This window comes from Quercus robur, chromosome 6 (assembly GCF_932294415.1).
Source record: "Quercus robur chromosome 6, dhQueRobu3.1, whole genome shotgun sequence".
NCBI classification, from domain to species: Eukaryota; Viridiplantae; Streptophyta; class Magnoliopsida; order Fagales; family Fagaceae; genus Quercus; species Quercus robur.
The window spans coordinates 44,964,171-45,108,349 of NC_065539.1; the positions used below are offsets into that span (position 1 = coordinate 44,964,171).

At 35.9% G+C, this 144,179-nt stretch overlaps 6 protein-coding genes across 7 annotated transcripts; 1 reads left to right on the forward strand and 5 right to left on the reverse strand.

The window, feature by feature from the left end:
- Window positions 1-2,674: 2,674 nt before the first annotated feature.
- Window positions 2,675-4,830, reverse strand: LOC126690251 (uncharacterized). Its single transcript, XM_050385372.1, has 4 exons — window positions 4,300-4,830; window positions 3,533-3,742; window positions 3,212-3,460; window positions 2,675-2,794 (listed from the first exon to the last, which is right to left on the reverse strand). The coding sequence occupies exons 1-4, from the start codon at window positions 4,828-4,830 to the stop codon at window positions 2,675-2,677; spliced, it is 1,110 nt and encodes a 369-aa protein (XP_050241329.1).
- An 11,978-nt stretch (window positions 4,831-16,808) lies between these two features.
- On the forward strand, window positions 16,809-17,698 carry LOC126688993 (uncharacterized). Its single transcript, XM_050383957.1, has one exon. The coding sequence runs from the start codon at window positions 16,975-16,977 to the stop codon at window positions 17,521-17,523; it is 549 nt and encodes a 182-aa protein (XP_050239914.1). The 5' UTR covers window positions 16,809-16,974; the 3' UTR covers window positions 17,524-17,698.
- Window positions 17,699-31,512: 13,814 nt separating this feature from the next.
- Window positions 31,513-33,678, reverse strand: LOC126688994 (ethylene-responsive transcription factor RAP2-3). Its single transcript, XM_050383958.1, has 2 exons — window positions 33,342-33,678; window positions 31,513-32,357 (listed from the first exon to the last, which is right to left on the reverse strand). Exons 1-2 carry the CDS (start codon window positions 33,535-33,537, stop codon window positions 31,735-31,737), a joined length of 819 nt encoding a protein of 272 aa, XP_050239915.1. The 5' UTR covers window positions 33,538-33,678; the 3' UTR covers window positions 31,513-31,734.
- A 28,619-nt stretch (window positions 33,679-62,297) lies between these two features.
- On the reverse strand, window positions 62,298-64,980 carry LOC126688995 (uncharacterized). The gene is made up of 2 exons (XM_050383960.1): window positions 63,347-64,980; window positions 62,298-62,733 (listed from the first exon to the last, which is right to left on the reverse strand). The coding sequence occupies exons 1-2, from the start codon at window positions 64,697-64,699 to the stop codon at window positions 62,560-62,562; spliced, it is 1,527 nt and encodes a 508-aa protein (XP_050239917.1). The 5' UTR covers window positions 64,700-64,980; the 3' UTR covers window positions 62,298-62,559.
- A 3,275-nt stretch (window positions 64,981-68,255) lies between these two features.
- Window positions 68,256-69,920, reverse strand: LOC126688996 (multiple organellar RNA editing factor 3, mitochondrial). 2 transcript variants are annotated; one of them, XM_050383962.1, is made up of 5 exons: window positions 69,465-69,920; window positions 69,280-69,377; window positions 68,913-68,978; window positions 68,538-68,804; window positions 68,256-68,382 (listed from the first exon to the last, which is right to left on the reverse strand). In XM_050383962.1, exons 1-4 carry the CDS (start codon window positions 69,830-69,832, stop codon window positions 68,569-68,571), a joined length of 768 nt encoding a protein of 255 aa, XP_050239919.1. In that variant the 5' UTR covers window positions 69,833-69,920; the 3' UTR covers window positions 68,256-68,382; window positions 68,538-68,568. The 2 variants fall into 2 exon arrangements, with proteins under 2 accessions (XP_050239919.1, XP_050239918.1); XM_050383961.1 differs by having other exon boundaries at window positions 68,256-68,804.
- A 27,051-nt stretch (window positions 69,921-96,971) lies between these two features.
- LOC126690253 (exopolygalacturonase-like) lies at window positions 96,972-100,523 on the reverse strand. Its single transcript, XM_050385373.1, has 5 exons — window positions 100,305-100,523; window positions 98,338-98,658; window positions 97,847-98,136; window positions 97,362-97,590; window positions 96,972-97,193 (listed from the first exon to the last, which is right to left on the reverse strand). The coding sequence occupies exons 1-5, from the start codon at window positions 100,521-100,523 to the stop codon at window positions 96,972-96,974; spliced, it is 1,281 nt and encodes a 426-aa protein (XP_050241330.1).
- Window positions 100,524-144,179: the final 43,656 nt, after the last annotated feature.

Sequence of the window (144,179 nt, forward strand, 5' to 3'; positions counted from 1 at the left end):
TTTGGAGTTGAAAATTTTGACGAATTTTTTTAGGGATAATTACACATTACCCACCTGTGGTTTACCCCTAATTCTAAGTGCCTACTTGTGGTTCAAATTTTGACACTTTGCCTACCTGTGATTATCACCGTTTATGTGCCGTGTGCCCACCTCTCCCTCACCATTACTCTAACATAGGAGATAGGTGAAAGTCACTCCCATCCAGATCAAAACACTCACTTTTCCAAAAACCACTCAGTCACTCTCATCCGGCTTGCTCACCAAAAATCACTTAGTATCACTCCCAAAAATCACTCAAAATCACTCACCCACTCACTCCCATCGTTCATGCAAATCGAACCGAGGAAGACAGCTTCTCCGTTCAGCTGTGGCAGGAAGACTCACTCATGGGTATCGCACTTCGCTTCACTTGACTGGGATTTGAAAGCTTGAGGTCGTGCATGCAAACCGATTTGAGGAAGATCAAGATTATTGCCTCTGTTCTGTTCAGCCGTTGCAGGTAGATTAGGATTTTGCGTTTTAATCTTTGAAATCTAGGGTTCTAAATTGGGTCTTAAAATGCCGGTGGTGGGTTTTAAAATGCCGGTGAGTGTTAAAATTCCTGTGGGTAAGCAAAAACCCTTTTTTTTTTTTTTTTTTTACAAAGTCGGAGAAATTTCCAGTTGAAACCCAATTTTTTTTTACAGTTGCTCCTCATTTTTTTATGTTGTAGGCTTTGATGATTGTTCTATTTAGTATTACCCACCTCTCCCTCACCCGATCATGCTCATGATTGTTCTGTTGTAGGCTTTCTCTCTACCGTGATTTGTATTGTTTAATTGTTTTTGTGGAATGTTACCAAATTGAAATCAGTTTGATCATTGGTTACTGCTTCTACTAAACTCATCTCTTTGCCGTGATTTGTATTTTTTAATTGTTTTTGTGGAATGTTACCAAATTGAAATCAATTTGATCATTGGTTACTGCTTCTGTCAGTTTGAAATCAGTTTGATTTACTGCTTCTGTCACCAAATTGATCATTGGTTCTGTATTTCAGATTAATTAGAATGTTACTGGTTGAGTCTGTTTTGGACAGCATGTTATAGTTAGTGTCTAATGGACCAGTGAACTAATTATGAATTTGACTAGTGAACTAATGGACCAGTGAACTAAAAACCCTCCATTCTCTTTAAAAGTTGAATAATGCTCATGATTTTATTGAAATAATTATTCAATCAATTATGAACTTGATAAATAAAATAGTAGAGAAGCATTCAAACAATTATGAATATATCTACATTTTCTTATTACTTTAAAATAAAGGTCTATGGCCCATCAACTTTTTTAACAATGTGGTTGTAGCATGAGTAATTGTTACTAAATTTAGATGAGTTGATTCTTGCCACTTGTAACAGATTTGTTGGTTTATAAGCTTGTAACAAATTTTTGCTATGTCTTCATCAACTGGCAATGGCTCTACAACTAGTGGTTTTTACCGCGTCGGAGATGGTCATTTATGTACCCTTGAGAATTGTGCTCTAAGAACAAGTCGAAAAGCTGGTAACTATGGAAGAAGATTCGTTGGTTGTAGTCAATTTAATGTAAGTAACAATTACATTGTTGTATTTGAATTGAATTATTAGTTGTGATTAATTGTGAACTGTAAAATTAATTGTTATAATTGTAATGCTCAGGTTAGTCCCAAATGTGGCTTCTTTCATTGGGTGGATAACGAAACTTATAAGAGTGACCATGAAAGGATAAGTATGCTTGAGAATGAATTGCAGCTTGTAAATTAGAGAGAAATGACAACTAAGGAAATGAAAGAAAGATGTAGCCGGAGGGAAAGAGAAACTCATGAGCTTTATGTAGAAATTAGAGAGAAACTTAAGAGAGTTAGAGAGAGTGAGAGATTGTACAAGATGGCACTAGTTTTGTCATGGTTATTTTTCATTTTTGTAATGTTGTTGTTGTGTCTTGCCTCAGTGAACAATAATGTAAGAGTTAGGAATCTTAATTTGCCATGATGCTTGGTGGGATGTTGAAATGTTGTTGGGTAATTGAAATGGAAAATGTTGTTTTTATGCAAATATTCTTTAGTATAATTTTTTTTACTTCATCCTGTGATTGATATATATTGGCACAAAGTATTATGTGGAAATGTTAATAACATAATAACTTGAATGGAACATGTTGGTTCAATATATATACCTATGTCAATGCACACCTGCCTATAAATGGAACATGTTTTACATATACACATGATTTGTTGTGTGAATACATACACCTGTGTAAATCCACCAAAAGAACAAGACAAGAAAAACACAGTCCACCAAAAGTACAAGATAAGCACAACACAACAAAATACTTTATCTTGTTTCAATGCACATTAACATTAATAAAAGTGAAGAGTCATTAAGCACATCCTGTGACTTCACAAAATAAAAGTGAAGACATTAACAAAATACTTTATGTCACATGCATACAAAATTGCCAACATTGTTTTTGGCACATCCTGTGACTTTACACATCTTCCAATTAAAACCCAACTACTAGTCCACTAGTGCTCAGACATACACATTTCCAACCAAAATTGCCAATATTGTTTTTGACACTTGACATATACATTAAACGAGTGAACTATAACAAAAAAGTGGTTGAAACTTTAACATCTTTCAAGTTGTCATTTACTACTTTAGGTACCCTTGCCAGCTGCATTCTTGCCCTTTCTACCAACTGGTTGAAACTTTTTGCCTTTAAATCCCCTAGCAGCACCATCACCACTTCCTTGACTAGTGCTCACAGATGCACTTGGCTGCATAACCAAAATCCAACAGTTAGTAAGATGATCCAATAATAGCAAGTAAGAGGAAAAAAATAAACAAAATAGAACAAGACAGAGGTGCCTGAGATGGTAAAAAATCCCATGTCTCTCTAGGGGTATGGAAGTTCGGTTGTGAGGATGAAGAGAACCGGTTGGCCCTAGATCTAGTTGGAGATTGAGTTGCAGCCTCAGATCTATTGTTTGGTGTAGGTTGAGATTCAATTTGACCAAAAGCTCTTTATGTAGGCTGAGATCTAGTACTTGGTGGCTGAGATGCAGTTTGAGGTATTGCAGTTTGCTTTGTTTTTGTAGATTTACTACCTTGTGCCTACAAAGAGGGTAGTACAAGTTACATACACACGAAATACTTGAGGAAATGAATATAGTTCAAAGCATGGAAATACTTACAGCTGCTGATTTAGCAAGTCTATCTCTTCTCTGCCATGGAGTTTCACCAGTGATGCCTGCCTTGCACCCTCTTGCATTATGTCCTTCTTTCTTGCACTTTTTACACTTGATTGTCTTGTTCATCCTCGAAACTCTATAAGGGTTCCTTGGCTCTTCAGGATCTCTTTTTCTTTGCTTTGGTGGTCTGCCAAGTGGTTTATACACATGAGGAGTAACAGGAGCAGGTTGGTTAGTCTTAACCCACTCAGACTGGCCAAGCATTGGCTATATTATCTCTTTATAAATTTTAGCAAATGTCTCTTTTAAGTAACAAGGATGCACATAGTCCTCCACTTTCTCCAGGTTCTTAACAATAGCAGAGATCCCATGTTTGCAAGGAAGTCCTGTCAAATCCCAAATCCTACAGCTACATGCTTTCTTAGCCAAGTCAACCACATGTCTCTCATGACCATTATCAACGTTATACATGAAGCTGCCTGCTGGAGTAGCACTGAAAGGTATAGATTCATGTTTTAACTTCTCTAATTTGTCCTGAATATTAGGACAAACTTTTCCAGTGTATTTTGCTATACCTCTCATCTTTTTGTATTGTTTGGTCATGAGTCTAACTCTAATCCACTCCAACATTGTTAAAATTGGCTTATCCCTAACTTCTAAGATCATGGCATTAAAAGACTCACTCAAGTTATTAGCTAAACAATCACACAAAGCTCTACTACTAAAGTGAGACTTAGACCATTGTGTAGGGTTGATGTCAGCAAGATACTCTCATGCCTTGACATCCAAATCCTTCATTTCCTGCATTCTTCTCTCAAACTCCCTGATTGTTGTGGCTCCAGCACATCTCCACAGTGCATCCTTCAACTCCAAGCCCTTATGATCCACTTTGAAATTATTATAGATATGCTTCACACAATATCTATGCTCACAAGTTGGGAACAGCATTCCATTGAAGGTATAAGGTCCTAATTCATATACAAAACAGATCAAGTAAATATGTTAGTTAAACATGTTGAAATGAACTGAAGCATGTATTATTGAACTTTAAATATGTGGGTTAAATATGTTAGTACAATTATAGGTCATACCTTTTGTCTATCACTGATGAAGACTAGATTAAGTTGCTCTGGATCCCTAATGTCATCTGAAAACTGCTGCAGAAACCATACCCATGAATCTTTGTTTTCTTGCTTAACAACAGCAAATGCAACTGGGAAAATATTATCATTTGCATCTCTAGCTATGGTAGAAAGTATTTGCCCTCTAAATCTCCCTTTCAAGTGGCACCCATCTAAACCAATGATTGGTCTACAACCTCCCAAAAACCCAAGTTTTTGTGCATTATACCTAATATATATTTTCTTAAATTTGGGCTGTGCATTTTCATCTTCCATTTCAGTTTGCAAAATAACCCTACTTCCTTTATCATTCAATCTTATCATCTCTGCATAATCCCTAAGTTTCCCATATTGCAGCTGTTCATCCCCAGTAATCAAGTCAATAGCTTTCCTTTTTGCCCTATACACTTGACTGTAACTTATGTCAATTTCAAGTGCTTGCTTCACATGATGTTGAACACCAACCACTTTCCAATTGGGGTTTTTTTCAAACTCCTGCATAAACTTCTTTGCAACATAACTTGAAGTCACTTGGCTGTGTTTGAAGGATCTAAGGCAAGTGCACTCTGGATTGAATGTTTTTATTTGGAATGTCAACTCTCCAGGTAGTTAAGATGCATAACACCTCCATCCACATTCATTGATGCAATAAACTGATATCTTTTTCTTCTCATTCAGCTTGAACTTGATATCTACTGGCTTCTTTATCGTATATTCCCTCAATGCCTCCCTAAATACTTTAGAGTTTGGAAACTTCATTCATTTCCTTAACTCTGGTTTTCTCATGTCAGTTTGGACATTAAACTCAGGTTCTTTTGCAGCTGGTGCTGGTTGATCATCATCAGACCCTACTAGACTTTCCATGTCATCTTCAAGAGGTGGGTCAATCCATTCACCCTCTTCAAGAGGTGGGTCATTGTCAGCTGCAGTAGTCCTATGTGGGGCTACATACACATGTACATCCTCATGGGTAGATATCCCATCATCTCCTTCAGAGGGCCTATGTGGGGCTGCATGTGTAGATGACCCATCATCTACATTTCCAAATACATCATCATCAAAATCTGGCCCCTCAAACCCTTCCTCTAACCAATCAATATCTTGTCCACCACCTCCTTCAGCATCCACATTACCTCCCTTATGCACCTCATGCACATCATCATCACTCTCACCCACCTCATGCACATCATCATCATTTGCTACTTCCTTATTACCAAATGGTTGTTCAACTGCAAGTGGCTCCTCACCACCCTCAACATATAATGTTATCTTATCTGTATGCCATGCAGCATGAATCTCACACATATAAACAACATCATCATCTCCATTTATAAGCCTTAACCCTTGCTCCAAATTATCTCCAGGAATAAGATAATGATATCTACTTGTACTAAGTGCCCCCACATCACAACAAATATCTTATATTTCAAAAATAACTAAGTCTATCTGGGTCAACATTATCAACAAAAGAAATACTACCTCCTAAATATACCAAATATGGGTTCCACACAAACTGCCCACCATGATGAATCTCAAAATTGAATGCCAAGTCAGCCATCTGCATATAAAACACAACAGAATAAATGAAGATGATAAAACTTATAAATGAAGATGATCAAAGCCTTAAAGCATACATATAAAAATGAGGCATCTAGTTCTATTGTTAATAAATACTCAATATCTATATGGATAAGAGTAGTAATAAGAGCAGCACCATTAGTTCACTAGTCCAAGACGTAGAACCAGTCTTGAGCAAACAAGGTCCATTATTATCACAAACTTATTTCAAAACAGAATTAAGCAAATAAGAGAACTCAGAATGCAGTTGGACTTACTTTAAAAATGCATATATAACCATCCAGCTTATATCATAATTGACTGAATAATTATTTCAATAAAATCATGAGCATTATTCAACTTTTAATGGGAATGGAGGGTTTTTTGTTCACCAGTCCATTAGTTCACTGGTCAAATTCATAATTAGTTCACTGGTCCATTAGTTTACTGGTCCATTAGACACTAACTATAAAATGCTGTCCAAAACAGACTTAACCAGTAACATTCTAATTAATCTGAAAATCAGAACCAATGATCAATTTGGTGACAGAAGCAGTAAATTAAACTGATTTCAAACTGACAGTAGCAGTAACCAATGATCAAACTGATTTCAATTTGGTAACATTCCACAAAAACAATTAAACAATACAAATCACGGCAGAGAGAAAGCCTACAACAGAACAATCATCAAAGCATAAAACATAAAAAAATGAGGAGCAACTGTAAAAAAAAAAATTGGGTTTCAACTGGAAATTTCTCCGACTCTGTAAAAAAAAAAGGGTTTTTGCTTACCCACAGGAATTTTAACACTCACTGGCATTTTAAAACCCACCAGCATTTTAAAACCCACCACTGGCATTTTAAAACCCACCGGCATTTTAAAACCCACCACCAGCATTTTAAGACCCTATTTAGAACCCTAGATTTCAGAGATTAAAATGCAAAATCCTAATATATCTGCAACGGCTGAACAAAACAGAGACAATAATCTTGATCTTCCTCAAATCGGTTTGCATGCACGACCTCAAGCTTTCAAATCCCAGTCAAGTGAAGCGAAGCGCAATACCCATGAGTGAGTCTTCCTGCCACAGCTGAACGGAGAAGCTGTCTTCCTCGGTTCGGTTTGCATGAATGATAGGAGTGAGTGAGTGAGTGATTTTGAATGATTCTTGGGAGTGACACTGAGTGATTTTTGGTGAGCAAGCCGGATGAGAGTGACTGAGTGGTTTTTGGAAAAGTGAGTGTTTTGATCTGGATGGGAGTGACTTTTCACCTATTTCCTATGTTAGAGTAACGGTGAGGGGGGAGTGAGTGAGTGAGTGATTTTGAGTGATTTTTGGGAGTGACACTGAGTGATTTTTGGTGAGCAAGCCGGATGAGAGTGACTGAATGGTTTTTGGAAAAGTGAGTGTTTTGATCTGGATGGGAGTGACTTTTCACCTATTTCCTATGTTAGAGTAACGGTGAGGGGGGAGTGAGTGAGTGAGTGATTTTGAGTGATTTTTGGGAGTGACACTGAGTGATTTTTGGTGAGCAAGCCGGATGAGAGTGACTGAATGGTTTTTGGAAAAGTGAGTGTTTTGATCTGGATGGGAGTGACTTTTCACCTATTTCCTATGTTAGAGTAACGGTGAGGAAGAGGTGGGCACACGGCACATAAACGGTGATAATCATAGGTGGGCAAAGTGTCAAAATTTGAACCACAAGTAGGCACTTAGAATTAGGGGTAAACCATAGGTGGGCAATGTGTAATTATCCCTTTTTTTTTTGTTTTTTGAAAAATTTGGAAATTTTTAATTTTTTCAAGGAATTGAAAATATTGATTTATTTTTTTTTTTTTTTTTTGAAAACAACCTAAGAAGTACAAGCCCAATGCCCCTAGTCCTAAGGCTTTTTTTGAAAATTTGCTTCTTCTTCTTTTTTTTTTTTTTTTTTTTTTTTTTCTTTTTTTTAAAGATTTAGAAAGAATTTATTTATTTTTGAAATATGAAGATTTGTTCATTATCAAAAAGCAAAGAAGATGAAGATGAAGATGGAGTAAAAGTGATGAAGATTTATTCATGATGAATTTTTTTTTTAATTGAAAAACCTATCCTTTGAATGAGAATAACTTTGGTTGGAAGTTGATGCGGATTGTTGGATAAGTCCTTGCTCAATTCCTGCAAAAAGATAATTTCAATTAGCAATGGATTTATTCATTGAAATGAATTGGAAGTACTTACCCAATGCCCCTAGTTTGGAGCTGAATTCATTTGATGTTGTGACCATTGGTGAACATGAAAGAAGATCATGGTCCACTATCCTTGGTTCCTAAAAAAAGGCTTTGTTTCTCTAGTTTGTTAGAAACCAATTATCGTGAAAACTTGCACACAATATAAATAGGCTAACACACCAAGTTTAAACATGCTTAATGCAAACAAATGGGCTTAACCTAACATGCACCCAAACAATTTTGTCACATTGTTTTGACTTTGTTCTCTAAGGTTGGTTGGGTGAATGGGACCGGGCCTCTGCAAGGCTTCCTACGTACTTCTGTCATAGAGAATTAGGTCAAGACGTAGCTTAAGAGAACTGGATTTTGAAAAAGAATGATTTTTTTTTTTTTTTGTGGAAATTAGATTTCTCTTTCTTTCTTCTTTTTTATTTTTATTTTTTATTTATGAACAAGAGGTGATCCTTTGAACAACCATTTTTGGCAAATCAAAGTGTTTAAGAATCAAACAAATCTCTTTGATTAAGAAGGATCAAGATCATTAAACTCATGTAATCAAATTTGCTTCATCTTTTTGAACATCGTCAGATTAAGTCTCCAAAGGCAATCAAGAAATGAAATGTGATAATATTTATGAATCACATTGTTGGGTGCAAACGAGGAGAGTGCTTCAAGTTTGGAGGTTCTTTTGAATCATTTTGAGATTTTGAGAAATTTTGTCCTCGAACATATCATTCTGTGGGGTTTGACAATTTTAAGCATTTTTCCTTTTTAATTCAAGAGAAAAATAATATTAGAGCTTAAGATGTGCCTACAACTAGCAACAGTTCAAGGAGGTCTTTACTCATGGGTTGTAATGTAGGACGGGTTTGGGTTATGAAATGAAAGATATAAAAGGCTCAAAGTTCCCTATGATGTTCCCCCAAGTATGCATTATTTAAAAATCAAGTTTTGGAGGAGTTTTCTCATTTCTTCGTTGTCATCTTCTCACTAGTCTTCATTGGTCACTTGTATCAACATTTGTTTTTATGCTCATTCATCTTGAATCATACCTCTTGATTTTCATCTTGTAAAATTCTTCTCTTTTTAGGTTGCATCCTCAAGTTTCCAACTTGGTAGAGTTTTTCTTTTCTTCTTCTTCTTTTCTTTGGCCTTAACTTTTGCCTAGACCGCCCTTTTGGGTTTTTAGCCTAACGGTTTTTTTTTTTTTCTTGATTGAATGAACTTTTGGAGACATTTTTCCCTCCTTATTTTTCTCAGATTGATGATTTTTGGTCATTTTGATGTACTCTTTAGATTTCTTTTTTGCCTTGATGTGCTTGCACATTTCTATGCTTGATGAATCTTTTTTGATGAACTTTCTTTCGGATGAACCTTCTACTCTTCTTGGCATGATGAATTTTAGGTTCTTCAAACTTGATGCACTTTTTGTTTTCTCTCACATTGATGGAATTTCATTTCTCTTTCCTTGATTGAGTGAAAGCTTATTTTTCTTTGATGATCTCTTATCTTTAGCTTAATGAATTCTCTACTTGTCTCTCACGTCTTCTAGGAGAGTTTATCAATTAGCTTCAAAGCTACAAGGTCGACTCCTCCTTAACATGAGATTTAAGCATGCATACTTTGAATTTTTCCCACCCTAGGTTTAGATTTTAGTGGGTTCATGCGAAAAAGAGGCTAAGTGTTTAAAGGCTCAAATGGGCTAGCAATGGATGATGAACATTCTAGGTAATAGGAAATAATTTGGTTTAACCAAAGATGACCTTCTATCCCTAGTAATGCTTGCTTATAGGCACAGTGATTCAAGCTCTTTTAATAAATTCATCTTAAAAGAAAAAGTATGAATGCTCTAATGATGTGAAACAAAAGACTTTTGAAAATTGGATCAAGTGCATGGATTCTTGGGATTTTCCAATTGATGGATTCTTTTTGATTGCCTTTTAAGACTATCTCTTCTTATATTCTAAGTCAAGTAGCAAAAGTCTTTACATGGATCCAATGAAATTAATCATTCTTTGGTACAAGTTGATTGCTTAAGCCTTTAAACATCAAGAGTTAGAAAATGTTTTGTCCAAGGGATCCTCATGTACCATTTTGAAAATGAGACTTTTTTTTTTTTTTTTAATCTTGAAAGAAAAAAATTAGGTTTTTTTGAAAAAGTCACTAGGAAGTTCAATAGTCCTAGTTCAAAGAATTTTTTTTTTTTTTTTTTTTGTTTAAATGACTCGAAGGCCTAATGCCCCTAGTCCAAACACTTTCTCATTTGATTTTTTTTTTTTGAAAGATTTGGGAATCTTAATTTATTTATTTATTTAAAAATATATACATGAACAAAGTACATCAAATGCTACATGGATTTTTAGAATTCAAAAAGAGCATAGAAACATGGAATAAACAAACAAACTATAAGCTTAACCATGATGTTGCAAACCAAATGTGGAGTGGGGTAAAGTTGGGCCACTTGCTTCTTCTTGGTCCATTTAGGATGCTTGAGGCTTGGGCTTGCACTTGGAAGGCTTGAACCATATGATCATTTGGTTTTTTTTTGAAATGGCTTGACCTTACACTTGGAAGGCATGTATCTTGTGAACTTTTGGCCCTTGATGTTGATCATGCGAATACACCTTTGATGGGCTCAAGTATTGGACTTAGAATGATTCAAGAAACAATTTTCGGTTTCCATACCAAGTAGAATTCAATCACAGGCCTTTGGGCTTGAGTTCATTCATGGCATACAAGGTTCAAACAATTATGATGGGCTTAAGCGTTGGACTTGGGCTCATCATGGTTCAAACAATGGCCAAACACATGCATAATGCAATGCAATTTATATGGACCGACCTAAAGGTATGTTCTATGTGTCATTACAACATGGGTAGAAGGTAGGTTAAAGGTCCTCACAAGTTAGGATGTCGTACCTCCCAACTTGTGACGCCAGGAGCGCCGCATTGGTCCAAACGGTACAGTTTGTCCTTATGAACCACCATGGCATAACCATGATGATCCTTGTTGCGGTGGGTGGTAGGTTCACCACTAGGTATGTGAGTCTCAAGAAGACCACAATCCACGACTAATACTACTGGGCTTTCAGGCTAGCACACAAATAAAATAAATTTCATTCAAGCAAATGATGCATGACATGCAATATAATGACATATTAGACATATTATATACAAAAAGCAATAAATAAACAATGACATGGTTGGCCACCATAACCTAATTGAAGCTTAGCCCGCAATGTTCGTAGTGGAGTTGCCACTGTGAGAGACCACGCCCCCGGCCCGTTTTTATAGGATGTTGGGCTAAACCCACGTGAATGGGTGGAGTCGTGTTATTACTTCTCAAAATGGAGGTTCGATTAGTTATATTTTTCCCTTTAGATTAAGGGTTTTACAATGGAGTCGCTACTTATTTAATTATTGAAAAAAATAAGAAAACCATAATTGAAAAATTCCTCATTTTATTAATTTGAAATTGAATTTACATTGATCATAGGAAAATTACATGAATTTGGTCTTAGATACAATCTAAGATAAAGTACATGGCTTTGTTTCCTAGTTACAATCTAAAAATCGAAAATTACATGGATAAGCATTTGATCTACTAACCCTTGATCTAAGCTCGGAGGCTATATTACAAGGTTGGAAGGCGTTAGGCACCCACTTTACCCGGTGAAATCGGTCTTCTAGATTATGGTGGCCAACATTCATATCACATCATCCAATATGTTATCAATCAATTTGCATGTTGAATTTAATGTGTGTGCATGTGATAAACCCTAATTCAATTTATTAAGCATTGCATTTGTGGATGGTGATAAATTCTAGTGAATGTGTGTGGATGGTGATAACCTAGATTCAAGGATTTAAAAGAATTATTAAACAAACATGTTTTTCATATTTTTTATGTGGATTTAAGATTAAATCTAGTGATATGCATGAACATGTGATGAAAAACCAAAAACATGTGATGAAAAACCAAGAACATGTGAAGAACATATAAGAACAATTAAGAACATTCAAACATATTCAAGGGAATTATTATGCTTTAATCTTAAATTCTCATTATGGCAACATAAACAAATAGTTAGGGAAGGAGATTATACCTTCATGTAAGATTCATATGGTGGAGGAGGAGACTCTTGGTAGAGGTTCTAAGGGTAGAGGAAAACAAGAGTTAGGAGAGGGAGAGTGAGTCTCACTCAATACCTTGAGTCTCAGGAAGACCAAGATATGACAAAACTACTCAACTTCACTAGAACTCAAGAGAAGAGAAGAGATGGAGGTTTTTGTGTTTTGGAATAAAGGAGAGGGGGGGTTTATATAGTAGTGGTGGAGGAAATATGAATGGAAGGCCATTTAATGAGGGTTGATAAAGAATCATGAACCTAGACCTCATTTTAGCATTTGGGGAAATTTGGTACATTAAATGTGAAGATTGATGAAGTGAAGAGCAAGTAAAGTTCGGTTTTCCCGTAACTGTTGTAACAACATGTAGAATCAATTTTGAAAAATCATATCTGCCTCAATTCTGATCAGAATTGTCTCATTATTGTGCTCAAATTGAAACCCCAGATGTCTAGTTTCTGGGAAAATTAATCTCATTCACAGATTCAAAATATTCTGAGAGATATCGATGAAATGGTGAGCAGAGGTCATTTGTTAGAAAATGGTTTCCGCACAATTAACATTAATAGGTCCCAAATTAGCTCCCAATTAACATTAAATGGCTCCAATCACTCCCATTTTAGACTTAATTGGTTCCAAATTTACTCTAATTAAAAGATAATTGCACAAATTACTCATTGAATAATTAATGTTTAGCTATCTAATTAATTAGGTGTGTGCAACCCTACCATAAAATATAGTCCTAACTAATCAAATTGTGACACATCATCGATCTTAAATTAATTATACTTATAATCAATTAAAATCAATTGTTCATAATCACATATAGTCGGACTCAATTTGTGATAGTGTATCTCAGCCATTAAAACTTGATTTGATGATAACTTTTAATCGATGGTCTGATTAGGGCTCATGACCAGTCGATTTGATCGTTACAACATTAAGATCATTTTAGTGAAATGAGATTAAGGATCTAATGACCAAAATCAAGATGGATATTTTCAAGGTGAAATTACCCTTTTACCCTTTATGTGAGGTTAAATACGGGTTGCAAAATAAGGTGTCAACAATTAGATGTTTTAAAATAAAGGAATGAAAATGGATGGAATGTAAGTAATTTTGTTTGGGAGTAACATATTATGACAATATTACTATTAGACCCCTATTTTAAAATAAAATGTTGAATATATAGGAGTATTTTGGGAGTTCTAGTAAAAAATTCATTAAATATAATTTCATTCTTTTTCATTCCTTCCAATTTGGAAGGGAATGAAAATTTGATATTTTAAGGGAATAGAGAGAAATGAGTGTTCCCTCCTACTCATTCCATTCTCTTCCACTTAAACTTCCAAATAAGGAAATGAACTTCCATTCACTCCATTAAAACTCCCAAACAAGAGAATGGAAGAATATTATAAAATTATTCTTTTCGTTCCTTTTCATTTCTTCCAAATAAGGAAAGAATATTCTATTTTTTTTTTCATTTATTTCCAATCTATTTCATTCCATTCCATCATTTCCTCTCCAACAAGGGCTTAGAGCATAGTAGACAATGTGACTTATGCATGACAGAGAGAGGCTAGCACATAAATCATTTTTCATGAATTCTTAGATTTGTAAGTGGCCTCAATCCACTTAACAAAATATATGCTATGGGCCCATTAAAAACCCACAATCTTATCTTCCACACCATCAAGGCTGGCTCGATATAGTTGGGAGGTTTGAGGCTATAATTTCAAATGAAGCCTTTGTATTTAAATATTGATTAAATAGATGTATTTAAAACTAACGAAAACAAGGTTAATTTGATGAATTACAAATAGATGTATCTATATACTCACAAGTTTGAATATGAATTGCTACCTTTATATATGTTGCACAGACACATGCTAAGTCCTACATTGAGTGTTTATTAGGTTGAATTGTACTTTATAAATTATAATCATTCTAGAGTAGACCAACCTTTTTTTATATACTTAAAAAAAAAAAAAGTTAAAGGGTGTTAAGTAGTCAAGTAGTCATTTTAATAAACTGTGTTATAATGTGCAATTAATTTTGTAGAGTTTTAAACAAGATCTCTAGGAGAGAGAAAAAAAAAGTATATTATTTATGGATCATATTAATAGGTGCCTTTAGGGAAATTGTTAACAAACCATTTTAGGAAAGTTTTGAAAGCTCGAAATGTGTTAAAAACACAAGAGCTCGTTTAGACCCTAATTCAAATTACGACTTGGTTGATTTTACACTAACTTAATACTAAGTGCGGAATAGTGTAAACGCAAGCAAACATGCAAGAGAGCTACTCTAATTCATATTTAAAGCAACACAGCAGTAAAATAAAATGTAAAAGAGTAGAGAGGAGAGATGCAAACACAAATAACACCAAGACGTGTTATCGAAGAGGAAACCAAAGAATCTCAGTGAAAAACCTCTCCGCCACCCTCCAAGCGGTAATCGATCTACTAGACAATCAGTTGGGATACATGGGTAAGTAAGAGACCCTCCAAGCCTAATCTACCCTCTGTACCTAAGCCCTCCAAGCTCCTACTCCAACAAGGCTTCTCGGAACCGTGTCTTGTCTAGCTCTCCGGATCTCGCAACAAGCTTCATGTTGCATCTGCCATCCTTGGCTCCTTCCAATGCTTCCTAGCAACTCCAAAAACACTCACTACACTCTGAAAAGGTGTGGATTGTGTTTGGGTACAAATCTCCTCTCAAGGTATGATAATGGAATAGGGATGGAGAAGAGGCTACAATAATTTCTCACTAAGGATGAGTAGCTTTCTCTCAAGAGGATGGGTGTGTGTGTTATAGAAAACATATCTAGGGTTTTTCTCTCTGAATAGCCTCTTTTACATTTGTAGGTAATGATGGTATATATAGTATGGGTGAAGGGTAAAGAATTCACACATAAAAATCCTCAAAGCAGAATGTTTCGCGACTGTCTCGCGGGAAGGTCTTACCCGCGAGACACTTACGAAAACGACAACCTTGCACGACTCTTCAGCTTTCAATCATGTGCTCCTCACATGCTCTTTCGCGGCTTAGCTTCTCGCGAAATCCACTGATTCTTCATTTAAGCTTGAGTCTTCACCAACTTAATACTAAACCCAATACAATAAAATCCCACAAAATATAAGGAACAAAATTAGAGCAATTACAACACTTTTTGTCATGGAATAAAGCCAATATAAAACATAGTTGTAAATCATAACTTTACAAGTTTGGACCCCACCTTTATGGGATATTAAAAAAAAAAAAGCTGTCAAAACATTAATTACTTATTTTATTTTCCTATAAAAAATTTCTAAAATAGTTCATTAACAAATGCCCTCTGGCCATCCATTAACGTTTCCCCTTATTTATGTACGATTGTTTGATGGTGCAACCCAAAAAAATACTGTCGGAATTTGAATTACAGCTAGTGAGGAGTCCAAATCTTCTGTTTCATTTTGCCTGCTTCACCAATAAAAGTTTGCCACATGTCCTCTTCATTAATTAAATTCTAATTTTATACTTTTATTATTTGTTACCTAAAATAAATAACAATAAATAAATTAAAATAAACAAACCACTGGCCAAGACAACCCCACAACTGGTCCACCATAACCACCTTCGCCAACAGTAGGAGCAACATATTGCCGACGTTGTCAACTCCGACCAACCACCATCACTACCTTGTCAGCGGCATTAGCAAGAGTATCAAAAGTTATAGAGAAATAAAACCTTAAACTAAAGGAAAGCCTTTTCTCTCTCATATTGTTGTATGTCTCTCATGGATTTTCAAAATTTTCTTGCACTTTCCCTCTATTTCCTTTTCCCTTACCATCTTCCTGATCCATCTCATTCTCCTATTCAATTGCCCGAATGACTTGGAGAGAAGAAAATGCATATCTCTCTCTCTCTCTCTCTCTGTTTGTTGTGTATGTGTTTGTGAAAATGCCATTGAGAATGGTTTGAATTTGATACGGCTTTTCATAGGCAAGGATCGGTGTCTGAAACTTAAGAAGGGTGGTTTCTTCGAAGCTTTTTATCCCACTCATCCAAGGTCTATCTCTATGTTTATTTTGATAAACTTCAGGTTGTGGACTAGTGGTAGTGGTTGGCCGGCGCTGATGATGTCGCCGATCTATGGTGGTAGCGGTGTGGCTGATGGTGGTGGTTGCCAACATAGATGTTGCCGACGAAGGTACAGTTATGGGGATGTCTTGGCCTAGGTGGTTTGTTTATTTTAATTTATTTACTGTTATTTATTTTAGGTAACAAATAATAAATGTATAAAATTAGAATTTAATTAATTAGGAGAACATGTGGTATATTTTTATTGGTAGAATATAGAGTGGAGTAGGCAAAATGAGACAAAAGATTTGGACTTGCTAGTGAGTCCATGAACACATTCTCCCATTTTTTAGCCCAATTGAGTATTTGTTCCAACTAGACCCGAAAGGCCCACTACACATATGGGCCGCTTATAGAATTTTAGTCCCAATTGAACAGCGAGCCGATCAGCTTGACCGTTTTAACTTTTATGATTTCACTTTCGACGAATTTTCCAAATTTGACCTTACGTGTCAATGTTTTACACGTTCCCCAATTCCACAGCACGTCTTTCCCACCTCTTTTCTATTTTCCCCCGTTTTCTCTCACTTTCCCGGAAAATTAAAATTAAGAAAGAAAATTTCCAAGCGCTAGCTAATTTTTATTTTTTTGGTTTTACAACTAATTCTCAAATTCGTCGAGTTTTCAATCATGGACATCTCTCTCATCGCCGACACAGTTAATGTAGCCACATCGCAAGGCCTAGGGTTCGCCAAATCCCTTCTTCGCAGCCACAGCCTCACCTCCGCCACCAACCACCAATTATCGATCTCCGCCGTGCTTTTCGCGGTAAACGCTCTCGCTCCCCCCGCGGTTAAATCCAATTACACTAAAACCGCTCGTCGGGCTGTCCTCCGAAAGAGGCGACGCACGAGACGGAGATCGTTCGCCGGCGATGGCGACGATTCCTCCGAGGACGGAGAATACGAAGGTTTTTTCGGCGGCGACGGTGGCGGCGGCGGCGGCGATGGCAGGGGTTGGAATTTCGGTGGATTCGGAGGGCATAATTGGAACGAAGAATCTTCATCATCATCATCATCGGATCCAGCTCTCAATTTCGTTTACGAGGTGATCTGCTGGATCGCGCTCTCAAATTGCGTGCACTTCGCGTTCAAGAAGCTCGTTCGGATCGTCGCCGGTGGGATCGGAGACGCCGAGAGAGAAAAGGTTCCGATGAGACTGACTTCGATTTGCTCTTGAATACGGTATCGTTTCTACTTCTCAATGAATTAGAGGAGATTTATGCGTTTAATTCTGAAAATCCTTGTATATGTATGAAATGTAATCGCATTGTCTATGTAAGTTAAAGTTGGTTAATAATTCATTGTATAGATTCACTGAATCTCCTTTGTTATAAATGGTATGATTTATGTGATGGGTTATTGTGCATTTTTTTTTAAGCTTCTTAAGCAAAATAGACGGAACTAATTGAAGCTATGTTAATTGGGATAATGGTGATAGTAGTTTGTGATAATGTACTTGGTTGGATAGTTTTTTCAAGTACCTAAACTGGTTTTTAGAGCTTTGGTAAATGGGAGAGGGAGTTATAGAGAGTTGAAGCAATGATTGGGGATGCTTCCTCCTTTGAGGTGATCTTATTCACCAGTACGCTTGAATCCCTCTTGGCTAGTGATATGGCCTGTCATGCGGCCAAAGCTTCTACCTCTTGGCATTGCAGTCAGTACCTTCCCCTGTAAGTCTCTTACTCCTGCCCTCAATTTTGCCCAAGTTTCCAAACAGAGCTTCATCAAAGTTTACCTTATAGCTTCCTTCCGTTGGGGTTGTCCAGCGCTGGGTCTTCATTAGTAGAACCCGAAGCCAACTACCCTTTCCTGTAATCATCCCAGTGTTCTTATGCTTCCGCCACAATAGCTTGGATGGCTTTTCTGTAATCTGATCCAAACCAGTGCCCTTCATTAGAAACTCCCTGCTGTCGCCTTGAAATTCCAGCCAATCATGAGTTGAGCCCAAGGACCTGTATCCATACTCGTTGCATATTGGGACATCTATATAGTACATGTAAGGAGGTTTCTTCCTCCTCTTGGCCTGTGGATTTTCAACCTTTATTGCTGGTGAAAGTAAGAGGTTGGGTCTTAGTGCGATGGCAAGTGCCTTTCACCAAAAGCAACAGGTCGCAGGTTTGAGTTCGTGAATCAGCCTCTCGAAAACAAGTGTACCATGTCCTCTCCCAGACCTCGCAAAATGTGGGAGTTTTGTGCACTAGGTATAACTTTTATGATTGGTCAAAGTAGTTTGCTTGAATATGTTAATATTGCCCCCCTCCCTCTCACTCTCTCTCTCACACACACAAAGAATTTACCAAAACCCAAAAATAAGAAAATGAAAACCTGCTCCAACTGCATACATTGTTCAAATTCACAAATCAGATATTTAAATCATTGTACTATCCACCATGAGACTCCATATGACAATGACCAATATCAAGAAACTAGTCAAAACCATTTTGTCAAAACATTCAATTATGAAAAAGAACATCTCGTTGACATCAGATAGCAATGATCATTATCATAAACCAGCTGACACCATTCTATCAAAACTCAATATTAACATATTCTTCTTCTATTTTTTTTTTCTTTTTTGGGGGGGGGGGGGGGGGTGGAGGAGATATGGTCTGTTATCTCAACTTTTCTTAAAGTTGTTCTGTATGAGAATTTTAGCCAAATAATGCGTTGATGCATTTGTTATTGTTGGATGAGATTTGTATGGTTAATATGATAAGTTTCATTTCTGAATCCCCAACATGAATGCTTCAAGGAAGCATAATTTTTCTATTGTTCCAGAGAGCCAAGGCAAAAAAAAATAAATAATAATAAATAAAAGACAGAAGAAAATTTGAGTTCAGCCACAAAAATTCTAACTCTTTGTGCAAGATGAAGAGTTGCGAATCAATCATTCCAGTGTATTACTTGTCATTCCTATTCAATGAGGATGTTGTAAGGAAATGAGGCATTCTCGATCATTACAAAAATTGAAGGCGGGCCTGGGTGTGGTTGGGGCCTGGGGGGTGGGGGGCCTGGGAGGGGAATGGATTTCGAAATTTGATACTGGATTCCCATCATATCTCTTAAAATCGAATGCCGATTTTACTGTACATTTTTCTATGTCCAAAATATAAAAACACCATCACAGAACTAAGCATTTCAAAGGCAGATTTTTTTCCACGAGTTATAGCATAATTGTGCATAATAAGAGAGATGCATAACAGACCACTCTGCCTCTTGACTGCTTTGAAGAAACTTACACTGATTAAACATAAAAGTTATGCCTTAAACTTATATACCAAGTCCCAATCCTTTTCACAATTTAACACAATTAACTCAACAATATAACTCTCCTATGAAGTTATATATACATAGGCAACTATCTCCATAAAAATGAACACCAGAGTTAACATATAACTGCAAGCATGATCATGAAATTCACCTCTGGTACTTAACATCATTAGAAATCTTGCAGCTAAATTCTACAATACAATCCCATCAGACGCTACAAAAAATGCCAGCACATGTCTAATGAAGTGTTTCTCAGAGTCAGACAGAGTTTCCCACTGCTTCATATCATGTGATAGATCATCCTTCTCAGCTGTATAAGTCGAATGAAAAGTTATTAGAATATGCATTGAAAAGGGACCGTACATAGCCTGATCCGGTAAATAATAATGGCTGAACTCATGGCCTCACACGCATGTCTTAAATTCTAATGTCATTGTCTCTCTTATGCTTAGTACTGCAGGCATAGCTTAAGTATCCTACAATTTGTTTAAATCTCTAAAAAGCAAAGTCCCAATGGCATAACTATTCCATGTCTGAGACATGGAGAAGTTTTAGTCTTCACTATACATGCATATTGTGCACCCAGGGCCGGCCCTAGACATTTTAGGGCCTTAGGCGAGAACTAAAAATGAGGCATTTTTTACACTTATATATTAATTAAATTAATGTTTATTTAATATTTTTATATTATAATATATTTCATTTAAAATATATTTTTCTTGCCTTTGAGATGCAAATTGACTAAATATTTTCAATTTTCTTCTAAATTATTTTGAAGTTCATTATCAAGATTTGTTGTATTGCAAAATTGAACATCATTTTTATCTTGCAATTGTATCATTTCATTATCTTCTGACTCTTTTTGGTGAATTTCTTGCTCATTTGTGATATTTTCATCTAAATTTTGTGTTATATTTTGTTTATTATTAATAACAAATTTATCCATTAATCCTTTTTGAGACTCAATTAATTTTTTTTCTTTTTTTCTTTTTTTAAGTTTTTTATATTTAGATACATATTTTCTAGTGGACATTTCTAATCAAACAATATATATAAAGACTAAAATAAAAAATAACTTTCAAGTGTAGAGCAAATGAAAAATAGAACCTGATATATATATAAAATATTGTTATAGTTTCATCGAACAATAACAAGTTTTTAGCAATCTTAACCTACATAAATAAAAACTTATTCAATATATTACCACTAACTAAAATATATATATTAAAACACAAGATTAAAATTAAAAAAAAAAAAATTAAGTACGAGCAAAACAAAAATTTAAGCACAGCCATAACACAAGGCTTATTAATAAGACCCACCCACAAAAAAAACACAAAACAAATAGTATCTAATCTAATATAGTAATATCTATAACCCAAAAAAAAAAAAAAAAAAAAAAACACCGTCTTTAAAAAAAAATATATAAAAAACTTGAAGGCCCAAACCAAACAAACGTGAAATGTCCAGGCAGGAATCTAATATAGTAATATCTACAACCCCAAAAAAAAAAAAAACGCAGTCTTAAAAAAAAAAAAAAACCTTGAAGGCCCAAACCAAATAGACGTGAATTCCAGGCAGGAGGAGGTAAGCCCAATCTTTTTATCTTAACAAATAAAATGAAGAGACCAATTCCCAAATAAATTATACTCTCTCCGTTTCACTTTATTTGTCCTGTTTGAAAAGTCAAATTTTTTAAGAGAATATCATTTATTGTCTTGTCTATCTTTTAAAAATGTATAAGTTTCCAAAACTACACTAAATAAATTTATCAAAAAATTGAATTAGTAAATTAATAGTGGTATAATAAGAACATTAGTAAATTAATGATTTTTATTTTTAGAAATAGGACAATATTTGGGACATCCCAAAATAGAATAAAGGACAAACAAAATGGGACGGAGGGAGTATCTAATACGCTCATATGCAGAAAACTCAAAACGACAAAACCTAGAGTAGCTGTAGAGGCGCAGAGCACTGAGCACTGAATAAATTTATTAAAAAATTGAATTAGTAAATTAATAGGGGTATAATAAGAACATTAGTAAATTAATGATTTTTATTTTTAGAAATAGGACAATATTTTGGAACATCCCAAAATAGAATAAATGACAAACAAAATGAGACGGAGGGAGTACCTAATTCGCTCATATGCAGAAAACTCAAAATGACAAAACCTAGAGTAGCTGTAGAGGCGCAGAGCACTGAGCACTGAGCGAGGCGGAGAAAGCTGTGGAGAGAATCAGAGAAATTTTGGGCACCAGCAACAGTGGAGCTGTGGACAAAATCAGAGAAAGAGTGAGATGAGAGAGGCCAGAGGTGGAGAGCAGAGAGAAAGAAGCAGAGGGAATGGTGAAACTAAAAATTTTAGGGATTTGAGTTGTTTTATTTGTTCTGATTTGTGATTGTTTTGTGGTTAATCTCTTAGATCGGATTTGTAGTTTATCTTGTTGATTTTTGGTTTGTCTAGAGGATAATAATGTTATTTTTGAGCAATGATTTTGTTTAGAACCAATGTTTAACCGGATTTATCAAAAATTTTGTTTTTTGGTTAAAAGAATGTGCTGATATTTCTAATTCATCTGAAACTTTTTTTTTTCCCTACTATCCCTTCTTTTCTAAAATTTTGGGGCCTTCCTTCCCCTTGGGGCCTTAGGCAATTGCCTAATTCACCTAGGGGTAGGGTCGGCCCTGTGTGCACCAAACTTGCAGCCCATAATAGCTTACGTGTTTACGTACTTTGGTATGCTGTAAGCTTTCTCACTAGCGATATTGTTTTATAATGCTTGCATAAAGAATCCAGATTCCTAATGCAATTCTTTCAATAGGAATTCACTCAACTTAATAATTACAGTGCCATTAGAACATGACGTCTCCATATCAATAATGTTTGTAATAATAGCTTAATTTTGTATATTTATATCATTATTAGAAAATGTTATTATACTAATTCAAAAAAAAAGTATTATTATACTTATTTTGTGTTAATTCATGCATTTTATATTTGGTTTTGGAATGATTTTGAATAATTAATCTTGTGCTTAAAATTTATATTAGGGAAATTACAATAAACTTACATGTGAATAGACCTATTCAGTGGCAGCTCTAGAAATTTTCTTGAGGGGGGTCATTAAGAAATTTAAATTAAAAAAATTTTAATAAAAAGATAACTTGAATATATTGTGTTGTTAAAAAAAAAAAAAAACACATACATGAAATTTTACAATTACTTTCTACAAGTTTTTATATTTTGAAATCATCACATAATAGTTTATTATCAATTGTCATTATCTATTGTCAATGTAGATGTTTTTTTTTTTTTTGAGAGAGAGTTTCAACTTATCATTAGACCAAGACACTAATCAGTTTTTGGTATAAGCGAGGATTGAATCCCAGATTTTTTATAAATCCATTAGAGATTTTATCAGTTAAGCTAACTGGAACCCACTTGTCAATGTAGATGTAACCATTTTATTTTGTTAAGTTTGTATAACATTTTTATTTTTGTGTAGTTGTCATTATTTATTAGTTATTTCATAAATTATTGACCTTATATTAATTATTGACCCATATAACCACACTCATCTATACATAATTAATGCATTTAACAATCACTAACTTTACTATTTTTTTTTCTTGAATCACTAGTTTTATAACAAAAAGTTATTATAACATGATAACAACATCCTATAAAAAAAACATGATAACAACATCCTATAAAAAAAACATGATAACAACATCCTATAAAAAAAACATGATAACAGTATACACATGTAACAAATCCTCTTTATTTATTGGTTATTAAATTATATAAAGTTATAGTATATTTATGTTATACATGTACACCTTTCACACACATCACAGTTCACAAAATTAGTATCAAACACACACACACACACACGCACACGCACGTGCGCACACTCTCACATATATATAATATAAATTTATAATAAAGAGAGACATTCAGAACTCATAAACACTCACATTTTACTCTTAGAGTCAGAGATATATAGACAGTCAGATAGAGAATAGAGATGAGATTAAATTCATGAGAGAAAGGGAGAGTGATTTGTGTTGTTAATTAGTTTTGGGATGAACTAATCTATGTTGTTTGATTTTTGTGCTAAATTGATTTGTGATCAGGGTGTGCAAGATTTAACCCAAGTTGTGCAAAAATATTTTTAAGGGTAATTAAATTAATAAAAAATTATTATATATATATATATATATATATATTTTCAAGTAAGGGGGTTCATTTGAACCCCCTCACTTACAAGTGCAGCCGCCCCTAGACCTATTTTAATAGTACCTACCCATAGCTTGGATTTTACCATTTTACCTACTTGAGTTAGCCTCCGTTAGAGTTTAGTAACCCACCTTAACTTCTCACCTTTAAAAAGGAGGATAAACTTGCTGGTTAATTTTAACTATTGAGTTTTAATCTACTATCTCTTTTGTTGATAGAAAACTACAAAAATTGTAAGAGAGATTAGCTTAGAGTTTCAAATGCATATCTATGAAGCCGTTTGGATTCGGCGTTTAATGCGTTGCGTTTTCAGCTTTGCGTTTTCCTTTCCTCTTTTTTTTTTTTTTTTTTTTTTTTTTTTGTGCACGCGTTTAAGTTGGGAGTGCGGCTACTGTTCATGAATAGTAGCCGCAAAGGTGACTATTCCATGGTGAACAGTGCATCCGTGCACTGTTCACAGACCCACAAATTTCACTTTTCAGCAACTTTTTTCATTAAAAATGGGTCCTACGGTACTATTCACACATTTAAAAATTATTTTGCTACAGTTTTTTCAGTTTCAGCAAAAATAAGCTCAATCCAAACGGACCCTATATGACTATATCTTTATTCTATGCTTTCAATTGAGAACAATATAATCTATTTTAGTAGCTGCAATCTGATATGTTGGGTTTTGTGGAGTCTAGTTGTATTTGATTCGGATTATGACCCGACTCGAAATAATATTGTTATAGTTTTTAATGGGAGATTTTTTAAGGCTTACTTCATGAGAAAATTTTTTGGCCTGTTTTTGTAACCCATTGTGAATCCTGTGCGCAGGATATAAAAACAGTTATTTTGGAGATTAGGGTTTCGATGTCGTTTTTGAGAGAGAAAAATTGTACTGCCGCACTCTGTATTTTTCTCTGAGAATAGTGAAATCCCTGCAACTCCGTGGATGTAGGCAAATTGTTGAACTACGTAAATATTGTCTTGTGTGTGATTATTATTATTATTTTTTCTTTGGCGTATATATTTTTTTCCCTATTTGGCATCTCATAGGTTTGGAAATTTCGTTAATATTCCCATCATGATATACTCTTTTTCATAACCCAACAAGCATCCATAGTTGAGATTTGGAATGCTAAAGCTGAGTATGTATACTCTCCCCAACTTTCTAGATTTGATTCTTTTATCGAGATTTGATAAACCATAGAAATGACAAAATCTCGATTATACAAATACATATCTTACCCATTAAGGATGAAGGATTTGATCATATCTCTATTAGAAACATTAAAAGATATCAGTCAGTTAAGCTATAAAACTTTTGTCATAAGTGGTTTAAACTTAAAGCTGAACATATTAGATGGCATTTAGGTCCCGACTTTTGGCCCACAAGATGAAGCTAATTATGTCCAATTAAAACTTGTTTATGATTGTAATTGAAAATGAGCTGAGTGAGTCAGCTGACAATAACTTGATTATATATATGAGCTGATATAAAGCATTTTAGCTTGTAGCGAAAATGTTTAATAACAAAAATTTCTCGAATGACACAGAGATTGGATATTGCGATATAAAGATGTTTTGTAAAGTGTCGTATTGCAAGGCCCCACTTAGATATGAGTGACAGACATTCTGGTTTTGGTTCATGAATCCAACATATCTTTCCCTTGTGAGTGCACATAATTCAATTGTCTCGTCTCATTGTCTCACCAACTAACACACATATAAATTGACTTGCAGTCTTCGCATTTCAAATATATGCTACAGAGTACTGGTTCTTTCCCATCGTGAGTACCATCTGATAGAGGACCTGCCGACCTGCATATATTGACATCAGGTGCAATACTCTAATAGCTAGAGTATTGCATCTGATGCAATTTTTATAAATGATTGAGATTGACAGTTGTAAAAAGCAACTTTCAATCTTAACCATTGATTCAAAAAAATTAAAAGGAAAATTAAAAGTAAAAGGTATAACTTAAAAAGGTGAAAAGTGTAAAAAAAAAATTTATGAAGAATTTAGGTGAATTGCACGCCGTGCAATCCTGAGTATTGCACTGGATCCTAGTTCATATTGGTAAAATAGTAAAATCCCTTCTTCGAGTAATAATGCACATGTGAGGTGACCTTTTTTTTTTTTTTTTAATAAATATTTTTATATTTTTCTGATTAATACTTTATATAGCAAAAAAGGACTACAAGAGGCTTGACTGTACGGATAGACTCTGCCCCCTACTAGCAATCAAGGAGCTGCCCTTTGCATTCATGTAACCAATTTTTTCCTTTTTTTGGGTAACAAAGGATTTCATAGATTATTAAGCATAAGAAATATGGTTAGGGGGCAAAGTCTCTTATAATACAAACATAGTCTGCACAATAAAATAACATACAAGATTCTCAAAAAAAAAAAAAAAAAAAAAAATACAAATGTTTACATGAATACTACGAGACATAACAAAATCTTGGCTTAGTTTTGGTCATTTTTTTGTCATGGCATCCGCACATTAATTTGCCTTATGAAAACAGTGCTTCACCCTCACATGTGATATGCGGTACTTGGTTGATAAGGTCCTACATTCCATTATAAGAGTTGTATGATGAAAATTATTGTTGCGTGGTTCAGCAACCCAATCAAATACATCCTTAGCATCAATCTCAATTTCAAGCTTTCATCTGCCAATAAATTTATATTGTTACACATAGAAAGGCCATCTCATAGAACCCAAAGTTCCACTTCGACACTATTAGCCATCTCTATGGCCTCAAATCTCTCAACCACCACTCACTATCCCCGGATTGCCCAATAAAGAGCCATCTGTATTGAATTTGTGCCACCCGTCGTCAAGTTTGTTCCATCTAATTAACTCTTACTAGTTGCTTGCTCTTGGACACGTAATTGCAAGCAACACAGTATAGATATTCTATTGTAAGGTTCTTCAATTATTACTACGAAATAAACTCTTTCCATTTTAAAGCAAATAGGGATGATTCTTTTTTAGTGGGGTGCTAGTTTGCGGTTGCAATTATGACTGTGATAGGCTTTGTAGTTGTGCGCTTTTAGGGTTCGTTTGTTTGGAGAGATTTTAGGGAGGATAGAAAATTGAGGGGAGAAAAGTAGAGAGAAAATATTTTTAGTGAATATTTGGTTGGGAGAAGGAGGAAAAAAAATAGTAAGACCTGTGTGTTTTCTCTTGACTCACCAAAATATTATCTTTCTAGAATAAGGAGAAAGCTAATGCGGAAGCTCATGAAAATGAGCGGCCAAAAATGGCCCTCATTATACATTTCAACTTTTTTTTTTTTTTTTTTTTCCTTTGATTTTTTTCTATCTTTGTTACTAAGTATCACGTATTGGCTTCTTTTTATTTTTATTTTTTATTATTACTTTGATTTTGTCTTTCTCTGTTCCTGAGCATCTGGACGTGTTTTCTTTTTTGGGTGCTCATATATTTCTTTTCTCATCAATTTTGGTTGGTTTTTGTTTCTTTGTTTTTATTTTTTAGAAAATAGTTTTGGGTTAATTTCTCGTGCTTTTTGTAAATATAATTTTAATGAAGTGTCTATCTATACACAAATTTTAAAAGTCTAATGTGTTCCTTTTTGTTTTAAATGATGCTAAATTTATACAAAATTTATTTTCAATCCTCTCATGTTTTTTCTCAAACAAACAAATTTTTTTTTCCATCCTTCCACTTTTCCACCATTTCAACCAAACACAAATAAGAAAAATTAAAATATTTTCTATCTTCTTACTTTTTTCATTCTCTCCATATTTATTATTCTCCCATTTTTCTATCTTTCTAACCAAATGAATCTAATGTCCACTGTCCACGGTCCACCCTCAGTACTTCGGAATAAAAAGAAAAAGAAAAAGAGAGTGCAAGCTAAAAGAAGTCTTTTTATAAGATCCACATATTAACAAAGGTTTATCTTGAAATTCGAATGGTACGTTGTCTACAAATATTTCCATCCAAGCAAATCTAGAGATATAAGAATTTCATTTTTTTTTTCCACTTGAAAACCAAACAGTCTAAATATGTAAAATGTGACTTATAACCTATTTTTAAATATTTATTTTTTATTCTAAGTAGATCGAAGACGTGTCTTAAGACTCTTAACTCCCACCTATTCTCAACCATCTAGGTTAAAAGTTCGCCATTGAATTGAGATTATTTTACGTACTTGAGATTCTCGAAGAGTATTCAAACGAAGTTTCATTTGAATTTTAAGCATTCACGTACCCAATATATGTTTTCAAACTCTCCTGCGCTGTCATGCACGGGTTCCTGTTTCCGTTTCCAGATTGGTTAAGGTGACGCAGAATTTCAACATGTTGAGGTAAGTAGTGACATAAGCATAAATTGAACTATCACATGTCAAAACCTAATTACTGACTGCTGTTCTATATATTTCAACGGGTTGAAACTTGAAAATGGGGAACAATGAACATTCCAGCATTTCTTCTTCCTCGGATACTCATAGTCTCATTAGATAGGTCTCTGTCAGTCCGAAGTGGTGGAAAAGCGTGTAGAGACGTCTGTGAAGCAATGGTGACTTTGTTAATAGTTTGGTGAGACATATTAAGATGCAGTGATTATTCTCATGTCTTTGTAATCATGTTTGAACTTGGACTTACAGTACCAAAGGTAAAACTGAGAATTTGTAAATACATTGTAACTCATGATACATGCCTGGCCTACCTAATCTTTTTTCACAGGAGCAGCCTCAAAGGAAATGTTACTACTTAGAGTTTATTTTTATTGGCTTATTATTATTATTATTATTTTTTATTTTAAAAAGTTTGATAAAAATTATTTGATTATTTTTAAAAAGTCAAATAAACTTATTGAAATAGGCTTAGCACATGGATGGTCCCTTTGGCCACTTTGAAACTCTAGTCTCCACCGCAATCTAATGAGTAATGAGTGAGTACTACAAGAAAGAGGGGGGGGTACGTGCATCAAACCCATCAACTCGAAGAAACCTACTCAACCCAACCCAATTCGACATTTTGGGTTGATTTTTGCGGGTTAGGTTGGATTGTAATTTTATTTTGAGCCTTGAGTCAATTCTGTTTTGGGTTGATGGTTTTTTCAACCAATCTGACCCATTATGTATATAAGTTTGTTTTATTATCAATATTTTAATTATTTTAATTTAATTGATTTTGGTATTTTGAGAATTTGTTTTGATGAATTTGAAAATTTGGAATATAATTTAAGTATATTATATGAATTGTAATAAATTATTGAAAAAGTTGTTTAAAAACTTGATGAAAATCCAATTTTTTACGAGGCATAAAACATGTATATACAATCTGTTGACCCAATCTAGTCCAACTTGACTTATGTGAGTTGGGTTGATTTTTATAAATATAATGTATTGGGTTGAATTGAAAATTTCTCAACCTGACAAAATCAGGTTGAGTTCAAAAAATCTTTCAACTTAACCCATACATACCTCTAATTACAATTACAACATTTGTTGAAGGAGAATGTACATAAGCATAGATAACTAGGAAATGGTACTGCGAAGCATATGCCTCTTTTCGAAGCATGCGTACGTTATTTCGATGGGATATAATCTCAACGATTCTCCATGGACGAGTTTTCACACTAATCATCTTGAGTTACATTCCATAAAAAAGTCTGGTATATAATATTTTGTCCCGAGGCAACCTAATGCGATCTGTCCAATTACAGTACGATCCTAATATATATATATATATAGCGGAATCTTTTAGTAATTCTCTTCTCTCAAGAGCAGTAGTTGATCAAGAAATGTTTTTTAAACTCATTCAAGAAGTCAGTAATTAAACCCTAGGTATATTAAAAAATTCGTGATCACGAATATCTATATATGATTGATAGTTTGATACTCACACATGATTAGAAAATCCAAAATTTTAAAATAACATCATTTAATGTATATATTTTTATTTTTATTTTTTTTAAAAAGGAGTTTAAAACTACCCTTTAACTTCAATTCTAATCAAAGAAGAGAAATTCATATAAAAAAAAAAAAAAAAAATCAAAGAAGAGTCAAAGAAGGTACTGACTATTTAAATAAAGTAAAAGGTAAGTTAAAAAATTTGATTACTGACTTTTTTTTTAATATATTAAAAAAGCCTTCATTTTAGAACATAATCAAAAGTCATATTACAAATGCAATATTTTCACAATAATTAAGGGATTGTTTGATAGTGTATTTTGAACAACAGTTTTCAGTGTTTAATCAATATTACACGTATTTTTATACACTTTTTCACCCATATATATTTTCAAAAAAATACAAACAACGTTATTAGAACAATATTACCAAACGGGCACTAAATTATCAATTCTTCATAAGTTTAAAAAGTTTTAAGTAAAATATTAGATTGAGACCCATCATAACTAAAAATAAGAGTATTATAAAAATATGGTGACATTTTATTGTGTTCTTCCTCTAAATTTAATAATGACTATATGATAACGAAGTTTTCACTGGACATGATATATATTTCAAAAAAATTGAACAAAGATATTAGACACATGCATGCACTTCTTATATTTCCTTCACCTAAGATGGGCTACTAGAGTTTAGAGTTTGGTAGAAAAAGTAACCACATACCATACCATGGTCTAATAAAAGAAGAGCATGTGTCCAACACGGTATTCCCACACCTTCCCTTTTGTGAAGATCAGATGTTGACATATTCTTAACTATGGTCATTAGAGATAGTCAGGTTAGAAAGCTTAATTAAAGGCTCACCGGTCGCTAGTGTCATGAGAGCGATGGAAAAGCTCAGTTCTCTAACATGCATGGGCCATGGCCATCCTAGCAAAGATTGCAAAAAAGTCCCGTCCCACATGGCTTTTTTTTACTGGCCGTTCCGTGTCGATTTTTCTTAATTATCATGAAGAGGTGACCGGATAAGGGCGGGTTATAAATTTGCTTACCCTATCCCGTCTTGTTCCGTCCTTGATAAGTATGTATACATCTCTTATTTAATATATATCTACGAATATAAATTTTATATTTTTATTTATAATCTTTTATACATATTTTACTACCTTAAATAATTAAGTTGTCTTTTTTTTTTTTTTTTTTTTTTAAATTTTAAATTAGTACTTTCACAGTTACTCATTTTTCTATTTTTATTTCTATCCCATCAATGTCAAGGTTATTTCATTATAGGTGACAAAATGTTTGAATTCCGTCTTGCCACCTGACTTAGGGCACAAAAAATAGACGAGACAAATATAGAGCTCCCATGATCTAACTTCATACTGTCTTATCAAAACTTGTCACCGCCTCTCCATCCCACTTCTAATCTAATATAACCAAACAAAAAAAAATGATAATAATATTGTACTTATATGGTAAAAATAACAGTAATACAGAACAAATAATAGAGGGAATAATTAGTAACCAATATTAAAGATCAGGAATATTCTAATGAAGACTTTTTTTTTTTTTTTTGAGAGCGAGAGATAACTAAAATATGTTGGTAATCTTATAGTGCGAACATTTTCTCTCGTGACCCTCAAGCATGCATTTGTACAGTGTAATATTCCGATGAAGATTAGATATTGCACCGACATAAGAAAGCATAATATCCCAAAGGTTTTGAAACAAATGGACGCAGACAATAACAAGGACAAGGACGACGAATAAGGATACATGCAAACACACGCTATTTTATTTATGGTATAGAGTATACGACACCGAAAAGCATTAAAAGATAACACAAAAAACAGAAACATAAACATAGGACTAGGAGAACAGTAAGCGTTAAAAGAGATAACCCTAAACACAGATTAAGGTTACAGACTTTTGATCCTCAAGTATTATAATTGAAATCAAAATTATATATAACATGGTTCTTCTGGGTTTCCCTAGTTAATACAAAAGCTGACGTTGTTGTTGGTGATGCGTAACCAGGTCATCAAGCATCCAAAGGTCCACCGATTCCATTAACTCGCTTCCGCTTCCGCTTCCGCTCACCAAACTCGGCTCAGGCTCCAAACCCAGGAACGATTCCAAGCTCGAGATTTGATCTTTCAGCTCAAACCCATGATCAAACTGAGCCACCTCGTTCTTGCAACAAATCTCGTTCTGAATCAGTGGCTGCAATAGCACCGGTGGTGGCTCAGTGGTTTCAAAACTCGACTCAGTTGACTCGGGAGAGATGCAGCGCTTCTTAGCTGCCGGCGGCGGCGGCTCAGGAGTGGAAGGTCGAGGTGGTTGGTGGTGGTGGTGATGGGCAAAGTTGAGCTTGGCTTTGTCACCGCGGATTCGCATGGCGGCTTGGTCATAAGCTAGAGCAGCTTCTTCGGCTGTGTTGAAAGTACCGAGCCAGACTCGGACACCTTTTTGTGGGTCTCTGATCTCAGCCGCCCATTTGCCCCATGGCCTTTGTCTGATCCCTCTATACACGTTCTTCCGAGTTCTTTCTTTCTTTTCCTCTTTCTTTGCAACTTGCTTGGCTTTCTCATCGGTATCACTACGCTTCTCACTCCTCACTTCAACACCCAAAAAAAAAAAAAAAAATCATTATATTTTTCTTGAGAAGAAATAAAAAAATCATTATATTGGATTATGATAATAAAAAGAACCGCTAGTTATTAAGAAATTTATTTTGTCAAACTGATAGTACAAGAATTATAAAAGACAAATACCACTACAATTAAATTACAAAGCAAACAAGAAACGCAAAAAAAAGAAGAAGCATTATTTTGGATAATAATAATAAAAAAGATCCACTAGTTATTATGGTTAAAAGAAATTTATTTTGTCAAACTGATAGTACAACAATCACAAAAGAAAAAAATACCACTAACAATAAAATTAGAAAGCAAACAAGCAACGAAAGCTAAACCAACAAGCATATAAAATTGACTAAATTTTGGCCTTTCTTAGACAGGAAGTGGAAACCAACTGTAATCAAAATACATGATTTGAAAATAATATATGATGCTAAGAATAGGTGGAGCCATAGCTAACAAACATATCATTGTGTAATTTTTGTTTTTAATGCTATTAAGAATACAACTAAAGATGCTAGAAGAGGTAAAATAGCTTTTGGTTCTAAGTGTCCAATCAGATGTAAATTTTTGTAAAAAATTAAAATAAAAAATTGTGTAAGTATAGTTGTAAGTTGTAACTACTCCCAAAAACAAACTAGTCTAAAATTTTTAGTGTGGGTTTGCTAACAATCCAACTATGACCTTTAGAAAATATATAAATTTATATTTCATATAGTCTAATGATGGTTAAATTAAAAATTACAGTACAATAAACACCAAAAAATTGTTTTTTAGTTTTGTACCACACAAATCATGTCAAGAAAAAAAAAAAAAGTGAAATTGATATAAGACCCAGATGTTAAAGTGAGGTGAAAACCAGGAAATTTAAAGTTATAGATGACAACCAGATGCAAAAACGTGACCTTTATAGCTAAAAACCCAAAAAGAAAAAAAGAAAAAAAGAAAAGAAAGTAAATTCACCTTTTTCGAGTTTCTTGGGCTTTTGAGGGGCCTTGAGGTGGGGAAACGGGTTTGGAAAATCATCTAAAGCGCCATTGGAGTTGAAGCCAAAGAGATCAGAGGCAGTGTCAAGCTCGAACCAGAGGTCCTCAGTGGTTGGCCTCCAACCGCTGGGCTTTATATCAACGAAATCGGAAATGATAGCACCCCCACACATGTTTGTGAGACTTTTTAGTAACTTAGATGAGAGAGAGATAGACAGGGAAAGAAATAAAGCAGAGAGGGGACAGTGTTATATATAGAGGTGTGTGCATATGATATTGTGTTTTATTAGAGAGAAAAGTGAGAGAGAGAGAGAGAGAGAGAGACCTATAAGGCTTTGTATTGGGGTGTAGATTTATTTATAGACTGACGGTTACAACAACTTGGCCCAGAAAGAGACAAACCATCCATAACCTTTTTTTTTTCTTCTGTGTTCTTATTTTCTGGGCTTCTGTTGTTGTGGCCCATTAATCGACGGTGGAGATGCTACTATGCTACCACACAATCAGCACCGTTGAGCGGATGAAAGCTTGTGGACTAGAATATTTTGAGTTCTTGGTATCATGTCATTTTTAACACCTTAAAAATATTTACATAAATTAGTCTAAAAAAAATTACGGATGAATAAAATTTTAGAAAGTCAACAATTGAATTGTCCTAAGGATAAAGTTTAGTTACAAAATTAGTTGTACTCTAAGATTACAACTTTATCCACTATATTTTTATTGAAGGTGAATTTTGAAAAATCCACCATTAGATTACATCTTCTTCTTATATTCTCCATACTTACAAAATTTCCTAAAAATTAAAAATCAATAACTATGTCACCAATAAATTGTTTAAATTGCAATTTTTGATAGTTTAAAATTATGCATAAAATATGAGCTTATAAATCATATAGTAAATAATATCAAATTGACACAAGATTTGATATGTGTATTAAGAGCGTAAAGAACATGCAATTTAACAGTTAAATTTCCAAAATATATAGTAATGTTTATTTTATTGAGAAATGTTGTAATTTTAGACTACAACTAATTTTGAAACTAAAATTTATCCTTGTTTTAAAACTTTAAAAAGATTCTAATCTACATGAGTGTTATAATTATTCATTTTCAATTATTCTTTTTTTTTTGAAACTCATTTTCAATTATTCACTCTAAACCATGAAATCATTTGCAAATTCTACCTTTAACACTATGATTTTGTTTGATTTCAATCAACACTTTATTTGGTACTACTAATTAACAAATGTTCACATGAATTCGTGTTAGTCACACTGATAAGTCTTTTATCATTGAACGTTATATGCTAAAAGATTTATAGCTCAATAACATTAATTTTTCTCCTTAATTTATAATAAGAATTATGGTTCAAATTCTAATCCCCTATTTGTAACCGTTGAATTGGAGAGAGAGAGAGAGAGATTGTGCTGCTTAGTAAGAATAAGTTATTACTTAGAAGAAAAAAAAGAGACTTTAAATTTTAAAATTCACTACCTAATCGAATAAACTAAATTTTCTTTTATTGCAAAAGTTGAAAATTAAGTCATGCTAAACACATGTCAAGTAATTAAAAGTTTTATAATTCAATTGCTACTTTTTAGTGTATTTTTAATAGAAATATTTAAATTTTTTTATAACTATCAAATTATCAAAAATAAAGTTATGCTATACACAGTTACACACTTAGCGTCCGTTTAAAAACATCTTATTTAGCTGAAATTGAAATTTTTTTACTGAAAATAGTGTAGATAAAGCTAAAAGGTAGTTGGAATAGTATAGTGGAGCCCTTAAATAGTACCAAAAAGTGTAATGGAACCCATGAATAGTAGCAAAAATAAACCAAATAGTAAAAAAAAACTGATTTTTTAAGCAATAACAATGCCAAACACCCAATTAATCGGTTATTTCATCAATTACAAAGCTTTTAAGTTAAAAAGACACGATATATTTTTAAAGAAAAATGCTAACGTTACCAAGTGATATAACTTTTGTCATAACTCGCTCATATGATGAATCGCGCCACAAAGCAAGTAGCAAGTAATTAAAAGAAAAAAATAAATTTATATAAATTCGTAATTTCACAACTCACATCTAATGAACAAGTTGCAACAAAAGTTAGTGTCATTTGTCGTGTTCCTATCATTTTTCGTTGCTTGATGTATCAAAATTAAGTCTATAGCAGTAAAAAAGGGTCTTTATTGCTTCTAAAAATAAAATGGTGACGAGTGCAATTGACAGTAACCGTACAATTCAATTCTGGATGATTTTGGACGTGGGTGAGCAAAAGAGGCAAGTAGGGTCCAGTAACACGTGTGTCTCTCTTTGGACAAGTTAGTTGAGTTGACTACGTGGCAGCGTGTAGTTGGGAAAGCTAAACGACACTACTTAATAATGAAACCATGCTGTGAAGTGTAACGCACGTCGTAGTGTAGTAGCTCCAAAATTTAACGGCCAGATGGACCGGATTCCCGCTTTGGCTACCTCCCCTCACCTGCAAAAGTGGAAACTTCAAAATGTCTTAAAGCTCCAATTGCTCTTTCACCATCACGAGAATATCCATGCTCTTATGATTTCCATGTTTTTGTGTTTTTTGTTCTACACTTTTTCACTATAACGTATTATAAAAATCAGTGCTTTCAAAAACTGTTTTCCTCATAATTTATATATAAAATTATTTATTTTTGGAGTAAATGTGGTGAGGTTCATAAACAAAATCTGGTTTGGTAAAGTGTTTTCAAAAAAACCAAACTTAAAAATAGTTATTCAAATTTATTCTGAAAATATCAAAATGAAAACAACTTTTAGGTGTTTTTTAGATTTTGGATTTTGTGTTTGTTGGGTTATTGTTTGGACCTTGTTGACGATTTAAATGGAATTAGGCCAAATTTGTTATTTAGCCAATTATGAATATGAATATGAATTTGATTTTTGGTTAATTATACTACAACAACAAATCACTTTATAGTAAAGCGTGAAAAACAAAGATTACAATAATTTGTTTTTTTATGTGAAAAACCAATGGTAATCACCAAAAAAAAAAAAAAAACATTGAGAGTTTAGCCACCAGTAACCCTAAGGCAAAAATCCACTAAGTAGAATAAATCTTTACAACTAAAATTAATTACAATTTCTAGTTGCTATCTCCAATAGTGACTTACTCACATGATTACACACAACTCAAATCAAGTTAGGCTTTTCTACCCTGGAAATTTCAGTTCATGAATTCAAGGACCACCCTGAAGATTTTATAGCAATCTTGACTCTCTGAGTATCGCGGCTTCAACTTGATGACAAATCAACAACTATATCGATCTTTAGATCTACTTTTGGAGACTCTAGCAATTAGGGTTCAAATTCCAACTTGTGGATCGACTTATTGGGTTGATTGGGAATTAGGTTTCACAATTCTTGATCTATTGACAAGTTATTGAGACAATCTCAATCAATCGACTAGGTGTCAACATATGTGTCTAGAATACAATAACTTCCTGTATCTTGAACTTGAATTGAACTTTAAAGACACAAAAGACTTACACTTTTTTTCACAGCTTGCCAAGCTAAACAACTATAAATCTAACAGTGTTTTTACAAAAACTTGAAATAAAAAACATTTTCTAATACTCTTCACAAAAAAATTCATGTTGATAGATCGATAAATTGTGAAATAGCAAGTTATAAAATAGGTTGTGAAAATAGTTATATTTCTAACACACACACATATATGGTAGGGTTTAACTTATAACATCTGTTTCATGATAAATTTTTTTACCACTAAGTCAAGACATCAATAAATTTCTTTTTAGTGTAGACGAGTTTCAATATCAAGTTCCTTATTCAATAATAATAGAATTTATCTATTAAACTGATTAAACGCTACGTGGTAATACTTTTATTTAATGGTCATATTTATTTATTTATTTATTTATTTTGTGTGTGTGTATATATATATATATATATATATATATATTCTACTTAGGGTTCATTGTAAACAACATTTTGAATAGAAAATATGTGGTCGCTAAGTGTTTTCAGTTGTTAATGTAAGCCATTAAAGTAAATTACGTAATTCTCATTACTTTGTTATCTCATTTTCTTTCTAAAATTTTCATTTTAATATTTGGAATTCTTATTATTAATTAAATTGAAATTATGATTGAGTTATAAAAAAAAAAAAAAAAAAAAAAAGGAGTGTAAAACGTGATTAAATTCTATATATTTTTTGGAGGCGTATGTTATGGTTCCTCATGGCTCATTTCAACAGGGTAAGAATAACTAAATTTAATGACATATACATATAGACTCTATTATAAATTTGATTAGAAGTCCAATGTGAATTTTTGTTCATAAATATCAATTTTTTTCATTACCAAATAAATTGTTTCGTTCGAATAGGAGGTTTGAGACTTAATTTATGAATACACGTAATACATCCAATTCCAATATCTTTATATGTAAATATTTCTTCTGTTTCAAATAAGTGAAATTTCTGTTCTTTTAGACTACTGGATGGGTCATTTCATTTGTGCTCCTTGCAAAACGACAAGGTGTAGATATATCGAATGTCACGGGTGGACAAATCATTTAGGCTTGAATGAAGGTCATCTTTTATTTTTAGCGTTGTGCAATGAAGTACACAGCACTAAAAATATTCATATAAGTGGTAATAATAGGCATTAGAAGTTAGAATGTAGTCCTCAAGATGCTGTTGTATTATAATTTTAACATAAACACATAACTTTTCATTAAAAAAAAGTATTTTTTTAGTGAAAATGAAATAAAAATATAGTAGTAATAAGCATAGTTTTTGTGTTCAATACTGTTTTGACAGCCAATCATGGCATTAGGCGTACATATGAAACTAAAATTCTAAAGCTCTACAAGCAATGCTGAATCAGAAGTCAGAAGTTTAGAGGGTGTTTAATTATTGTGGAGGGTAATTCAAAGAACTACTAGTATCCTCTGAGCCATCCTTTGCTTTGCGTGGTCATTTAATTCATTAATGATGTAAAACTTCTAACTTCTCATTTTGCTTGTATTAGCTTTTCTTATGTTCGCCATCAAAGGAACGCTGTAGTGCATTCTCTTGCTAGAAGGGCAATTACTTTGTTCAATTTAATTGTTTTGGATGGAAGATGTGTCACCAGACATTCTTTTATAGTTCAGGCCGATTTGGCCTCTTTTAATTGAATAAAATTGATATATTTCTTCTAAAAAAAGGGGGAAGGAAGAAGTCAGAAGACCGAACACCGAAAATGTAATCCATCTGTTTCCGAGTTTAAACAAATTGAATGAATTGGCTAAACATTAAAAATTTGAAATAAATAAAAGATGCCCTTTGTATAGGTGCAAAAGGCATTATTATAATTTAGAAATCTCCAGGGGCATTACAGTAAAGTCCTAGAAAGTTCATTTTAGTTACAAGACTCAATCCTCACCACAAACCCAATCTTATTTTTTAGGGTAAATTACAACTTACCCATTTATTATTTGGCTGAAATTTAAGTTGCTTGCCTATGATTTAAAATTTAATACTTTGCCCATCTGAGGTTTGACCGAAAATTTTAAGTTGTCTACCTGTGGTTTGAACTCTCATAATGCAAGTGTTCCACTGTGTTGGGTTAAAATAGATTGAACCTAGTTATTAATTCAATTACCAAAGTTAATTAGTTAGGTCAAATTACATACAAATCGTAGAGGTACCAACAAATCACTAAATAAACTAAATGTAGCAAAAAAAAAAAAATTTGACATGGTGATTTGTTGATAAATGGGGAAAATCTCTCGTAAGGTAAAAACCCCACCAGGTGAATTCAAGGTCATCGCTTCTAAGAATTCACTAATCAATAATCAAGCGATTACCAGTATGAGAAATCTTATCACTACCCTAGTCTATCCTAATATACCAACCTACAATTGAACCTTCGTTTCAATACCTAATTGAACTTGATATTGTAGTAGCCTTCTTTCCTTTGTTGTACAAATCTCCAATCTATGACTAACTTCTTTGCACAGATCCCAATACGTGACTAACTCCAGCAACTTGGTTGATTGTTGTCGGTTGCAAAGTTTTTCACTTCATAAACGATGAAGATCAGGAAACACTTGATTACATAACCCTAAGGGGTACAAACGCAGTAGCTTTTCACAGAGTATATGAGTTCTAAATCTTTGTTTTCATGTATAATGACTTTTAAAATAAGACTTATATATGATTAGGGTTGTAAGAAGATAAACCCTAATCATTCAAGTTATAATGGGCCGAATTTCAGATTTGGAATTTTCCAAAATCGTAGATCTCAATAGATCGAGCTTGTGTTGAGCTTCTCCATTAATTTTTGATAGCAGCATTTGTCGAGTTTGTGTCGAGATTTAATGAAACAACTTTTCTTCACTTTTTTCTTGGATCATTCTTCATATCTTTAATGATACCACTTAATATGTTTGAACAACATACTTCTTGATACATTAAACTCAACTTAAGTTTACCCAATTGTAAGTAAAGTGCATTTTGTCAAAAAATTAGCCAATTACATAGAAAATATAACCTTAACACGTTGGAATCTTTTTGATCTTATTTGATTTTGTATTTTTATGTTTTTTGTGCTTTTGGAGGAGAGAGACATAAAAGTGGAGCAAAATTACATATTTAGACATGTTTTTAACAAATGTGGGTTAAGAAAATCTAACTGAGCTAATTCAGGTGGGTAAAGTGTCAAATTTCAAACTACAGGTAGGCAATTTAAATTTCGACCAAATCAAAGGTGGGTAAGTTGTAATTTGCCATATTTTTTTAATTATGGATTCGTCAATCCATATTAGAATATTTTATCTATCGACTTTAAATCTTTGTCTATAAGCAATTAAATCCAAATAAAAATTATTTGTCCCAATATCTATAATTTATTTTATGTTCCTTCAACTACATGTCCTTCTCCACTCCTTTCTAAAATGTAACCACAATTGAAAAAAAAAAAAAAAAAAAAAAAAAACAATAGAAACATGACATATTGAAATTATGTAATAGGTGAAATATAAAGGAAATTATTGTATACTCTCGGAGTACCATAAATGCGTACTTCCTCCTCTCACATGAATGGTGGGTCCCACTAATTAAATTCATGGTGGGACCTACCATTCATGTGAGAGGAGGGACTACGCATTTATGGTATTCTGGGAATACCTAATAATTTTCCGAAATATAAAGTAGAATACTCTTAATGTATGATAAAACTTAGATATGGTATGTTAGATTTTCCAATTAAATTCAAACATATAGTTACATTGAATTTAATTGTACATGGAAAAGATAACATATATTGTTTTTGTTTCATTGGTCAATATAATCATGTGTTTGAATATAGTTAGGGAACCTAATATATAACACTTAAGAAACTATATTAGGAAACTGACTAAAATCGATTGCCATAGGCAATCACTACACTAATTGTCATGGTGGTTGGTGAAAAAAAAAGCAATTGGATGCGATAGAGTGGTTGGTGGTGATTTTAAAAAACTGAACTGCGACACACACACAACACATATTTATATATTATAAGTTATATTTAAATAATATATATATATATATAAAATACATAAAAACAATGTCGTTTATTGTTGAAGTTAAAAAAAATTTGAAAATCTCAATCCTTACATTAGGGCCCGTTTGGTAGAGGAGTTTGAGTAATATTGTTTGTAATTTATTAAAATACGTGTGAGTGAAAAAGTGTGTGGAAATGTGTGTAATGTTGTTTAAAAACTAAAAATGAGTTATTTAACAACTCTACCAAACGCATGTAGATGTCTCTCTCTCATTTGTCTCATGTCTCATCTCAGACCCTCCCGCACTTTTTCTCTACCTCGCTACTGCACATTGCACATTAGTCCATCATCTATCAAGTCCCATTCTCTCTCTTCTCCTTCTCAACTAACGACTCAAATCTTTCTCTTATCCATATCTACCCTCTCTTTGCCTTGCCACCGCACCACGCCGTCATCAAGAATATGAGATTATACCAAAGGAAAACCTAGTCCTAAGTCCCAAAGGTAATTAATAAGCCCTAGAATTCTCTCTTAAAAAAAAAAAAAAAAAAATATTGGTTCCCCTTTTAAGATTCAGTCGTGTAGCTTTTTTCTCATGGGATGGAAGTGTATTTATAGTTAAGTGCTGTCATATAGTTGAATTTTAAGGGGAGAACTTAAAGAACAACACCTAAATACCGTATCTAAGTTTTGCCCTATATATATTTGTTTCTTTCTTTCTTTCCCTTATTCAAGGGTTTAGTTTATGTCCATAAGCAAACTAATCAACCCAACTGATCCTCTAAACCGTGCTAAGTTGTACATCAATCAACGACCCTTGAAGGTGTAGTGCGGTGAGAAGAATAGGGGAACTGAGAACCGTACATGGCTGTGAAAAAATCTGCCACAAGTCGTACCGTACTGTATACACCCCTAAAAATTTTGTCCCTCTTGATATAATAGATGATTTTTGTTTGATTAAAACCCTACCCTTTCCATTACAAAGATAAAAAGATTATGAACTAATTAATAACTACAGCTAAGATCTTGGCATGATTGAGGAATACCATATGTTGGCAAAAATCATAAGGGAAAGTATTTCGTCATCAAAAGGTCCAAGACATTGCAGCTATGCTAAAGAGTAAAGAGGTCAAAGACACAGCTTTCAGTTTCTGCTTTTCAAAGTCTCATGTGACGTCTTCCCCAGAAACAAATTAAGGCACAAATCATACTCAATTGGCGTCCAATGTCATCATATCACCTTCACAATTGTTAACTCATATTGTTTTCCTATCTTGGCCTTTGGGAAAAAGGCAAATGCTAGCAACAGCCGTACAAGGACGAAAACTAGCACAGTAAATAGGTTGGTGTCTATGTGACTGTCAAGTGGCTAAAGCTAGCCATCCTTGGAGGAAAAAAATATATTCTCTGAATTGGGTAATTAAACATGTTGATAAGGTCCATGATCACCCACAAGATATCTTTGATACAACTGTTCAATCCAAAAAAAGAAAAGAAAAGATATTTTGAGCAAACTTGTTGATTCTATGATAATTGTTTTTAATTACTTAGATTTAAAAGCTAATTTATTTTTTTAGGAGAGATTTAATTTTAAGTCTTTTAACAGACAAAAATGTATATTATTAGTTTAACTAATTGAAACTTACTTTTAATAAGTAAGCCGGCTAGAATCCCCATCAATCAAGTGACTCAAACCCTCGTTTCCAAAAAATAAAAATAAAAAATCTAAAGCCTTCGATGGTGTATCCATTTCTTTCAGGAAGCTGGTAGAAATTTTGGCAGAATCTTAGATGACCGTTTGTTTGTGATAAGATCAGAGGGGCTTTGGTTTGGAGTGGGAGATCATGATCATGAATTCACGATCATGTGCCGCATGTGGTCCTTTTCACTCTGCCCCTTTTTCTTTTCTTGTTTTGTAATTGTACATGCGTGCTAGCCGGCTTTTTAACGTAAAAGTGTTATTTTCACAATATTTTGATAACAAAAATACCTTAGATGGTAAGTTGTCTTAGGCTTTAATTTGAACTTCTTATTCAAATTACTTTTTCATCAACTAATAATATAATATATATATATATATATATATTTTTTTTTTTTTCTTTCACGTTCACTTTTGCCATAGTTTTCCTATACTCATGATATGCACAAAAAAAAGAAAAAGAAAAAAAAAGCAACTAAATGATTAATAGGTCATCAATGTAGTCACTAGTCAGTACTCAGTGGTCACCATGTCAAGTGTCTTAAAAGAAAGAAATAAAAATGAGCAACGATATAAGATTTCAATTAATTCAATTAATTTTTTTTTGTCATATATAAAAAATTGATTGGTGTTCTAGCTTGTTGAATTTTATCATGGAGGGCATACCACATATCGAAAATTCATTGTTTCTTCTAAACAAGGAAGAAAAAAAAAAAAATCAACAATGATAAAGATAATCTATTTTATTGTATCTTATCAGCAATGATAAAGTTGATGAGGTATGAAACTCAATTGGCAAAATTGTAAAAAGAAGGGTTGAATTCAAACAAATTATATATAAATATATTATTTCTTCCTTAACTGACACAGTCACACAACCAAAACTAATTAATAGCCTGATGGTTGGTGTGTATCCTGTGTAATAAGTAATAACAGGTCATATATTTGAAACTCCACAGCTCCCACTTGTAATTTTTATAACATTTAAGACCTCATTCAAATGCAAATGGTTTGGATAGTTCACCTATTCAAAATGAATTATCTCATGTTCAAAACTTAAAAAAATTGATTATGAAGTCTTATTGTTTGAGAAACAAACATACAAGAGTGAGTAAAAGAGGTTCTAATACGAAGACTGATGTGTCCTAGTTGGTTTAATGGAATGGTAGTCTATTCGAGACGACTAATCTCCAAGAATGGGGAAAAGGAAAGGAAATTTTGGTTTAATTCTCTGTTGCCTCTTATTCCTCATGATTCCACTTAAATACATACCAAATAACCATAACTGATAACAATGACAGCTATTCTACTTTAGCCACAACTTTGGCTAAACTATAACACTTATCCTAGATAAAGATAACAATCTAATAACAAAAAATAACAGCAACCTAATCTCCCAGTTACAAGCAATTGAAGGAGTCCTTTATTAAGCTAAACTCTTGGAGGCAAAGGCAATCTTCTTAGCAAATCCACGGGTACTACTCAGTAGGTGAATGTAATCCAGACACAAGGCTTTGGGACACAACAAAGACACATCACAAACTTCGCTCAAAAGTCATGAAAATTGATTATGAAGTTGGTTTGTAGTTTACCTAGGCAAACTGTATGATCTTATTCGAGTTTAAAAATTATGAATTTTACAAGATTTTCACTCTAACCATAAATTACTATGTTATAATCCCTAATTATTCTCTCTTCCCATTGCAAACAATAACGTTTTAGGTTAGAAAAATTGAAATCGATTTCATAGGGGAAGATATAAGATATGCCATTGACCATTGCCATTGGTGTGTTCCTAGATGGGAACGACAATATGACGTCTCTTCTCTTTTATAAAAAAGAAAGATAAGAAAGCCACGAGGTTCAAAACGGTGCAGATGCATGAGATGTATATTGGCATAGTAAAAGAGTAAAATAATAAGATTGGTCAACTCACAGTATAATTAAAAAGAGAAAGAAATCTAGATGTTAAACAAGTAAATCAACTATATAGCCATCACATATTTGGCTTTATCTATGATGAATTGAATACTTAAACAACCATGTCATTTTGCACTCCCTCCACTCACATTTTTTTATTATATAGAGCCGCTTTTTAACATAAAAGTGTTATTTTCACAATATTTTGATAACAAAAAGACCTTAGATGGTAAGTTATTTTTGGTTTTAATTTAAACTCATTACTCAAATTACTTTTTTACCCACTAATAACATAACATTTCTTTTTTTCATATTCACTTTCGCCAAAGATGGAACCATGTACAAGCTGAGGGGGGCTGTGGCCCCCCTCAAATTTTTTAAAAATATTAAATAGTAGGTATATATTTAAGATTTTAGAAAATAACCCAAGAAAAATTATATTTGCCCCCTTCAAGAAAATTATATTTGCCCCCTTCGACTTCGAATTCTAGTTCCGTCCCTGACTTTCGCCATAGTTTTCCTATACTCATGATATGCACACAAAAAAAAAAAAGCAACCAAATGATTAATAGGTCATCAATGTAGTCAGTAGTCACCATGTCAAGTGTCTTAAAAGAAAGAAATAAAAATGAGCAATGATATAAGATTTCAGTTAATTCAATTAGTAAATTTTTTTTGTCATATACAAAAAATTGATTGGTGTTTTAGCTTGTTGATAAAAAAATATTCATCGTTGAGTGAGTACCATATATTGAAATGTTATTGTTTCTTCTAAAAAGGAAGGAAAAAAAATCAACAATGATAAAGACGATCTATTTTATTGTGTCTTATCAACAATGATAAAGTTGATGAGATATGAAATTCAATTGGCAAAATTGTAAAAGAAGGGTTGAATTCAAACAAATTATATGTAAACTAGCCTCATCACACGCTCGTGTGATAAGGCTTTTTTTTTTAGTGGTCCTATTTTGTAGCAAAAAAAATATTTGTGTTTTTATTTTATATATATAATTTTTATTTTGAGAATTTAATTTATAAGTGGATAAAGAAATTTGAAAATCTACAGAAGAGTGGTCCTATTTTTTAGGCAATGTTTTAGTGAGAGTTAGAGTTGTATTTTTACCGAATTGTCCTTTAGTTTTGTCTTTACTTAAATATAGAGTGTAGGGGCATTTTTGAATTAAAAAATGAGGAATTCAAAAAGGAAAAACCCCTTAAATAGTAGTATAGATAAATATATTATTTCTTCCTTAACTAACACAGTCACACAACCAAAACTAATTAATAGCCTGATGGTTGGTGTGTATCCTGTGTAATAATAGGTCATATATTTGAAACTCCACAGCTCCCACTTGTAATCTATATCTATATATATATATATATATATTTAAAAGCTGAAACGTAGCAATTATTGTTGTTATGCTTCTGTTGAGTCACCTCATCCACCACATCATTAGTCTTTTTCATATTTATTTTTTAAATTTAATTTTTTTACAATATTAACTATAAAAATATATTGACTTTACAAATTCATTTTAGGTGGTTTTAGTTTTACAAATTCATTTTAGGCGGTTTTAATTGTACGTATTTATTTACTTTAATTTTGATGTTATAACTAAATAATAAACCAATGGAAAATCAAAACAAAAGTGTTGTCTACGTATATTCCTCTTAGGCGGTTTTAAATTTAAATATTATTTTGCCCTTTTATCTTCCTTATTTTGACTCTTCTTATTCTTATCATCTTATTCTAAATTTGCTACCCAATCTCTTCCATTCTATGCATTTTTTTCCTATACAAAAAAGGCTCTCTCTCTCTCTCTCTCTCTCTCTCTCTCTCTCTCTCAAATTTTTTTTTTCATTTTTTGTTGGATTTATTATTATTATTTTTCTTGCATTTCTACGTTAGATTGATGAATGTTTGTGTTTTTTAGAATTCTAATTTTGATTGCTTATAACTGAAAAATGAAATCAATGAAGAATAAAAAAAATATTTTTTAAAAAATTGTCTATAAAAAATGTATTCACAGGCTTTGCTTAATCATTGATAGTAGAAAAGATACAACCTGATAGCTGCCCATAGGAGGATCTCTAACTAGAGGTTTGTACCCTCATTGTCTTGTTATTGACTAATTCATATGTGTTTCTTGATGCAAATATTTTTTTTATCATTTTATTTACAACATTAAATACTTTTAATGAATGGTGTTTGTTGTTGATCTAATTTGGAAAAAAAAATCATATTATAATATGTTATATTTTCTGTTGTTGTCAAGTTTTAGCTTATTTGGAAAACCACAAGATAGTTTGAACAAAATGATGAAGAATAATTAGTTCAATTGAAGACAATGGTCTTTGTTCAATTTCCTTTCACTATTTAAAAATATTTTGTTTAACAAATTAATAGTAAATTGTTATGTATTTTTTTTATATGATGTTCTTAGATGATTGGGTAATTGTTTTAAGTGTTTAAGAATATTTTATGTTATTCTTCATCTTCCTTATCTTATTAGTGTATTCTTTGAGATTTTTAAGAAAACAAATTCAATTTTGTGTTTAAAATTATTTATTTTTCAAATATTGGATTAGAAGTTAGATTAGATTATGACAGGACAGCATTAATACAATACTTTTTTTTTTTTTTTCAAAAAAAACTTCTCTACTTTTTTCCCCTTTGGAATTGTATTCTTTTTTTTTTTCCAAGGAAAAATGGTTACAATCTTTTATTTTTCCCATTCTTTTTTATTTTAAATTGTAGTTTTGATGAGTTTTATTAATTTTTTTTAGTTATGTTTCTCGGTGTTTTGATTGTGTGGTAGAAAAATTGGGTTTGAGAAAGTTTATTTAAAACTAAAAGAATAATTTTCAAATTTGATATATTTTTCTATGATAAACAAAATATTATAAAAAAATTTTATTAAAAAATTAATATTTTCACTATCTTACTTTTTGAATTCATGAGAAAAATTGTATTGTGTTGATTTTGGTACAACATAAATTATATATATTACATTTTTAATTGTCGCAATAATAAATGAAAATATAATTATGAATTACATTATTATTTATTAAATTAGTTCAAATTGAAATATATATATATATATATATATATATATATTTATATTAATGAGACCACTCTAAAAATATTATCACGCGCTACGCGCTGAGTTCGCAACTAGTTTTTATAACATTTAAGACCTCGTTCAAATACAAACGGTTTGGATGGTTCACCTATTCAAAATGAATTATCTCGTGTTCAAAACTTAAAAAATTTGATTATGGAGTCTTATTGTTTGAAAAACAAACACACAAGAGTGGGTAAAAAAGGTTCTAATACGAAGATACATCACAAATTTCACTCAAAAGTCATGATAATTGATTATGAAGTTGGTTTGTAGTTTACCTAGGCAAACCATATGTTCTAATTCGGGTTTAAAAATCATGAATTTTACAAAATTTTCACTCTACCCATAAATTACTAAGTTAAATCCCTAATTTTCTCTTCCCACTGCAAACAATAACGTTTTAGGTTAGAAAAATTGAAATCGATTTCATAGGGGAAGATATAAGATACGCCATTGACCATTGCTATTGGTGTGTTCCTAGTTGGGAACAACAATATGACGTCTCTTCTCTTTTATAAAAAGGAAAGATAAGAAAGCCACGAGGTTCAAAACGGTGCAGATGCATGCATGAGATGTATATTGGCATAGTAAAAGAGTAAAATAATAAAGATTGGTCAACTCACAATATAATTAAAAAGAGAAAATAATCTAGATGTTAACCAAGTAGATCAACTATATAGGCATCACATATTTAGCTTTATCTATGATGAATTGAATCCTTAAACAACCATGTCATTTTGCATTCCCTCCACTCACATTTTTTTATTATATATAGCCGCCTTTGTGTTCATCTTGATTCTTTGTGTTCTCAAAATGATTCTCCCTCTTTTGGGGTCGGATTTCAGATATATATCTATATATGGAGTCAAATAACTTGATAATAACGTTAATGGCTTTCTTCTTCTTGTACTCAATTGGCACAAACTCATATCATTATGATTAAGATAAGAGTGTGACCCAATTCACCAAGTTGTAAATAACGTAGAAGAGCTGTTAAAAGATGATTATTAGATTTATAACTAAGGAAAAAACCTGTCCTACAAAGTCAAGGGATAGAAGAATTCTATAGGATTTAAAACGATAAACTTAACCATGTCAAAGCCCATGATTGCTCAGATAGTTAATAATTAGACATCAAGACACCTACTTAATTTGTTACTGGTAACACTTCTCAAGATCATGGTTTCTCTTTATCATTAGACATCTAAGATGCTAATTGATTTTTAGTGTAAATGATTGAAAATTCACGGAGTTAAATTATACCCCTAAACTTATTTATAAGATATCGATGTAGATTTTATTTATATTTTTATATTTTTTAAGATTAGGGCTAGGAAGTTATTATCCAATTTTCCACCTCTAAAGATTTCTCAAATATTGGTAAACTTGTGTGAAACAGTTCTTTAACAAAACTTTCCAATTTTTCTAAATATAATTAAAAAAAAAACTAAGATATGAAAAAATTATACGAAACTCTTTTTAAATGAGGTGGGTTAATTTTAACCCATGTAATAGAATACCCCAATATTGATCCCACAAAAGCATGGCCTGCCATAACCTTACCCTCCAACAAATTATTATGGGAAAAGGAAGTGTTAGTTCAGCTATAGCTCACTGGCAAAAATTATTTGAAACATGAAGGGTGTTTTTCTTATTTAGTTTCTTGAAACATTTAACTCAAAATCATGATTTCTAAAACATCAAAACATACTTTTAATTCTTATCAACCCAATTATTATTGAAGCACTACGTTAGAAAGGTGGAGAGTATGTATGTAGGGTCTGTTTGGATACTGTTTATTGTTGAAAACTGAAAATACTGTAGCAAAATAATTTTTAAATATGTGAATAGTACCGTGGGATTCAGTTTTAAAGAAAAATTTGCTAAAATTCGTACTTGCGGGTCCCGTAAACAATGCATGGGACCCACACAAAAAAACGCAAATGCATTCGTTTGCTATTTTCAGTGCAATCCAAACATACACGTAGTATGGCTAAGTATGCACGTTATTACTGTAAATTTTGTAAACAACAAAAATCTCACTAATGACAATTTTATAGACAAATATGATTAATAGAAAATCGTGGCTATTGAGACTTTCTATTCCAACACAGATGCCACAACATCCCAATAAACCCAGTAACAAAAATTTTCACTAACTTTTTCCCTAATTGCTATTTTCACTAACTTTTTTCTTAATTCTTAACATAATTTGTTATAATTATTGCATAATAATAAAATTTATGTTATCGGTGGTTATATATATGAAATTAATGTTACTTTAATAATAAATTATGAAAAGGATTATAAAATTTTCTGTAACATTGCTCCGCATCATAGCCATGGTGGGTTGTGGTTTCTCAGAATTTGCAAGTAGAAGGAAAACCAGAACAACGTAAAGGAAATGATTATGACACTAATGCCATTAAGGAGAAAAAAAAAAAAAAATATATATATATATATATATATATATATAATCAAGTTATTTCATCCCTGAGTTTGAAATGAAAATCTAAATTCTTTTGTTTCAGATTTCCTGTATTCCTTAGGAATTTTCAGAAGTATTTCTTCCAACTTTTCTTTGGGCTGAATTAATTCTTTATTGAATTAGAGCAACAAAAGAGAAAAAGCAGAAGAAAAGGGCCTAGGTCCGTCTCCTTCCAAAGCTAGAGCCACCAAAAGGCTATTGACTGGGCTAAGAGATGGGCTGGTACGTTGCCTCTCTGTTCACGAATGAAAAGAAATAATTATCATTTAAGTGTCAACTAGTTTCAAAATGTCCTCTGTTTAGGCTTTGACATTCCAGTGCGGAATCAGCAGTCTCAGCTTGGGGTTCATCAAATCAAAGGTTTAAATACATTCCAATCATCGATTATTGATGAATAAAAGCAGAGACCTCATGCGAGAAAGCATGAGATTTTGCCAAATAGTGTATTCCTTAAATTTTTTTAAATTTTAAATTTTTTATTTATTTATTTTTTTAATTTAAGCTTACAGTTCAATAAAACTTGCATTTACATCATAGTATTAGTTTATTGAATTAACTAATGGAGTAAATATATATATTAATTATATATAGCTATCATCAATTATTTATATTAGAGGAATTTAAATGATTGTTTTTATATATATTATATAAGAAAATATTTTTATTTATAATTATAATAATTGATTTAAAATATGACATTCTTCCTTATATGAGAAAATATTTTTATTTATAATAATAATAATAATAATAATAATAATTGTAGAGTCCCGATTTGTGGCCCAAACCTAAAGTATATGGGATCTCGGCCCAATGAGCTCAATATAATAAATTTGTAGAGAGTGGGTCAAAGAACTAGGCCCTAATGAGTTGAACAACGGCTAATATGGAATTAAATGACAATCAAGCACAAATAAGAGGTATTGATGTCAATAGACTTTCAGTCTGAGGAGGCCATAATTATACGTATTGATCACAGTTGGATACAGAGATAATTTAGATTGTTACAGTGTTCCCTCTCTATTTTTTTGATCCTCTCTCCATGAAGAGTCTTTCCCTTTATATATCCTCTTTTGGATCATCTTCACCCTACACCTGTTGATCATCCGAGCCCTTATTTGAGTACCTGTCCCATCAGACACTCCCTCTGGTTTTCTATGAGTTGTGGTAGCCAAGGTAGTATTGTTCAGAGGTCTTCTCCACATAAATGCGGCCAGAAAAGTAGCTGAAGTGCATTTAATGCGGTGGTGGCAGCTTTCCCTTAGATATTTTTAGGTTTCCTTCCTTTTAGTATGTTCATGAAGCATGTCTCTATCATTGGAGTTTCTTGGAGGATTACGCTAACAGATGGAGTACATATTATGAATTACATTCATCATATCCAAGGAGGAATTCCTCCTCGGACAACCTCTCATTTGTTCCCCATCTTTGAGACTTTAATTGGGAACGTTTAACAACCACTTGCTTCTCCTTGGACCTATCAATGTCCTTGGATAAGGCCCAAGGCCCAACATACTATTTTGGGCCCTTGTCCCTATAATAATAATAATAATAATAATAATAATAATAATAATATATTTAGAATATTTAGTCATTTTGACAACAATTGATATAAAAACCATAAAAAATTAAATATTTGTGAATTTACTAAAATTAGTCATAACCATTTAGATATCTTACCTTCTTTTAGTGATATCATATATATAACCAACATTGTAGTATTTATTCTATGTAATCAAAAAGATTACTAATATGATAAATAAATTTATATTTATATATTAATTATTTTAAGTGGTTCATTAATTATTTAAGTATAATGAAATTTTGATGTTAGTTTTCTAAGATTTATATAAGGAAAAATTGATTAGAAATATGATATTATTGCACAAATTTAGTTACGTTTGCAACAGTGGAAACAGGGTCCACAAAAGAAAAAAATTAATGAGAGAGAGAGAGAGAGAGAGATGGGTTCTTTTTTATTTATTTATTATTTATTTAATCTTTTTTAATACAAGATAGAAAATTTATTTTAACATAATCTAAGTGTATATGTGTGTGAAGTTCCCTTTTAGAAACTTGAACTCCGGCCTTTGCCCCCCACACCTCACAAATACTTATACTTGTGGAATGATTATTGCACCAATGGTGCGCGATGGTGAGAGAGAGATGGGTTCAAGATAGTGAAGTTACACCTGGTGTAATTTTATAAAAGTTACACATTTTATCCACGGTAGATCTCTAAGCTATGTAGAGATTCAAAAAACACTATCTTACTTAATTAATATACATTTTTTTAGTGTTCTCTCTCTTATTTATTACAATAAATTATGAAATTCTATTCTATATTAAAAGAAAAGCTCTTCCATGTTTTCTCAAACTATGGCTTCCTTTTGTTATATTTAAAAGAAGAATAATTCTATTAACACAAACAATTTTACAATTTTTTTACAAAGTATTGATGTGGCTTGGTCCACATTAGCTTTTAAAAACAGTTATTGAAGGATATTTGTATTTTTATTTATCAAAATGATATTTGCATTTTTTTAGTAGGAATGAAACATACAATATCATACAATTTTCAAATTTATAAACACATAAAATATGATCAAATTATTGCACTACTCTTATTGTCTTTTTGATTTGTTTATAAAATAGAACACCAAATATTACAATTTTTTAGAAGTAAAATTATTGAAATATTGGAGGAAACTAATAAAATGCATTGCACATTATGCAGGAACTTGACTAATTATATTCATATTCATCGAGTTCCTAAATCCTATCTTTTGTGTTATCTTTACAGCAACCACTTTGTTTATATGACATATCCTTCTCTTTCCAATGCCAATCCCTTCTCCTTAAGATATATTGTTGGACTTTTAGGCTTCTAGTATTTTATAAAACAACCAAAAATTCTCAAGTTTCCATTTAGGGTATTAATCAATCCCTAAATGGAAACTTTCACATTTGGTGGGGAATTTTTGCTAAAAATAATCACCAACTTTCTATCAATTTGGTTGGAATTTCCGTAGCTAGTACAAAGAGGAAAGAGAAAAGGAAGGTCTCCTATCTCAATCCTCTATGTGATTTAAAAAAGACAAAGAGACTACCACAAAAACAGATGGTGATATCAATATGCATAGTTTGTATTTTTCTGACTCAAACAAACCTAGTTTGCCACTGGGAAATCAACTTGTGTAGGATCTTCTTTAGTCTATTTGCAAGTAGACTTATAATTGCTTTACACAACACATTACATTGATTGATTGGTTTGTATTGATCATTTACTGATAACACATTGTTAGTGCACAAAATTTTAAGAGCCTTCACATCCCTACCAAAAGGTTTAGTTTTCATGACAATCTGTAGATTTCATAAATTTTGATAAATAATCCATGTAAGGCATAGAATTAGCAACTCGATATTAGTCAAATTACTTATGGTACAATGCTAGCTGCATAAACTATACAGGCTGATCACCAAAATTTCATGGAAAAATATTTCCTAAATGGAAAAGGGGTCTGCACAAGACAACACTCAACAAACTCAATTCAGATATATATGTATACTTTTGCTTGCTCACTCCCAAGTGCAGGAGATCGTAGCAATATAATTCTTGGAATACCGAGGTCGAATCAAAAGGAGTAGGGTAAATTCAAAGACAATATAATTAAACAACAATTTGGGTGAAGAAGAAAAGTGCTTTTGCTAGGTGATTGTTAACAAGAATAATAATAAAAATTGATTTAAATCAATAATATAAATACTGGGGTATTGGGGTGTTTCCTTATATCGATATGAAATCATTTGTGATCTAAGAAATTATATATTTCATAATTGATTGTTCTAATACAATTAAATACTTATGATTCTATTGAACTGAGACAATTTAAGAACGCATAATAACCTAGATTAATAATGCGGTTAGAAAAGTTTTTAGAAAAACCCATTTATTTTAAAACCTGATTTCTATTTAAAACTATTAGAAATTCATCTAAACAATAAGAAAAACATTATTGAACTTATTGAAAGCATGGAAGAACTAATACATCAAAAGAAATCTAATTGAACAATTAAATATGTTGTTGATAAAATCCTAGAAAGAATCACATTGAATATTCATATCGTATAGAAGAAACATAACCCCTAGCCCTAGCAAAGAGTTTAGGCTGCCATTAGAGAAAGGAAAATATAATGTTTACTCTATTACTGATCTTGCCAACTCATATCAATATTAGTTATGATCTTGCCAACTCATATCAATATTAGTCAAATTAATTTTAAACTTACTTAGATAATACATGTGGACCATATTAGATAAATGTTCCTAAAATACTCAACTATTAAGTTTAAATTACTCCATGACAACTCATATCAATATCAGTTAGTTTAAACTTATTTTTCAGATAACACATGTGTACCATCTATGCGAACTCATATCAATATTAGTTAGTTTAAATTTAAACTTACTTATCAGATAAGTGAACCATTTATGGGCCATAGTTTATGGGCTGAGTCAAAACTAGTCCAATTTCTAAAAGAAATAAACAAAATCTAAGTAATTATAGCCTTTTATAATTGAGTAATTAGTAAAAAGCCATAACTTTTGCAATACGGGTTAGACTCTAACAAGTTGCTTATCATTTTTATATGAACCTTTTTTTTTTTCTACCACTCACAATATGTCATGTTAACAAATATACCAAAAGTTATGATTTTTTAATGCGATTCTAGCATTTATGTTTACCATCCTAATTAAACCAAAAGACGGTAAGAGTAAAAGTCCCTACTTCTAATAAAAATTAAATTAAAAAAAAAAAAAACCTAATCTATATGCAGTGTTATGTACAACCAGACGAAGGAGAATTTTCCTATAATAAAAAAAAAAGACGTAGGAGAATTTCCCAAATAATTAAAAAGGGAATGAAAAAAAATTAATAAGGGGTTTCAATTAGTGGCTAGTTTTTATTTTTATTATTTTTTTTCGGAAGTTAGTGGCTAGTTTAATTTAAAGTTTAAAAACCAGATTTGGCAAAAAATGTGTCTTTTTTATTATTATTATTTTTTATAGGATATGAATCTTAGCTTGGTTTTAAAAATATTCCTTCCTTGAAACTTTTTTTTTTTTAATTTTTAATTTTTTTTATCCCAAATTTGACATAGGCCACATGGCAATAGGATCACCCAAACAATATCCCAAGGAATTTTAAGATTATGTGTGTTGGAGGCTCGTGATTCAAAGAATATATGTGTGTGTGCTAGTTGAGTTCTAAGGCACTTGACTAGAAAAAAAAAGAAAGAAACCCATTTTGGCCCAAGCTCTTATAAAAAGAACCCTAAAAAGGTGTTACTGTGTATGCAATTTGATTGAACTTAGATCTGAAAATGGCCAACAATGAAATGGTAAGTGTCTTTTTTTTTTTTTTTTTTTCATGTATTTTTTTTGAGTAATCAGTAATACTTATTAGAACACACGAAAATAGTAATATTAGTGTTTTAAACAAGATTTATAATACATTATATAACTAGAGTACAACCACAAAAGGGCTTAAACTTTTTAGTTGTAGACTTCGGTTATAAACAGCGGGTACCAGACACACACAATCAATGTGGAATAAATATCATTTTTCTTTTTTGAGTAAACAGTAATATTTATTAGAACACACATGAAAATAGTAATATTAGGGCACGCTTGGTAGACTGTAATAGGCACTGTAATGTAATAGTTATTCCTATGATTTAGCTATTCAATAGTTTGATTATGTTTTTATTACAGGGAATAGTCATTTTTTATGAATAGCTATTCTTTAAAATGAGGAATAACTATTCATCTCTAAAAGGATTGTAATAGCTATTCCTTAGTAGATGTAATAATTTCTAACATTAATATATTTCCAAATAAATGAACTTTCCATATCCACCTAACAATTATGGAAATAAAAAATCATCAAAAAATAACTCATCTTTCTAAAATTTAAAATATATTATTTTCTATGAAATATATTTGTATGAATAAGATATTTCCTAAAATAGATCATAAGTTTTATTCTAATGTTACAATTTACAACCAAACTAATGAATATGTTTAGTTATTTTATTACAACACCTTTTATCCTCGGTAATAAAGATTACCATTCCTATTGTAATCCACATTCAATGTACCAAACGTACCTTTAGTGTTTTAAATCAGGTTTATAATATATTACATAACTAGAGTACAACTACAAAAGGACCTCCTATTAGTTGTGTGTGTTTAATTTCCGCTATTTTTCATTGTATTAATTTTTGGGTTATTTATTTAAGGTAATAATTGTTGTCTTCCTATGATCTTGTCAAATTAAGGGCATGTGTACATTGAATGAAGATTACAACATGAATAGTAATATTTATTACTGAGAATAAAACGTATTGTAATAGAAAAACAAAACATATTTAATTATATGTTGGGTAAATTGCAAATTGCATCCCCAAAATTTGGGGTGTTTGGATTTTATACCTTGAAGTTTCAAAATTTGGATTTTATCTCCTGAAACTTAGGGTATTTGGATTTTACACTCTAATGTTTCAAAAATTGGATTTTACCTTCTAAAATTTAGAAGTGCTTGAATTTTACACCCCAAAATTATGAAACTTTAGGGTGTAAAATTCAACACTCCCAAATTTTAGGGTGTAAAATCCAAACACCTCCAAATTTTAGAGAATAAAATTCAAACACCCCTAAAATATTGGGGGTTAAATCCAAATTTTGAAACTTTAAATTATAAAATCTAAACACTCCAAACATTAGAGGTAAAATCTAAATTCTGAAATTTTAGGGTGTAAAATTTAATCACCCCGAGTTTTAAGAGTGTAATTTGCAATTTATCCTTATATGTTTGGTTGTAAGTTATAACATTATAATAAAATCAAGATCTATATATAGGAAATATTTAACTTATACAATTATATTTACAAAAAAAAAATATTTTTAATATTTTAGAGAGAAAAATTACTTTTTATGATTTTCTATTTTTATAATTATTATGTGCATATGAAAAGTTTGTAAAAAAGGAATATTTATTCTTCATTTTAAAAATAGCTATTAATAAGGAATAACCATTTACTATCACAAAAATATAATCAAACTATTGAATAGTTTTTTTTTTTTTTTTTTAAAGAGATGTTTCAACCTATAACATCCGTTCTTGATGATAGTTCTTTACCATCAGATTAAGATACTAATTAGTTTCTGGTGTAGACGAAAATTATACCCCAAATCTCTCATACATTACCATGTCTATTACTGTCTATCACGCAGGCTAGCGGCACAAAACTGTACAAGCTTTTTTCAATTGCTAGACCAATACCATTACTTTCATGGAAAGGACAACTATTTCCCAAATGCAAAAGGGGAAAAAACCCAACACAGATCCTGTATGCATTCTCGTTTGAGTCAATGGTCATGGAACACTACAGATAAATGACAGTTGACATTTTGGAATGCCGAGGAACGGTGAACCCAACAACCAAACTACTATAATCTAATTAAATCCTGGAAGTGGGGTTCGGTAATGCATCCTTTGTGGAGTTCATGGCTATGGTTCCAGCCCCACTTTTGACCTCCCCATCCTCACACTATATATAGCAGTAAATTTGTGATCACCATTCAAGAAAAATACTACAATAAAAAACCGCCACTCACAGGAACCAATACATACAGCCAGAATTCCATCATTACCAAAATTAGTAAACACGAGCCTAGAATTATTGATGCATTCTACAGGAAAACAACAGGAAATATAAGCTGCCTGACTGAAGGAAAATTCACAACCGAATTACAAATGCCAAGACTTAACCAAAAAAGCAACAATAAGCATTGTAGGGACATGTTTTGCAGCCCAGTACAATAAATTTGTAGAGAGTGGGTCAAAGAGCTAGGCTTTAGTGCATGGATAACAGTTAATATGGTGTTGATGACAATCAAACAGAGATGAACTAAGTTTATCATAGAAAGTTTGTTTTTGGCCCAATCCGAGGAGTTTTGTTCTAATAAATATCGAATGAGAATGGATCCAGGAGTTCTTGAGATTGCTATAGTGCTTTCTCTTCTCCCCCCTCCCTCCCCTGATCTCCAGGGTCTCTCCTCTTATTTATACTACCTATCTTCCTTCATCTCTACCCTACACATGAATAGATGATGGTTTATCCCGATACTTGTCCCATCAGCCCCCTCTAGAAGTCTTCTGGGGTGGTTGTAAGGCTGCAATAATACTGTGTAGTGGTCACTTCCTCATTAATGTGGCCAGGGAGTTAGATGGGGTGCATTCAATGCGGTGACAGTAGCTTTTCCCAAGATATTTTGGGATTCTTCTTTGTCTTCTGTTCCTACAAGGCTTATCCATATTTCTAGAACTTCACGGATCGCACCTCTAGATGGCAGGCATCCTTTACGGTCCTCGGCCTTTACTAGCCGAGGACAAATTCATCCTCGGCACAAACTCCTAGGCCATTATATTCAATATTGTCTTCCTTATCCATTAGCATGGGGTTCCTTAACTATACTTACCCATCCTCGGACGGCCCCTTATCCTCGGCTAGGACCCTAGGCCCAAAGCCCAATTGTATGATCTGGGCCAATGACCCCACAATAGCCCCTCAAAACTCCGGTTTTTTCCTCTCATCCGAGGAAAAAGGTGGGGTTTTGAATTCTTAAAAGTAAATTCTACTTTGATCCTTTGATTTACACCCGAGGGAGTGCCGTTTCACGCACCCCATATTTGTACTGTCAATTGCTCCTATCAGAGCTACCAATCTGAGGAGTTGGTTATAAATTTGGGTCTGTCTTGACACTTATAGAAAGATGCTATGTGTGTTAATTTTCCCAAAGCATGTGGTCCGAGGACTCATGCATGGCTAAGGTTCTGCTTAACACTTGGTAGGAGGTCTGAGGGACCCGACATAGCTAAGGCTCTGTGTAACGCTTAGCAGGAGATCCGAGGGGATCCGACATAGCTAAGGTTCTTCTTAGCAGGAGGTCTGAAGGACCCGACATAGCTAAGGCTCTTCCTAGCAGGAGGTCTGAGGGACCCGACATAGCTAAGGCTCTGTGTAACGCTTAGCAGGAGATCCGAGGGGATCCGACATAGCTAAGGCTCTTCTTAGCAGGAGGTCTGAGGGACCCGACATAGCTAAGGCTCTTCTTAGCAGGAGGTCTGAGGGACCCGACATAGCTAAGGCTCTGTATAACGCTTAGCAGGAGATCCAAGGGGATCCGACATAGCTAAGGTTCTTCTTAGCAGGAGGTCTAAGGGACCCGACATAGCTAAGGCTCTTCTTAGCAGGAGGTCTGAGGGACCCGACATAGCTAAGGCTCTGTATAACGCTTAGCAGGAGATCCGAGGGGATCCGACATAGCTAAGGTTCTTCTTAGCAAGAGGTCCGAGGGACCCGACATAGCTAAGGCTCTTCCTAGCAGGAGGTCTGAGGGACCCGACATAGCTAAGGCTCTGTGTAACGCTTAGCAGGAGATCCGAGGGGATCCGACATAGCTAAGGTTCTTCTTAGCAGGAGGTCTGAAGGACCCGACATAGCTAAGGCTCTTCTTAGCAGGAGGTCTGAGGGACCCGACATAGCTAAGGCTCTGTATAACGCTTAGCAGGAGATCCGAGGGGATCCGACATAGCTAAGGTTCTTCTTAGCAGGAGGTCCGAGGGACCCGATATAGCTAAGGCTCTTCCTAGCAGGAGGTCTGGGGGACCCGACATAGCTAAGGCTCTGTGTAACGCTTAGCAGGAGATCCGAGGGGATCCGACATAGCTAAGGCTCTTCTTAGCAGGAGGTCTGAGGGACCCGACATAGCTAAGGCTCTGTATAACGCTTAGCAGGAGATCCAAGGGGATCCGACATAGCTAAGGTTCTTCTTAGCAGGAGGTCTAAGGGACCCGACATAGCTAAGGCTCTTCTTAGCAGGAGGTCTGAGGGACCCGACATAGCTAAGGCTCTGTATAACGCTTAGCAGGAGATCCGAGGGGATCCGACATAGCTAAGGTTCTTCTTAGCAGGAGGTCTGAGGGACCCGACATAGCTAAGGCTCTTCTTAGCAGGAGGTCTGAGGGACCCGACATAGCTAAGGCTCTGTATAACGCTTAGCAGGAGATCCGAGGGGATCCGACATAGCTAAGGCTCTTCTTAGCAGGAGGTCTGAGGGACCCGACATAGCTAAGGCTCTGTATAACGCTTAGCAGGAGATCCGAGGGGATCCGACATAGCTAAGGCTCTTCTTAGCAGGAGGTCTGAGGGACCCGACATAGCTAAGGCTCTGTATAACGCTTAGCAGGAGATCCGAGGGGATCCGACATAGCTAAGGTTCTTCTTAGCAGGAGGTCTGAGGGACCCGACATAGCTAAGGCTCTTCTTAGCAGGAGGTCTGAGGGACCCGACATAGCTAAGGCTCTGTATAACGCTTAGCAGGAGATCCAAGGGGATCCGACATAGCTAAGGTTCTTCTTAGCAGGAGGTCTGAGGGACCCGACATAGCTAAGGCTCTGTATAACGCTTAGCAGGAGATCCGAGGGGATCCGACATAGCTAAGGTTCTTCTTAGCAGGAGGTCTGAGGGACCCGACATAGCTAAGGCTCTTCTTAGCAGGAGGTCTGAGGGACCCGACATAGCTAAGGCTCTTCTTAGCAGGAGGTCTGAGGGACCCGACATAGCTAAGGCTCTGTATAACGCTTAGCAGGAGATCCGAGGGGATCCGACATAGCTAAGGTTCTTCTTAGCAGGAGGTCTGAGGGACCCGACATAGCTAAGGCTCTGTTTAACTGCTTCTAAAGACGTCAGTGCGTGTTAATTTCCCCTTAGCATCTGGTCAGAGGACCACAGGCATGACTAAGGTTCTGTTTAACTAGTTTTCTCGGGTGCCTTATAAGGCTCAACCCCGAGGGGAGCCCCTTGAAGGAGTCTATGGAATTTGCTCTTAGGTCGTTGAACCATCTCACCGCCACGGGTCCCAGACTCTATGTCGCTCCTCAGAGATGTGACTTCCAACTCGAGAGTGGCTTTTGCTTGTATGCGTAGTATGCACGCTGCCCTCTCGATTCCTCCTACGCTCAAGGTTGGCGAAAGGATTTTCACGTTGGGACGCCGTGGACTCTGCCTGGTGAGGACCTGAACCCACCATAGTTGACTGTTGCACTCACTATCACACAAGCTCTCCCCACAGACGGCGCCAATTGTAGGGACATGTTTTGCAGCCCAGTACAATAAATTTGTAGAGAGTGGGTCAAAGAGCTAGGCTTTAGTGCATGGATAACAGTTAATATGGTGTTGATGACAATCAAACAGAGATGAACTAAGTTTATCATAGAAAGTTTGTTTTTGGCCCAATCCGAGGAGTTTTGTTCTAATAAATATCGAATGAGAATGGATCCAGGAGTTCTTGAGATTGCTATAGTGCTTTCTCTTCTCCCCCCTCCCTCCCCTGATCTCCAGGGTCTCTCCTCTTATTTATACTACCTATCTTCCTTCATCTCTACCCTACACATGAATAGATGATGGTTTATCCCGATACTTGTCCCATCAGCCCCCTCTAGAAGTCTTCTGGGGTGGTTGTAAGGCTGCAATAATACTGTGTAGTTGTCACTTCCTCATTAATGTGGCCAGGGAGTTAGATGGGGTGCATTCAATGCGGTGACAGTAGCTTTTCCCAAGATATTTTGGGATTCTTCTTTGTCTTCTGTTCCTACAAGGCTTATCCATATTTCTAGAACTTCACGGATCGCACCTCTAGATGGCAGGCATCCTTTACGGTCCTCGGCCTTTACTAGCCGAGGACAAATTCATCCTCGGCACAAACTCCTAGGCCATTATATTCAATATTGTCTTCCTTATCCATTAGCATGGGGTTCCTTGACTATACTTACCCATCCTCGGACGGCCCCTTATCCTCGGCTAGGACCCTAGGCCCAAAGCCCAATTGTATGATCTGGGCCAATGACCCCACAAGCATATTAGCCCATATTAGCATATGCCTATAAGGTTCCAAAAACAAATAGTGCTCAATTCATAATTTGTAAGAAATTTGAAAACATTGCAGTGCATGATTGCATATTGAGGTTCATTGAATAAAACAGAGAAACATATGGTAGCAGGCATTAACCAGAACATTTGTTGTTCCCACACGTATGCAAAGAAAAATACACACTGTTAATCAATTTCAAATTTCAAAACCAGTTTTCAAGAAACAAAAAAGAATCATTTCCAGTCACAAGCAGTAAAACAAATAAAAAATACATCATGCATGTGAAACAATCCAAAGGGCGAAATCTTCAAAAACATTCACGTATCCAGGCGAAATGTTATTATGCCCCCACAAATTTTGAATGGTAAGGGGAAAAAGTATCAACCTATATATAAAGGCTATTGAGTGAAGAAAAAAAAAAGTCCTCTAGTCTGCTAACTTAGTCAAGCGGTGAATGGTACTTCTTGCAATCCTATTACCAGGATCAATCTTCAGAACAGTCCTAAGGTCTTCTGACCCCAGCTTGTACTTCTCCATGCTTTCATAGAGGAGTGCACGCTGTACAAGGACAGACACGTTTGCTTCATCATGTTCCAGAATCTACACAAGCAAATGCAAATTATTGGGTTTTTGTTCAGGGAAATAAGGAGATCAAGAATAGACTATGCATTAATCAATCTGAAAGAACCAAGATCCACATCTGTTGATGGGCAGAAAAGAAATACGGCATTCAGTTGTCTACATGACAATGAATCAGAGTGACACACCAACATGCACCATTTGTCAGCCTATCTTTTTTTAAAATTGGTCATTTACCATTACCCACAACATAAGAAAATGACTTGGAGCAGGCAACAGCAATCCTTGCCGCTGCCACATACCAGTCGATAGCAGCATTCAAGTTTTGATCAAAGAGGCAACATATTACATATATGAAAAACCCATCGTGTATTTAACTGATGCCCTTTTTCACACCCATTAATTCTCATTCTTTTCTATCTGTGATCTGAATGTTATTAAGCATAACTAGATTATTCATTAGTTCTAGTGTACTTCTACTAGAGTTAAGTTACAACGCAAAAATGGAGGTCCTTTGATTCAACAACTCACATGAGATTCACAGATAGTCATCTACAAACCGCAAGATAACATCAAATGCGTTAAAATCTCTTAAAATCACCAAACAAAGAAAAGGAAGAAATTATTATCATACCTTTGTACAGTCTGCCACAGCCTTCTTATACTCCCCAACCTCTTTGTAACATGATGCCCTGCTCGACAAAACCTCCACAGAGGCAGCATCATCACCAGCTTTCTCAATAAGAATTACAGCCCAAGAAAGCCACTTAATCGCATCAGCATATTGCCCTTGCTTGTAATTGTCCATACCCTTGTTCTTAGCCATTGAAGCTGACACTCCAGCAGGCGGGGGCGGAAGCCCTTCAAGCTCAGTTGTAGAACCACCCGCATCATGTTCTCCAAATCCTCCTCCAAACTCTGTATCCAACCCCCAATCATCAACTTCTGATTTTTGCTGTCCTCCTACAGCACCCCCGGCCGAAGCAGAGGATGATGAGAACAACATGTCTAGCGGATCACCACCAGAATTCTGAACGGGTGTCTGATTCTTAGAACTGAAATCCACACCAGGGATCGCAAAATCATTCGTTTTTGAATCAGAACCCGAATTCACTCCAATAAAATCATTATTACTCGAGCTAAAATCACTAGAAGGAAATGTCTTTGTGCTCGAATTAAACTTGGGCACATTCAGAAAATCCCCAAAACCATCATCACCAGCATTAACCTTACCAGTACTACCACTAACACTACTTTTACTCGCAGAATTAACACTAGGACCGGATTGTTTTGACCCGAAATCAACCAAAGAACCAAATGGGTCCTTATTAGAGCTCTTCATCCCACTCATCCCAACCCCACTACGAATCGAAGGGCCTCCAAGATTGGAACCCTTATTAACACTATTATCATTGTTCCTATTAGTATTACTATTGATATTGCTATAACCAGCATTAAACCCACTGGTGAAACTCCCAGAAGAACCCCAATTCCCACCAGTGTTAACCGAACTACCAGACTTTGGCAATGAATCAGCCATGTTTCCCATCGAAAACGAGGTCTTATTGGACGATGGGGTGGAGTTCTTCAAAGGGACATTGGAATTGGTCTTGCTCTGTCCACCCAGAGCCGAGCTGACCAAATCCCCGAACAAATTCGGGTTCTTTTCGACGATACCAATACCCGAACCGGAAGCAGAGGAGGAACACCAGGTCTTGCCGAAGATGTCACCGACCATGGAAGAAGTGGGGCCGGAGGAAATGCCGGGGCGGGTGGCGGGTTGGGTCGGAGCGGGCTGGTGGGTCCAGGAGGGCTTGTTGGGCTGCCACGCGGGTTTAGGTTGCTGGGTGGAGGAAAACGAAGAGGTATAGGAAGAAGAAGAAGAAGAGGAATAGGAATGGTTTTTCTGTTCGTTTAGGGATTTGGGTCGGGAAGATCCGATTCCGAGATCGAAGTCGAAGCTGGATTTCCCGTAATTTGAATTCATGGTTATGTTTTTTTGGGTTTTCTTGAAAGAAAATACAATTCAGATCGGAATGTGTAATAGTAAAAATTGAAAAGAGAGGGAAACGAAAGTGAGATCTGGGACGATTTGAGAGCGTGCGTACCTGAGACTGATAGATCGGAAAAAAGAGCAGAGAGAACCCGTAGAATCAGATCACAGCAAGAGAGAGAGAATTTGATTGAAGAAAAACAGAGCAGGGTGCAGGTTTCGGTGAATTGTCTAGGACTACCGCTATTGTAATGGCAATGCTTTTATGTCTATTTTTGTAGGATCCTAGATATCCATCATTATTATGTTTATTTTTTTTTCTTTTTTTTGGGGAAAAATAATGAAAGAAAAAAAAAAATCCGAAATTTGTTTCTGACTTTTACTTTTATCATTTTTCTTAAACGGTTTTGGACAGATCTCCTTAAATTATAAATTTACAAACCTCTTGCTAAATCACCTTGAATTTTATTTCATGCTAACTACAGGCATATTTGAATTTTTTTAATGGTCCAATAATTTTTGAAAACTCTTAGGAGAAAGTATCATTCTCTTTGTTCTAATCTAAGAGTACTTAAAAATTAAATATAATTTAATTTTTTTTAGATATTACTTTAAAAAATTTTATAAACAAATATTGATATTTAATTGTTAAAAAAAAAAACTCAAAATCTTTTTCTAATGTAAAAACAATTGTAACAAATTTTGTCCATAAGTAAAGCAATACATGCATTTGGGGGAAAATTAGTCTTTTATATATAATCAATTTTTTGTATTATTTAATTATTTTCTAACTCTTTTTTATGAACTTCCGGTTGATTTGTGAGATTTCATATATATATATACATATGAGAAATGATATATCTATAATATTTTTATAACAAATTCTCAATGACAGGTTGTTATTGATTGTTATTATTAAGGCAAAAAAGTAATTTTAGTGTTAAGTTTAAATTTGAACCAATAATAATTAACTATCTGTGATTTGTTGTAAAAATATTGTAAAAATATTATAAACATAACATCTCTCATATATATATATATATATATATATATATATATATACACACTAGTTTTATCAAGCGATCTTATTTGAGATTCAATTAAATTTTTTTATTCTTCTCTCATATATACATATATATATATATATATATATTTTTTTTTTTTCTTTTTCTATTTAGGTTGATAGTTTTTAGTATACATTTATAGTTACAAAAAATTACAAATAAAAGAAATATTAACTATGATAAGAATAAAATAAATTTAAAGTGTAAAACAATATAATCTTTTTATTTTTGAGTTAATAATAAAATCTAATTTACCAAAGTCATTATTGCAACTTCACTTAATAATAAGAATCATCCAACAATAAACCAAAATGATATTTAAGACATAACTTGATGAATTACTACTGACTAAAACGAGATAAATTTTATATGAAAATTCAATTGTCATGATTCGGGCATAAAATTAAAGGAAAAACCGCTGTGTTCATCTGTAGTGTTAGACATAGATTTACTGTTCTATAGAAAAATGGCAAGCAAGCCCTATATTTTGTGAGATCTAGCTTTAAAATATCATAAGGTATTTAAATAATATCTTTTAGCCAGAGAATTCAATGTAGTTGAAGACCCAAGTTTTAACCATTACGCCAACTTCTACATGAGGGCTCTTCTTTTAAATTTCGCCATAGTAGGATAACTCAACCATTTAACATTTTCTGAGTAAGGCTAGTGCCATCACAATTCACAACCACGCCCCGGCCTTCATCAACCAATACAATGACAATCAAAACCATTTCCACGTTGTCTAGCTCCATAAATAAATATTGTTAAGGGTCAACCTTGTCATCCAAATTTCGAGAATTAAGTGTCTTCGATCCTCCAAGAACACAAACATCAAAAGGGATTTTCTAATAGCTTAGAAACTAGAAAGTACAACATCAGTATAATAATCATGAAACTTATTTGGAACAGGACAAATACTAGGGGAAAGTTAACGTTCCTTAAGCAGAGCAGATGCCCAATTAAACACAAACTTTAAACACAAACACTTGTCTTCACTAACCAAAATAGCACAAACAATATTATCTTTCCCAAAAAGAATCAAAAGCAATTCAATTATGTGTTTGAAACATTAAATTTAATTAGGACAAATGTTCTACAACTAAATAACCATATCTAAGTTTTGTCCTAGATATTAGTTACATATACAACTAAATAACCACATCTGCATAATACTCCAAAAGGAGTAGTTACAAATACAATTGTGCTTTCCAAACACGTTTTTATAGCCTAATCCAATTAGTACATGCCAAAGTGAGATCAAAACATCAATTTATTAGTCCACAATGACAATTTTTTATTTTTTATTTTATAGGTAAGCCCACAATTTCAGTATGTAACAACAGATTGCAGCCAACCTGTGATGCCTTCATCCAAGTCATAGTCAGTGCAGCCTGAACAAAATAGTAGTGATTTCTACTTGAATACTAATAAAGGTGGTTTTATAAGGTTATCATAACAAATAAGAGATTTCAGGTGGAAGAGATGCAAACATAGACTTGCCAAGACCAAATACTTGCATAGTTATAGCTCCAACCTTCCCAAGTGTAACAAACAGCTCTCAATCCAAGCTTTAAAGAATGACTTTTGCAGCAAATTCTTCATTCATAATTTCTCATAAAGCTTCAAAGTGTAAAACAAACAGAAGCTTTGTCTATCGATTTTCATATATAAAGGGTTTTAAACTACCAAAACCATCTCTAATCTTCCTAAAACGTGCTTCCAAAAAATCATTGATCCTCCACATATATGCCTCAAAACTCTAAACACCTATTTCTCCCTCCCCCCTATTTTCTTTAATTCTTCTAAAAAAAAAAAGAAAAAAACCCAGATAGATATGTACCTTGCCCAGTTTCACCAAATAACCATGGCTCTGTGAAGCAGGCAATTCCACTTCACAAAGCCTCATCCCAGCTATTTAGTGCCAAGATCTTGTTTTGGCATTTATTATTATATAATATTCCTAAATGTCTTCTCCCTACTTCAAGGAATAGAACAATCAGATGGAGGCCACATTTTATAATGGAGATCACTAATTCAGATCTCCTCTTACCCCTTGGGACCAAAAAAATTATATATATATATATATTTATATATATATAATCCTAAATGTCATCTTATCACCTAGTGCTTTACTTTGGTCTTTGTATATAGTTGTCTCTGCTAAAGGAAAAAAGCATCAGCTCTCACATGTACCAATGACACTGAGATATAAGCATCCACCCCCCACCTCCCCCCCAACCCACTCCCAAAACACACACACTCACTGACCCTGCTATGACTTGAATATTCATGATCCAGTCCTAGACCTTACAGCATATGTCCACAAAAGAATGTAAAGATGACTAACAGTTTCACCATTACCAGAAGACCTGAAGCAGAATGGTTCCAATATCAATCAAGTACAATCAATCGGTCACTTTGACATAAGAACTTATAAAATAAAACAAAAAAATTAAATTATGTTTCCAAATCTATGACAAATAAAAGAAAAAAAAAATAGAGAACCATTATTATGATCAAAAAAGGAAAAGAGGTTTATGACCAGGAGTACATGATCAGTGTTGCTGAATAACACACTCTATTTGTAGAAGTCGTAAGAAGGGGAGCGCATTCCTACAATATATTCACATTTGTTGTCTTCATAAAGATGCTGGATAATATGCATAAGTTGACATGGAACATGGGGAACCCAGTCATTATGCATCAAATAAGAAATACAACATCAAACTTTGATTCAATATTCTAAAAATTCCAAATATATGAATTACCAAGGATTGCCCCTGTTAATATTGCCGCTGTTCATTGAGAAGTTCCTCCCTCTACTCTAGCTGAATTCTGACTATCCATTGATGTTGGTTGCTGTGTAGGCACTCCGGGATTGGCCATGTTAGGTCTGTGCATCTCTCTCCGCTGAACCTGCATTGTTTCCCGGCGCCTATCATACCGTGGGCGAGGCCTGTTCCTAGTTGCTTGCTGTCTCATATCAGAAGTATATTGTGGTCTATGTATGACTTTCCCATCGATAAACAGATCCCCTAAACTCAAACCAAGATAAAGATAAGTACAAGACAATACAAGATCATATATCAAAAACAATTACTACACTGAACATCGAATAAAATTCAACTTCAAACAATATGCACCTCCATAATCTTTGTTGGGCACATCAAGATACGAATCCGGCAACACCCAGAGCACACCAGGTAACCCTATTCAAAAGAACCCCAAAAAAAAATTAAGCCAAATTCAATCAAACACCCACAAATGGGAACCGATAAAAAGCTTTAAACCCCTTAAACCCCTTAAACCCCTCATTCAAAAATCCCAAAGCAGCCATCACAATTAATCATATGCTGAATTGCTGATACTGTCTGTAAAGAACTAAAATTAAAAAACAATTTTTTTAAAACGCCCTTAAACCCTAAATCCCCCATAACAACAAAATCAAGTACACTCTTTAAAAAAAAAAAAAAAAATCCAAAATTTATAAAAACCCAGAAAAGATTTTACCTTTAACTTTATAAGAAAGCTCCTCGGAAATCAATGCACCAAATCCAGTATAGGTGGTCGTACAAACTGAGTATATCTTCTTTTTCGCCTCCTCTTCACTACAAACCACAAAAATAAATAAACCAAAAATCCAAAACAAAAATAAAAATGTGACTCAAAAACAAAAACAAAACAAAAAGCAGTACCTTCCGAGAACAGTGGCTAAGGTTTTGATGTAAGAATTGACCATTTCGTCCTCGGAGGGTTTAGGGTCAGTGGGGAACTCCAGTACAATGAGCCAGTGCTCGTAATCGCAGCCATCGAGGAGGATCGTCTCCTTGGGTGGGCGGTTACTCCAGTTCGGAGACGGGTCGTTGAGGGGCGAGTAGCCCGCCCCGGAAGTTTTGGGTCGGGTCTGGTTCGTTTTGGACCAGGCCGGGGCGAGCTGGAGTTGGGTATTGAGGAGGGTTGTGAGAGCAAAGCGAGAACGAGAGGAGAGTGAAGAAGAAGAAGAAGAAGAAAGGGTTCGGGTGAGGAGTGATGCTAGATTGCGCCGTGCGGTGAAGTACGCCATTGCTGCTCAGTTCTCTACTTGATTATTTGCGCTCTCTCTCTCTCTCTCTCTCTCTCTCTCTCTCTGTTTGGGCCGAAAATGTTTGGTGCTTTGGGATTTTTGTGGGGGGTTTTGCATTTGAGGATTTGTTTTTGTTTTTTATTTTTTAATTATTATCCTTATTATTTAAATAAAAGACCAAATTTCGTTTCAATTTTTTTTTTCAAAGTTTAAAGTTCAAACACGTAAATTTTTTTGCAAAAATACTTATAACACCATTTTTAAGTTCGGTTTAATGTTATTTTGGTTATGTAAGTTTCATTTTTATCATTTTAGTTATGTAAGTTCGTATTTGTTATTATTGTTAGTTTTTTTGTCCATAACTCCTATTAAATTTGGTCAATTTCTTGCTCTGGTCTTGTGAGTTTTATTTTTTTTTTTTGTCATTTTGGTAATATAATTTTTTACATTTTAGCAACCTTTTAAAGAAAATAGATGAAGGACTAACAGTGACATCAAATTTGAACTTACAAGTGCAAATAACAAAAATTAAACTTATAGGATCAAAATGATAGTTGACCAAACTTAAAAGGGTATATATCTCATTCTCAAAAAGAAAAAAAAAAAAAGAAAAAAAAGGGTATATATCACATTTTTGTCTAAATTTTAAATTAAACCCCATGTTTTCATTAATTTAAAATCAAAATCATTTTTTATAAAAAAATATAATTTAAACCAACACCCCATTTTGAGTCCAACAAAGTGAGTTTCTCTCAAGCTGTAACTGTTTTAAGGTAAACACCAATTCATTCAATACTTTGTTGTGTTCTTAATTTCAGTAATTATTTTAATTCTTTGAATCAATTTTGTTTTAGAATAAGTTTCTCTACTAGACTACTACTACACTATAGTATTACTTTTTGAGGGTGACTGCCCATTTAAGTAAAGCCCTTTTGAACCCCACTTTTACAAAGTACAATTTAAAAATCTTTTTTTGTTTTGTTTATTTAGATATAACTTTTTCAAACAATTCCATTAGTTATTATCATTTGTCACCAAAAAAAAAAGGGTGCATTACAATTTAAGTCCTCTCCGTTATATGGAAGAATTTGTGAATAACACTCTCATTGAGGAAACAACATTTGCTGAGAAAATGGGATGATGAAATTTTGATATCATAATGACATGACAAGCAGTAATTTGTGTATGGTTGGTTGTGATGATTTTAGAAAAAAAAAAGGATTGGAAAATTGGAGGAAATATGGGTGTGAGGGGTGCTTGGTTGGGAGAGGAGGGGAAAGAAGAAAATGGTGGGGTTTGATTCTTTTCGCTCCAAGCCCACCAAAACTTGAATTAGAGAGAAAATAGAAGTGAAAAGGAGAAAATGTGTTTTTGGTAGAATTGTCATTCCCCACTAATAAGCATTAAAAAAAAAAAATTTGTTTCATCTATTATTCCACTGTTGGTTGGTTTTGGGTTTCTTTTATGTTTTTTTTTAATCTCACTTTTTGTCTTTTTCTTTATTTTATTTTTATGTTTCTTTCATTCTCAATCTTCTCTCTTTATTTATTTTATATCAATTTTGGATCCTTTTGGCTTGTGCTCTTAAAATATATATTTAAAATAAAAGTGAAGTGTCCATACATAATATTTTTATTAAAAAATTTTGTCGCCTTTTGTTTTATTTAGTGTGAGTTTGGATACAATTTATTTTGCTGAAAACTGAAAACAATAAAAAAAATAATTTTTTTTATTGTTTATTATTGTTTGGCACTGTTTATTGGCCTAAATTTATTGTTCATGGCCAATGAACAATACATAACACGTTGGTTTAAAAAAAAAAGGCAAACGTGGACATGAAAACATAATTTTAAATTTATATCAACTTCATTTTCCATAGTTTTCAATCTTTTCATTTTTCCATCTTCCCAGCCAAACACCTTTGAAAGAAAATTAAATCTTTTTTATTTTCCTACTTTTCTATCTGTACGGCACCGAGCTTCCAAAGCCCATACTGGCCTTGAGCCCAGACCCATCTAGGCCCCGGGCCCAAGCCCATACCGGCCTTGGGCGCAGGCCCAGCAGAAAGTTCCAATTACCTTATGCCCTTCTTGAAACTGCCTTAGAGTAAAAACAAGTTTTGGGTATTAAGTTCCCGGGGTTGACCGGTTAATCCTTCCCGGTAGAGCGCATGAGTCATATCCGGGAAGGTCATGATATGCACGGGAACGTGAGTTGCCGAACATAATCGGTGAAAATGGAACCAAGTTCCAAGATCATAAATGCTGCACCGCCCTTTCACCTAAACAACCACTTTAACCAGATAATACTGGACCTTCAGTAGCACTAACGGTGACTGTAATCATGATCTCCCCACTAACCTTGGCTATAAATAGAAGAAAGTTGGGAGAAGATGGGGTTCAGAAAAATTGAGGGAAAACAGTCAAGTAGAGGGTACTAACTGGGTGTTACTTGGAGTCTCTCTGCCGAGAACGACCCATTGTAGGAAATACTTAAGCCCACTACAAATAAATTGTGAGCCCAAGTGACCTAAGGTCCAGAAGTCTTGCACTTGGTTCCTACAATTGGCGCCCACCGTGGGGCTCTCCTACGAAGCTGTGGTTTGAGAGAGACTCAAGCAAGGGAGATGTCTGAGGAGCGTTCAGGAGGGCACGTTCCGAGCAATTCCGCAGGATCTTCTCGGGGATCGACGTGGAGGGAGAGAAGGCAGAAACGGCTGGAGGATAGGGAGCATCCAAGAGGAGAGGAAAGGTCCGGATTGGGAGAAGGATCGGCCCAGACACACCAGACGATTTCAAGCGTCTCAGCACATCGGCAACATGATGATAGGGACCGGGAGCTGGAGCGGTTACGCAGATTGGTAATGGACTTGGAGCTGGAAGCAAGGGGTCGGCGCCGCGAAAGGAACCACAACCCCCAACTCAGGAGGAACCGTGGCGAGGAAGGTTCCAGCCGATCTGTTACGCAACAACACCGAGACCGATCACGTTCTCAAGAGTCACGTCGTCACTCCCGGGAGATGCGTCGTAGACGGGACCGTTCCCGGTCGCATGGATATGATAACCAAGGGTCAGAGTCGCCAGAGGAGCGGCGGCACCACAACGCCGCGATGGACGCCATGAGCAGGGCCTTGCGGATGGCAGCCTGGTCTCCATTCTCTGACGAGATTGAACGGGCACCCATGCCGAGCAGATTCACGCGTCCACCATTCAATTCCTATGAGGGGAGGACAGACCCCGTGGAGCATGTCAGTCATTACATCCACATGATGTCTTTGCATGCGTACAACGATGCATTGATGTGTAAAGTATTCCCCTCTAGTCTCGGTTCTACCGCATTGAGATGGTTCAATGGGTTGCGGAAAGGTTCTATACACAGCTTCGCCGAGCTGATTCAGGAGTTCGGCAGCAGGTTCGTAACATGCAGCCGAGTGCAACAACCGGTCGACGCGTTGCTTTCCATGAAAATGAGGGTCGGGGAAACCCTTCGGAGTTATGCCAGCCGATACTGGGAACTTTACAATGAGATTGGTGGGGGAAACGAGAAAATTGCGGCTAGCACCTTCAGGATGGGGCTCCCCGAGGATTCTGAACTGCGGGAGTCGCTGACAAGAAGACCCTCGGAGGATATGAGGCAACAGATGAGACGCATAGAGGAGTACAAACGCCTGGAGGATGACCGGCTGCAAAGCAGGGGGAAAGCCCCTTTTACGGGGAGATCTCGGCAAAGCATCTTGCCGCCAAAGCCGAAAAGGGACTTCAGAATGCAGGAACCAGAGGTGCAGATCGAAGGGGTTAATGTGTTGTTTAAAGAGCCCGTGCACAAGATACTGGAACGGATAAGGAACGAGCCATTCTTCAGATGGCCGAACAAAATGGAGGGCGACCCATCTCGGAGGAACCAAAGCCTATACTGCACCTATCACAGGGACAAGGGGCACACCACCGAGCAGTGTAGGGTATTGAAAGATCATCTCGGGCAGTTAGTGAAGGCAGGGCACCTGAAAGAGTTTGTAGCAGATTCCACTGACCGGGAGACCGAGCAGGGCGCCCAACAGAAAAGGAATCCCCTTCCACCACCCCTGGGGGTAATCAACGTCATTCATGCCGCACCGAGAGGGGCAGCAGCGGCAAGGATGGTGATGACAGTGGCTTGCGCGGAGGGAGAATCATCCAAGAGGCAAAAGAAAGTTGGACGGCTAGACATCTCGTTCGGAGAAGATGATTTCGAAGGAACCATCCAACCTCATGACGACGCTTTGGTGGTGACAGCCTGGATAGGCGGATTCTTGGTGAAGAGGGTGATGATTGATCAGGGTAGTGGGGCTGACGTTATGTACCCGGACCTCTTCGAAGGGCTCGGGTTAAAAACCTAGGATTTGGCGAAGTATAACACGTCATTGGTCTCGTTTGACGGGAGAATTGTGATTCCCGAGGGGCAAATCTCTCTCCCAGTGGACATGGAGGGCAAGGAAGTTGTAGTTACGTTCATAGTAGTCCGATCATACGCACCTTACACCGCAATCCTGGGGAGACCGTGGATTCACGCCATGGGGGCTGTTCCGTCCACCCTTCACGTGAAAGTGAAATTTCCTACTGAGTACGGAGTTGTGGAGGTAAGGGGGAATCAACAGGTGGCGAAGCAATGCCTCGTAGCCGCGGTCCAGTGGGAAAAGGAACAGCTCGGCCAAGCTAAGCACGCCGAGAAAGAGACTGCATAGCAATTACAGATACCCCAGGAAAATGGGGCGGACGTTGCCGAGGAGGTGCTGAAGGTAAGAATTCTCCCAGATAGTGACAAATACTTCCAGATAGGTACAAGCATGAATGACCGGGAAAGGGTAGAGATGTTGTTGTTCCTATTGCAGAACATAGATGTCTTCGCGTGGAACCCGTATGAAGTGCCCGGTGTAGACCCCGAGTTCATTGTTCACAAACTCAATGTGGACCCATCGTTTCCCCCGAAAAAGCAGAAGCCGAGAAGAGCATCAAAGGAACACGTCGATGCAGTAAACCTGGAGGTTCAGCGACTGAAGGAAGCCGGGGTCATAAAAGAAATATTCTTCCCGAGATGGCTAGCAAACACTGTTGTAGTAAAGAAGAAGAGCGGTAAATGGAGAGTTTGCGTGGACTTCACCGATTTAAACAGAGCGTGTCCCAAGGATCCATTCCCGATGCCCAAGATTGATCAGCTAGTGGATGCCACGTACGGGCACCCGAGAATGAGTTTCCTGGACGCCTTCCAAGGCTACCACCAGATTGCCTTGGCGCCCGAGGACCGAGAGAAGACAGCATTTATATCCCCGAACGCAAACTATCACTACGAGGTCATGCCGTTCGGATTGAAGAATGCCGGGGCCACCTACCAGCGTATGATGACAAGGATGTTCCGGGAAAAAATTGGGTGCACGGTTGAAGTTTATATCGACGACATGGTAGTAAAAAGCAGAAAAGAGTCGCTGCATACTGAAGACCTTCGGGGAGTATTCGAGATACTACGGCGACACAGGCTGCGCCTCAATGCTGAAAAGTGCACTTTCGGAGTGGGGGCTGGCAAGTTCCTGGGTTATCTGATCTCCACTCGGGGAATAGAGGCTAACCCTGACCAAATAGAGGCCGTCAATCGCCTCAAACCACCGAGCAATCCTAAGGAGGTGCAAGTGCTCACCGGGATGTTGGTCGCCCTGAACCGATTCATCTCCAAGTTTGCCGATCGCTGCCGGCCATTCTATCAACTTCTGAAGAAGTGGAAGGGGTTTCAGTGGGACGAGAGCTGCGATGAAGCTTTTCGAGAACTAAAGGAATATTTGGCAAAGGCGCCGAGGTTGACGGCCCCGGAACCCGGGGAGGATCTGTTTATGTACCTTGCAGTCACCAATCATGCCGTAAGTGCTGTGTTACTAAGGGACCGGGGAGTGCAAATGCCGGTGTATTACGTGAGCAAGACCTTGGTCGATGCCGAGACAAGGTACCTGCCTCTTGAAAAGTTGGTTTTGGCCTTGGTACACGCCACGAGGAAGTTACCACACTACTTCCAGGCACACACAGTGTTCGTCCTCACCGAATATCCATTGCAGTCACTGTTGAAGAGATCCGATTTCACAGGACGGATTGCTAAATGGGGGACTCGGTTGGGATCGTTTGACATAAGATACCGACCTAGAAGCTCGGTGAAAGGGCAGGTTCTCGCTGATTTCATCGTGAAATTTACACCTAAGAATGAAGGCAAGGTAATCTGTAGTGCGGAGATTCGCCCGTGGAAGTTATTTGTGGACGGCGCGTCAAATGCTATGGGGGCCGGGGCTGGTATTGTCATAGTCACCCCTGAAGGTATGCGACTGGAACACTCCTTCAGATTGGGGTTCAAAGCCTCGAACAACGAAGCCGAATATGAAGCCCTGTTGGCCGGACTGAGGGCAGTATTGCATCTGGGCGCCAAGGACGTGGAAATCTACTCGGACTCTCGGCTAGTTGTTTATCAGGTCACTGGGGACTTCGAGGCTCGGGATCCCCGAATGAAAGCTTATCTAAGTACGGCAAAGCAAATTATCGGTCAGTTTGGAACGGTAAAGATATCCCAGGTAGCCCGGTCACAAAACAGGCATGCTGACTCCCTTGCCACGTTAGCCTCATCGGCTACCGAGGACACCCCGAGGCTTATCACAATTGAACTTGTAAGGGAGCCAAGCATCTGTGTGAAGACTGCTCTCGACCAGGCCGGAGTAGAGGTTGCGCAGGTGGCGGTGGCCGGACCATGCTGGATGAACCCGATCATAGACTTTCTTTCCGAAGATAAAGTTCCAGAGGATGAGGCCGAGGCCAACAAGATTCGACGAATGGCTCCCAGGTACTGGTTGTCTTCGGACCGAAAGTTGTACAGAAGGTCCTTCGCGGGCCCTTACCTCTTGTGCCTGCATCCTGAAAGAGTCAAGGAGCTTCTAACCGAGCTGCATGAAGGAGTGTGCGGCGGGCATGCTGGGGGACGATCTTTAGCACACAGAGCAATGACGCAGGGGTTTTGGTGGCCACAGATGCAGAAGGACGCCGCCGAATACGTTCGGAGTTGCGAACAATGTCAAAAGCACGCCCCAATGATCCATCAGCCGGCAAGACATCTAAATCCTGTCAGCAGCCCGTGGCCATTTGCACAATAGGGGCTTGACATCCTCGGGCCATTCCCCCGAGCAACGGGGAACCGCCGTTTTGTACTGGTGGCTGTGGATTACTTCACAAAGTGGGCTGAAGCTGAAGCCTTGGCCAATATCCGGGATACTGACGTGAAAAAATTTGTGTGGAAAAACATAGTTACAAGGTTTGGGGTGCCGAATTCACTAGTGACAGACAACGGGCTACAGTTCGACAGCAACGCTTTTTGGACTTTTTGCAGCGAGCTCGGCATCAAGAACAAGTATTCAACCCCGGCATACCCCCAGAGCAACGGCCAAGCTGAAGCAGTAAACAAGACTATTTTGAACGGGCTCAAGAGAAGGTTGGATGGAGTGAAAGGAAGATGGGCAGAAGAACTACCCAGTGTATTATGGGCCTACCGCACGACCCCCAGGAGATCCACGGGGGAAACCCCATTTTCTCTGGCATACGGAGCAGAAGCAGTGATACCAACCGAGGTGAGCTTATGCAGTGCACGGGTCGCCGGGTTTGACCCCGTACAGAACGCCGACCTTATGATGGAGCATTTGGATTGGCTAGAAGAATGCAGGGAGGCCGCGACCGTACGTCTTGCCGAGTATCAGCAGAAGCTGGCGCAAAGGTACAACCGAAATGTAAAGACCAGGGAATTCAGTGCCGGGGAATTAGTGTTAAGAAGGGTAGTGGGGAACATGCGGGACATGACTGCAGGGAAGCTTGCTCAGAGTTGGGAGGGACCATACAGAGTCACAGCCGTCGCAGGTGCAGGGGCCTACTACTTGGAGGACCTGGACGAGAGGCCGCTCCCCCGACCATGGAACGCCAACAACCTGAAGAAATTCTACGCGTAACCATCGATGTAAGCCAAAACTTGTATTTTATTAAGATTAAGAGCAAGATGAATTTTTTTGTTTGTGCTGTTTTTTGACCCTGTAACCACGCCAAGAGAATCGCCAATAAAGCCTAAGGACAGAAACCTGACCCTCGGCTCGATCAATATCGCCGAGCAGGTGAAAACCTTACGAATAAATCCTAAGGACAGAAACCTGACCCTCGGCTCGATCAATATCGCCGAGCAGGTGAAAACCTTACAAATAAATCCTAAGGACAGAAACCTGACCCTCGGCTCGATCAATATCGCCGAGCAGGTGAAAACCTTACGAATAAATCCTAAGGACAGAAACCTGACCCTCGGCTCGATCAATATCGCCGAGCAGGTGAAAACCTTACAAATAAATCCTAAGGACAGAAACTTGGCCCTCGGCTCGATCAATATCGCCGAGCAGGTGAAAACCTTACGAATAAATCCTAAGGACAGAAACCTGACCCTCGGCTCGATCAATATCGCCGAGCAGGTGAAAACCTTACAAATAAATCCTAAGGACAGAAACCTGACCCTCGGCTCGATCAATATCGCCGAGCAGGTGAAAACCTTACAAATAAATCCTAAGGACAGAAACCTGACCCTCGGCTCGATCAATATCGCCGAGCAGGTGAAAACCTTACGAATAAATCCTAAGGACAGAAATCTGACCCTCGGCTCGATCAATATCCCCGAGCAGGTGAAAACCTTACAAATAAATCCTAAGGACAGAAACCTGGCCCTCGGCTCGATCAATATCGCCGAGCAGGTGAAAACCTTACGAATAAATCCTAAGGACAGAAACCTGACCCTCGGCTCGATCAATATCGCCGAGCAGGTGAAAACCTTACGAATAAATCCTAAGGACAGAAACCTGACCCTCGGCTCGATCAATATCGCCGAGCAGGTGAAAACCTTACGAATAAATCCTAAGGACAGAAACCTGACCCTCGGCTCGATCAATGTCACCGAGCAGGTGAGAACCTTACAATCAAATCTATAAGGACGAAAGCACAATTCTCGGTTAAACCAAATCCTGATAAAAACCTAACCCTTTTTGCAAAAACTAAGTCCAATAGCGCTCTCAAATTTCCCACAGCGCCGCACAACAGGTTTTCGGGGGTACCATTCTATTAAGCGGCCATAGCACTGGTATAATTCAAGCAAAACACAAAACAAAGATAATTTCATTCAACAAATTGGAATGGAAGAAGAAAACGGACTACTAATTAAACAGGTAAAAGCAATTGTTCAATCACCACATCCCGGTGACATGGGCAAATAAAACAGACAAACTAAAGTAATTGTTCAATCACCACATCCCGGTGACATAGGCAAATAAAAACAAAATAAAAATAAGCTAACAAGTAAAAATAAAATCAGCTGGGAGGTTGAGTCGGTGTTGGTACTTCCTGCTGGACGGTCAGGGGAAAAGGCTGGCCCTCACCAAGAAGCTCCTGCACGGTAGGTATGCTCGTGGCCTCCATATCCTCGGGCTCGGCATGGGAGTCGATTTGCTTAACCAACTCCCTCATACTGGCCGTCTCCTCCTCGTCAAAAGCAGCCGGGGCGTTCTGGACGGCAGGTGCAGGGTTCGGAAATGGAATCTGGCCGGGGTCTCTTAGCGGCGAGTCTTCAGGAACTCCCATTGCCTGAAGAGCAGCAAACCACCCGGCCTCGAAACCCATATGCCGAGCCCGAGCCACCACCGGCTCTGCGGAGTTCTCGGCGTCGGCAAAGCCTACGTCATACCACTTTTGCTCCGCGGCCGCCAAGCCTGCCCTGAGATCGGCTATCTCGTCGGCATGGGAAGTGTTGAGGCTGAGGGCTTCGGCTAGTTTGAGTTCCGTCTCATTTTGCCTGGCCAGGAGGTCTGCACACCTTTTTTCAGCCGATGCTCGGAACTTCTCCGCTGCAGCAGCCTTCTTCTCGGCAGCCTCAGCAATCTTTGCTTTTTCCTTAGCCGTTTTTACTGCTGACTCCCGCGCCCCCTTCTCGCGCTCATTTTCCTCATCAAGCTCCCGTGCCCGGGCAGCCACAATGTGAGCCAGTTGAGCGGCCTAGCAAGCACGAAGGTTAGCAAAGTGACAAAAGGAAATCTACGTGGAGTAAATAGACAAAAGAATTACCGCAATGGCGTGCCACTCTAACCGGCGCCCCACGGACTCCTCGGACCCATCATCAAAGGCGTGCACGTCCTCAGGAAGTTGGAGAGCTCCGGCCAAGGTTTGGGCAATACGGCCGCCCTCGCCCTTATCCCACATCCGAACAGAGGCCGTCGATGGCAATGGCTTGCCGTCCAGAAGGAACTTTGGCTCCCACGCTGGAGCCACTTGGGAGGAGGACGCGCCCCCCGTGCCGGCTTCGGTTGGCGGCTCGCGGATAACAATTCCCCCAGTTGGTCGGGGAGGAGTCTGGACAGCGGCATCCCCTGGGCCCGTGGAATGTTGCTCGGTTACTTTCTGCTTCTTACGGGCTCGTTCGGACTGCGGAGGGGGAGGAGGCTGAGACACTGGACCCCGACCCTGAGTAGGCGGGGGCTGGTTGGTCGGCCGGGCACCAGGCACGAATCGATCAAGGGTCATGACTCTCCTTGCCACCATTCTTGCACCGGGCTGGATCGCTTCAGCTAGCAAGTTAGCCGCGTCTGTCACTTGCTGTTGAGGCTCGGCGGGTGGATCCTCGGGATGGGGCTGCTCTTGGGCTTGGTCCCCTTGTTGTATGGCTTCGTGAGCTCTCTCTCTAAGGCGCCGAGATACCTGTTCCGCGGAATCGTCTCGCAGGGGAACTAGTTCGTCCGCGGCAGTGAACCACCGACCAAATTCCCTCGCTTCCCCGGTTGTAAGCTTCGGCGGCAAGAAATTCACGTACCGGACGTCTATGTACGATAGCAGGGGGCTGTCAACTATCAACGCCTGCTTGAAAGGCTGCCAAGTAGAGTAAACCGGTTCCACGCCGAGGATCAGGTGTGAGGCTCGGAGTTGCCCGTCCCAATGCACGTAGATCTCGGAACGGAGGACGAAGTTTAAGTCCCTGACGTGGACGGCTCTGAGGTCCTGAACAAACACTTTGCCGTCTGCAAAAGAACAGATAACGCATTAGCTTTTAACAATAGATTTTTTTTTTTTTTTTACTTAAACAATTATAAGAAGGGGATGGTACGAACCCACTTCACGCCGTGTGAGGGGGCAAGGGATCTCCCCGGCAAACCAATTGCCGCGCACCCTGACGAACTCCTCGGCGGAGTTCCTGTTCGAATCGGGTAGGCACGATATCAGCCGTACCCGAGCATCCCTCGTCTTTAAGTAATAATTTGTGGATTTGCTCCCACAGAGGCTGTACATTTGGTTAATATCATGGTGGTCTAATTGTAGGTCAAAGGTATGGTTCAACTGGCTGACACAACTAACTACCCGGTAAAAATTGGGGGGAAGCTGGTCGGGGCACAGCCCATAGTAGGTGAGTGTGCTTATCAGGAGGGGATCTACCGGGAACCTAACCCCACCTTCTAAAATGGACATCAAAGGAAAGAAGGCTGTACCCTGCCCTCGGTGGAGTTCCATATCACTCTCATGGCAGTAAGCCACGTCCACGTCATTGGGAATACTAAATTTACTCCTAAAGGTGGCCAAAGCAGCCGGGGTATCTAGAAGGTAAGAATAACCCATCTATAAAGCCTAAAACTACAAGAATGAACTCAAAGAAACAAAGCTGAAGGAACAGGAAGGGGAAGAAAGACTTACTTTGGGTTCTAAGGAGGAAAAGAACGCTGAGCAAGCAAGCGCACAGAAATGTGGTCGGCAGAGAGTAGGCACTAAAGATCAGAGGCGAAGGAAAAATGGAATGATGTTTGGAGAAGGACTATTTATAGAGCCAGAAGAAATGGGGAAAGAAGAAACGCTTAATCAAGCAATAAATGGGCACAGCCTACGAGCGACCCAACAAATGCCAAGCGTAACCAATTTGCGCGCCGCTTCGGTTCACGAACCGTCAGGCAATAATGACGACTGCGCCTGGCGCCGCGAAACGGCGCGTCTTTTGAGATGAATATTAATGTGAAGTGACAGCCAGAAGTCCCAGACTAGAAGATTCCCGAGGTCAAAAGGCCCAGGCAGCTCCTTGATTCTCCTCGGCAGCCGAGTATGAATCAAGGGGGGGCTATTGTACTGCACCGAGCTTCCAAAGCCCATACTGGCCTTGGGCCTAGACCCATCTAGGCCCCGGGCCCAAGCCCATACCGGCCTTGGGTGCAGGCCCAGCAGAAAGTTCCAGTTACCTTATACCCTTCTTGAAACTGCCTTAGAGTAAAAACAAGTTTTGGGTATTAAGTTCCCGGGGTTGACCGGTTAATCTTTCCCGGTAGAGCGCATGAGTCATATCCGGGAAGGCCATGATATGCACGGGAACGTGAGTTGCCGAACATAATCGGTGAAAATGGAACCAAGTTCCAAGATCATAAATGCTGCACCGCCCTTTCACCTAAACAACCACTTTAACCAGATAATACTGGACCTTCAGTAGCATTAACGGTGACTGTAATCATGATCTCCCCACTAACCTTGGCTATAAATAGAAGAAAGTTGGGAGAAGAAGGGGTTCAGAAAAATTGAGGGAAAACAGTCAAGTAGAGGGTACTAACTGGGTGTTACTTGGAGTCTCTCTGCCGAGAACGACCCATTGTAGGAAATACTTAAGCCCACTACAAATAAATTGTGAGCCCAAGTGACCTAAGGTCCAGAAGTCTTGCACTTGGTTCCTACACTATCCTTTGTCCATTTTCTATACTCCCACTTTTTCACTCTTCCAACTACTAATAGCTACTTTATTACATGATTGTGATTGTGAGTTGTGCCTCACAAGCATGTTTAGAGTGTCAAGATTCTCAAAAAAAGAGAGAAAACAGTGCAAAATACAATTAAAATGCTATTTTGATTTTGTTTCCCACGCTATTGCTCTTTATGTCACTTAATATCATGTTGGTAAGGAAAGAAAATATCAAATGAGAGAAACAAATACCTATCGTGGTGTTTAGAGTTTTTCTTTTAATACATTTTAAGTGAGGGAGAGGATTTCAAACTTTAGATATATTCATTAAAAACATCATAAAATGTTATTTAACCAAAAGATTATTGACAATGTTGTGTTTTTTTTTTTTTTTTGGCCTAAGTGTGCTTAGAGGTTTTTTGATATCTTATTTGAGAATCATATATTCAATATCTAAATAAACTTATATGCTTTCCAACATGAGATTTATTCTATAGTCTAATATTTGCATAGATCTTCTATATGGTTTTTTTTAGAGAGAGAGAGAGAGGGGGAGAGAGTCATCTCAAATAGGGATGGCAATGGGGCGGGGCGGAGTCGAAGGATAGGGTCTTCATTCCTATCCTGCATGATTTTATCTTGCCCTATCCCCACCCCGTCCTACATGACAAGGAAAATTTTCTCACCCCATCCCCGCCCCTTGGGGCCTAGCAAAACCCCGCCCCACCCCATAAAACTCAACTTTTTCTTAATTTGTCCTACAACTAGTACAATTTTTTTAATGAAACCTATTTGATTAATAAAAATATACTTGAAATTACAACTAAATTTATCCCATCAAATCAAATCAATTTTTAGAAAAAATTGAATAATATATCATAGTGTTTAACAAGACAATCACAAAAAAAAAAAAAAAAACTTATATTATAACACATAACAAAATAAAGGTAGAAAATCACATTAAGTAGAATAAAATAAGCTAATATTGATATGTTTGTTTAAATAGTAGGGTTTTAGTGTATAAAAAATTTACAATTATAACCCTTAGCAATGCGGGGTGGGTGTAAAAAATCTAAATCCATTCCCACCCTGCCTTGTGGTGTGGGGTTAAAATCTTGTCCCATCCTCACCCCATCACCTTTGCGGGGTGGGAAAAACCTGTGCAAGATGAAGTGGGGCGGGGTGGGGCAAAATTGCCATCCCTATCTCAAATGGATGACAAACAAAAATTGAGATAGAATTTGGAAACCAACCAACACCCTGACACTAAGTGGTTTGGCTTTATTGTAGGAAATATAACTTTAAATTCCGGAAAAAACTTTTAATTTTTGCCTTTTGTCTTTGATTTTATTTATTTTTTTAATTTAACAAAATTAGTTTTTAAAAAATAAAAAATAAAATAAGGTGACTGTAAATTGAAACTAAAAATTTTTTGCTGAAAATACTGTAAATAAAGGTAAAAGTTAGTTGAAATAGTATAGTTGGACTCATGAATAGTACCAAAAGTGCAGTGAGGCCCATGAATAGTAGCAAAAATAGGGTAAATAGTAAAATAAGTTGGCAAAAAATATGTTATCCAAACGCAACCTTAAGATGGACAAGTGATGAAGCCACATTAACTTAAATCTAAAAGGTCTAGGAAGCCTAATGTTAAATTAACCAACATAGGACAGTGATTAGAGAACATTCTTGGATGATGAGTTACTAAGGCCTTCGAGTAAAGTACCCTCTAACAAGTATTAGCAAAACACCTTTCAATTCTTTCTAAAATAAGGTCACTAATTTGACTCAAATTTGATTAAGTGAACTAGGGCCTTAGAAAACTTGATCCATGACATTGCAGATATCTAAGTATTGTTTGAACTCAAGAGCTTTGTTGAGGTTTATCTATGTAAATATTCTTTTAGAACAAAATTAGTTACAAAATTTGGTTGTAGCCTACTTTACCAATATTTTTTTTTTATTGAAAGTGAATTTTGACAAATTTATTATTAGATTACATATTCTTCTTATATTCTCCTTACTTGTAAAATTTCTAGAAAATTAAAAATTAATAGCTATGTTATCAATATATTGTTTAAAAGGCAAGTTTTTGTAATTTAAAATTATACATAAAATATAAGATTGTAGATCATATAGTAAACTAGTCGCTAACCCGTGCGATGCATGGGAAAATTTTTAGTAACTATAAGATTTCAACAAATCAAATGCTTTAAAATTTGAAAATCTTAAAGAACTTACATTAGTATTCATCAATTTGTTTACAAAGCCAATGCTAAATAGATCTACAAATTGCATTCTCATATCCTCTGTCATTTGCAAGGTGACAGGATTCTTTTCATTACGGTTTGCATCCTTCTATCCTTCAAAAGCTTTAAGAAGTGTCATGTGGTCACTGCATAAGAATGTGTATAAGGTTATACAAAATTCTATCATTATAATCAACATCCTAAAGCTAATATTCAATCCAAAAATGTGTAACCAATGTTACATATTAGAGTGTTGTAGAGGGTAGAGAGAAGAGCAAACATTTTCTTACAACCACGACCATATGGCTTAGAGTTCTAACCATTATTCTAAGGAACCCAACAATATCAATAACCCAAAAAGTATTGTTGTGATACATTTACTTTAGGACAAATATATTCAAGCAATCAAAATCAAGCAAATCTATCTTAAAATTACAATTTCAAACACAATCACACAAACCCACTATGAAATTCTACTTTAATTGTCTATTGCTTTCATCAAACTATTTGATTAACAAAAATACAAACATCACTTAGAGTAAGTAAAGCCAATAAAAATCACCAAAAAAGGAAAACCATCTTGCTGGAAACATCACAAAGACCAATAAATTAGACAGAAATATAAAATTAAATATAACCCAGATAACAAAATGCCAAATCCCTGCCTGCAAAATAGTAAAAATCCAATTTTCAACCAACGTTCAAGAAACATTAATAGAAGAGAATTAGTGTAAAACATGAAATACCAAGAATTAGTTGTAATAGAAGAGACCATATGCAACCCAAAATCAGTGTCATTGTCAGTGTCATTGTCAACATGGGTTTTTGGGTTTTAGTTGTGAAAGTTCAAAAACGTGTACAAAAACACTTTTGAACGTTTAGACCCCCAAAAACCAATTTAATCAACACACGCAATATGTTAAACAATAGTGTGCGGAAACTTAACATATGCTATAACATGGTATTGATTAAACAACTATCTAAGCCACAACAAAATAAACCACAGCAGATAATGTAAAGGCAGAGATAGAGAGGAAGGAAGATGCAAACACAGCGATAACACCAGATATGTTATCGAAGAGGAAACCGAAGACCTCGGCGAAAAACCTCTCCGCCGCCCTCCAAGCGGTAATCAATCCACTAGAAAATACAGTTGGGATACAAGGACATCAATAGACCCTCCAAGCCTAATCTACCCGATGCACCTAAGCCCTCCAAGCTTCTTGCTCCAACGAGGTTGCGCCGAACCTTTTTCTTTTCTAGCTTTCCGGATTCCGCTACTTCACCGTAGCATCAACCAATAAAGATTGGCTCCTTCCTAACTGCTTCCCAGAACTCCAAACGACTGTCTCACAGAGATGATAATGGTGAGAACCAGGTTTGGTATAAAGGCCTCTCAAGGATTTGACAATGGAGAGGAAGAGAGTGAGGGATTTTGATGAGACTCTAAGGTAGAGATTGTGGGTAAAACAATCTGGTTTTTCTTTAGGGTTTCTCTCTCAAAATTCTCTCTGGAAGCTCTCTTTCAATCGTGGGTTAAAAGGGTATTTATACTGAAGAGGAGTGGAATGCGAAACGTCAGGTTTTTCCAAAACAGGGGTGGCTCGCGGCTTGACATCGCGGCTTGACTAAGTCGCGAGTTCCAGTCGCGAGTTAACCGTATGGCCAGTTGTCCTGTTTTGTCCTGTAGTGCTCCAGCTAGCATGACTGTTCATCTTCCAGCATGCTTGGCACGTGTGCAGATTCTGGCGGGTTGAAGCCGCGAGTCCAGTCGCGAGTCCCAGCCGCGACTCTCTGTTTTCTTGCACACTCTTGAGCAATCTTCACACTATCTCACTCACTACCCTTACAACAATCCCACCTAAATACAGGGTTACTAAATGCTGAATTACAAGCAAATTTGGCACGGAATAAAGCCAATTAGATGGTTGAATAAATTCAACCTTACAATCTCCCCCTTTGGCTATTCCGTGACAAAACCCTAAAACAGACTCTAGACTTAACATGTGAGTTGGGAACAGTTGATCAAAACTCACTCACACCTAATTCTAGAAGCTGTGAAGCACTTGAAACATATGAACATAAACTCCTGAAACACAACAATACACCATGATCATTGTAAGCAGAAAATTATTAATGCATATGAAACAGGCAAAAAGAGATCAAGCATAAGATGGAGTTAATGAACAAACCATGGCTTGATCAACCAAGTGAACACCACAAGGTAGTGATCACAGTGTTCATTCACACTTGGAATGAACACAAAGACATACAAGTTAACAAGCACAAGGCAAGACACTTGTATGCTCAACACTCAACCAATGCATAGCACACAAGGCATATGCATCTAGGAACAATCCTACAAGGGCACAAGAGTGACAGTACATAAACCACAATGCTGAACATTTAGATTTAAAATACTGAATTCACATAGCATAAAGGCTGCACTTAAGCATGGTACATACCACAAGGCCTACAAACTATGCATAAAACATAAACCCTCAAAGCTTACAAAAGCATATGGGTACAAACTAACAAATACCTGAATAACATCATCAAACATATATAAAAGTTTATCCAAGAGTATAAGAGGAGAGTTAGAAACAGTTATACACCAAAACCCAGTGTATTAAAAACATAAAAACCATAAAAACACTAATTACTCCCCCTCAACAAATTACTCCCCCTCAAGAGCTGCTTTTCTGCTTCAATTATCAATGAACTTTCTCCCCCTTTTTGACATGGAATGGCCAAAGGGTCACTGGTCATGCTGAGTTGTGAAGCTGTCAAGTGTAGCAGCCAAAACATCAATCTGGTCTTGCATGGCTCTCATTCTGTCAGAATGCTCAGTCTGGACTGCCCTGATCCCATCAAGCCTTTCCAGAATGATCTGGAAAGCATCTGGAGGTGCAGCTGCAGAAGTTGAAGCTCTGGACCTCTTGCCACTCCTCCTTGGTGTTGAGGTGGATGCATGCCCTGCTGCCTCTGCATCAGTCTCCATTGGGACTTCCTCTCCTTCATCACCTTCATCTTCTTCTCCTGGAAGCCTAACACTGATCCTTTTGCAGGTAAGTTTGTTGATTGCAGAGGGTGTGGACATGTGACTGATGTCTTGAGGAATTTGAACACCCTTCCTTCGAAATATCCTCATTAGGAGGCTGGGAAAGATCAGTTTTGGTCTAGATGTTGTTCTTGTCTCATCCACAATGATGTCAAAGATGTGGGAACTTATATCTATGAAGTTCTTCTCTTTGAGATCCATCAGAAAAATTGCTCTAGCACAATTGATTGTGGTCAACTTCCTAATAGGATAAAGGTTAAACATCATTATTATGGTTAGAACCCTCATGTCCACTGGAAAGGCAGTGGTATTCAAACACTTCCCTTCTCTCTGCCCACCTATTCTCTGTTGAACTGTTTCAATAGAGACACTCCTATCCTTGAAATTGACAAACTCCTCATCATCCAAACCCTCAAGCCCTAGTACATCATCTATGACATGTGCATCCAAGATGAATTCTTTCCCTCTAACCCAGCAATTTAACTCATTCTCCTTTATCACAGCATTTGAATAAAATTCTCTAATCAGAGGTTCACACACCAAAGGGAAATCACTTAAAAGTTTGTCCCATCCTCTTCCTTCAAAACAACTGGGAATAAAAGTTTGTCTTAAATCATCCAAATCCACAAATCTCTCTTGAATGATTCCTGCATTCAAGAAGTTATCCTTGTATCTCTCAAAATGATGAACTGACCTAAACAATCTAGGATCCATCTTAAGTCTTTTGTCAGCCTTCTTCGCAGTAGATTTCTTCTTCTGAGGTGAAGGAGCCATCTGTGAACAATCAGAAAAGGCCACAACAACATATAACAATATATGTGCACAATCAGTCAGTACCATGTATTTAACAGAGAAAGATATCAATCAAACAAGTGAACTTCAAACACTTAACCAGCAAGCAATTTAGTTCAACCATATAGGTAAACTAATCCTAGGATAGGAAACACATGTACAACATGGTGAAGCTATCCTGAAGGCAAATAAATGACATTGAGGCAGATTATGGAAAATGATATGACATACACACAAAACATTGAGCCTAACAGAATCGTCCCACAGATTAACACACATGCACATCTTGCAAAGGAAAAACACACAATTTCAACAGAACCAAAAGTAACATCTCAACAGCTCATAGTTCAGAATGAAATGAAAGGAATACTTAGCTAAGCACAAGAGCAATAGGACAAAGACTATCATTAACACAAACTATAACAACAGAATCCACAAGCTAAGCAAGAACAAAAAGCAGAGACCGAAACACAAACCCATTTCAAAAACACAATCAAATGTGAAAAATCAAGGGTAAAAGCACAAAATCAAGTAGAAAAGAGTGAAAATCAGAAAACCCATACCTGGAACTCGACGATTTTGGGCTGTAAGGATGCAACACAAGAAATTGGAAAAGGGAGCACGGAGAGTTTGGGAGGGAGAGTGTTTAGAGAGAAGATGAACAGTCACAAAAATTCGAGGGAAACACTGAAAAAGTTTAAAAACTGCTCCTGTTTCTGCAAAACACGCGATTTTCGCGACTGGTTCAAGTCGCCACACAGTCGCCAGCTCAAGCCGCCAAAGTACTCAAGAGGAAAATTTTGAAAAATTTTTCTAAGTGTTTTTCGCGACTGGAAGGTCTACCCGCGAGTGAGTCGCGAGCTGAGCCGCGAAAATCTCTGAGTGAATCTCGCGACTGGACCTTCCACTCGCGAACAAGTCGCCAAAACTGACCAGCGAAGATGCGACTGAGGCACGCGACTTGACACACCCGCGACTGAGCCGCCAAAACAGGGCAAAACTGTATTTTTGAAATTTTCAGATTTTTCAGCAAAAACACTTTCCAAAAACACCTAAAACACTCAAAAATCTTTTTGTGCTTGAATTAACAAAGATTGAGTATGTGAAAACACATTTTATCAAGTACAATCACACAAATGAATATGGCATTTATCAAACATAAACTTGTGTGTTGTGTGTGGATATCAACAATGAAATAGTCCTTTTTCTAATGTGAAGCTTCAATGATCAATTCAACCAAGGCATACACAATTAGCACTAGATCATGTGACCAATCTCAATTATAGAAATATGAATATATGACTTCCCACACAACTTGATAACATAACTTGGAGCCTTTCATTTGACTCCACTTTCAGCCATAACATTTGATCTTTTGAGGCAATCATCTCTCATTGTGAGAGGGATATATAACATTTTTCTTTGAAGAATAGGCCTTTGGCCTTTTTGAAAGAAATTTCACTTTTAATATAAAGTCGCTTACCCTTTTTCCTAGTCAAATACTAGAATGTGCGACAGGTTTTTGCAGCTCAATATCTCTTTTCATTTGGAGATTTACATTTAGTGAGCTCTTTTTAGCAAAAAGAATAAAAAAATGGGAAGAGATATAGACACAAGTCTATGCAAGTTTCAAGATCAACATAACCATTCACTAATCATTCATGACAAGTTTGAAGATCTATTTACAACAATCACATAGATTTCAAGATTTTTCCCAAAGAGATATGAGTGCATGAAAACAAGTAATGTTCGAAAATGCACAAAGCCATTAGCACAAAGGTACACGGCAAAACGAGTTTTAAGACAAAAACTCAACAAAGTCAATCAAGCCCTTTTGATTTTCAAATGTTTATGTAATTTTTGGATTTTTGACTTAAGAAACAAAAAGAATGATAAAACACAATTAAGAAATATTCACAAACAAACAACCAAAAACAAACACAACAAGCATACCAAACAAACATATTCACAAAGCATAGGAAGTATTAATGCATGGACATGTTGTAATGCTTATGCATGAGTACCCCTTTTCACCCACACGTCACTTGCGTTTGGGGTGATTTCCTTGAAGGATTGGGTACGGGAGTTAGGGCTTTCAAACCTTCGTGAGAAGCTTTCCAAGCAGTTGGTGAATGCACCAATCATCTTCATCACGTTCATCATTCCGGGATCTCCGTTTTGCTCTCTAGGTTGATCCCCTGCCCACGTTCTCCTATCAACTCTTGGTCCTCCTGACCCTTGAGGAGTAGCACTGTTCTTTGCTCTCAGCTTTTGGCAATTTGGTCGAGTGTGCCCTTGAAGTCCACAGTAATGGCACACATACGTTCCTCTAGGACCTCTTTGTGGTCGTGGACGTGACTTGGCACGAGACTCGGACCTGCCCATAGACTGATTCCGATGATTCAGCATCCGTTGGTCCACCACATTCTTCTTTTTCTCCACCTCGAGGTTCACACTCGTAGAGTCAGCTACAACTGGATCTTTGGACTTCACAAACTTCACTTCTTTGGTGATATTTCCAGTTGAGCTACTTCCTCCGGTATATCCCAGTCCGGATTTGTCTGAGAAGCTCTTTTGAGATGATATAACATCATCAAGCTTCTTGGTGGTGACCCTCTCTATTTTTGCATTTGCTTGAACAACCTCACTTTCAAGAAATCTAACTTTAGTGTAAGCTTCGGAGAGCTCACCATTCAAAGTTTCAATCTCGCATTTGGCCTCCCTATATCGGATTAGGAGACTTTTGTAGTCCTCCTCAACCTTCTTCATCTTTCTTACAGCAGCCTTGGCCACCCTTGTGTATTCACCAGATTTCTCCAAAAGTGAGTTGTAATTTTCTTGAAGAGTAGCTGTGCTTTCTTCTTCTTCAGCTTCCGATTCTTCAACAATTCCTAGTGAGTCATCCTCACTATGTTCTCCAAGTTCTTGAACAAGCAAATTCAATTTATCCGAAGACTCAACATGAGCAATAGTCATGAAAGCTGAATAGTTCCCTTCTCCATCACAGCTCTCTTCAGATTCTGAGTCGGATGAGTCTGAATCACTCAAGGTCGTGGCATACACCTTGCCTTTTGATTTCAAATAATTAGGACATTCCCTCTTGAAGTGTCCATGCCCGTTGCATTCAAAACAAGTAACACCTTGTGTGGATTGGGATTCTTTTCCATCTTTCCTCTTGAAATCCCTCTTCTCCCTTCCAGAATTTTGGAAATTTCTCTTATCATCAAATTTTCCATTGTTTTTGAATTTCAAAAACTTCTTGAAATTTTTAACAAGATAGGCTACATCCTTGTCAACCATATCTTCTCCTGACGAGCCTTGATCTTCCACCTTCTCATTAACGGTCTTTAGAGCAATGGATTTACCCTTCCGTTGATTTGGCAGCGACATTTCATAGGTCTGTAAAGAACCAACCAGCTCCTGCACCTTGATGTCGTCAAGATCCTTGCTCTCTTCAATGGCTGTCACTTTGGCACGGAAGCTTTCCGGCAATGATCGAAGGATCTTCCTTACAATCTTAGAATCCTCCATCTTCTCCCCCAAGTTAAACTTGCTGACAACCACTTCATTTAACTTCCCATAGAATGAGTCGAAAGACTCATCCTCACTCATCTTGAGCTCCTCAAACCGAGTGGTCAGCATTTGTAACTTGGTATCTTTCACCTTCTTCGTGCCTTCATAAGTTGTTTCCAGAATCTCCCATGCATCTTTTGCAATAGTAATGTGAGAAATCCTGTGAAATTCATCTGGAGACACACCACAGAAAATAGCATTTAGTGCTTTACTGTTAGCATTAGATGCAGTAAGTGCTGCCTTATCCCATGTGGATTTGGCTGCTTCAGGTTTGGTCCAACCCATCTCAACAGCATCCCACACGGATTCATCAATGGAGCATAAAAAGGCTCTCATACGAACCTTCCAAAATGCATAATTACTTCCATCAAAATATGGAGGTGCATTAAGGGATTGAGACCTATCCATCTCAAAAAGAAAGGGGGTCAAGGATCACACAATGGTAATGAAACCAAACAGATGTGTACCCGCTCTGATACCAATTGAAAGTTCAAAAACGTGTACAAAAACACTTTTGAACGTTTAGACCCCCAAAAACCAATTTAATCAACACACGCAATATGTTAAACAATAGTGTGCGGAAACTTAACATATGCTATAACATGGTATTGATTAAACAACTATCTAAGCCACAACAAAATAAACCACAGCAGATAATGTAAAGGCAGAGATAGAGAGGAAGGAAGATGCAAACACAGCGATAACACCAGATATGTTATCGAAGAGGAAACCGAAGACCTCGGCGAAAAACCTCTCCGCCGCCCTCCAAGCGGTAATCAATCCACTAGAAAATACAGTTGGGATACAAGGACAGCAATAGACCCTCCAAGCCTAATCTACCCGATGCACCTAAGCCCTCCAAGCTTCTTGCTCCAACGAGGTTGCGCCGAACCTTTTTCTTTTCTAGCTTTCCGGATTCCGCTACTTCACCGTAGCATCAACCAATAAAGATTGGCTCCTTCCTAACTGCTTCCCAGAACTCCAAACGACTGTCTCACAGAGATGATAATGGTGAGAACCAGGTTTGGTATAAAGGCCTCTCAAGGATTTGACAATGGAGAGGAAGAGAGTGAGGGATTTTGATGAGACTCTAAGGTAGAGATTGTGGGTAAAACAATCTGGTTTTTCTTTAGGGTTTCTCTCTCAAAATTCTCTCTGGAAGCTCTCTTTCAATCGTGGGTTAAAAGGGTATTTATACTGAAGAGGAGTGGAATGCGAAACGTCAGGTTTTTCCAAAACAGGGGTGGCTCGCGGCTTGACATCGCGGCTTGACTAAGTCGCGAGTTCCAGTCGCGAGTTAACCGTATGGCCAGTTGTCCTGTTTTGTCCTGTAGTGCTCCAGCTAGCATGACTGTTCATCTTCCAGCATGCTTGGCACGTGTGCAGATTCTGGCGGGTTGAAGCCGCGAGTCCAGTCGCGAGTCCCAGCCGCGACTCTCTGTTTTCTTGCACACTCTTGAGCAATCTTCACACTATCTCACTCACTACCCTTACAACAATCCCACCTAAATACAGGGTTACTAAATGCTGAATTACAAGCAAATTTGGCACGGAATAAAGCCAATTAGATGGTTGAATAAATTCAACCTTACAAGTTGTAATAGAAGAGACCATCTGCAACCCAAAATCAGTGTCATTGCCAACATGAATTACCAAGAATTAAAAAACTCGCCAAAAAATTAAGATTATCTAAATAGGTAGCCTATTAATATAAATCATGCTCTTAATTGCATATGGTCTCCCAATCAATTTAAACACTCTTCTACAATCTCGAAAAACTTGGGTCACATGGCCTACAAAAAATCTACCCCATCCAATTTTCTCACCCCTAATATCTTATTCTTTATTAGAGAGAAGTGTTTTAGTAAGAGGTAATTACCATAAAGTAATCAAACTAAAAAGAATTTGCAACCTTAATCCATGTTTAAAAATCCAAACTAAAAGAAACCTAAGAAAGCCAAACTATTCTAAGTCTGAACTTAAAACAGTCAAAACATAAACCATGAAGCTGCATTTTTTCTGCAAAAAAACATTCATAGCTTTTCGGTTTGATGTAAAGAACCTAAAATGAAATAAATCGAGATCCTCCATTTATAAATTGCTTTTTGAGCTACTGTGCACTACATTAAATGGATCAAGATTCTCCATTTGCATAACTAATATAACTGATTTAGTGATATATGCCAAATGTGTTTCTGCTTATGTTCACTTATTTTTCTAACCAATGAATATTCATAATTGGGAGAAACACAACATCAGAATCAGTACAGAGAAATTATAATCAACATTAACATTCAAACTCTCTCATGTTCCTTCAATCAAACTATAAAAAATAGAATATTGATTTAAAACAGCAACCATATATTTGCTGTGTGTTTAGAAGACAGCATACGCAAACAACCTTTAAGGATCCTTTGTTGTTTCTTGAAATAATCAGCTACCCAGTTTCCTTTTCCTACAATTAAATGCATAAGATGAATGAATGCATCAAAAATCATCAAATTTTGATTTTTTTTTACTTTCCAAAAGAGCTTAACATCAACTATGTCAAAGAATAAGAAATTGTTCAATGATATTAAACTCCGTCCCATAAAAGAAGATTTAAAACAGCAACCATATATTTGCTGTGCGTTTAGAAGAAATTTAGCAATTTAGCATATACATATACTACCCTTTTACTTGGATTACACACATATAAGAAATTTCAATAAAGATCCCAAGACAAAGGAACGAAATTGATAGTCTGTATAGGAATGAGTTTGCGATTTAATTAAAATCACATGTTAAAGCTCATCTAATCTAATCACCAGCAAACCCTTGGATTTTTACTCAAGTAGTTATTTACCCGATAAAGATTGAATTAAACCAAAAAATATTTGAAGCCGCATCAAACTAAATTTATTGCATATTTGCATAGTTTATATTGGTAAAGACAACAACCCAAACTATCCAAACCCCAATTTTGGTTCAAAACCTAAAATAAATTTTCCACCTTAAATCGCCAGAACCTAAAAAAAAAAAAAAAAAAAAAAAAACCTTTTAATGCCGGCAAACCAAAGGCCAACCATTCAGCCACAGCAACCCAAAACGCCAAAGCAGATCACCCACAACCACAAAAAAAATCCATGAACAATTGAAGTGGAGAGAGAACAGTATATAGGAAGTAATAACTGGGCAGATAGATTTTCAATTGAAAAGCAAATCAGAATTTTTACCTCAACAAATATGGTTAAAAAATTCAAAAACCCAAACCAAACAAAACCCTAACTCATACACAGAGACAGAAATTTACAGAGTTATACCTCTTCGGTAGATATATGTTGGTTTGTGGGAATGGTGGGTATGGTAGGTTTTGATTCTTTGGATGCTCTGTCGTGGGTCTGAGGAAGGAGATCTCTGCGGTGGTTGGTGGTCTGCATTTTGGAGTAAGGAGAAGTGGTCTTTGACGTGGGTCTGAGGAAGGAAATCTCTGTTCTGAGGAAGGAGATCTCTGTTGATTTGTGGGTATGGTGTCTTTGCCGTGGGTCTGAACGTTGGGTGAGCTGGTAGAGGAGGAGCTTTGGGTTGAGGGAGCTGGTAGAAGGAAATTTTAGAGAAAAAGAAGTTAGAGTATATAACGGGTTAGGGTTTTAGAAAAGCTATTGCATTAATGTTTTTTTTTTTTTTTTTAAAAGTTTTAGAAAAGTTTTATTTTTTTGGCTTATGTTTTTTTTTTTTTTTTTTTAATGATGTGCTGACGTGGAAAATTGTGAAAGTTTCAAAAGTTTCGGTTTTATATATATATATATAGATAATATCTGATTGAAACAAATTTGACATGTGTATTAAAAGCGTAAAGAACATGTAAGTCGACTGATAAATTTTCAAAATATGTAGTAATATATATTTTATTGAGCAAGGTTATAGCCTTAGGCTACAACCAATTTTGTTTATTCTTTTATAAGGGATTCAACCAATAATATTGGTTGTCATGTCATTTTTTAAATCTTTTGTAGTAAAACTGGTAGTAAATTAAGTATTTTGTGAAAATTAAATGCATAATTATGTAGCATTGCCATGCCTTGGTGGAAGTTTCATCACTTATGTCACTTAGCATTATTCGATTGACAGTTGCTTTAAGAAGAAAGAAGAAAGGAATTTTTTTTTTTTTTTTCCTTTCTTGATAAGCGAGCATCTCTCGCCTCCATCCAATAACTACTCATTATATTAGCAATTTATAAAATAAGTTGCAGTCTCATCACTCATGTCACTTGACATTATTCGATTGACAGTTGCTTTAAGAAGAAAGAATAAAGGAATTTATTCTTTTTTTTTTCTTTCTTGATAAATGAGCATCTCTCGTCTCCATCCAATAACTACTCATTATATTAGCAATTTATAAAATAAGTTTTAGATATAGCATTTTTCAAAGAAAAAATGACTTAAAATCTAATCCTCCATTTCGGAATTGAGGTCTATATCAGATAAAAATTTCAAACTTGTTCCGAGCTCATGGTTAATAAGTTGATTAATTCCTTATACAACCAGGCTACAAAAATAAGAACATTTTCTCGATTTCGATTTTCATTCTGAGGTCCATATATGTAGTGTATGGGGATATTATACCCCATTGACCTTCATTATATACTAATACAAAATGATACTTTTATAGAGTCAAAGGGGCTGGAGGTGTAATTTCAACTCTGCTAGGCACCTATTTGCAAGGTGGTGGGTTCATTTTTCCACCAAACCGTACTTTTGCATTTGTGCACGAAGCGGCAGTCGGCCCCCTCTGCTGCGACTTCAAATCTATGTCATACAACTGAACATTTTGGCAAGGATACTGCGAGCTGCAAAAGAGCTCTACTGCATTTGGCGTGCTTGAGGTTCCCCTAATGTTTATGTAATGAATGTCACTGAGCCTTACGCTCGATGGCTGCACATATATAAAGTACCATAGTTTAGCGACACAACAATTTTCATAACTGATGATATAGTCTGTTGTAATTGGTGCATAAAAAAAATTGGTGATAATGGAATTACTCAAGTTCTAAATTGCAAAGGCAGTTTGTTCAATGGAAAAAATATGGCGAATGAGACTAACCGCTTTGTTGCTGCACTTTGATTTTGGGCAGTAGCCTTGGTCTATGATAATGGGGTTCTTAACATTGTTCATGATGATGTCCTGGAAAAGCATGGACGATGCTGAACTCTCTTTCGATCCTGGATATGTTTTGATTCTAATTCCATTTTCTGTGCCAACCATCGTGCAATTTTTCACAGTGATGCCTTTCACATCCTCCTCGTTTTCGTACTTGCCAAGGCTACCCACACTGTCATTGACAAAGAAAATGGACTTTCACTTTCAATATTCTAAGCCTCAATTGAAAAGACATATATATGCTGATAATTTATATCATTCACTTTCAAAGTAAATAGGGAAAATTGCAATTCAAACTTTGAATTTTAGGTGGTATAACAAATTAAACACCATAGTTTTAAAAATAACAGATTAAATCTTGGGGTTTCAAAAAGTAACAAATTAGATGTTAGCAGAACTTTCTAAGTATATGAGAATTATGTGTATACCTAATGCCATGTCCAGGGCCACAGGTTACTTTGTTGATGCGAACGTTGGTGGCTCCCTGGATAATAGAGATGCAATCATCACCAGTGCGAATGGTAGATTTGGCTATTCTCACATCGTTGGAATGGCTAACATGAATGCCATCAGTGTTCGGGCTATCTGCGGGGGCATTTATGTGAAGGTTGCGTGCCCTTATGATCTCGCAGTTAGTGATGAACACGTGAACCCCTTTACTGTTAAGGGAAGTGAGGCCTCTTATAACTCCATTTGTGACCTTGTTGAGTCTTAAGTTCTGCATCAAATAAACAGAAACATAAACATAAATGGACACACAAACCAGCATTACTGTATGATTGAACAAAATTTGAAGTACAATTCGTTAGATGTTGTTTGTGATTAAGTAAAGAACCTAAAGTATATGATACTAAAGTATTGTACTTAAGTTTTGTCGAGTAACAATAAATAATGACAAAAATATAGTGCAGAAACTTACAGCGGGGAGTGGCTGGCAACTGCTACTATGGCTACAGTCATTGTATTTCCAAACAGAATCACCCTGACCATCAAGAATGCCTTTTCCAGAACCTGTAACAACCAAGCCAACTATGGATTCGAACACGATCCAATAAGCTTCAGGATATTCACTGATATCAGTTGATCCTTTCAGGGTCCCAAGAATTTGAACAACTTTGGGAGTTGTGCCACCGCATGGCCCTCCAAACACAACCTGAGATATTAAGAAACTCCCTCCGGGAATGAGTAGCCTTGATGGTCCCTTGAAGTCGCATGCGGCACGCCATGCTTGGATGAAAGCCTGCAAGGTGTGTGTGTGTGAGATCATGATCAGACCCATAATGTAGTGAACTTTTTGTGAATATTGATGACGAAAATATATTGAACTAAAAAAAAAAAAAAAAAAATTTAGAAATGCGTCTAATTTGTTGTTCATCATGGCATTGAAATTTTGTTGATTATAATCTATAATTCTATTGTGAGATCCCTGGACCGTCTAATGAATTTTTTTTTTTTCAGTTTTTCACAACTTTTCAGAATTCAGAGTCTTTTATTTATTATTATTATTATTTTTTTTTACAGGTTGTCAACGGTTGTACAAAATTTTGTATCCTTAAACCTATTATTATTATTTGAAAGAAAGCCACAAAATTCCTTTGATCAGGTCAAAAACCAATCTATATCACTTTCTCATTGCGTAAGAACGATTTGGTAAAGTAGAAAATCATGGACTATTTGGGGTCCGTTCCATGTTGGTTTTGGTTTCTTGTGGATTGTTAACGGGAGATTTTTTATTTATTTTTTATTTAAAATTTTAACTCAATAGACGGTTGAAATTAAAAACAAAAGTTGGGTTTTAATTAATCTCCACCTTAAGTTTGTACAACAGGAGATATTTTGTTAAAATTTCACTTCAAAAAAAGAAAAGAAAAGAAAAGAGAAGAAAAGAAAACTGTTTTCTGTAAATAAGTCTCAAGATTGAGTCCAAAATGTTCTGATTTTCTGGAAAAATAAATAAATATTTTTAAAGTGGAAACTAGATTAAATCCATTAAATATAATCCTAAACGAATTTCAAAATTAGCATTCTATATTATTTTCTTATTACACAGACTACCATATTGATAAAAATTGAGATTTTGGAATATTCACTAGTCAACAAAAAACAAAAAAAGTAACAATGAAGAAGAATATTCTTGTTTTGCTTACAAGAAGCAGGAGATGAGAGATATAACTATATAAGTCTAGCACCTTTCATAAAGTAGACCTTGATGTAACATTAAGCCACAAGATTCTTATTATATATATTAAAAAAAAGAGTCACAAGATTTTTGGATAATTAAAAAATGATATTTAACATCACAAATTACGCAAATAACGTGTGTATTAGAGATAATTAGAAAGAATGACAGGCACACGTAAATACAGAGCAAAAAGGCAGATAACATAGAATAAAACGGTCATTGTCGAACGAATCATTAGATAAAAAATAATACTACAAGTCGGCCCGTGATTTGGGATTACTTGTTAAAAATGTCATCAATGGAAGAATCATGGCAGTGATTGTAGAACATTTTGACTGCTTTAAAACTGCTTCCACCAATAACTTCACGGTAAATATTTCAATCTCTCTTTTGTCTAAGATTGGTTCCACAACCACATTCTAGTTGTGGCCTAGGTTTAATTTATACAATCTTCTCCATATACCTACCTAATAAAATTAAAGCAATGTAGTGTAAAATTTTCAAAAGCTCATGAAAGCAGGATGACAAAACTTAGTTATAGTTCTCCAATTGAATTCAATCATAATGTTTTATTTATATGTATTTTTTATACTGTGACAATTAAATTCAATCATATGATTCGTTTGAATAACTGTATCTTGGTTTTAAACATTCATTATGTAAACCAAATTAAACATGAAAGCTCATCAAGCAAAATAATTAACCTGGGTATTGTCTTTCCTTCCATCAGACTTGGCTCCAAATTGTAATACATTAAAAACTTTCTCACCAGGAGCAAGAACGTCATGCCGAGCTAAATTAGAACCACGGAATGTATCGGGAACTCCACGGACCACACCCTTGGCATAAGCCTCACAGTAGGCCAATGCAAAGCACAAGATGATAAGAATGGTAAGTGTACAAGCTTTTCCTGCAATGGCCATTGAAAGAACCCTCAAACTCAGAGCACTGATTTTTCTTTTTCTTCTTTTTTTCTTTTGTTCTTTTTTACCTTTTTATTTGTTTTTTTTTTTCAATTTAAAAGCCTCCGGTGGTGGAGGCCTAAGAACTAATAGGGGGAATAAAGCTCTCTTTCTGTGTCTTCTTTATTTAATATACCTTGTTTTCAGCTAAAAACTAATTCTTTCCAATAATGTCTATTCATGAGAGGTCTAAAGTTCATGGAGAATATTGGTTTGTTGTTACAGTTAATTTTCTTGGCTAAAATTAGTGATGCTTTGCGTGCATGGCTTCCATAGATTTAGGCGTTGTGTTTTAATATGGGTTCCTATCCGGAGTAGGCAGCTACTTTTCTTCCATCAACCTCTCTCTATATCAGCAACAAAATTGATCACCCACCACAATTACGCCCACCATATTGTGAAACAAACTTCTTTCTGTTGCACTGTTATTAGTTAAAACGTAGCAGACGATAATATTTTATATAGCATATTAGAGACTATTTCAACATTTCAACAGAATTTCCCTTTAAATTAGTTTCAAGGGAAACTCCTTATTTATAAAATTACTAAAATTTTTTTGAGAACAACTTATGAAATTAAAAGGGTCATTCACAATGTTTTTAAATTTTTAATCATAGGTTTTGTAATTTGATTAAATGACATAATAGGTCATATGATTACAAACAACAATTATATTAAGTTTTTCATTTTTTAGTCAAATGTACAGGTTTTATTATTATTATTTTTATTTAATTATATTGGTTAGAAATGCTACTACGCTTCTACCCTAACCCCATCTCCCCTTTCAGACCTGGCCCAAACACTTTGTATTTGAGGATGTGCCATCTGAACCAAAGAGTTTGGTGGTGTCAAATGTAAATATTAAGGGTTAGCCAAATTAATTTTAAGAGTCCACTCAATTAAATTTTCAAAATCTAAATATTTTTTAAATATATATATTAGTAAAAAATTCTAGTCCACTTTAATGGTTTTTGAATTGGGTAGTCTGCTCTCTTGTGTGAGTTTGAATTAAACCTTTTGTTGAAAGTTGTCAGAAGTACAATTATACTTAAAAAAAAATTAAAGAGAAGAGATTTAAAAAAAATCATATTAACTAAATAAATTAATAGATAAAAATTAATCCAGACCCACACACTAAGGGTCCGTTTGGATACAGCTGAAAACTGAAAACTGAAACTGAAAACTGAAAAACACTGTAGCGAAATAATTTTTAAATGTGTGAATAGTATCGTGGGACCCATTTTTAATGAAAAAGTTGCTGAAAAGTGAAATTTGTGGGTCCGTGAACAGTACACTATGTGCTGTGATTGGTCCAAAAAAAATTTGAAAAGTCAAAGTTTGCGTCTACTGTTCATTGAACAGTGCATGAACAGTAGCCGCAACACCCAAAACGTTCCAAAACGCGTGAAAAAAAAAAAAAAAAAAAAAAAAACGTAAACGCAGACGCAGACGCAGAAGTTTTCATCCCAATTCAAACGCAACCTAAGTAAAATAAATAAAAAAAAAAAAAAAACCGCCAAACAAAGTCAAGGATGATTATTTAATTGATTACTGGTCCTCCTCATCCCCCCACCCCAAAGAAAAAGAAAAACAAAATTATTCAACTAATTTCAAAATCTTACTCTACTCATCAAAAATCAAAATCAATATCTTACCTATTATATAAGATCTAAATCTAATAGGTTGCACTGATTTTAAATACTCTTTAGTAGTCCTTGCTCCTGATTCTTCAATCCTGCAAGCCGTGTATATATATATATATATATAGAGAGAGAGAGAGAGAGAGAGAGAGAGAAAAGAAACAAAGTAAACCCACTTTCATAGTTACAGGAGAGCTAGGAGAACAAGCTAAGCACTTATATATATATATATATATATATATATATTTATATGATTACATGATAGCTAAAATTTACAAAGTAAGCTCCTTGCATAAACACACAGGAGGATACAGCTAGCTACCTAACTTCAACATAAGCGCTTCTATATATGTTACAAGCAAATCATATTTTCTAGCTTGCTACAGTACAGAAGAGTATATATATCACTTCGATCTCTAATACAAGAGGAGTGCTTATAGTACTTATCCACAAAAAAAGTATACAAGAAAGAGCTAGCTAGCTAGCTAGTATTTAAGCCCAGTACCAAAGCGATTTGCCTTTCCGTTAGAGTAATCCGTAACCAGAACCCCACCATAGATCTCTGCAGCCTTTTTGCTATTGATCTCTACCTGTTTCTTCTGATGAACTTGCTTATCGGTTCTCCTGGGCCGGCCATAGTAGTCGTCTAAAAGAGCAAAGCCTTCCATTCCTGCCTTAACAAGATTTGCCATATTGCTCAAAAGAACAACACAAACAGATATATAAACCGATTTGCTGTCTTGTTTTTCTTATACAAAGATTATAGGTGAGACCCCTTATATAGAACTTGCTGCAAGCCACTCTAGTTTAGGGGTAATTCTTACATGCTTTGGGAGCAGTGCTCCCTTCTTTCACATGAGGGGTGAGCCCCATGATGGGACTCACATGTGGGGTCCATCTCTCATGTGAGAGGAGGGAGCATTGCTCCCGCATCATCTAAGTTTTTTTCCTAGCTAGCTTAATAGCTTCCTATGTTATGGCCCAACTAAAGAACTGTTGAACAGAAATCGTAGAAAGAGAGCTTTTGGTGCCTGATTCTGTTGGTTAATATTCTATTCAAAGATGCAAAGTAGGGTAATAGAGAGCTTAGCCTTTTATAAATAGGAAAAAAATTATATATATCAGGAGTACCATGGGTCCAAAGCACAATATATTAGAAAGAGTGAAAGAGAAGGAGAAATGTTTTGCTCAATAAAAAATTTAAGATATTCTCATTATGGAAACCCAAAGAAAATGAATAGATTTATCCTGGCTATCTTTCCATCACTTTTATGTATTCGATTCTTAGTTAAGGAAATCAATAATTGTTTTAAGATTTTTGGGAACACTTTATTCCTTTGAATCTATCGTGAGGAACTCATTAATTATGGATTTAACACAGTATATTACAAACTTCACTTAAAAGTCATGACAACCTTATTATAATGCACCTTTGGCGTGATGGTCACTTTATAAGTATAAGTGCTTGTGAGGTATATGGTGCAAGAGTTGGGATTCAAATTTCCATGAGAGAATTTCAAACACATATACATTTAAATTATATTATAGTAGAATTTCTATCTTGTATTAAAAAAAAAAAAAGTCATAGCAACCCTATTTTCTTTCCCTTGTGTGGTTAACTTTTTTTTTTATTTTTTTTTCAAGGAAAAAAACTAATTATGAATATTTTTTGAGTAAAAGGTCAGAATTATAGACCCCTTATAATATAGTAAGATTGTAATTATATAAAAAAAATGCTTCAAACTAAGCATTAAGCAATCTTATTGAACAATAAATAATGATATTACTGCATATAGTTGTTTTAGTGAAATGGAAAAATCATAACCAGGGGAGAAGATGTCTATACTCTGATACTCAGTTCCAATAATTGATACTTAGCGGGGACAAAAATGTTCCAATAATTGATGATTAAAAGCAGTTTTTATATAAAAATATAAAAACTGCTTTTAATCATCATAAAAGCAGTTTTTATATTTTACTTTCTACAAGAATGGGATATAGGAATTTGAATCCAAATATATTTAATAATTAGAGAAAGAGAGAGAGATTTTGGTGATTCACATTTCACATGTCACGTGTCAAGTAGTACTAATAGCTTAGATCTTTTCAGCACAAAGCAAAATATTCTTTATTATCTATGTAATGGGAAAGGTTGGAGGGAGTATTTGAGGGCCGGCCAGTACAAGATGTACATTAATCCACGGAAAAAGTGAAACAGATATATATATCTTGACCTTTTAGCCCAAACAATTTAGATTGAAAACCTAAATAGTTGCCAACTTACTTTACTATTTAGTTTATTTTTACTACTATTTATGAGTTTTATTACACTTTTTGATACTATTTATGGGTTTCATGATACTATTTATGGGTTTCATTCTACTATTCAGTTAATTTTTACCTTTATCTACCGTACTTTCAGTAAAAAATTTTCAGTTTTAGCAAAATAAGTAAATTCCAAACAGACTCAATATGAATACATTTCATGAATAAGAATGAGTTACAACTTAATTCCCAATTGGAAAATGATACAACCGACGGAAATGGTGGCAGCATATGCTTCAAGATCCAGAAAGATTTGAAATCATTCATATATGCTAATTGGTATCAAGGGAGAGAAAAAGAAGTGTAATAAATTAATAATGGATAGGGTATTATTGCACATTAACTTGTCTATTCCAAGCTCAACTATGCAGATACTTGCTAGCTAGTTGCTACCCATCCTCACTTGTAGAAACACACTGTTAGGTGCACGCACAATGAGATTACGAGAATGAGATGGCTGAACTCTCATGATTATGGACAATAACTAGTGGAAATCGTGACTTCAGATCACGTGTTCAATGCAAAAAAAGAGTTTGTGTGCAATAATGAGTGTAAAATAAACACCACTTTATAATTAATTATTACCATGCAATAAGTATCTTTATGTTGGTAATGGTACAACTCTCACAATAGTTTTTTCTTCGAATTTCACCCCTTTTTTTATTTTTTATTTTTTATTTATTTATTAAGGACAAGGTCACCAAGAAAATTCTTCTTCCAAGGGAGAATGAATTTGTACTTTACAAGCTCTCCTCCACCACTCCTACCTCCCACCTCTCACAATAGTTTTTTCTTCGAATTTCACCCTTTCATTTTTTTTATTAAGGACAAGGACACCAAGAAAATTCTTCTTCGATCCAGGGGAGAATGAATTTGGACTTTACAAGCTCTCCTCCACCACTCCTAGCTCCCACCTCTCACAATAGTTTGTTCTTCAAATTTCACCCCTTTCATTTTTTTAATAAGGACAAGGTCACCTAGAATATTCTTCTTCCAGGGGAGAATGAATTTGGACTCTACAAGCTCTCCTCCACCATTCCTACCTCCCACCTCTCGTAGTGCTCATGTGTCTGAATGTGTTGACTCAATTTGTTCGCATTAGTGGCGGATCAAGGATTTCAGTCTATGGAGGGCAAGATTAAAATTCAATATTAAAACTGAAATTAATTAAAAAAATATTAATTTAATATTATTTAAAAATTTAAAAATTGTGAACGACAAATGTGTACATGTTTCATATCATTAAAATAAATAAAACAAAACAACCAATTCAAAGTTACTAACTGTAAGGACTCAATTTGTAACGACCCCAAATTGGTGTATTGGGTTCGAACGTTAAAGACCTAAACAATAAATTTATAGAGAGTGGACTCAAAGGCTAGGCCTTGGTGAACGTACGGACGTTAGTCATGGTGTTTATGATGATCGTACAGGGGTGAACTGAGCGTATCTAAGAAGACTTTCTCTCTGGCACGGCCTGAGCGGCTCCGGTCATTGAACCTCGTCTGAGGAGCTTAATGTTCTTATTATTCCTTTTACCTCCGATTATAATGGTCCAAGAGTCAATACATAATGCTCTTCTCTCTCTTTCTGGTGGATGAATTCTTACATTATATAGCCCCTCTCAGTTGATCCTGACCTTCCATCTGTTGATCAGGTAGGTAACTACTCGAGTGCTTGTCCCATCAGCCGCCTTCCTCCACTTTCTGTTAGTTGCAATAACCGAAACTACACTATTCAGGGGTCTTTTCCCATCAATGTGGTCAGGACGTTTGTTGGTGCATTCAATGCGGAGGTGACATCTTTTCCTTGAACCGCTCCCACACTGTACCCCCGTGCGAGTCCTATTGTACTCGTCTTTTCTTCTGGGAGTGCTTTAGGAGCTGCCTTTGATGGCGTGTCGTTTTTCCCTTCTAGGCCTTGGGATGCCGAGGACAGGATCGTCCTCGGCTGCATCTCTAGGCCATTTGGACTTTCGCTGCATGTCCTCGGCAACGACTCTTCTCGGCGCAGGCCTTGGGCTCTAATGTATAGTGGGCCGGGGTTACAAATTCTTTGGCCCCACAATAGCCCCTCAAAATCCTGCTGTCCGGTTCCTTGGACGGAGAGGAGGGTTTTGATGACATCAAGCCTCTATCATAGGTTGTTAATCCTTGTCATCTATCAGTACCAGAGACTTTTCGTCTGCCCGAGACACGTTCTTGGAGCCTTGGTAGGTGAAACGAGTCTTCATTAAATGTGGGCGGCTCTGTGTTTCCCACGTTCAACGGTGCGATGGTAATCTAACGGTGAAAATTTCCTTACTTTTATGGGCGGGAAAATTTGCACAGTTACTTTTGATGAGAGGTATAAATAATTTTTAGAATTGATTTGTCTCTTCACTTTCGCACTTAAGAGTTCTAGCGCACATATCCTGGGTTTAGTCAAACTTCCATCCAAATTCAAGTCTCTTTCCAGCATAAAAAGCCTGTCCGAGGAACTTTTCCTCCTTTCTGTAAGTTTTCTGCTTTCACTAACTCGTGCTTTTTCTCTTCAGGGTTTATTTTTCTCTTATTCCTCTCCTTCTCCCGTCATCCCCTAAGTCTGTTGAGCAGTTCCTAGAGATGGTTAAATTAAGAAAGTTGGTTGAGGTCGAAGAAGCAATGGAAAAGTTCATCGTTGACTATAGGATACCCCCCAATGTGAGTTTGAGGTGCTGCAAGGAGGGGGAGTGGCATCTTAAGAGAAGAACGGGCGAGGTGGTGATTCCCCTTCTTGCCTTTATAGAGCGGGGGGGGGGGGGTGTGAGAATCCCTATGGGGCCGGTAATGAGGAGTTACCTTAGGCATTTCCGATTAGCCCTCACCCAGTGCGCTGCTAATGTGTTTAGGATTCTGGGTTGTGTGGATGCCTTAAACGAAAAAATGGGGCTAAGACTAACCCATCATGATGTAAACTGGGGCTACAACCTCCAACATTTGAGGGGAAAATCCTATTACATGAAGATGAGAGACGATAGGGTTTGGCTAATCCAGTACCTCCCTGAGTCCATCAAAGGATTGAATAAGGACTTTCTTATTATATCTGGGGAGTGGCACGATGGCCTTACTTGCCTAATTGTGGAGGGAGAACCAGGTGGGGTGTAGAGAGTAGGAGGGGGCCAATCTTTTGCGCCGTCTTAATTTTGTGTGGTTCGGTTACTAACTATGAACATGCCTTTTTTTGCAGATCCACACGCCTTTCACCAACACTTTCATCTGATCAACTGGGTGGATTTGGAGACCGTTCTCAAGGTGGCGGTTTTTGTAAATGACTAGGATGGTCAAGTCAGAGCCGCTCACAAAATCTTAGGGTACGATCCCATCCAAAAGTCATTTGCCGCCCCGAAGCACGTGATCAGAGTTAACGATCCTCGGCTTCAGAAAATCACTGTAGTCGAGCACGGGTTTTTGATTTCTGAAAGATCTCCTGTCCCGGAGGGCATCCCGTTGGCGGGCTCTTCCCCGTCCCACCAAGCAGTGGAGGACGAGGGTGATTTGGGTCTGTCCGAAGAGGGGTTCGGGGTATTTGACCAAGCTGACCCATCCGAGGCTCCTTTTGGTGACCTGGGTGACCCTGACTTGTCCGAGGTGGAACTGTTGTTAGTGGGAACATCCTCTCGGGCGGAGATGGGTCTTAAGAGAAAGCCCCCGACCAGTTTGTTCGACCTCATTAAGGGTCAGCCGGGGAAGGGTGCACAGGGAAGGTTGCAATCCAGTGTTCCAACTCCCCCACCACAGCTCCAGCTTATCCAGAATAGGTCTTCTCCTTCCCGGTCGCAGCCACAATCTCCCCAACCCAAACTTCCTACTCCTCCCCAATTAACTCTGCCTCCTTGGCCTGAGCCCACCGACCCAAAGAGAAAGAGGAGTCCCAAGGGTAAGGAACCAATGGACAGGGGGAAATCCCAATCCTCTCGAGAGGAGGACGAAGCCCCGCGAGCTCAAAAACAGTTAAAGATCGGGCATCAAGGCCAGGGGAAAGGGATCGATGCCCAATCTGCGCCGAATGCTTGGCTTCCTGCCCCAATGCTCCATAGGGAGCCATTGATGGAAGATGCATCCATGAGAAACCTTGGAGACGGCGAATGCGCTTATGTGGTCGACGCGTTAGAGAGGATCCTGCTGCTTCCCACTGATATGAAAGAGTTGAAGAGTATGAGGATGCAGGAGGTTTTCCTTAGCGTGAAGAGGTACCTGGGTATGGTAAGGCTCCTAAAACCTATGACTTCGTCGACTCTTGCTCCTAGATTCTCGTTCATAATGTGTTTGTTTCGATTGGCAGGCCGTCCAGGCCACCTGTAGGCTGGAGGATGAAGCTAAGGGGCAGAGTAAGTCTGTAGAACTTAAGCGTAATAAACGTATAGAGGCTGCACGAACCCTTAAAAATTCCGAGGCTGACCTCGCAAAGGCCAAGGAGGACTTAAAGGAGATGACCAGGGCCAGGGATAGTGCAGAGGCAGGTTTGGTCGGTGCCCAAAAACAGGCCGAGGACCAGACGAGGCGCCTGCTTGTTGCCGAGGAGCAATTGGAGATCGCCAAGGAGCAGATCGGTGATTTAAAGAAGAAACTGACCGAGGCAGTGAGGGATAAGGACGTCGCGGAATGGGCCAGGGATGAAGTCGTAAGGGCCAAGACAGAGGCTGAGTTTGCCAAGAATGAGGCTGAGACCTCCAAGGACAAGGCCGAGGATGAGGCTTACGATGCGGGGGTGGCTGATACCCAGGCCACCCTTAAAGCTCAAATCCCTGGTGTATGCAGGCTATACTACTCCCAGGTTTGGAATGAAGCCCTCAAACGAGCTGGGGTAGAGGCTTCGTCCGACCTGTGGAAGGCGGAGAAGGTGTACTATCCTCCAGCCATCCGTGAGACTGCCTTCGCCAGCTCCGAGGCTGTGAGCGCTCCCTAGGAGACTGAGGCTGCTCAGCTTGTTCTTACTCCTGACGAGTCGACTAAGGGAGGAGAGCTTCATGGGGTGACAGAAACACCTGGAGGTCTGAATCCTGAGATGCCCCAAGAGGCTGCCAAGTCCACAGTCAATGCTCAGATCTTTGATGCCGAGGAGTCGACCCTCTTGGTTCAGCCCTTTCAGGCCATTCCCCTTGCTGATGTCTCCGAGGGCCTTGAGGCTAATCTTGCTCAGCCTCCCCAAGAAGGGGATGCTTCTCAGGGTCCCGAGGCTAATCCTGCTCAGCCTCCCTAGGAAGCGGCCAAAACAAAATTGAAGAAGTAGGAGCCCTGGCCAACTTTTGTGTTTGTTTTTAGTTTAGCTGTTAGATAGTTTCCCTTTTGTTTTGAGGACCTTGGGATTTTCTTGTAACTAAACTCTTTGATCATATGTATGAAATTCATTTCTTCCTTTTTCCTTTAAATTATACGTTTGTTGCCCTTTTCGATATTTATTATTGTTGCGAATCTCATGGTTTTTGAATTAGCTATCTTAACATGTATGAATGGTTGTGCATATGATGTATTTGGAGTTACATCCTAGAATTCTAACTTACCCGCGCCCATGGGGCATTGAGTTTGCGTCTACACATACTTCTAGGGAGCTAAATGCATCATCCGAGGTGCCGAGCGTGTTCTTAGGCCATGTTTGGTACCTAAATTTCCTTGAAGTAGTTGGTTTCCCCATAGGTTTGAGTCCGAGGATCATGCAAGACCTTGGTTCTGTCCAAAACTTATATTTTCTTGAAGTAGTCGGTTTCCCCATAGGTTTAAGTCTGAGGACCATGCAAGACCTTGGTTCTGTCCAAAACTTATATTTTCTTGAAGTAGTCGGTTTCCCCATAGGTTTGAGTCCGAGGACCATACAAGACCTTGGTTCTGTCCAAAATTTATATTTTCTTGAAGTAGTCGGTTTCCCCATAGGTTTGAGTCCGAGGACCATGCAAGACCTTGGTTTTGTCCAAAACTTATATTTTCTTGAAGTAGTCGGTTTCCCCATAGGTTTGAGTCCGAGGACCATGCAAGACCTTGGTTCTGTCCAAAATTTATATTTTCTTGGAGTAGTCGGTTTTCCCATAGGTTTGAGTCCAAGGACCATGCAAGACCTTGGTTCTGTCCAAAACTTATATTTTCTTGAAGTAGTCGGTTTCCCCATAGGTTTGAGTCCGAGGACCATGCAAGACCTTGGTTCTGTCCAAAATTTATATTTTCTTGAAGTAGTCGGTTTCCCCATAGGTTTGAGTCCGAGGACTATGCAAGACCTTAGTTCTGTCCAAAACTTATATTTTCTTGAAGTAGTTGGTTTCCCCATAGGTTTGAGTTCAAGGACCATGTAAGACCTTGATTCTGTCCAAAATTTATATTTTCTTGAAGTAGTTGGTTTCCCCATAGGTTTGAGTCCGAGGACCATGTAAGATCTTGGTTCTGTCCAAAACTTATATTTTCTTGATCCCGCGAGGATTAGCCCCTTGGCATATGTGTGGGGCATAAACTTTATGTTAGAAGCCCCTAGAACTGCCCGTGCCACTGGCGCTTCAAAGTGTAACCCTCAGTGGGAGCTGAGTTAGGGCAACAACCACGTGCTGCTGGAAATGATGGAGAGGCTTTCGCATAACTTGCACCACCGCCTAAGCTATTTCTTTTGAAGGACCCTTGGTTGATAGGGGCTTGATTCTACTATGACTAACCGCCGCCTGCGCTAACGCACAAGCCTTCCCACAGACGACGCCAATTGTAAGGACTCAATTTGTAACGACCCCAAATTGGTGTATTGGGTTCGAACGTTAAAGGCCCAAACAATAAATTTGTAGAGGGTGGGCTTAAAGGCTAGGCCTTGGTGAACGTACGGACATTAGTCATGGTGTTCATGATGATCGCACATGGGTGAACTGAGCGTATCCAAGAAGACTTTCTCTCTGGCACAGCCTAAGCGACTCTGGTCATTGGACCTCATCCGAGGAGCTTAATGTTCTTATTATTCCTTTTACCTCCGGTTATAATGGTCCAAGAGTCGATACATAATGCTCTTCTCTCTCTTTCTGGTGGATGAATTCTTACATTATATAGCCCCTCTCAGTTGATCCTGACCTTCCATTTGTTGATCAGGCAGGTAACTACTCTAGTGCTTGTCCCATCAGCCGCCTTCCCCCACTTTCTGTTAGTTGCAATAACCGAAGCCACACTGTTCAGGTGTCTTTTCCCATCAATGTGGCCAGGACGTTTGTTGGCGCATTCAATGTGGAGGTGACATCTTTTCCTTGAATCGCTTCCACACTGTACCCTCGTGCGAGTCCTATTGTACTTGTCTTTTCTTCTGGGAGCGCTTTGGGGGCTGCCTTTGATGGCGTGTTGTTCTTCCCTTCTAGGCCTTGGGATGCCGAGGACAGGATCGTCCTCGACTGCATCTCTAGGCCATTTGGACTTTTGCTGCATATCCTCGGCAACGACTCTCCTCAGTGCGAGCCTTAGGCTCTAATGTATAGTGGACCGGGGTCACAAATTCTCTGGCCCCACACTAACAATCAAGAAATTATTCAAATATACAAAATTTAGACATCTAATTTGATTTGTTAAACTAATTTGAGAAATCAAATTAATCTAAAAATGTTAAGAGTATACCTGTATATATTTCTTCGAAAGTATTAAAAATTTGGGGTTATAATAAAAACACAGTGTTTAAAACATTGAAAAAGTCGAAATATAGAATAGAAATTAAAAAGAAATAGTGGATGCTTTAGGTTTTTAGTACTGTACAAGAACATTGTTTTTTTTTTTAAAGAAAAAAATTATTTTGTATTAATTATGGGATCCAATAATGAATTTTCATGAGAAAAAAATTGGGAAAAAATGCTGAAGTTACATCAAATTTTATTATTGAAAGTTAACAAATTGATGTGGTAAGAATATGATTAGTACTTAGTAGTGCCACTATATGAATTGATTTTTTGTGATGGTGATACATCGGGCTAATATAGGCAAACTACCTAAGAATAGAAATAAGGATTTTTGGGGATGAGTAGCTAGGGGGGATAGTTGCCCCCTCTCATCCCCCCTTGGCTCCGCCCTTGGTTGGCATTACTGTCTTAGTAACTCCTACAAATGTGTGTTTGAGTTTATAATCAGTGTTTAATACATTGAAAAAGTCAAAATATAGAATCGAACTTAAAAATAAATAGTGGATGTTTTAGGTTTTTAGTATCGTACAAGAACATTGTCTTTTTTTTTTAAAGAAAAAAATTATTTTGTGTTAATTATGGGATCTAATAATGAAATAATGAATTTCCATGAGAAAAAAAAAAATTGGGCAAAAAAAATGCTAAAGTTACTATAAATTTTACTATAGAAAGCTAACAAATTGATGTGGTAAGAAATGATTAGTACTTAGGTTGTGTTTGACATTGGCTTAAAAAGCTAGTTTTTTTTTTACTATTTGGTTTATTTTTGCTACTATTCATGAATCCCATTGCACTTTTTGCATTCATGGGTCTTATTGTACTATTTCAACTACCTTTTAGCTTTATTTACAGTACCTTTAGCAAAAAAAATTTCAGTTTCAACTAAATAAGTTTTTTCCAAACAGACTAGTAGTGCCAATAGTCAAAATAATAAATAATTATATGAATTGATTTTTTGTGATGGTGATACATCAAGCTAATATAGGTAGACTATTTAAGAAAAGAAGTAAAGGATTTTTGGGGACGAGTAGCTAGGGGGGATCGTTGCCCCCTCTCGTCCCCCCTTGGCTTCGCCCCTAGTTGGCATCACCGTCTTAGTAACTCCTACAGATGTGTGTTATGTCATATCATTACTTCTAATAAGCTTTGTCACTTTTAATAACTTATGATCTATTTGGTTGGATGGATTTTAGGGATGATGAAAAAAAGAAGAGAAAATTGAGAGGGAAAGAAATTTATTGGGGTGTTTGGTTAGGTGGATTTGTGAGAGCAAAACTGGTGGAGTCTAGATGTTTTCTCTCCGGACTTACCAAAATATTTTCTTCTCAAATTTAGGAGAAAACTGATCCAAAAATTTTGGACAAAAAACTCCTTGTAAGCTCCTTACGCTGTCTTTATTGCTTTTTTTTTTTTTCCTTTGGTTTTCACATTTAGTTTTTCGTCTTTTTTTTTGAGTCTATCTGTTTCGATTTGTTTGCTACTATTGTGTTTTTCTATTTTATTTTTCTTTTGTTTGTTTGTTGAATCAAATTGGTTGTTGTTGTTGTTTGTTTTTATTTTTTTTATTTTTTTTTTATAATTAACAAATGGCTTTCACCTTTTTATATATATATATATATATATATAGCAATTTCATCTAATGTTTACAAAAAAGATTATTTATTATATTGTGTAGTAGGGACATAGGAGTAAAATTTATAGCAATTTCATTTTCTATCCTCCCAACCAAATACATATGAGAGAAAACTAAATCTCTTCCATCCTCCCACTTTTCCACCCCTCCAACCAAATGGACCTTTGGAATTACATTTATTGATGTTTGGGGACCTTTCCCATGGCTAGCTTCTAGATGGTTATCATTACTTTGTACTATTCTTTGATTATTATTTATATTACTAATAATATGATTCTCTGTTTGGGTTTCATCATTTTACATACTAAAATATCTTCAAATTCATATGTTTAGAAAGTTTAAATAATATGGTTAAATATGTAAAATTACTGATTTAAACACTACTAAATTTTAGATAATTTTTTTTTTAAAGTAGTTTTTTTCCACTATATCTCTCTCTCACATTAGTATTTTTTTTTAGCTAACTTATTTTAATTCAATTATAAGCCCTTATCCATATCCCTTAAAATTAGGCACCTTTTGTTGGAAAAACACAATTTTGCATTTCATACAAAAACACGCAATGGAAATAAACGGATCTACTTCATTCATGTGAGATAACATGGAACATCTATATTTTAGAAACAAAGAACAAGAAGGCATACCTTGATGCAGTGAAACTCAAAACCAAATGAAGATTGAACTTGTGAAGGCTTTCAATCTTTAGTTCAATCTTCACCCCAATTCCACATATGCCTAAGATGTGTGGTCTCTCAATCATTTCTATACGTACTTGTTCAGGAAAATAAGAGAGTGACTTGAGAAAAACCATATGTTTCTCTTTTAATGATACATATATATATATATATATATATCTTTATGCACTTAGCAGTTATTTTATTTAATAATTGTTGGGTTCTAAGACTTTATGTTTAAATGTATTAGAACTTCAATTTGTAATGTTGGCAAACCATGATCAAAATGTTTAGTCTTGTTTTAGACTTGCTCAAAGTATGTTTATGTGTAAAGTTGGAATCGAGTGTATTGCAGGATTTACCGTGTAAATCTGCTTGGCTCGATCAATCGAAGCTCGTGTAGATTGTTTTTTTGCAGAATTTTTCAACTCAACCGAAGCCTGTTTAACATGTAGGGTTTTATGTTTTGCCTTAAGTATAAAAGGAAAAACCCTAGCCACATTTTGAGGTTGCTCTTTATGCTGTGTGTGTGAATCTCTTGTGAGATCTAGAGATGCTTGCCTTCATACACACTTAGGCTTTCTAATCTCAAGATTGATGTCGAGAGCTTAGTGATCAATTCAGTTGCTGTTTCAAGAGCTTAAAGATACACAGGCGAGAGTGCTTGTATTTGCTGTGAATCCAAGAAAGAAGTAGTCCGTGGACTCGGAGCTGTCACGTGGTCTGGTAGTAAATTTCCTACTCGAGGTAGCAATAAGATGTTACTGGTCTAAATCGCTATTGTATAAACTTCAATTCTTTTATAATGGATTTTTTTTTTTACCTTAAGAATAGCTAGGTTAAATCCTCCACATATTTGGGCTTTCTTTTCTCACAATTCTAGACATATATAAGGATTATTGTTCAAGCAAATTGTGACCGGAGACAAAATTTTCCCTAGTTCATCTCTCTCTTGAAGAAGCTTCTGTGTTTGTATACCATAGGATTTTGTGACCAAGCAACTTCATGATCTTCATCGTCTGGATGAACTGAAGAACTTTGCAGCCAACATCCTTCTCTAGTTGGTGATTGAAGTCGCATATTAGGATTCGTGCAATTGGTTAATCACGTATTGGGAGCCGTGCATTGAAAATGAGAGATTGTGACTACAGAACAAGTCCAATTGGATATTGGGGTAAGGGTTCAACTATAGGTGGGTATAAGGTATTGGGATTCCTTTACTTGTAACCTCTTGTTTTGATAATAGTGAATTTTCGGGAGTGATGACCTTAAAATCACTCTGTGGGGTTTTTGCCGTGTATGTTTTCCTAATTTGTAAACAAATCACTGTGTCAATTTATTTTTCGTTGCATACTTTCGTTAATTGGTAATTTGTTTGTGCTGCCATGTACAATTGCATGTTAATTTGATTAATTAATAAACTTGGCTAATTAATCAATTAATTCATCACAAGGGGTTGATACATTCTTGGCCTATCAAGTGGTATCAGAGCAGGCACACTCTAATTAGGGTTAATTTTTGCTGTGCGATCCATTGACCCCTGTTTGTCATGGATAGATGATAGTCTCTTATTATACCTCATTTATTTGATGGCACTAACTATGCATACTAAAAAGTACGCATGAGAGCTTTCTTGCAGTCTTTAGATGAGAAAGTGTGGCAAGCTGTGGAGATAGGTTGGACTAAGCCTACAAAAGCGCTGGTTGATTGGGATGATGCTAAGATTAAGGTGGCAAACTTTAATAGCAAGGCATTGAATGCCTTATTCAATGCAATCACAAATGAGGAGTTCAAGAAGATATCCTCCACTGAAACTATGAAGGAAGCATAGAGCATTCGCTAAACAACCTATGAGGGAACAAAGGCTGTTAAGGACTCGAAGCTTCAAAGTCTCACTACTAGCTTCGAAGAGATCAAGATGGAGGAGGATGAGTTGTTCGATGAGTTTTATGCCAAGCTCAAGGACATAGTGAACTCAGCTTTCAATCTTGGGGAAACCATTCCTAAACCTAAGATTGTGAGAAAAGTGCTCAGATTTCTACCCGAGAGATTCCATGCCAAGATCATCGCGATTGAGGAATCAAAGGATATTAACAAAATTCCTTTGACAGAGTTGGTAGGAAATCTGTAGACCTATGAGTTGAGTTTGACAGGGATCGGGAAATCAAGTAAGAGCAAGAGCAAGAGCATGGCATTCAAGGCCAAGAGCAGTGATATTGATGAGTATTTAGATGATGAAGATTCTAAGATGAAGTCCTATATTACAAGGCAATTCAAAAAGTTCATGAAGAATTCCAATGGGAAGGGTTTTGACAAGGATCGTAGGCAATCTAGCTCCTCACAATTCAAGAGTCAAGACAAAGGGAAGAAGGATGCTAAGGATGGCAACTAGTACACTGTTCCCTCAAAACCAAAGTGCTTCGGGTGTCAAGGCTTTGGACATATGAAATAAGAGTGCCTTACGTATCTCAAGACCATTAGGAAGAGCAAGGCACTTGCTGCTATGTTAAGTGACATTAAGCTTGAGGATGATTTTGATAATGAGGATGATGGAATTTTAAATGCCTTCACTGCCACTGTAAATCCTACTAAGGGGATTGTTGAAGATGTGGATGAAGATGAGGAATTAGTGGAGTCTAAGTTTGAGAAGATGGATGAATAAGATGATATCCACACATCCTATGCAAAGTTATATAAGGTCTCAGAAAAGCATGAGAAAATGTATAGGTTGGCCACTAAGAAGCTTAGTGATGTGGAGCTTGAGTGAGAAGAAATTTCTACAAAGTTTGATGAAGCAAATCAGACTATTGGAGCATTGAGGTTTGAGAATAATTTCTTGGCTAAGAAGTCCAAGAAGCTTGAGGCAGAATTGTTCCAAGTCAGAGCTCAGCAGGAGAGAACTTCAAGCACTAAGCTTGATGAGAGGTTCAATCTTCAGAAATCTGCTTCCGATTGAACCAGTTTAGGGTATGATTTCTCTTCTCCTAGTATTACTTCTACTAGTACTATTGTTTTTGTTCCTCTTGCTAATAATATTGAAACTGAGAACAATGTTGTTAAAAATGAATTAGTTAGTGAGAACATAGACAAGGGTAAATCTATTTTAGGAGCACCCCCTAAGCTTGATAAGAAAGAGACCATCTTCAGAAATCTGCTTCCAATCGAACCGGTTTAGAGTATGATTTCTCTTCTCCTAGTATTACTTCTACTAGTACTATTGTTTTTGTTCCTCTTGCTAATAATATTGAAACTGAGAACAATGTTGTTAAAAATGAATTAGTTAGTGAGAACATAGACAAGGGTAAATTTATCTTAGGAGCATCCGCTAAGCTTGATAAGAAAGAGATTAAAAACCCTAAGGCTAAGAAGGCTAACTCACAAATTCCTAAACAGAAGAAACAACATCTTTGTCATTACTATGGAGCAGCTGGTCATACTCGACCTAATTGCTATAAGTGGTTAGTCACTCAACAGAGCAACAGCTTGATTGCATCGGGAAACTAGAATTAGTTTCCATCCTCTTTTGCTCCACTTGGAGATATTCTCAAAGCCCTCATGTTCCTTTCGAATTTGAATGGTTTCAATTCTTCCCCCTCACCGCCAGTTCAAGGGTTCACTCAAAGAAAAGGTTCTTTCAAGGTGTGGATGAAAAATGACTCCAAGTGATTCTATCACTTTTCTTTCTCTTTTCTTGTTTTTGTGTTTGCATTACTTATGTGTTTTGCTTTCAAGTTTTGGGTCAGTTTAGTTTTATGCTTTGCTTTGTTTAACATGTTTTTGGTTGTTTTCAGTTGTTTTTTTTATTTATTTTTTTTTATTTTCAATATAAAAATAAAAAAAATTGAAAAATCGTAAAAATAAAAAAACAATGTGTGTTTTGTGTACATTGGTACTTGTGTACCTTGGATGGCTATTGAAACAATGTTTTCTAAACTTTGTATCTTTTGTAACTCAGATGAGCATCTTTATGCACAACTAAGCAAGTGAGCTTTGTGGCTCGTGTTTGTGATGAGTAAGGTCAACTGATCTCTTGTACTTAACACTCGTATCACTCTTTTTGATGGGAAGGACTAGAAAATCCTAAGAGAAAGGCATAAATAACCATCTCACCATTGTTGCCCGCTAATCATGAAATGACATTTGTATGCTTCGGCATAGCGAAATTGGAATGTCAATTGCTTAACATAATTGGGTATTTCTTTTCTATCTCTTATATGCCCATGCATGATTTGCTTAAAAGAAAAATATGCAAAGAACAATAAAAATCAAAAAGCAAAAAGAACAAAATGCTTTATATATGATTGCAAATGTGTATTCTAAGAGATGTAGAAGTTATAGGATGTACCTCGAAGGTAATAGTCCCCATCAAACAGTTATGATTGTGTGTGAGTTAAAGTGATTTTCTCATATCTCAAATCGTCATAACATGTAAATGCTTATGCAATCTTGCGATATTTTTCACACACAACATGCAATATTCTTTACTACTTTTGATACATGTGCAGATACAATGTGATTTGGTTATCACAAGGCTTACATGTGTTAATGTATACTCACTAAACTGTCTTAACTTGTTTTTGAAATATAAAATTGGTTAGACTTGTTTAATGTGTGTGTGTATGTGTTTTGAGATCTATGTGCTTAACATTTTTTTGTTGAGAGATGATTTTGAGAGTTGAAAATGTTGTTTAGATCCTTGGTTGAGTGGCATGTTTGATTGCATTCATATATGTGTTTTTCTCTTCTTTGAAAAACTATTTTTAAGCAATCTCGACAGCTCCTTGACACCTCTCGATACCTAGCTTATCTATCGAGCTCTGCAGTTGCTTTTTATCGCAATCTCGACACCTTTCGATAGCTAGGTCGATCGATCAAGAAAGTTTTTGTCCCCTTGATAGCTCCTCGACAGATCCTCGATCCATCGAGATTCTTTTTGACTAGGACATCTTCTCGATAGCTGCGTCTGTTGAACCCTTTAAAGCTCGACACCTCTCGATCTGTCGAGAATTACTGAGCTTGTATATAAAGGGTCCTCGCGATCTCAAACTCATTTCGCTTGATCTCTTTTGACTCTTCATCTCCCAAAACCTTTCTCACTCACTTCGAACCTCTTCCTTAAGGATTTTTCGATCAAGATCAAGTTTTCCCTCACTTGGTAAAGGTCCTAATCCTTCTTTTTCATGCATTTCATCTTTTATGACCTAACTTTTGGGGTTTGATGAAAAATTTAGGGTTTTTCAAAATTAAAGAGGTTTTTGCAAAATTTTTGGGATGGGTTTTGTATTTTTGATCTTAAAACTTCATGCATTACATTTCATTTGCATTATAAAAATGTTTCATGCATTCTTAGATGTGTGTTTACCTTGTTGCAAACTTGTGTGCTGGTAAGATTGGATTGGGCTGAGTCCATGATGCAATTACTTTTGTATGTCACATGTTCATGCATTCCCATGCATACGTACTTTCTATTCAATACATTTTGATATTTTTTTGCTGCTTAGGACCTTTCTGATTGTCTCTTTTTCCCTCTCTCTCTTCTATTTGCGTTTGGGTGCCATAGTTTGCTTCTATGGCACCCAAATTGCACCCAAACACAAGTCTACTTCGTCTCGGAACCCTCTTCATTTCGGGACATCCACTTCTTCTGATCATACACTTTTTTCTGTCTGATTCCGTGATGAGAAGGCCAAATCAGACTTCTTTGAGAACTTTTCTAGATGAGGCGTTCATTCGGAACGCTAAATCATTTTGTCGAACTTTTCCGACCCTAACCTACCCACTGTCATTCACAGTAGGGGTTGGGAGTCACTGTGTAATGTCCTGGTCATTTGTCCATCCGTACTTATCTAGGACTTTTACTCCAACATGCATGGATTTGATTATTCAGTATCTCTTTTTGTTACTTGCGTTCGAGGTATGCGCATTGTGGTCACACCGGATATTGTATCCGATGTGCTCCGTGTCTCGATGGTAGAGCATCCTGACTACCTCGGTTGTGATTGTTTGAGGATTGTGTCCACAGATGAGCTCATTTCCTCTTTTTATGAGCGTCCCTCTAATTGAGGTGATTGTCGGTTCACCTCTTGTACGACCTTTGCTAAAGGCCCTAGGTTTCTTAACATGGTCATGACTTTTGTTTTACATCCTTTATCTCACTATAACTCTATTACAGAGCCCTATGCTCGGTTTTTGCTTTCCCTTTTAGAGCATCTTTTTATAGATTTTCCCTCTCATTTCATTCTTTTTATCATAGATGTACATAAGGATTCGACGACCCGTGATAAGCTCATCTTCCCTTCGGCTATCACGAGGATTTTACGTCATTTTTCTATTCCCTTTCCCTTGTCCGACCACTTCCATGTTATGGGTGCTATAGATGCCACTACCATTAAAAGGAGTAAGGTGCAGTTTTGTTCTAGGCGGTTTGGGTCGGCAGTTCCTCCCACTCCTTCAGCTCCATCCACCTTCGCTCCCTCTTCTTCTGTGGGAGGTGTAACCCTTAATGCAATCATGGCGTAGCTTCAGCGCATGGATGCTCGCCTTGATACACTCACTACTGAGATGTATTAGGTGAACACTCATGTCGGTTGTATTGCCAGACGACAGGCTCGCCTTGGTGGCTTTGTGGAGTTTGCCTCTCCTCCTCCCGAGGCATTCGAGGACGATGAGGCATCTGAGGACGATGATGACTCAGACGAAAATGACGATGATAAGGATCGGGATGCTAGCTCTTCCAGTGCTGATGAGATGTTTACTTGATAATCTTACCCTTTGTCACTCGTGACAAAAACGGGGAGTAGTTTTGGATATGAGAGTCGTCATACTTGTAGGGGGAGGGTTAGTATAGGAGATTTTTGTTAGGGGGAGTGTTGATTTTGAGAGGTATAGTGAGGATTTCATGTATCTTTTTTTTTTTTTTTTTTTTTTTTCCTACTTTAGATACATTTATCTCTTGTACATGGGTTTTGTGACCATTTTGACATACATTGTACTTATATTCTTTATATAATGATGTATGTTCTTTCACCTACCTTTACATGTGTTGTTTATTTTCTCTCTTTATGCACATGTTTTTTATAACTTGTATACAATCTATTATTTTTGTTTCACACAAAGATGCCTTGATGAGTTTTGTTTAAAGTGTTTCAGAAATACAAGTTGTCAAAGTCTACTTGCCATAAACTCTTTTTTTGCAAAAATTTTCAAGAGTTTGTGTTAAGATAAATTTTATTGTATTCAACAAGTGAGTATGAGTTGAGTGATTTATGACTTCTCTCATATATTCATTTGTTTGTTGTGGTTTTGTCATGGATTGCCAAAGGGGGAGATTGTTAGGAAATATGTGTTTTACATGTTAGGAACATATGTCACTATTTTATGTAATTGGCTAATCTTTTGACAAAATGCACTTTACTTGTATTTGGGTAGATCTAAGATGTGTTTAATACTTCAAGAAACAATGTTTCAAGTTCAAGTGTTAAAACCATGCAAGTTTGTCCAAGAATCAAGTGTGAAAGTGCTGCTCATTAAAACTCGACAACTAGCATCTATCGAGGCTTAGAGAGCTGTCTGAATTTCATGGCTTGATAGCTGCTCAACAGACAGGTATCTGTCGAGGTTTATGAAAAACAGATTTTTCAGTTCTATTTTCATCTATTTCGTGAGTATATGTTTGGGCTTTCTTTTCTCACAACCTTAGACATATATAAGGATTATTGTGCATGCAAATTGTGACCAGAGACATAATTTGCCCTAGTTCATCTCTCTCTTGAAGAAGTTGTTGTGTTTGTACACCATAGGGTTTTGTGACCAAGCAACTTCATGATCTTCATCTTCTGGATGAACTGAAGAACTTTGTAGCCAACGTCCTTCTCTAGTTGGTGATTGAAGTCGCGTACTGGGATCCGCGCAATTGGTTAGTCACGTATTGGGAGCCATGCATTAAAAATGAGAGATTGTCAATACAAAACAAGTCCAATTGGGTATTGGGTAAGGGTTCAATTGTAGGTTGGTATAAGGTACTGAGATTCTTTTACTTGTAACCGCTTGTTGTGATAATAGTGAATTCTCAGGAGTGGTGACCTTAAAATTACCCGGTAGGGTTTTTGCCGCGTAGATTTTCCCTATTCGTAAACAAATTACCGTGTCAATTTATTTTTCGCTGCATACTTTAGTTAATTGGTGATTTGTTTGTGCTGCTACATACAATTGCATGTTAATTTGATTAATTAATAAACTTGGCTAATTAATCAATTAATTCATCACAAGGGGTCGATATATTCTTTGCCTATCATTTAGCTCTAATGGGTTTCAGGCTTATTTGTCAACTTTTGACAAACCCAAAGTTACCATTAATTATATTTAATACCACTATATAAATATAATTGCACTCTAGGCCTTATTAATAAATTATATCCTAAGACTTTATTATCTAAACATTTAACCCCTTCATGAAAATATTTGTAGTAATACAAAGTCATAATATATACTGTCATTTTGAAGATTACTACTTCTTGATTTTTGAGTACCTGGTTTAATCTTTTAAGTTATTCATATATATATATATGTATATATATATATATATATATATATTTACGAAATCCAATTTCATAAAATATAAACTTTAGTAACTCTTTACTAAAGTGGTTAGGCCTAACACTCTAAATAACCAAATTCATTAAACTTATATCAGGGGATTTTATATCTCTATAAAGAGATTATGAATTCTATCTCAAGAATATGTGTTCCTTCGACATTACGTGTTGTTGCTTAACATACTGAAATTTTGATTGTTAGATTAGATCTCACTCTTGATATCAAAGGAACCTACATTTTATGATCGGTTTCACTATTCTCTCAAAAGTGAGAGTTTATGTAAATAAAAGTCGTGAGGTTTATTATTCATTTGACAGTCGTTAATAGAATAATAAATCTCATAGCAGTCTAGTTCAATATGTTTTATAGACTTAAAATATATTAACATATCAACTAGAAGTCTCCACTTCCATGATCAAGATAAATCATCTTAGTTGACATGTTATAGTCTTCGCAGATGAAATGTCCAATTTTGTTACCGACTACGAATTAAGATTCTGAGTTTACAAAGAACCTATGATTTACATTTTCTATGACTAAATCACATAAATCACATACTATGCATCTTAAGGACCGTATGATAATGTCCATATATTCATGTTACCATGATTTTAGATAATAAACTTTATTACTAATAACATAATGTTATACATAATGTCATAACCAGCATTATACAATAGGATTTTAGGGCATTAATCCTAACACTTCTATCTCTCCTTATTCCTTCTAATTGGCAAGTCAGTTACTAAAATCAAACATAAATAAATATCTTTCTTCCTCAATTTAATCTTAAAAAAAAAAAAAAAACCTCTTTCTTTTTCTCTCAGAGGAAGGAGTAGTCATTTCTTACAAGGTATTTCTTTTAGTGCTTAAAAAAAAAAAAAAAATCATTTTTGCTTATATGATTTTGACTGTTGTATATGATTTTTAGTTGCTTCTTTTTCTTTTATTTTTTGACACTAAACTCTAAAAAAAAAGCCTCATCACAAGCATGAAGCGCGTGCGACAAGGATAGTTCTAAATATATGTGATTATTCCTATTTCCTTAAAATCTAATCGTTTATCATTTTTCTTCAATATAAAATCTGTTCAAACTGATTGGAGTGATAGGTATCGCAAATTAGATTTTTTTTTTTAATCCAATGTGGCATCATTCATCGTCTCTCTTGTCCACGTGGACAAATAGATTTGATAAATTTGTCACTCACACTAATAGTCGAATGTTGTATGTATTGTATTTATGTAGTACATGATAACGTGTAGATAAATCTTAAGAATTCAAAAGCATATAGAATTTTTTTTTTTTTTTTTTTTTTTTTTTGAGAAGACAAAAGTATAAAGATTTTTTTTTGTTGTTGAGAAGTATAAAGAATTGAATGCAAAGAGATAAGATCATATCAATATTTATGAACGGTCTACTTCAATTCCCATTGTGTACGGATTACTTTGAGTACAATTACTTCTAAAGTCCCGCAAATCACATAGGGAGGAGAAGAGAGAAAGAGAGATATATACTACTTGGCCAACAACAACAACAAAAGAATATTCAAAATTTTACCTAGCATCTAATTAAGATCTAAAATCTAATAGGTTGCACTGATTTTAAATGTCACATTCTTTAATAATCCTTGCTCCTGTTATACAATCCTGCAAATCTCACACACACGTATATATATAGAGAGAGAGGGACTATGATAATTAATGGAGGAGATTCACCTATAAATATACAGGTGGGCTAGAAGAAATGAAGTAAACCCAACTTGCATAATTACAAATTAAAGAGCTAGAAGAACAAACTGGCACTCATATATTTATATGCAATTAGAGCTAAAAGTTACAAAGTAAGCCCTTGCATAAACACAGGAAAGTAAGCTAACTACAGCATTAGTGCTTCTATATTACAAGCAAAGCATGTTTTCTAGTTTTGCTTCAGAAGATCATAGAAACTCTGTAATACAAGAGGAGTATTTGCAGAAGTTTACACGAAGTGTACAACAAAGAGCTAGTATTTAGTCCAGTACTGGACTGGTTTTTTTCCGTTCGGGTTAGGGTAATCCGTTATCAATACCCCACCATACTTCTCTGCTGCCTTTTTGCTGGTGATCTCTGCCTGTTTCTTTGGAACTTTCTTATCGGTCCTCCTAGTCCAGCCATAGTAGTCGTCTATCAAAGCAAAGCCATCTTTTGCAATGTCAACAAGGTTCTCCTGAGGTGCCATATTGCTCAAAAGAACAGCCCAAATTGCTATACAAATCAATTAGCTGTCTTGTTTTCTCTGTACAAAGATTACAGATGAAACCCCACCTTATATAGAACTCTCTGTTGCTACTCTAGCTTCCCACGTTATGGCCCAAGTAAAGAAAGTTGAACAAAAATTGAAGAAAAAGAGCTTTTGGTGCATGATTCTCTTCAAAGGTGCAAAGTAGGGCTATAGATGAGCTTATAGCCTTTTATGAATAGGGAAAAAAAATTAGGACCATGGATCCAAAGCACAATATACTAGAAAGAGTGAAAGAGAAGGAGAAATGTTTTGCTCAATAAAATATTTAAGATATTTTCCTTCTGAATACCCAAAGAAGATGAATATATTTATCTTGATTTTCGTTCAGTCATTCGTAAATGGATTTGATTCTTTTTATGGAAATCAGTAATTGTCTTAGAGATTTTTGGGGTAACTTTATTCCTTGGAACTTATCGTGAGGTAGTAATTAACAAGTTATGGATTCTCTCTTAATATATTAAGATTAAGATTGAGTTTATAAAATAAAAAAAGCTTAAGCACTGATCTTATTGAATAATCAATAATGACATTATATAATTATTATAGTTGTCTTGGAGAATGTACAAATCATAATCATGGGAGAATATTTCAAGACTCGGTTCTAATAACAATTAATCAATTAATTGATGACAAAAAGCAGCTTTAATTATTTTTCATTTTAAAAATTTTTTTACAACAAATAGGAAATAGAACTTTGAATCCAAATATATTTAATTAATAGCAATAAAATAAAAAGAGATCCAGAGGGAGAGATCTTGGTGATTCCCACAACAGATGTCAAGTATCAAGTAGAAGTGTAGTACTAATAGTTTTTTTTTTTTTTTAAGAAACAAGAGTAGTATTAATAGCTTAATTAGAATATAAGTCCCTTGTCCTAATTTTTGTGTTATATTAATTAATACTCCATCAATTACAACTTGCCATGTATTTTTTTATTATATTTTTCCTATAAAAAATTCCAAGTTTAAAAAAGAAACAAAAATCAAACACATAGCATACCATGATTGGTGAATCATATGCTTATGATTTTTTTTTTTTTATTAAAAAGAAAAATTTTCTTTACCATCTATGGAATGTGAAAAGGGTTGTGAATTGTGAGAGTATTTGAGGTGGCAGTGCGTGTCCAAATAATTTAGATTTAGAACATAGATAGTTTCATACTTTCGAATAATATGGATAAATTTTGTGAACAAGAATAAGTTACATCTTAATTCCCGATTGGAAAATGATACGGTGGATGGAATGGTCGGCATCATCTGCTTCGAGGTCCCAAAAAGAATGGAAATCAACCGTATTTGCTAACTGGTATCAAGGGAGGGAAAAATAATTGTAATAATGGATAAGGGTATTATTACACGTTAACTTGTCTATTCCAAGCTCAACCATGCAGATAATTGCTAGTTGCAGAGAGACACATGCGCGTCCACACACAATGAGATTAAGAGGGTGGGGGATGGCTGAACTCTAAACTTTGGCAGAAGAGAAGGGAAGGAATTCTATCAAGTTTTTTTCACAAATCGTTTCTTTCCACTAGTTTTTATGGTGAAGAAAAAAGAAAAAGGGTGAAGAAAGGTTACCTGTTAATTAATTACTAGTTGAAATAGACGATATAGCCAATATAAAAATAAATTTAAATATAAAAAATCAAATTGAAAATTTTGAAATATAAAGAATCAAAAGAAAATAAATCTAAATTTTAAAGACAAAAAATGTACGTACTCAAATTTGCTAAATGGTGAATCTTGCCTAGTAGAATTGTGCCTATAGCTTCCCAAGGATGAGGTAAGGTTTTCTAGATGGCAGATAAGATGCCTATTGCATGTTACTCTAAAGGAAAACAAAGTAAAGAATATTTATTTGCATTTTTACCCAAATAATTTAGATTGAGAACATATATAGGTAGCCTTTTTAATGAATGACACACATGAAGGTTGGGAAAACGAATGAATTCTTTCCTAATTCCAAATTGGAAAATGATACCAAAGGATGCATAAAGATAAAGGCAACACCACCACGGTGCATTGCTTCCAAGTCACACTGTGCCACCGAAATCAATCATGTCTGGTTGCAAGGGAGAGAAACAGTGTCTTAAAGCCCCCCCTTTTTTTTTTCTTTGCTTAATGCAGCATCAAATCGTGGGAGAAGAATAGTGTAATATCAAGCCAATGTGGATTTGGTCGGTCTGTACATATATGGCCACAACCTGCATGCTCAAACGAGAATAGATATTTTTACTATATATGGTACATATATACATATTCACAAACAAAAGAGAGGAATTTTATGCATCATATATATGAGGCCAAGTTTTCCTCTTCAATACAAGTTCGATAATAGGCTTGAGGTGTTTATTCTCTCTCTCTCTCTCTCTCTCTCTTTTTCTTTTTTCTTTTTTTTTTTTGGCATCTTCCTTCTTATAACTTTTGAGTCTTATATTGTCACGCCTCGAACCCAAGTAAGAGCTAAGCATGTGACAACAACCAAGTGTGTAAGGCCCTCTTAACAATTAAAGAATTAACATCAAGAAAATTTCATCAATAAATTTTAAAATATCCTCAAATAAACAATTTTCAAAAGATCTCCAAATAATAATCTTCCAACATCAAATAAAAATAAACTAAATCCTTTAAATCTAAAGGACTTAATCATAAAAGTTCAAATCTTATTCCACTGATTTCCTAAACTTTACTCATGCGCACATCCCAATGGAAGTCCAAACATATGCTACTCTTCCTGATCAAAATCTGTAAGGTTGAATTTATTCAACCATCTAATTGGCTTTATTCCGTGTCAAATTTGCTTGTAATTCAGCATTTAGTAACCCTGTATTTAGGTGGGTTTGTTGTAAGGGTAGTGAGTGAGATAGAGTGAAGATTGCTCAAGAGTGTGCAAGAAAACAGAGACTCGCGGCTGGGACTCGCGGGTGACTCGCGGCTGCAAGCCGCCAGAAGCAGCACACGTGCCAAGCATGCTGGAAGATGAACAGTCATGCTAGCTGGAGCACTACAGGACAAAACAGGACAACTGGCCATACGGTTAACTCGCGACTGGATCTCGCGACTTAGTCAAGCCGCGAGGTCAAGCCGCGAGCCACCCCTGTTTTGTAAAACCTGACGTTTCACATTCCTCTCCCACTCCAGTATAAATACCCCTTTTACCCACGATTGAAAGAGAGCTTCCAGAGAGAATTTTGGGAGAGAAACCCTAAAGAAAAACCAGATTGTTTCACCCACAATCTCTACCTTAAAGTCTCTTCAAATTCCTCAACTCTCTTCCTCTCCATTGTCAAATCCTTGAGAGGCATTATACCAAACCTGGTTCTCACCATCATCATCACTGTGAGACAGTTGTTTGGATTTCTGGGAAGCAGTTAGGAAGGAACCAATCTTCATTGGTTGATGCTACGGTCTAGTAGCGGAATCCGGGAAGCTAGAAAAGAAAAAGGTTCGGCGCAACCTTGTTGGAGCAAGAAGCTTGGAGGGCTTAGGTGCACTGGGTAGATTAGGCTTGGAGGGTCTATTACTGTCCTTGTATCCCAACTGTATTTTCTAGTGGATTGTTTACCGCTTGGAGGGCGGCGGAGAGGTTTTTCGCCGAGGACTTCGGTTTCCTCTTCGATAACACATCGCGTGTTGTCTTTGTGTTTGCATCTTCCTTCCTCTCTATCTTTGCCTTTTTATTATCTGCTGTGGTTTTATTTTGTTATGGCTTAGATAGTCTTTAACCAATTTTGTGTTATAGCATGTGTTAAGTTTCCGCAAACTAGTTGTTTGACATATTGCTTGTATTGGTTAAGTTGTAATTTGGGGGTCTAAACGTTCAAAAGTGTTTTGTACACGTTTTTGAACTTTCAAAATCTAAAAGGAGAAAGAGGATGGTGAGTTGACAACTCAATAAGTAATCAAAATTAAAATAAGTTTTATCCAGCAATAGATTTGTAAAGTAATAAGATGTAATATGAATCTTCAAGTTATAATATGCTATGAGTTTTCAAAAATAGCTAAAGAAGTTTCATTATTTGAAAATAATACTTTGCAAATAGATCACAAACTTTAATCTTACAATTATATCATAGATGGTTTAGAAAGTAGTTAGTTTTCCATATATCAAAAGCTATAACTTACAATAGATTCCAACAAATGCATAAATAGTTTTAATGACTCAAAATAGTTAAATATTTAAACGTAATTCATATTCTTAACAATCTTATGACTATTGTCATGTTATATCCTCGTGACTGGGCATCAGAATACCAATGAACAACCCTCATTGGTTTGGGTATCAGAATCAATTCATAGTCAATTTGTCCATAATCATATATTGAAATCATAGTTTCTAACAAAAAGATATCTTATTCAAATACATATATATATATATATATATATATAAAATCGTATATTCAATATTCAAGTATATTTGTGATATTTCTATATTCTTTACTTAAATCAATATAGCTAAAGAAACAATTAAATAAAATAAATCTTATATTCAATGGTCATATTTATGGGTGGAAATTCTTTATTTTTTACTTTAAATCAGTATAGCTAAAAACAATTAAATAAAATACGTCATATATTCAGTAATCAGATATATTTGTGATAATTCTTTACTTGAAATCAGTAATACAATAGAAATAAATTGTAACAACAGTAAACAATTTTCAATAATTAAAATACGCAAAGATAAAACAAATTAGGATAAGGTTATTTACCTCCAAAAGCTATTCCAAAAGAAACTTTTTCCTAACACTTTCTCTAAAATCCTTAGATATCACCTAGAACAATTTCCAAATACTTTTACTCAATAATCAAATAATTTTAAAAAAAGACTTATAATGGTACTCGACCAGAAAAAGACTATTAAAAATATCTCGTAATTGTCTGCTTATCTCACACCAAAATTCCACCTAATCATAATATTTTTTTCTTTTATATATATATATATATATATATAATATTCTGCCATTATTTATGCCTTAAAAGATATGGTTACAATACCTAGAAGTAGTACTATGTCACACTAGAAAAGGACGTGTGCTATACTTTACTGCTTTCTTCTTCTACATTTATTTATTTATTTTTTCTACTGCCACAGCCCCCTCTAGTTTTCTTTTGGCATGAGGACAAGTATCTGACACAAGCTTTTATTGAAACTCTACTCTTCCTCTGCCAAGTCAATAGACAAATAATAATATATTAGAAAGGAAGTTGGTGTTCCTTCTTTTAGTCAAGAGGAGTCTTTTGGGTTAAAATTGCAAATTTTAAAGTTAATTTGCGTTATAGCTACTGTTCGAAGTTAATTGGGAAACTGAGGAGAGAGACTGAATTTCGGCAATGGCGTTGCCGAAATTCAGCCAAAAAAAGCAGGAGAGAGAATACGATACCGAAATTCAATCAGAAAGCAGGAGAGAGGAGAGAGAATAACAAAAAAGTAGGAGAGAGGAGAGAGAATAACCAAAAAGCAGGAGAGAGAATAACCAAAAATTTTTTTCCCCCACAATTTCGGTAATGCCATTGCCGAAATTGTTGGGGAATTTTTTTTTTCCCCCACAATTTCGGTAATGCCATTGCCGAAATTGTGGAAGAAAAAAAATTTTTTTTTTCCCACAATTTCGGTAATCCCATTGCTGTTTTCTTTTTTATTTATTTATTTATTTATTTATTTACATTTACGGCAACGCTATTGCCGAAATAAGGGGATTGCCGAAAATGTGAAAAAAAAAGAAAAAAAGGAGAAAAGGATTACGGCAACGGGATTGCCGAAATAGGAAAAAAAAATTTCCCCTGTTTCGGCAATACCATTGCCGTAAATGTAAATAAAAAATAAAAATAAAAAAAAAAGAAAAGAAAAAGAGAAAAGGATTACAGCAATCCCATTGCCGTAATAGGAGGAAATATCTATTTCGGTAATAGCGTTGCCGTAAATGTAAATAAATGTAAATAAATAAATAAAAATTGGGGAAAATTTTGGAAAAATTATTTCCCCTATTTCGGCAATAGCGTTGCCGTAAATGTAAATAAATAAATAAAAAGAGAAAACAGCAATGGGATTGCCGAAATTGAGGAAAAATTAAATAATTTTTCCCTATTTCGGCAATAGCGTTGCTGTAAATGTAAATAAATAAATAAATAAATAAATAAAAAAGAGAAAACAGCAATGGGATTGCCGAAAATGTGGGGAAAAAAAAATTTTTTCCCCACAATTTCGGTAATGCTATTGCCGAAATTGTTGGGGAAAATTTTTTTTTCCCCCACAATTTCGGTAATGCCATTGCCGAAATTGTGGAGGAAAATTTTTTTTTTTATTTCCCCACAATTTCGGTAATGCCATTGCCGAAATTGTGGAGGAAAAAAATTTTTTTTTTTCCCCCACAATTTCGGTAATGCCATTGCCGAAATTGTTGGGGAAAATTTTTTTTTTCCCACAATTTCGGTAATGCCATTGTTTTTTATTTTTTATTTATTTATTTTTTTTTTTTACATTTACGGCAACGCTATTGCCGAAATAGGGGGAAATTATTTAATTTTTCCTCAATTTCGGCAGTGCCATTGCTGAAATTGTGGGAAAGAAAGGAGAAAAGGATTACGGCAATAGCGTTGCCGTAAATGTGAGAAAAAAAAAATACAAAAGGATTAAAAATAAAAAATAAAAATAAAAAGGAGAGAAAACGGCAATTGGATTGCCGAAAATGTGGGAAAAATAATTTCCCAATTTCGGCAGTGCCATTGCTGAAATTGTGGGGAAAAAAAAAAGAAGAAAAATTGTGGTAATGGTATTGTCGAAGTAGGGGGAAAAAAATTTGTGACAAATTAATTGTGGCAATGGTATTGTCGAAATAGGAAAAAAAATTTTGTGACAATCTAATTGCCGAAAATGTGAGAAAAAAAGAATTGTGGCAATGGTATTGCCGAAATAGAGGAGAGAGATATAAAAAAAGTACGCATATTATTCTTTCAATATATTTTTGACTGAACCAGTTTGGTTTGTCACGTTCTTTTAGAAATAGATAAGGATAGATTCAAGTACACTTTCAATATATTTTTGACTGAACCAGTTTGGTTTGTCACGTTCTTTTAGAAATAGATAAGGATAGATTCAAGTACACTGGTACATTGAATCTTTTTCTAAAATGCACGCTGTAAACAAAAACAAAAAAAAGTACATAGATTCTTATAGAACGAAAAAATGACTGATGTGCACGCTGTAAACAAAAAAAACAAAAAAAGTACGGATTCTTACCATAGAAAAGAAAAAATGATTGATGTGCACACTATAAACCAAAAAAAGTAAAGAAAGTACCTAGATTCTTACAATATAGAAGAAAAAAATTATTGATGTGTACACAGTAAACCAAAAAAGCAAAGAAAGTACATATATTCTTACACTACGGAAAAAAAAAATGATTGATGTGCACGCTTTAAAAAAAAAAACAAAGAATGTACATAGATTCTTACATTTACATGTACGTTGTAAACAAAAAAAAGCAAAGAAAGTAAACCAAAAAAGACAAAGATTCAATCAACCAATCACCTCAACTCCTCATCTCATTTGATTTTTATTCTCTGCAAAAAATATATTTTGCCACACCTAAATCTTTAACGTGATTCTTTTTTGTCTACTCCTCATCTCATCTCATCTCACCTCATCTCCATTCTTTTTTGTCTGCTCCTCGTCTCATCTGACTTATATTCTCTGCAGAAAATAAACTTTACCACGCCTAAATCTTTCTTTTTTGTCTTTTTATTGTTCAATTGGAAATAAAAGAGAAGGGAAGTGCGAAGTAGAATTGCATCTCATCACAATTCCTCAGGCTGCAAAGTTATTCTTTTACTTTGTTTCAGTGTGCCACAACTAAGGATTGTAAGTTTTTTGTTAATGTAAGTTTTTTTGCTTTGCTTATTAACTTATAGCTCTAGAAATTAACAAATTTATTATTATTATTATATAAACATGTGCTTTGTAAATATTAGAAGCTAATACATTGTAAAATATTATGTATTGTTGTAATTGTAATTAATATTATTTGTATGCCTATGATTATGATAATTGTTGGTGTTGTTGTTGTTGTTGTTGCTCTTGTTATTCAAATTTTAGATTAATGAATTATTTTTTATGGTTATCTGATTGTGTGTTTTTTTTTTTTTTGCAAGTATCACTCTATAATTCTCACTCTTTTAGTTGGCATCACAATTGTGGTAAGCATCTCAATTATAGTTAATACTAATTATTGTGTGTATGATTATTTTTGCTAAAACTATTAATATTATTATTATTATTATTAAAAATTTTCTTCATAAATCTTTTATTTGAGTTTCTTTCAATTTTGTTGTAGATATATTTGAAATGGAGCAACAATACCACATCTCTAATGATGCAATGGAAGGCAATGTACGTTGCAAGATCCAAATTTATTAATGTCCAAATAATATATACAATTATTCAATTTACATGAAAATAATTTATACATTAGCAATATAACATTGTATATTTTTTTTTTAAAAAAAATTCAGGTTTCCACCTTACGAGTGCGACCTCAATCGTTTGCACCCCTCCCGCAGTTAGGCGAGCGTATCGCCCCATATTTGCATCAATGTAGATTATACCGTGTTACCCGCCTACCACATATAGATATTGATTGGAGTCTTATCACTTCTTTGGTAGAGCGATGGCAATGTAGTACCCATACATTTCACCTACCTAATTGTGAAATGACTATAACTCTACAGGATATAGCAATCCTTACAGGATTGCCTATTGATGGCAATGCAGTGTGCGGGCCAATAAATTTGACTTGGAGTACAGAATGTCGTGATTTACTTGGCGTGACACCACCTGAAACAGCATTGAAATTTGGTGGCCTTAAAATAACATGGGTAAGGGATACATTCTCAAACCTACCAGAGGGTGCCAATGCTATAACAACCCAACAGCATGCTAGGGCATACATGTTTCAGGTTTTGGGTTTACTATTTGGAAATAAGAGCCAAAGTAGATTGCATTGCTGCTTTCTCAAGCTGTTAGACGACTTTGGTGTAGCTGGGGAATATAGCTGGGGTAGTGCTACACTAGCTTACCTTTATAAAGAGCTGTGTACTGCTGCTATTAAAAAAAGCACGGAGATTGCAGGTCCTGTTTTCATATTACAATTATGGGCATGGGAGCATCTTCCATATCTGACCCCAATTCCAATAAATCCAACAAATTTAAATGGCGACGACCCATACGGTTGCAGGTATAATATTTACTTTTTATTTCTATACAATTTTGTAATCCTTGATACTTCCAAACTCTAAATATTGTATGACAATCATTAATTGTGTATAGGTGGGATACCAAAAGAACATTCACTCATACACCAACGCATGTTTTGCGTTCATACCGTTCTAATCACGATACACATAATAATAAACAGGTAATATATCACAATGCATCAATGGTTAATTTACTAGTTATATTATTGTCTTGATTGATTATAACATAGTTATTGTAATTGGAATTGCAGGTTGTTTGGACACCATACGATAACTATATGCATCCATGGTGTCTTGCAGAAAGAAATATATGGACTACAACAGCGCCATTGCTGTGCTTCCAAATTGTAGAGTATTACCACCCAGAAAGAGTCATGCAACAGTTTGGGTTGTTGCAAAGATGTCCAAGGTGGCCTACAGACAATTTGGATAAATCTGTGCATTGTGTAAAGTTGACAGGAAAGTCCACTGTCAATTGGAGAAGGCAGCATAACCAATACTACCAGCGTTGGAATATGCGAGCTGAACTTCTAGTTGGAGATGACCATTTTGATTCAAGTGTGGACTACGCAACATGGTACCAGCAAAAATGGTCACCTATTCACAACACCAGAGGCGGCTGCCCATATATACCAGGTTATTATTTTAGCTTTTTCGATAATACTGCACTAATATTGATAACAAGTTATTTACACATCCAAATACTGCACTAATATTGATAACAAATTATTATTTTCACTTTTTCAATATTACTGCACTAATAAATGTTATTTTCCTTTTTCTGCGGCAGCAAACTGAGGTTAATAAAATGTTAAATTTAGCTGTTGCAAATCAACAGAGGAATGATCTCACAGCACAGCAAGTCCTTCCACCAATAGTAGAGGGCCTTACTCGACTGAAGTTATCAATGGAAGCAAATATTTCCTCCGTCCCTACTGAAAGGGTGACAAACTTCGGGCGACGACAAAGGCGCCAAGGAAGACAACCGCAAACCTATACTGAAACCCACTCATCTACCTCTGCACAACGTGGACAATGCCGAAATGATGATGCCGGACCATCCACCTCCGCACAACACAATATGTACAGCTCTACCCAAGCTGGGCCATCAACATTTGCTGGTAATGAGCCAACCACCTTCAGTGAGTATAATCCAATTAATATCAACGAGTATTGCATGAATTTATATCAACAAATTGGGTCATCCACTTCCATAGGACAAGGATTTGAGGGTTTGTTTAGCTATGACCATTATCCCCAACCTAATTCAACACCTCCCTCCTATCACCCATCGCCACCTCCATCTGATGCTGGGCAATACAATTATGGCCAAGATAGCCAGTACAACTATGATTTCTGCACACCACAACCTTCCCAACCACCCCCTCATGTTGGTGATTTTTGCACACCACAAAATACATGGGTATGTGCTCCAAACTCTGAAGAAGAGGCCTCTGTAACAGACTCTGAGGAAGATGCCTCAAATGAGGATAGTGGGGAAGATGCAGAAGATACCCAAGAGATGGAGGTGTCTTCAGATAATGAAGATGATGACTATGGTAATTATCAAACGGAGGTTGACATTAGAACACAGCCGAGGCGCATGGGGAGAAGTCCTGTGCAAGCACGAAGGTACCCACAACGAGAAAATAGGCATCCTCCATGTTGTGGAACGCAACAAAAATTGAATGTACCTCATCGTCGCAATCACTAATCAATGTAAAATGACTGTTTATTAAAAATATATTAAAGTATTATCATTATTTATGCATCATTGTAGCAAAAAATATTATGCCTAAATAGTATACATAGCACATTATACTACTAACCGTAAGACCTTTGTGAAAACAAGAAATGTGTACATTTTTCCTTTGGTAAATCTTTTTTCCTTTGCATGATGGCTACTGTGGTGTACATTTTTATTTTCATTCTCCACAGCCTCTCTTCCAAACTCTCGTAAAAGTGTCAAAGACAAAAAAAAGTACATAGATTCTTATTCTCCACAGCCTCTCGTACATTGATTCTTATTCTAAAGTGCACGCTGTAAACAAAAACAAAAAAAAGTACATAGATTCTTATAGAAGAAAAAAATTGACTGATGTGCACGTTGTAAACAAAAAAAAAAAAAAAAAAAACAAAGAAAGTATACAGATTCTTACAATAGAAAAGAAAAAATGATTGATATGCACACTATAAACCAAAAAAAAAAAAAAAGCAAAGAAAGTATATAGATTCTTACAATATAGAAGAAAAAAATTGATTGATGTACACGCTGTTAACAAAAAAAAAAAAAAGTAAAGAAAGTACATAGATTCTTACGTGCACGCTGTGAACAAAAAAAGCAAAGAAAGTAAAAAAAATAAAACAAAAAGTCAATCAACCAATCACTTCAACTCCTTATCTCATCTGGTTTGTGGCAATGACATTGCCGAAATAGAGGAGAGAGATATAAAAAAAAAAAAGTACGCATATGAAAAAAAGTACCCTATAAGGATAGATTCAAGTACAATGACATTGCAAAGATTCTTTTCAGTATTTGTGGCATTGCAGAGATTCTTTCAGTATTTTTTTGTTGCCGAAATAGTGGAGAGAGATTGATAAAAAAGTACACATATAAAAAAAAGTACCCTATAAGGATAGATTCAAGTACAATGGCATTGCAGTGGCATTGCAGAGATTCTTTCAGTATTTGTGACATTGCAGAGATTCTTTCAGTACTTTTTTGACCGAAGGAGTTTTGTTTGTCATGTTCTTTTATGGTAAAAGTACCCTATAATGTCACTGAATTTAACTTATATGAAACTTGCATCCTATTTAAACAGTACTAATGTCACTGAAATTTCCACCGTTCTTATTTTCTACTCTTTTTCCCCTATAAATTCCATCAACCTTCTTCTCCACTCTTGTTCCCCTCATAATTTTACCAACCATTTTCAAATCATGCGTGCCATATATTCTCCAAACAACTATAAGTAACAACACTTGCAAATATCTATCCGTTCGTTATCTCTTAGAAGGTGAGTTATATTTCTTAAGTAGTTACTTTTCTTTTTATAATATTCATGTTGATATGTTTTAGGGGCATAGCTAAGCATGAAAATCTTTTTTTTGTTAAATTATTTGTTCATGCAAATCTTGTTTCTGTATTATGTGTTTTGCAACATGAACTGATTTGTATGATATGTTTTAAATTATTTATCCATGAATTCTTGCCTAAATTTCAAAATTGACGTATATTTCCTAAAAGAAATACTTAGTTTGTTAGCCTATAATATACACGTATGTTTAATACTATTATTATCAGTGAATATTTTTAATGGATTACCTTCTTGTATTGCATTGTAATGGTTGTGTTGTGTTAATTTATTAATACTATTATTATGCTTTACTGTAGATGGCAGAAAAGTTGTTCATTTTTCTCATCCATTCCGGTGGAATAATTAAACATGGAGAAAATGGGGTTTATTACGAAGGGCCACCTCCTTCTATGCTTCCATTAAGCCGGGGTGTTACATTTGAAGATCTATGTGATAGAGTAGCATCCACGCTTCATATAAACAGAGAAGATTCAAAATTGACTATTTGGTATAGATTTCCATTTCAATGTCATCCACATCCTGTGACTTACCAGCAAGTTTTGGTAGCAGATGATAATGGTGTCAATGCAATATTCGATATGTTAGACCGCCAATATGGATTTGTAGGTGCAGAGTTATACGTGGGTGTAGAGCCTATAAGAAGCCACCGAGATGTTTTCCCCATTCGATATGCCAACGAAGGACCGAGTGCATCGTTTAGTTATTCACATGGCGGGCACTTTCATGATCCATATGCCACTCATATTGGTCATTATTCTCAAGATGCGGCTCATTCTCCAATCAACATTGGCGGTGCTAACTATCATTCTCCATATACCCATGTTGCAACTGAGGACCAACATGTTCCTTCTCGGCCAATTTCCAACAGTGATGCTGACTATGATAATCCAACTGAGCATGTCACACAAGAGACTACTTGTTTTGAGTTTGAAGCTCAGTATGACCAAACCGCCTCTCAGAGAGCTGCTAATGATCCTAATGATACACATCGCATAGCTGCTACTACTGAAAATGCGGTCCATACATTATCAGAAAGGATGCGGACTATGGATAGTGATGACCAACTTGATGACGATGAGGTCCTTGATGATATTGGAGATGAACAGGAGCCTCCAAATGAAGGTAATCATGAAAGCAGTCCAACAATGGGAGTCCATCAACCTTCATCACTAAGCTTTTCACAGAACACGTGGGATAATATAATTGATCCAACCCCACCATTTGAAAAGCCCACTCAGAGTATTTGGGACCCTACCCAAGAGTTTTATGTGGGCTTGCTTTTTGCCGATAAGGATGAACTACAAGCTGCTGTTAAACGCTATCACATCAAGAGGAACCAAACATTTTGTGTAAGAGAGTCAGATCCAGAATGTTGGTCTGTAAGGTGCAAAAATTGTTCTTGGCGTCTTCGAGCATGCTTCCGGGCTACATATGGGTTGTTTGAGGTTAGGAAGTACAATGGTCCACACACATGTACAGAGTCTACGCTCACACAAGATCACGAGCAATTAGACACCCATGTTATTGAGAAAGAGTTGAGGGATGTTGTCAAAAATGATCCAACCATAAAGATTGCTTCACTTCAACAGACTCTTTACAATAAGTACCAATACAGGCCTTCTTATTTCAAGGTGTGGGAGGCAAAAGAGAAAGCAATTGGTAGAGCGTTTGGTGATTGGGACAAATCTTACCAATTATTGCCAAAATGGTTGAAAGCTTTGACTGATTCAAACCCGGACAGCAGGGTTATTTGGAGAACAATACCTGCTACTATGCCAGGCTGTGCGATATTCGAGAGAGTGTTATGGGCTTTTGGTCCATCAATTGAAGGTTTTCAACATTGTAGGCCAGTGATTAGTATAGATGGAACTTTCCTATATGGTAAGTATAAAGGTACGTTACTGATTGCATCAACTTGGGATGGTGACAACAGACTTTTTCCACTTGCCTTTGCCATTGTGGAGAAGGAAACTGATGATAGCTGGTATTGGTTTTTGCGTTGTATTCAGATTAATGTCACTAATCGAGAAGGGTTATGTGTCATATCTGATCGTCATCCTGGTATAATGGCAGCGATACGGACTATATGTCAATCAACACGTTGGTATCATCGTTTTTGCCTTCGCCATGTGGCTAGCAATTTCAATCAACAAATTGGGAATAAAAACTTGAAGGCTATGGTAATGTGGGCAGGCATGGAGAATCAGTTACGAAAGTATCAAATCACCAGGGATAGAATTACTCAATTAAGTGCAGATGGTGAGAAGTATTTAAGGGAAATGCCGGTGGAAAAGTGGACGTTAGCATACGATGGTGGACATCGTTATGGGGCAATGACCACAAACTTGTCTGAAAGCTTCAATGGAATTCTAAAGAGTGCTAGAAATCTGCCCATAACTGCATTAGTTGAACTTACATACTATCGTTGTGTCGCCTACTTTGCCGATCGGTATACTAAGGCATGTGCAGAGGTTACTGCCGGTGAACGCATTACAGCCTATGCAAAGAATAAATTCAATAAATGGGAAAAAAAGGCACCAAAGCATTCAGTTACCGTGTTCAGTCATGAAGATGGTCTGTTTGAAGTCAGAACACCAATAAACCCTAACTCTGCATATAGGGGTAATCATCGTCATGAGGTAAATTTGAGGCAGAACACTTGTAGTTGTCAAAAATGGCAGGTTTATAAGATTCCGTGCTCACATGTCATTGCCGTGTGTAAATATCAAGGCATCTCTGCAATGCGATATATCGACCGTTGCTACCATTTGGAAGAACAAGTTGCTTGTTATGCACCTAGATTTCGCATAGTTCGGGACAGTGTACGTTGGAATGAGCCTAATTTCCCGGTCTTGTATCCTAATGTCAAGTTGCGCCGTGAAAAAGGTCGACCAAGAATAACTCGGCTTCGAAATGAAATGGACGAAGGGGCAGAGCATCAACCAAGGCCATTGTGTAGTCTCTGTAGGCAAGAAGGCCATAATAGAAGAACATGCCCCACTCGAACTGTGGCTGGCTCCACTAGTGGCTAAACTGAATGACCCAACATAAGTATTCAATCTACTTCAATGGATTAGTTGGACTGTTGTTTTTTTTTTTTTTTTTTTTTAATTATGTTTTTAGGAGTTGGACCATATTGTTAGTTTGTATTATTTGAAAGAACATGGTACTAATTCCATATGCTATGATGTTTTCTAGCACTGCAAGTTAGATTGGGGTGTACGTTTATTTCTTTTGTGTCTGTGTGTGTCTATATATTGAGATGAGGAGTAGACAAAAAAGAATCATGTTGGAGATGAGACGAGGAGCAGACAAAAAAGAATGGAGATGAGGTGAGATGAGATGAGGAGTAGACAAAAAAGAATCACGTTAAAGATTTAGGTGTGGCAAAATATATTTTTTGCAGAGAATAAAAATCAAATGAGATGAGGAGTTGAGGTGATTGGTTGATTGAATCTTTGTCTTTTTTGGTTTACTTTCTTTGCTTTTTTTTGTTTACAACGTACATGTAAATGTAAGAATCTATGTACTTTCTTTGCTTTTTTGGTTTACTGTGTACACATCAATCATTTTTTTTTTCCGTAATGTAAGAATATATGTACTTTCTTTGCTTTTTTGGTTTACTGTGTACACATCAATAATTTTTTTCTTCTATATTGTAAGAATCTAGGTACTTTCTTTACTTTTTTTGGTTTATAGTGTGCACATCAATCATTTTTTCTTTTCTATGGTAAGAATCCGTACTTTCTTTGTTTTTTTTGTTTACAGCGTGCACATCAGTCATTTTTTCGTTCTATAAGAATCTATGTACTTTTTTTTGTTTTTGTTTACAGCGTGCATTTTAGAAAAAGATTCAATGTACCAGTGTACTTGAATCTATCCTTATCTATTTCTAAAAGAACGTGACAAACCAAACTGGTTCAGTCAAAAATATATTGAAAGTGTACTTGAATCTATCCTTATCTATTTCTAAAAGAACGTGACAAACCAAACTGGTTCAGTCAAAAATACATTGAAAGAATAATATGCGTACTTTTTTTATATCTCTCTCCTCTATTTCGGCAATACCATTGCCACAATTCTTTTTTTCTCACATTTTCGGCAATTAGATTGTCACAAAATTTTTTTTCCTATTTCGACAATACCATTGCCACAATTAATTTGTCACAAATTTTTTTCCCCCTACTTCGACAATACCATTACCACAATTTTTCTTCTTTTTTTTTTCCCACAATTTCAGCAATGGCACTGCCGAAATTGGGAAATTATTTTTCCCACATTTTCGGCAATCCAATTGCCGTTTTCTCTCCTTTTTATTTTTATTTTTTATTTTTAATCCTTTTGTACTTTTTTTTTTCTCACATTTACGGCAACGCTATTGCCGTAATCCTTTTCTCCTTTCTTTCCCACAATTTCAGCAATGGCACTGCCGAAATTGAGAAAAAATTAAATAATTTCCCCCTATTTCGGCAATAGCGTTGCCGTAAATGTAAAAAAAAAAAATAATAATAAAAAATAAAAAACAATGGCATTACCGAAATTGTGGGGGAAAAAAAAAATTTTCCCCAACAATTTCGGCAATGGCATTACCGAAATTGTGGGGGAAAAAAATTTTTTTTTTTTCCTCCACAATTTCAGCAATGGCATTACCGAAATTGTGGGGAAATAAAAAAAAAATTTTTTCCTCCACAATTTCGGCAATGGCATTACCGAAATTGTGGGGAAATAAAAAAAAAAAATTTTCCTCCACAATTTCGGCAATGGCATTACCGAAATTGTGGGGAAAAAAAAAATTTTCCCCAACAATTTCGGCAATGGCATTACCGAAATTGTGGGGAAAATTTTTTTTTTTTTTTTTTTTCTAAAAAAATTTTTCCCCCACAATTTCGGAGGGAAAATTTTTTTTTTTTCCCACATTTTCGACAATCCCATTGCTGTTTTCTCTTTTTTATTTATTTATTTATTTATTTATTTACATTTACAGCAACGCTATTGCCGAAATAGGGAAAAATTATTTAATTTTTCCTCAATTTCGGCAATCCCATTGCTGTTTTCTCTTTTTATTTATTTATTTACATTTACGGCAACGCTATTGCCGAAATAGGGGAAATTATTTTTCCAAAATTTTCCCCAATTTTTATTTATTTATTTACATTTATTTACATTTACGGCAACGCTATTACCGAAATAGATATTTCCTCCTATTACGGCAATGGGATTGCTGTAATCCTTTTCTCTTTTTTTTTTTTTTATTTTTTTATTTTTATTTTTTATTTACATTTACAGCAATGGTATTGCCGAAACAAGGGAAATTTTTTTTTCCTATTTCGGCAATCCCGTTGCCGTAATCCTTTTCTCCTTTTTTTCTTTTTTTTTCACATTTTCGGCAATCCCCTTATTTCGGCAATAGCGTTGCCGTAAATGTAAATAAATAAATAAATAAATAAATAAATAAAAAAGAAAACAGCAATGGGATTACCGAAATTGTTGGAAAAAAAATTTTTTTTTTCCTCCACAATTTCGGCAATGGCATTACCGAAATTGTGGGGAAAAAAAAAAAATTCCCCAACAATTTCGGCAATGGCATTACCGAAATTGTGGGGGAAAAATTTTTTTTTTTGGTTATTCTCTCTCCTGCTTTTTGGTTATTCTCTCTCCTCTCTCCTACTTTGTTGTTATTCTCTCTCCTCTCTCCTGCTTTCTGATTGAATTTCGGTATCGTATTCTCTCTCCTGCTTTTTTTGGCTGAATTTCGGCAACGCCATTGCCGAAATTCAGTCTCTCTCCTCAGTTTCCCAATTAACTTCGAACAGTAGCTATAACGCAAATTAACTTTAAAATTTGCAATTTTAACCCAAAAGACTCTCGTCAAGAGTGTTTTTTTTTTTTTTCCTCCATCAATCCGATTCAATTCTTTTAAGAAAATTTCATAGAACGCACCCATTCGGCCATGGCTAAAAGAAAGTCTCATTGTTGGCCAAAATACTCACATAAGAAAACATTCTAAATAAAGTTTTGATTTGACAAGAAGAGATTTTTAAACTCTTACCTCAATTGTGTAGTCAAACCTTCTCTACTTCAGTATTTTGGATAGTCTTTTCTCTCAAAACATATTTCAGTATACACTAACTTAAAATTAGACTATATAAACTAGGATTTCAACCTTATTTTCTAAAAAACCCTTAGTAATATTAATTATAAAGGTTGACCCCATAAACAAATTTACTTAAATACCCCTCCTTTTATTTTATTTTATTTTCCGGATATTACATATATAACTAAGGGATGAACACATTATGAGCTGAAAGATGCATATATCTTATATTATACACATAAGATAATATTGCTTATTAATTTATTACTCATGGCGCCCAATAAGATAAACATTAAGAGTTGGATGAGAGTCATTAGACTATAGGTTGGCTGTATGGCACAAGATTAGAATAAATTAGATTTTCCACAAAGCCCTTTCCTTTTACTA

Excerpts from the sequence above, each read along its gene's own strand:
- LOC126688994 (XM_050383958.1), bottom strand. The coding sequence starts at position 33,537 with ATGTGTGGGGGTGCTATCATTTCCGATTTCGTTGATATAAAGCCCAGC. Across the intron at positions 32,358-33,341 it reads GCCCAAGAAACTCGAAAAAG|TGAGGAGTGAGAAGCGTAGT; the intron begins GTGAATTTACTT and ends TGGGTGTTGAAG.
- LOC126690251 (XM_050385372.1), bottom strand. The coding sequence starts at position 4,830 with ATGCAGGAGTTTGAAAAAAACCCCAATTGGAAAGTGGTTGGTGTTCAA. Across the intron at positions 3,461-3,532 it reads TGGAGAAAGTGGAGGACTAT|TCTGAGTGGGTTAAGACTAA; the intron begins GTGCATCCTTGT and ends ATGCTTGGCCAG. Across the intron at positions 2,795-3,211 it reads GACTTGCTAAATCAGCAGCT|CCAAGTGCATCTGTGAGCAC; the intron begins GTAAGTATTTCC and ends TTGGTTATGCAG.
- LOC126690253 (XM_050385373.1), bottom strand. The coding sequence starts at position 100,523 with ATGGCCATTGCAGGAAAAGCTTGTACACTTACCATTCTTATCATCTTG. Across the intron at positions 97,591-97,846 it reads GGCCCTGGACATGGCATTAG|TGTGGGTAGCCTTGGCAAGT; the intron begins GTATACACATAA and ends TGTCAATGACAG. Across the intron at positions 97,194-97,361 it reads CAAAGTGCAGCAACAAAGCG|CCATCGAGCGTAAGGCTCAG; the intron begins GTTAGTCTCATT and ends ATATATGTGCAG.
- LOC126688993 (XM_050383957.1), top strand. The coding sequence starts at position 16,975 with ATGGACATCTCTCTCATCGCCGACACAGTTAATGTAGCCACATCGCAA.
- LOC126688996 (XM_050383962.1), bottom strand. The coding sequence starts at position 69,832 with ATGGCGTACTTCACCGCACGGCGCAATCTAGCATCACTCCTCACCCGA. Across the intron at positions 68,979-69,279 it reads GCTTTCTTATAAAGTTAAAG|GGTTACCTGGTGTGCTCTGG; the intron begins GTAAAATCTTTT and ends TCTTTTGAATAG. Across the intron at positions 68,805-68,912 it reads GCCCAACAAAGATTATGGAG|GGGATCTGTTTATCGATGGG; the intron begins GTGCATATTGTT and ends GTTTGAGTTTAG.
- LOC126688995 (XM_050383960.1), bottom strand. The coding sequence starts at position 64,699 with ATGAATTCAAATTACGGGAAATCCAGCTTCGACTTCGATCTCGGAATC. Across the intron at positions 62,734-63,346 it reads CTGTGGCAGACTGTACAAAG|ATTCTGGAACATGATGAAGC; the intron begins GTATGATAATAA and ends TTGCTTGTGTAG.